General features: G+C 46.0%; 9 protein-coding genes, 2 long non-coding RNA genes and 1 other non-coding gene across 18 annotated transcripts in view; 5 read left to right on the forward strand and 7 right to left on the reverse strand.

Annotated features, from left to right (window-relative positions):
* Positions 1–2,519, reverse strand: part of mipol1 (mirror-image polydactyly 1) — an 82,214-nt gene extending 79,695 nt beyond the window's left edge. Inside the window, exons 1-2 of the mRNA XM_063497798.1 lie at positions 2,325–2,519; positions 1,913–2,058 (exon numbers count right to left, since the gene is read on the reverse strand). Coding sequence (XP_063353868.1) covers positions 1,913–2,058; positions 2,325–2,519 — 341 coding nt within the window. The remainder of the gene's footprint in view (positions 1–1,912; positions 2,059–2,324) is intronic.
* Positions 2,520–3,594: 1,075 nt separating this feature from the next.
* Positions 3,595–12,162, reverse strand: traf3 (TNF receptor-associated factor 3). The gene is made up of 14 exons (XM_063499303.1): positions 11,354–12,162; positions 7,229–7,379; positions 6,895–7,060; positions 6,740–6,791; positions 6,300–6,404; positions 6,044–6,208; positions 5,879–5,959; positions 5,699–5,773; positions 5,477–5,569; positions 5,254–5,394; positions 4,978–5,155; positions 4,527–4,870; positions 4,262–4,453; positions 3,595–4,166 (listed from the first exon to the last, which is right to left on the reverse strand). The coding sequence occupies exons 2-14, from the start codon at positions 7,374–7,376 to the stop codon at positions 4,131–4,133; spliced, it is 1,776 nt and encodes a 591-aa protein (XP_063355373.1). The 5' UTR covers positions 7,377–7,379; positions 11,354–12,162; the 3' UTR covers positions 3,595–4,130.
* A 10,504-nt stretch (positions 12,163–22,666) lies between these two features.
* rcor1 (REST corepressor 1) lies at positions 22,667–30,413 on the reverse strand. Its single transcript, XM_063498503.1, has 13 exons — positions 29,767–30,413; positions 29,628–29,687; positions 28,915–28,995; positions 28,756–28,808; positions 27,931–28,092; positions 27,377–27,495; positions 27,225–27,303; positions 27,095–27,145; positions 26,850–26,996; positions 26,516–26,593; positions 23,853–23,910; positions 23,423–23,670; positions 22,667–23,160 (listed from the first exon to the last, which is right to left on the reverse strand). The coding sequence occupies exons 1-13, from the start codon at positions 29,927–29,929 to the stop codon at positions 23,116–23,118; spliced, it is 1,344 nt and encodes a 447-aa protein (XP_063354573.1). The 5' UTR covers positions 29,930–30,413; the 3' UTR covers positions 22,667–23,115.
* A 4,373-nt stretch (positions 30,414–34,786) lies between these two features.
* Positions 34,787–36,286, forward strand: LOC135933860 (uncharacterized). The gene is made up of 2 exons (XR_010573960.1): positions 34,787–35,142; positions 35,949–36,286. It is a non-coding gene; the product is annotated as an uncharacterized LOC135933860 (long non-coding RNA).
* Positions 36,287–36,397: 111 nt separating this feature from the next.
* LOC134645423 (uncharacterized) lies at positions 36,398–38,785 on the reverse strand. Of its 2 annotated transcripts, none has more exons than XR_010096554.2 (3): positions 38,600–38,785; positions 37,628–37,795; positions 36,398–37,297 (listed from the first exon to the last, which is right to left on the reverse strand). It is a non-coding gene; the product is annotated as an uncharacterized LOC134645423 (long non-coding RNA). The 2 variants fall into 2 exon arrangements; XR_010096553.2 differs by having other exon boundaries at positions 36,398–37,234; positions 38,600–38,784.
* Positions 38,786–45,799: 7,014 nt separating this feature from the next.
* On the forward strand, positions 45,800–50,638 carry dkc1 (dyskeratosis congenita 1, dyskerin). Of its 2 annotated transcripts, none has more exons than XM_063499621.1 (15): positions 45,800–45,869; positions 46,746–46,801; positions 46,882–46,968; positions 47,351–47,442; positions 47,518–47,702; positions 47,958–48,022; positions 48,200–48,326; positions 48,409–48,539; positions 48,749–48,892; positions 49,079–49,199; positions 49,385–49,503; positions 49,576–49,679; positions 50,016–50,061; positions 50,135–50,284; positions 50,407–50,638. In XM_063499621.1, the coding sequence occupies exons 1-15, from the start codon at positions 45,854–45,856 to the stop codon at positions 50,467–50,469; spliced, it is 1,506 nt and encodes a 501-aa protein (XP_063355691.1). In that variant the 5' UTR covers positions 45,800–45,853; the 3' UTR covers positions 50,470–50,638. The 2 variants fall into 2 exon arrangements, with proteins under 2 accessions (XP_063355691.1, XP_063355692.1); XM_063499622.1 differs by having other exon boundaries at positions 50,019–50,061.
* LOC134646459 (small nucleolar RNA SNORD83) lies at positions 49,243–49,319 on the forward strand. Its single transcript, XR_010096701.1, has one exon. It is a non-coding gene; the product is annotated as a small nucleolar RNA SNORD83 (small nucleolar RNA).
* A 3,248-nt stretch (positions 50,639–53,886) lies between the features above and the next one.
* Positions 53,887–56,256, reverse strand: LOC134644831 (uncharacterized). 2 transcript variants are annotated; one of them, XM_063497939.1, is made up of 5 exons: positions 55,356–56,254; positions 54,989–55,180; positions 54,709–54,919; positions 54,346–54,627; positions 53,887–54,237 (listed from the first exon to the last, which is right to left on the reverse strand). In XM_063497939.1, the coding sequence occupies exons 1-4, from the start codon at positions 56,002–56,004 to the stop codon at positions 54,393–54,395; spliced, it is 1,287 nt and encodes a 428-aa protein (XP_063354009.1). In that variant the 5' UTR covers positions 56,005–56,254; the 3' UTR covers positions 53,887–54,237; positions 54,346–54,392. The 2 variants fall into 2 exon arrangements, with proteins under 2 accessions (XP_063354009.1, XP_063354007.1); XM_063497937.1 differs by having other exon boundaries at positions 54,709–55,180; positions 55,356–56,256.
* Positions 56,257–56,311: 55 nt separating this feature from the next.
* cinp (cyclin dependent kinase 2 interacting protein) lies at positions 56,312–60,550 on the forward strand. Of its 4 annotated transcripts, none has more exons than XM_063497941.1 (5): positions 56,312–56,590; positions 57,356–57,518; positions 57,595–57,724; positions 58,433–58,562; positions 59,828–60,550. In XM_063497941.1, exons 1-5 carry the CDS (start codon positions 56,572–56,574, stop codon positions 60,028–60,030), a joined length of 645 nt encoding a protein of 214 aa, XP_063354011.1. In that variant the 5' UTR covers positions 56,312–56,571; the 3' UTR covers positions 60,031–60,550. The 4 variants fall into 4 exon arrangements, with proteins under 4 accessions (XP_063354011.1, XP_063354012.1, XP_063354013.1 ...); XM_063497942.1 differs by having other exon boundaries at positions 56,315–56,526; XM_063497943.1 differs by lacking the exon at positions 56,312–56,590 and adding an exon at positions 56,633–56,751.
* Positions 60,551–60,652: 102 nt separating this feature from the next.
* znf839 (zinc finger protein 839) lies at positions 60,653–77,402 on the reverse strand. Its single transcript, XM_063497936.1, has 10 exons — positions 76,446–77,402; positions 65,618–66,703; positions 65,299–65,430; positions 64,334–64,447; positions 63,123–63,215; positions 62,716–62,862; positions 62,531–62,635; positions 62,255–62,342; positions 62,054–62,165; positions 60,653–61,843 (listed from the first exon to the last, which is right to left on the reverse strand). Exons 1-10 carry the CDS (start codon positions 77,160–77,162, stop codon positions 61,372–61,374), a joined length of 3,066 nt encoding a protein of 1,021 aa, XP_063354006.1. The 5' UTR covers positions 77,163–77,402; the 3' UTR covers positions 60,653–61,371.
* A 534-nt stretch (positions 77,403–77,936) lies between these two features.
* On the forward strand, positions 77,937–102,196 carry tecpr2 (tectonin beta-propeller repeat containing 2). The gene is made up of 27 exons (XM_063497394.1): positions 77,937–78,139; positions 79,097–79,205; positions 79,281–79,421; positions 79,890–80,018; positions 80,113–80,244; positions 80,320–80,477; positions 81,004–81,157; positions 81,256–81,408; positions 91,589–91,721; positions 91,850–92,076; positions 92,180–92,403; positions 92,549–92,791; positions 92,870–93,068; positions 93,338–93,565; positions 93,644–93,711; positions 93,780–93,895; positions 94,001–94,174; positions 94,875–95,055; positions 96,480–96,621; positions 96,726–96,951; positions 97,050–97,139; positions 97,215–97,312; positions 97,389–97,524; positions 99,845–99,993; positions 100,921–101,062; positions 101,150–101,299; positions 101,383–102,196. The coding sequence occupies exons 2-27, from the start codon at positions 79,125–79,127 to the stop codon at positions 101,532–101,534; spliced, it is 4,026 nt and encodes a 1,341-aa protein (XP_063353464.1). The 5' UTR covers positions 77,937–78,139; positions 79,097–79,124; the 3' UTR covers positions 101,535–102,196.
* A 2,469-nt stretch (positions 102,197–104,665) lies between these two features.
* ankrd9 (ankyrin repeat domain 9) lies at positions 104,666–106,223 on the reverse strand. The gene has a single exon (XM_063499634.1). The coding sequence runs from the start codon at positions 105,970–105,972 to the stop codon at positions 105,145–105,147; it is 828 nt and encodes a 275-aa protein (XP_063355704.1). The 5' UTR covers positions 105,973–106,223; the 3' UTR covers positions 104,666–105,144.
* Positions 106,224–139,454: the final 33,231 nt, after the last annotated feature.

Below are 139,454 nucleotides of genomic sequence, written 5' to 3' on the forward strand. Positions count from 1 at the left end.
AGGTTATGACTCAGATTACTGAGGTTACTCAGGTTATGACTCAGATTACTGAGGTTACTCAGGTTATTACTCAGATTACTGAGGTTACTCAGGTTATTACTCAGTTTACTGGGGTTACTCAGGTTATTACTCAGAGTACTGAGGTTACTCAGGTTATTACTCAGATTACTGGAGTTACTCAGTTATTACTCAGATTACTGAGGTTACTCAGGTTATTACTCAGATTACTGAAGTTACTCAAGTTATTACTCAGATTACTGAGGTTAGGTTATTACTCAGATTACTGAAGTTACTCAGGTTATTACTCAGATTACTGAAGTTACTCAAGATACTCAGATTACTCAGGTCACTCAGGATCAGAAATGGGCAGTAACGCGTTACAATTAAGGCATTACTGTAATTCGATTATATTTTTTAAAGTAACAAGTAAAGGATTACTATTGCAAAAGAGTAATTAGATTACTGTTACTTTCCCATAAGCGCGCAGCGTTACTGCGTTACTAAACCGTGATTGTGTTTGTCAGAGTGTCTCACGAGTGACATCCGAGCGTGCGGCATCCGTGGTAACAGACGTGTGCAGATCACCAATGGATCATATGGAGTGATGGAGAGAGTACGATCATGCAGCGTTTAAAGCGTGGAAGTAATCACATTACTTTGAGTTTGATTCAGTAAAAAGTGACACAAACATTAGCGTCTGCTGTTCACTCTGTGTGGGAAGAAAACTTCTTTCTACTGCAACAAATGAAACTTCAAATCTGAGCGAGCAGCGAGCACGCTGCCACGGGAACGTGACACTCACAGAGAAACCCCCGGATCCCCCCACTGACATGACCGCTGTGGGCAAACCTCCACCCGCCCCACTCCTGCTAAACAGCTGACAGTAGATATAAGAGCTGCTGAGTCTTTGAGTTTATTCATTTTCTGCTGTTTTACTTGCATCTATTTGAAAGAGTGTAAACACAAAACATGATTTTATTTTATATGCTGGAATATGCAGAACATAGGTTTAAATGTGAAACACATTTCTTCCCGTCAAAGACTGTTGAAATAATTTAATTCGTGCTTGAAGCATAAAGTTAAAAGATTAAATCGATTAAAACAATTTTTAAAAAGAGACTTTTTCATTTGATTACATTTTATATGATGGATTATGCAGAAAAATAGAACTGGGCTGAAAGATCTATGACGTTATTACGTATTCAGGTTGTGTATCAAGTTTTAAAAAGTAACTAAGTAATGAAGTAACTAATTACTTTTAAAATAAGTAATCAGTAAATTAACTGGATTATTTCTGGTGAATTAATCAGCAATTAGTAATTAGTTATTTTTTCAAGTAAATTGACTCGCACTGCTCAGCATACTCAGGATATTCAGATTACTCTGAATAGTAATATTACACAGGATACTCAGCTGGAAACTCTGCATGAGAACACTTTCCTGAGAATCTCAGCAGTCGTCACCTTCATCATCTCAGCTCATGATAAAGTTTTTCCCACATTATTTTAGTTTGCACGCACGCGCGCGCGCACACAGCATTACAAACCAATCAGCTGCCAGCCCGTCACACAAACGCCTCGCTGACAGTTACACCTGTCTGACAGGTAGAGCCTGTTCCTTCCTGTCAGCTTTTAAACATATTTATTCGTATTTTGTTTTTACTTTGTTGTTTTACTTTATCATATATACACACGTTTTATTTCTTTGTTTTTTTACACACAGATCACACACCGTGCCGCTTTTTGTGTTTATTTTTATTTTATTTTTTTCGTGAAATAATTTTTTAAGTAACTCAATCGCTTGTCGCCCTTTCAAAATAAGAGCCTGTTTTCTGGTAACCTTAATGCTATCTGTTAGCCTGTTGGCTCCCCGGGGCTCTACGGTTCTACAGCTAGAACCGAGCTTCACTTACCGGGTCGGGCCTCGCAGCCCCGCTGGGTCCGGGTCGGTGTTCTGGGGTCCTTCGGGTGGTTCAGGTTCGGTTTGAGCCTGAAGTCTGGAGCTGAAGCACAAACTCTCAGCCGCTTCTTTTTCTGCGGATGACGCTCTCTTCTTCTTCTGTGGTTCAAACAAAAAAAAATCTACGAGCCGCCGTTTCCTGTGAGCAGCGCCACCTGCCGTCCTCCTTCTCCTCCTCTAAAAAATCAGTTTATCTGGCCTTTTAATGTTTTTGTGCATCACTTCCAGTGAAGACATTTAAATGGATAATCTCATCATCCTCCTATTAATCTGTATTTATCCGTGTGTTGGAGTTGTAGTACTCATCTAGTGCTTCGAGTGGGTAGTGTCTCACACATCACAGACTGTCCACCCCCTCCCTCGACCCCACGGAGGATGCCATCACTCTTCACACAGCGCTGAGCTATCTGGAGAAGAGGAAGAGCGCCGTGAGGATGCTCAACACCAAACTGGACCACCTTCAGATCCCCTGATCCTGGGATCCAGAGAATAACCTGAAGCTGAACATCCTTAAAACCAAAGAACTTATAATGGACCTCAGGAGGCACAGACAGGTCCATCGTTCCAATCAACGTAGCGGGCAGCCTTGTGGGGATTTGATCAGCTGTTTCCGCTTTCTTTATTCTTCAATAAGCCAGGGCCAAGCCAGCGCCGATCAGCAAGAACCCTGTTATCATGGTTCCAAAATGGTAGATGTCTTCAGTGGGCTCTCCCGAACCCAGACTTCTCGTCGAGAAGGGGGTGTCAGTTGCATTCAGGGACCAGTTGATCAAATCCATAATTCCTCTTTTAGGTTTTAGAGAACAGACTGTGAGACTCTTCCAGGGTAGAGGGAGAGAAGCAGACAAGACTAGACAGAGACATGAGAAAGCCAAGCAGGAAAGATAAGGGAAGGGAGAGGGAGAAAGTGCGACCGCCTTCGTCAAGAGCCAGATGAAGACCTGGACCAGGACCTGCTGCTGGCCTTCTACTGCTCCTCAGTGGAGAGCGTGCTCTCCTGCCTGGTGTTTGGTGCTCAGGGGACACGACTGAGAACAGGAAGGCAGCAGAGAGGGTCATTAACACCACCCAAAAAAAGCACTGACTGCCATCTGACACCCCTGGATGGCATCGCCAGATCCTCCTGTCTCAGGTAAACCAGTGAACTGCCCACCGCCTGTTGGACCCTCTGAATTCAGTTCAGTCAGGCCCCACACCTCCAGACTAACAGCTTCTTCCCCTGGGCCATTCAGACTGTTATCTCCCCCCCCCCCCCCCCCCCACACACACACACCGCACCCTGCACAACAACCAATCTGAGCCAATGTGTGAGTGACCCTCATCACTCAGGTCACTCGCACACAGACTGTTCACACCAAGTCCTCAGGATATTAATAAAGTTTCTTCAAACAGATGCTGGAGCCTCTTTTTGCCTCGGTTTGTCTTCACACACATCGGTGACCCACACCTGTGTCAAAGATCGAGTCGCCACCGTGGACCCCGAGACATCAGTGACAGCAGCAAAACCGCCAAGTGACATCATGCGGCTACGCTATTATTTCACGGGCAGAGAGTTCCTTTATTGACGACCTCATCAGTGACGATAAAACAGGAAGTCTCCGCAGAAAAACTTCACAATAAAACAAGTTTGTTTGTTTTCTGTCAGTTTTATTTTCACACAAACATTCAAAACTTTAAAGTGTGCAAATGAACCGAACGACTCGCACGAATTCTGTCGACGCTCGGAAACCCACCAAGGCCACAGAGCAGCCAGTCCGCTCCGCCGGGCTCTACGGGAGTCTGCTCTTTATGTAGTTTCATCCGGTCTGATCAGGTTTTCTCCTCTGTGGCTGTAGTGGATTTCCCAGCATGCCTCTGTAAACGGGTAATAAAAGGAAGTAAAGCTCGATGCACAGCATCAGTAACGAGCAGCAACAACGTCCTCATAGTGGCGGCCATGTTGGCTCTGAGTTCTGTCACCACGGTGACACTGAGTCATTCACCCCCCCACCCCCGCACGCACACACACACACACACACACACACACACAGTTTTGTAGTCCACCAGTCAATAAAGTTCACTCTGACTGGCTGCTTCCTGTCTCTTCTTCTCCATCTTCTTCCATCTCTGATCCTTCCCATCATCCTTTGCTCTGCCAGGTGCGCACCGGTCACATTTGTCGGATCACACGGTCACAGGTCAGGAAGGTCAGAGGTATCCACGGTAACCTGCCGGTCAAACCAATCACCACAGGTTAATTCACTGATCGCTCAATTTATCAATACATAGGTGGGGTCTGTAACCCGCAGGACACGCCCCTCACCTTGATGAAGATGGTGTCATCTTTAATGTAGGTCCCCGTCTCCAGGACAGTCTGCGACACGAACAGCGGGCAGCCGGACGCGATGTTCATCTCGGCCACCGGACGGCGGAAACTGCTGCTGTTCGGGTCCGGTTTGAAGGCGTCGCCCAGGTGCTTCCTGGAGGGACCCTGGTCCATCAACATCAGGGTCACCTGACAGACACAGACCGCATCAGAACACGCTGTTCACGCTTCTGTGGTTAATCACACAGGAAGTGAGGTGTACCTTTTGTTTGAAGGGCCAGGGCAGCAGGGCATCGTACTCGCCCCTCATCACCACAAAGAACAGCGACAGGTGCGTCCCCTTGCCCATGCCGTCTCCGTTCAGGTAAACTCGAGCACACATCTTGTAACCGAAGTATCCGGTGTAAAACGGCTGCGAGTACAGCGACAGCGTCTTCGCTGCCACCGCGTCCTGTTTCCGCCTTTTGTAGTCGCGGATCTTCCAGATTAGAGTCCCGTTGTAGCTCGCCGTCTCCAGCACCTGGAAACGCAGGTCCATGTCAGCCAATCGGATCTCGTGGACGCTCAGCATGTCGTCATGGCGATTCAGCTGAGTCTCCAGGGATGCTGCAGAGAAGAAGACATGCACCGGGAGTTATTGATTATCAATCGACAAACAGCCGTAGCGTGCCCGTCCCCAGACCCCAACGGCGGTACAGAGAGGCCGTTCTAACCCAGTGTGTGTGTCGTGGATCCGGATCCGCCGCGTCCACCTTGCTCCAGAGCGGCGAGCCTCGTCCGTACGCTCTCCAGCGTTCCTCGCAGGCTCTCCACCTCATCTCTGAGCAGACGGAGAGAATGCAGCTCCAGCTCCACCTCCAGCAACTTCTCTGAGTGAGAGCTCATTAGTTTCTGTGAGAGAGCACAGATTAACGTGATGAGGGTGTCTGTGGACGGTGGGAGGAGCCCACGCTGTCAACAAAAACCCTCCACCAGTGAAATGGCGGTACCTGCATGCTGGCGAGTTTCTGCTCCATCTGCCGGTTCTTCTCCCTCAGCTCCTCGTTCTGGTTCTCCAGCTCCGACAGTCGGCTGCTGAGCGCAGGAAGCACCTTGTACCGCTCCATCAGCTCACCTTTCACATCCTCCACCTGGAAGCAGAGAGCGCTCAGGTGAGCTCGCGCCGCACCTTCTGAGGAAGATGTGAAGTGTTTTACGTGTCACCGTGGTTACCTTGTTCTCTAACGACAGGTTCCTGTTTGCCATCATCTTCAGGTGTTCGGCTGCGAAGGTGGACTCGTGCTGCCTCATGTCCTGGTTCAAACCCTGAAACACAGCACACGCAGTATTGCAGTGCATGCAATATGAAGCATCAATACAGGTGTATAACTGCAGTACTGCGGTACATGAGCCACAGGTCTGCCACACGTTTAGTGAGGATGATGATGAAACTACCTTGAACGTGCAGCCGTAGCGGTGGAACTGACAGCTGACCTGAGCTTTGGGACAGTCATGCTGGTGACCCGAGAGCTGAAACAGCACAATATCAATAAATCAATAGATCGATCGATCACTGCGATCGGAAAAGCTGAAACCTGAAGGGTGCGAGTGATCCGGGAAAAACTGGGTCAGCACCTCGCTCCGGGGCAGGGAGGCGAAAGAGCAGTGGTTTGGACACATCACGGGGAACGCCGGACAAACCGTATCTTTGTGTTTCTGAAAAAAGTTTTTAAAAACTTAATTTTTCACAAAAATCACCAAAAACCAAGAAAAAGAAGCCAAACGCTGCCCGCGGCTCACCTGCAGGTCTGTCAGGGGCATCTTCGTACTGCAGAACTCGCAGGTGGTTTCTCTGTGTTTGCATTTCCAGCTCAGGTGGTCGGGAATCTCCTTCCTCATCATCCTCTCCTTACACTTTCCCAGCGGGCAGGGAACCTCGAAGAACGGACACACGTTTAGGTGGTCCTGCAGACACACAGGTGAGGCAGGTAAGTCAGTTTGTGCTGTATGCAGAGCAGCCAATCAGAGAGCGGGATTTTCAGGTACGTGTGCTCACAGGTATCTGCTGCAGACTCATCTGCTCCTGACAGCCGTTTGCCTCGCTGCGGCAGTAGACCTTCAGCGACATGATCTCCCGGTGGCAGCAAACGTCTTTGAAGATCTGAAACACAAAGCACAGCCTGATCAATCACACAGCCCGATCAGTGATCACAGATTGATCAGTAACTGATCGGGAATCAATCACAGATCAGTAGGGCTGTCAACGTTAACGTGCGTTATCCGTCGTCAGGATTAACGCGATTAAAATTTGAACCAAATGAACCCATCGGAAATGTCTCTCTCAGCACATTTCGGGCAGTTTGTACAAAGTTTGTCCATTCTGCGCTTCATTGTGTTAAAATTTTATTCGTAAAGACAGATTAACGAATGTTAACACGTTAGTCCTACTGATCAGTGAACAACGTGATCTCTGCTGTGATGTCACTTCCTGCCCACCTTGTCTCTGAACAGTGGCTCCATGTCAGCCGGACACACCGGGTTTGGACGACTGCAGGAGAGAGGACACAAAAGTTAAACGCTGACACCTGCAGGGTGGAGCAGGAACTCAAATCGACGCAGTGTTTCCCCTGAGTGGGAGTGGCCTGTCTCACCTGAGGATGTCGCAGATGCAGCTGTTACAGAAACGGTGTCCACACTCGGTCTGGCGGGGCTGACACAGGACCAGCCTGCACGCCTCGCAGCAGTATTTAGCTTCTGGAGTTTCTACAAAGTGATCTCTGAAGCCGCCATGAAGAGGCAGGAAGCCTGCGGGCACACCTGAACACACACCTGAGGTCAGAGACGCACCTTACCGAACCTGTCTTCAAAGAGGATTCACACGCTCCTGGCTTCAAAGGCCTGACTGGGTCTTAAATAACCTCAGCCAATCAGATCAGCCGCCGTGTGTGAATCCTGCCTAACGAAGATTTTTCTGAAACTCGTTACCTTGCTGAGCGGTGGGCTCACTGGAAGGCCACAGATTGGCTGGGCGGTGAGAGGGCGGGGCTGCCGAGAGGGGCGAAATAAGGGAGGGTGCCACCTGCTGGAGGGGAATCTGCACCTCCCTGCCGTCAGCACTCCTCCCCGCGGACATGACCTGAGGAAACATTAAAAGAAACATTAGAACCCAACAACTGACTCCAGTCTGCACGTGCTCAGTGGAGTCCAGCATGGGGCGAAGGGGCGTGGCCTATAAATAGGAAAGTTGACAGGTCACAAGTTAATTTAATTAGAAAGTGCAGCGAAAACAGGTGAGAACAGGTGAAGGAGAACAGGCAGTGAGCTCAAACATGGGAGTTTCAGCTCCACTGGTTCAGACCAGTAAAACCAGTAAACAAGCTGAAAACCTTCATACAGCCTGAGATCTTTCCAGAAGGTCTCAGAACCTTCACCTTCAGTCTTTGTGATGTCACAGGTCAGGTTTAACCATGTACTGCGGTGCGGTGCGGCAGGTCATTCACGACGAGAGAAACGCCGACCTCAGCTCGGACGCTCGTGATGTCATGAAGCCCAGTCGCTTTTCTTTCCAAGCTCCTCAGATTACCTCAGATTACCATGACCTGGTACCTGAGAACCTTCACAGATATGTCAGAGTGAGTGTTCAAAGATCAGTTGGTCTTCCTCCAAACATCTTAGACTCAGGCAGGTCCTTCAGGTGGACCCTCGGGTGAATCCTTTAGCTTGTCGGTTCTGGCTGAATGTCACGGGAACCCCGTCTCCGACCTGTCGGCATTCACAGTTTTTCCTTTCGTGTTTTCATGGATCCTTTAAAAGGGCCGATGCTACCTGAACCCTCGATGGGTCACCTGATGACCAGGTGGACGTTTGCGGTTGAAGAATCACATTTTGGTCATGTTGGAACTCCTCGTGTACAGTGTGATCAGACATTTAAATATTACACTGACCTTTAACCCTCACAGCAGACTTCCGTCATGTCGTTCGAGTCTCTGATGTTTGAGCAGCCCTGGACGTGAGTCCGAATGTTAAATAAAGGAAAAAGGTTCAGATACTGAACCATTAAACTGAGGAATGAATGCATTTCTCTCTCAGTCAAAATGGAAATAATTTCAGTTAAAAACATAAAGAGGATTTCAGAAAATTAACCTGTTACTCTGTTTTCTAAATGAAGTTTCTAAATGAAGATGACGGTTGGATAACCGGTTTTAACTCCAGTCAGCTGCTCTGAGCTGACTGACGTGCAGTTTGGGGTTTTTCCTTAAACATGTGATGTTTCAAAAACATCCACAATGGAAATGACCTCAGTGTTCTGATACTCACTGCAAAAGTACTTCAGTACCACAGTATTACACTATTGCCGTATCACAGTACTGCAGTATTCTATTCAATTTTATTTATACAGTGCCAAAACACAACAACAGTCACCTGTGTTCATCTGGACGTTTGACCGCTGCCCCGACAGCACAGACTCTGGAAAATCCGGCCAAACACGCAGACCGAGACTCCCGGTCACGGATCGGACACACGATGAGGAACAACCAGACTTTCCGACATTTGTTACAGTAACCTCGGTGTGCACGCGTGGTTTACCATCACTTCCTGCTGTTCGGCTCTGACGGGAAACCCACCCACTGCAGCCTCACACACCTGACGAGCTACCTGGACGGTCAGCCAATGAGATGTGCCTCCTCAGTGAGGCTGTGCGGTGACGCTGGTGGGGTTTTGATCAGAAGTATTTACCTAGCTTATGTTATGTTATGTTATCAACTCGCGAACATTCAAAGAGCCGGCGCATTTTCAAAACACAACCAGTGAAATCTGGTAAAAAATGAAAGATTTGAACATTTGAATAAATCCAGAAAGAGGCTCCACACACACTTCACACAGGAATTCTGGGTAATTTCAGAAGCACCGGGTCAGCTGACACATGAAAACCTGAAGTGAGCGCTTTCATGACCTCACACACAGCTGTGACCTTTAACCTCCACACACACACACACACACACACACACACACACACAGAGAAACAGAAACACACACTTCCTGTCAGGGATGCTGGGGACTTTTCCATTCACTGCATTGTCAACACACACACACACAGACACACACACACACACACAGACAAACCCATCCCTTTCAAAATAAAAGCCCCAAATGAGTCAGTGGCATTCTAAGGCTCGAGTTAAAGCTTGTCACTGATGTGCAATCTGGATCTGCCAGATGTGTGACATCACACCTACGTGTGTGATGTCATGCCTGTGGTTAACGGGTGCTGCGACATGAAGCAGGTGACTGCAGTCGTGACTGAGCACTTCTCAGAAAGAGAAACTGGAAGAATTCACTTCATCACAGGGGTTTTCCTCATAGCAGCTGATGGAGGATCAGTAACCTGATGATAGCAGTCTGCGCCCAGCAGGGGGTGCCTGTGGAGGGGCAGACGTGGACTGTACTCACGTGGGTTTATTCATCGTCCCTGAAACAGAAGCATCTGGATGACAGCAGATGTTTCTGAACCTGCAGATGTGCTTCAGCATTAACAGGACCTTCACACATGTCCCAGTTACCCCGGTGCACACACACACACACACACACACACACCAGTACCATCGGAGAGGCTGCCCTGAGCTGAGAACACGGTTCCTCTCTATGATTTACCATCCTGGAGCAACGCTGAAGATCAGAGCTCTTTCTGTGGAGTTTATGCTCCCGTGCTCACTACCACCATCATCATCATCATCAGCACCATCAGTACCATTTTATTTAGATAGTAGCAAAAAAACAACAGCAGCCATGTCAGGTGCTTTAATGACCCTCTGTGAGCAAGCACTTAGCGACAGAGGGAAAGAAAAACGAGCTTTTAACAGGAAGAAACCTTCAGCGGAAAGCGGCTCAGGGAGGGGCGGCCATCTTGGGGTGAAGGGAGGATTCTTATCATCGTCTGCTCAGCTGAACGCACCATCACTAACACCCATGATCTTACATTTTGACACGTATAGGGCTGCACAGCACCTGCCCAGCTGAGCAGCTTTTTCTCATGTCTGTCTGATCTGTACTGGAGCGTTCTGGGTAATGTAGTCAGACCCTCTGAGTGTTTTCTGAATTTGTCTGATCCCCAAATAATGATGATGACATGGTGTTAACATCTGTCTCGTCCAGGTGTTTCCTCAGCGGGATCCCGCCAGGCCGCCGTTAAGACACTTATGGGTGACGATCAGAGGTCAGAGGTCAACCTGAGAGCTCCTGCAGGCTCACCCTGGATCACCTAACAAAACACGCTCTGCCCCGGGGTATGCTCAGTGTCAGGTTACAGGAGAGACCTTTGATTCAGATGTTAAACATCACAGGGTTTTATTCTCTCAGTGTCTCAATCTTCTCAGACCATCAGCGTCACCTGCATGTCCAGGTGTTTTCACCTGAATAATGGTTTGTTCTGTCAGCTGACGATCAGCTGCTCTCTCACAGGTGAGCTAAAGGTGAAACTAACCTCATAACCTGCGTGTGCTCAAATGGGAAACCACCTGGAAACTCCACACCCGAGGTTGTCTGAGGAGTACTCTTAGTACTTTTACTGCCTTACTATCCTGCTTACTCTGACAGTACTTTGGTGTTTACAAATAGAGGTTTTACTGTAGTAACTCGTGACCTCACACACACCTGTCCTGTTAACCTTCCCATCACCTGAAAAATCACATGTTATCGACACACAAGCGATAATCGATACCAGGAACTGATCCGCGGATCAATAAGAACAATAGAAGCAACTGACTGGGCTCGTCCTCTCTGAGCTCGATTCTTCAGGTCTGACTGTTTTTAGCTCTGCTGCTCTGATCAGAGCATCAATCAAGTTACCGATCGAATTATTGATTTTGTTACTGATCCGTTGTGCGCGGGTGTAAACAGACGGAAAGCCGACGCTAGCCGACGTTAGCCTGTTAGCTCGGTGTGATCGGTAACGGGGATTTTCATGTAAACACAGCTAGCTGTAGCATCTGCTCCAGCCCGCTAACACAGCTAACATGTTCCCGCTGCTCACGCCGAGTCTCTTGTCAATACCGCGTCTCTAGTATGTCTCTACTGTGTGTCTTTATTCTGTTCCTGTGCTCTCGGACTCACATGAATCTCCTCCGCAGGCCACAGCTCCTCAGGACTCCCCGGGACCTCCTTCTCGGCGGTTCCTCCGCGGACTCTCTGCGGGATTCAAACCGTCAACCTGCCGCTGTGTCGGAGCCTCCGGGCCTGGGACGGACTCCTCATGGTCCGGTTTCGGGTTCAGGTTCTCCGGCTGAGTGGTTTGTGTGAGCAGACGGCGCTGGGATCAGTTCAGAGATCCAGCAGCAGGACGGGCTGAGTGCTGGAAACCCCCTCCGCTGCTTCCGCCCAGGAAATCCCCCAGCTGCCCGGAGCCTGCAGGGCGGCGGCGGGCCGCAGGGGGGCGCTGCTTCCGCCACGTACAGTTTTCTTTATTTGTTCATCAGGCCTGTCGGGGTGAACGAGAAGCTCACAGTGGCGCTGAGATGTTAACAGGAACGAAAGGGCAGGAGCACGTTTTAGTTCATTAAGTCAAATAATTTCATTTTAGTGTTTTCAGCTCATTCTTGCTTCCACTGATGTGGGCTTTGACCTTTGCATTTTTACGTTTATGAACAACATAATCATTTAATTTACCAGAAAGTCCAAACTTGTTTCCTCTGTAAGCACTCATTACTGTACTTAAGTAAAATTCTCAGGCATCTGTACTTTACTTGAGCAGCCTATTTATTTTTCTAACCCTTTTTACTTTAACTCCCTACATTTTTAAACAAATATTTGTACTTTGTTCTCCTTACATTTTCAGAAAAAAGACTCATTATTTTAGGTTCATCTATAGTTTATACTCAGAGATAACCTGGGCAGGTGAGTGCAGGTGCCGGTACTTCAGCATCTCGCTAGCTCTACTGAAGAGGAGCGAGCATAAAGGGAGTAACGTTTTTAAGTGTCAGGTAATTTGAAATGCAGTGTTTCTATGAGCTCAATAAACATCAGCAAACACACAAACTGTTTGTGTGCAGTTTGTCTCACAGTGTGTTGCAGCTAAAGGTCCAGCTGACATGCAAGTCATCGTGTTTTTAAATCCATACATGTGACATTATGTTTTTCACATTGTGAAACCTGCTGCTAATCAAACTGAGGCAGACTAACTGAGTTATTTAAAGGCTGCATGAAAATCCTCTGCAGGATAAACAGGTTAATTTGTACTGTGATGGTTTAAAGTAAAGAACAGTGTGTGACTGGTGCACAGTGGCTGTCTAATACAAAGACAGCATGAACAGCAGACTGTCAGTGTAAAGGATGGACAACTGATGAAACATCTGCTCACATCTGGTTAAATCCAGGTGTGTACATCCACAAAGAGCAGCAGGTCAGCTGATCACAGCCTGCACATTAAGACAATCTGCTGGAATAGAAATGATTGTGAGTTTGATTATTTTCCCACGCTGAGACACTACAGCTGATTTTAGGTTCCCCACCTGCTGAATCCACTTTAACACCTGACTGTACACATTTGCTGTTTAGAGGCAAAGTCTCCTTCCACAATGGAGGCAACAAGAAATAGAAACATATTTTTATTTTCCTTCTTTTTCTCTGCTCATGTTCAACAACTGATTCAAGTTGAGTACATTTATTAGAGTGGAAATAGAAACTGATGTAAAGTTTGTATTCTCATTTAGTAACATTATTTATTATTACATTAATACATATATATCACAAACCCAAAACCCTGGATGACCAGCCAGGTCCGATCACTCCTCAAAGTCCATGACGCCACCTTCAGGTCAGATGACAAAGCTCTGTACAGGGCTGCTCGAGCTGACCTGAAAAGGGGAATTAAAAAAGCCAAGACAGACCACAAAATAAACATCGAGTCCCAGCTGTCCAGCAACAACACACGGGAGGTGTGGCAGGGCATACAAGACATAATACACCACAGCGGCTACACTGTGAAAGCAGAAAACCTGAGTGTGCAGCTGGCAGAGGAAATAAACGGCTTCTTCACCTGCTTTGAAACACCAAAACAGCAGCACTCATCTGCTTCAGCCCTCCTCCCATCCTCATCCTCACCTGGTTCCTGCACCGCTCCACTCACTGTAATGGAGCACGATGTCAGACGATTCCTGAGGGTCCTGAGCTGAACTCCAACCTGCTGCTGACCTTCTACCGCTCGTCCATTGAGAGCCTGCTAACATACTGTATGACAGTATGGTACGGCGGCTGCACTAAGGCAGACAGAGCGAGGCTTCAGAGTGTAGTCAAGTCAGCACAGAAGATCATCGGCTGCCCTCCCCCCTCCCTGATGGACATTTATTCCTCCCGCTGCCTCAGCAGAGCAGCAAACATCATCAAGGACAGCTCCCACCCTGGTTTTAACCTGTTCAGCCTGCTTCCCTCAGGGAGGCGCTGCAGGTGCATCAGCACAAAGACCCACAGACTCAAAAACAGTTTCTTCCCAAAGGCCATAACCACCCTGAACTCACACATGCACCGATAACACAGCCCCACCCCCCATTTTCCCATTTCCCTCTATAGATCACCAATGTGCAATACCAATTTCTATGTGCAATAATCCGAACTGTATATACATAACACTATTTTTTACATTTTTTTTACACTGGATTGTATATTTGTACATTTCATTTATATATTTTTCTGTTAATACTGTTCATATTTGTACACACGCGTACAAATGTGTGTTTTTAGAGTAAAGCCAGTTTTGGAAAATCATTCCAAACTGTTTCCACTGAAAGAAAATCGTCTCCACAGTTTGTCTGTTCTTCACAGCTCCTGCTGTATGGCTTAAAAAAGATCTCTTATTAAGCTGTTGAACTGTCAGCAGTCAGTGCTGGAAAATATCAGAGTCAAAACGTCTTACTGATTTTACCGATTCTATTTCACATTTTGTATTTTACATGCTATATTTACAGATTCTGTTTTATGAATTCTACTTATTGATTGCATCTACTAATTCTATTTATAGTGAGACTGCAACTAAAGATTATTTTGGTGGTCGACTGATCTGCCAATCCTTCTTTGATTAGTTGATTATTCAGCGATTCTGTCAGTAACTCTCGTCTGTCCTTCCTGTGGACAAAGCTCCTGTTCTAGGCTCCAGGACCTCTCCTGCTCAGGTCTGCCCACCTGTGAATATCGCCCCACAGCAAATTAAAATAATGACCCAGGAGACATATGAATTTGAAAAGACTCGCATGTATTTTTAACATTACTCACTTGGACTGTCAGAATAAAATGAAATTAAATATTGGGTGATATAAATTAAAGTGATAGTATTTAGACCAAAAATAATGTGCAAATAGAAAAGTAAAATTTCAAATAAAGTTTCAAATTAAATCAAGAAGCTTTTATTTTCCAGTCCAAAATAACAAGTTTCCAAACGTACGGATGATTCAGGTCATGAATTCACGCTTACTCTTGTCTTTGAGGTCATGTTCCCAGCTGCTGATAACCACGCTGAAGATGCAGCCATTTGAGAGGTGCATGAGCCCCTTTACAGGACAGACTCATCCTGTGCTTAATCCTAGTAAAACAGAATAAAGCAGAATTAGAAAAGACTGTGACTAATCATACATCTGGTTATTTATCATCGTTTCTCAGATGATGTAGTGCTCAGTGCTAGACTTGTAGTCAAGACCGCCTAGACCGAGACCAAGACCAGAGGGTATCAAGACTGAGACCAAGACCGAGACAAAAAAGTCTTTAAACTGCAGCCAGATGCTGCTTCGTTTACGGGTGTCAGGCATATTTATGTGTTTCTGCGATGCACTCGCACAGCCCTCCTCACCGCTGTCTACTGTCTCACTCACTTACTGAGAGGACAGACGCACGCTCCACTTGACTGTCGCGTCTCTCACCCTCTTTGTTTTTCACACAATGATATTATCCTATATCCTCGCATGTGATTGGCCACAATATGGAGGGATTGGAGCATAGCTGAGCAACCCGTTCGAGAGCTGAGCAGCCAAAGGAAATTAAGTGAGGAGCCGGCTCTCGCTCAATGGGAGTCAACTCTTCTGATTCACTACAAAGCACTCTCTAAGCACGGCTCTTAGAGCTGATGCTTTTGAAATGACTGAAAGATTTATCAGGCTGTGTTTTGAGTTTTGTTCAAAACTGAGTGACTTCATATAGGAAAAAAATATATATCACATATGCAGGACACCTTAAACTAGTTTTTTTAATTAAGCAGCAAGGCAGAACAAAGTCGGGGCTGTATCAAGACACAGGGACTAAACCCCAATTCAACCAGACCCAGAACTGATCCGGAATTAAAACAGGACTACAACAGTTCAAAATCAGGACTACTTAGGACTTAACCAAGACAGAACCAGAATCAAAACTAGATGATAGTAGCACTAAAAATCATCATAGACCTGCACTACACTTATTTTTAAATTCTACCAAAGTACACTATTTAGATTGAGAAACGTTTATATAATTATTTAGCCTTGTTGTGCAAACAAGCCTGCATAACTTAATAAATATAGAATTTGAAAAGTAACAAATTGTATCTAAAAAGTTACACTAGGCACTAGATACATGTTCTGATGAGTTTTGGCAAACAACCATGTGACTAACATGTGTGTCTCACCTGCTCTTGTTCCATCTCTGTTCTGTCCTCATTCTCCATCTCCCTCTCTCCCTCTCTCTCTCTCTCTCTGTTCCTCTCTGTTCCTCTCTCTCTCTCCCTCTCTGTCCCCCTCTCTCTCTCTCTCTCTGTCCCTCTCTCTCTCTGTCCCCCTCTCTCTCTCTCTCTCTCCCTCTCTGTTCCTCTCTCTCTCTCCCTCTCTGTCCCCCTCTCTCTCTCTCTCTCTCTCTGTCCCTCTCTCTCTCTGTCCCCCTCTCTCTCTCTCTCTCTCCCTCTCTGTCCCTCTCTCTCTCTCTCTCCCTCCCTCTCTGTCCCTCTCTCTCTCTCTCCCTCTCTCTCCCTCTCTGTTCCTCTCTTTCCCTCTCCTCTCTCTCTCCCCCTCTCTGTTCCTCTCTTCCTCTCTCTCCCTCTCTCTCCCTCTCTCTTCCTCTCTCTCCTTCCCTGTCCCTCTCTCTCTCTCCCCCCCTCTCTCTCTCTCCCTCTCTCTCTCCCTCTCTGTCCCCCTCTCTCCCTCTCTGTCCCTCTCTCTCCCTCTCTCTGTTCCTCTCTTCCTCTCTCTCCCTCTCTCTCCCTCTCTCTCCCTCCCTGTCCCTCTCTCTCTCTCCCCCCCCTCTCTCTCTCCCTCTCTGTCCCCCTCTCTCCCTCTCTGTCCCTCTCTCTCCCTCTCTGTCCCTCTCTCTCTCTCTCCCCCCCTCTCTCTCCCTCTCTCTCTGTCCCTCTCTCTCCGTCCCTCTCTCTCTCTCTCCCTCTCTCTCCCTCTCTCTCTCTCTCCCTGTCTCTCCCTCTCTGTCCCTCTCTCTCCGTCCCTCTCTCTCTCTCTCCCTCTCTCTCCCTCTCTGTCCCTCTCTCTCTCTCTCCCTCTCTGTCCCTCTCTGTCCCTCTCTCTCTCTCTCTCTCCCTCTCTCCCTCTCTCTCCCTCTCTCTCTCTCTCTCCCTCTCTCTCTCTCTCTCTCCCTCTCTCTCCCTCTCTGTCCCTCTCTCTCTCTCTCCCTCTCTGTCCCTCTCTCTCTCTCTCTCTCCCTCTCTCTCTCTCTCTCTCTCTCCCTCTCTGTTCCTCTACAGAGGAAACAGAGAGAATAACAGTTATTCCAACAACAAGATCTGAAGTTCTGCAGCTTTAACCCTTGTATTTGTCCCTCTTTGGGGGGAAACTCCCACTGGGTTTAAATCTGGGACTCTCCACCATTTGACCCTAGAACTGAAGAAGCTTCTCGGATGAGAGGTGAAACGTCTTCAAGCAACTTAAAGAAGTCCAGATGCTTTTCTTTACAAGCTCCTTAGACTACGATGACCTGGATGACTGAGAACCTGACATACTTTAACCCTTGTATTGTTCCGGGGTCATTCTGACCCCAAAATAAATCTTTTGCCATCAAAATATATTTTTTATTCATTTAATTGTCTGAAAATAATGTTTTGTTTTGTTTTTTAAATCTCTTTTTGACTATGCCCCTCAGTGACCGACTGTGGAACAGTTTCTTCCCCCAAACTGTCAGACTCCTGAACATTCACAGACTGGACTCACACACTTAGAAGAATATTTCCAGTCAAATGAAGAAAAATTGATCTGGTGTTCAGTGCCTCCCACTGACAGATGGTGCATGTTGGCAGCAGAGAGAGAGAAAAGCCACTGTGGTCCAACCGCATATGCAAGGTCTCGTATTGATGACATAAAGTCCACTTTGGACCTGTTTTTGCCCAAGCCTGTTGAAGACGTGCCGCTGAACATGACACATGTACATGGCAACAAGTGGAGATCGATGGATCGAATTGACCTTCAGGCATCCTGATGCATTCTCAATCATCCAGGAAAGTATATCTAAGAAGAGACTGAAGAAGTCACTTGGATGAGTGACGAAACGTTTCTCCCACAAAACACTACGTCCAGATGAACAGAATCAACTTTTGGAGACCTTCAGGCATATGTGGGTGTGTTGATTCTTGCTGGTGTGTACCGCTCCAGTACAGAAACTACAGCTACTTTATGGCATGCTGAGTCTGTTAGGACAATTTTCCGTGCTACCATGACACTCAAGATAAAGATACAAGAGACCAACTTCCTCCCATTCGAGACGTACGGGACAAATTGGTGTCTCTTCTGCCAGTGACGTAAATCCATATAATGAAGTTTGACTTAACAGGTTATTTTCTGCACAGCAGCAGCTGCCAGATTGGTTATGGAGAACCAGCAGCCACCAGCTCAACATCTGTAGTAGTTCTTCCTCACCCACCAGCCACAAGACGAAGCTGCACATTCTGCCCTCGCCAGACTGATCTCAAAACACTAAAAATACAACGCTTACATCTGCAAAAAAATCCCACCATTACTATCTGCCTTGCGTGCAACATGAAAAGTCAGTTTTGGAAAGTTAAATGTTGTGGAAATGAATGTTGACATGTTTTATATGTCAGGTAATGAGCTGGAATGAAGCTAAATAAAAAATTGAAACACAGAGGTGGGTGATAATTTAGACTTTATGCCTTGTAAAAACAAAGTGCTTTCAAACCAGCGTCCTATCTCAGCTTCTACCTGTACCAGTCTGTGATGATTTATCAACACAAGTGGCTCTGACTGTTAACTATAATAAGAATAATTGATGATTTTTGCTCAAAAACAAGGTAAAAGCTAATGTGAATGATGTCTTATTGGCCTATAGGATGAAGTATCCACTTTATTCTTTTAATAACAAACAAAGCAGACGGCGTACACTTTGACCCCAGAGGACAACAGGAGCGTGGCAATTAGGAGGACATTACGAGGATTCGTTTTATTAACAAAAACTCAGACTCGTGTGCACTGTAAGTCAGGGCTGTAGTTATATATCTTTGTTATAAGGTGTCTTTAAAGGATATCTAAGATGAGCCTTGTCCTGCTGTCTGATGGTCATTTTCCTCATCTGGTTGGTTGTCATAAATCGGTTGTTCTGCTTTGCTGTTGAAGCTCTTTGGTCCTTCTGCAGTTTGACAGAAACTATGACGCTGGCTCAGAAGATGGAAAAACCTTTTCTGGTCTGATGAGTCTCAATTTCTGCTGCGGCATTCAGACGGTAAGGTCAGAGTTTGAAAGCATGGATCCATCCCGCCTCAGACGGTTTTCTTCAACAATGGTGAAATAATTAACTGAGGTTTGGTGTCAAACACAAGCAATGTTCCCTCTAATGTTTCATGTGTCTGAGCGAACACACAAACTCCCTGAGCGTCCCTTGGACCACTGTGAGCAACAGCAGACGTGAGCACTGTGGTCACGCCAGCATCAAATCCATCCAAGTTACATGGTTTATTAAAATAATCAAATTACAGCATTTACATTTATGTTAGACTACTTTTAATTAACTGCTTTAGCCCACTTACAATGAAAATTAAAAAAAAATCTTGTTCATGACCTGTGTAGTATGTTAACACTATTGGAAGTAAAAAATAACTTGAACTCCAATTTTGAAAACACAATATTTTTTTTTCTATAAAGCTCTGACTTGTATTATGAGTCTGTGGTCTGGGAGAGAGTCCTGTAACTCTGTCTGGAAAATACAGGATATAATGAGCAATGCTGCAGGCAATTAATTATATACAGTGGCTTGCAAAAGTATTCGGCCCCCTTGAACTTTCCCACATTTTGTCACATTACAGCCACAAACATGAATCAATGTTATTGGAATTCCACGTGAAAGACCAATACAAAGTGGTGTACACGTGAGAAGTGGAACGAAAATCAGACATGATTCCAAACATTTTTTACAAATAAATAACTGCAAAGTGGGGTGTGCGTAATTATTCAGCCCCTTTGGTCTGAGTGCAGTCAGTTGCCCATAGACATTGCCTGATGAGTGCTAATGACTAAATAGAGTGCACCTGTGTGTAATCTAATGTCAGTACAAACACAGCTGCTCTGTGACGGCCTCAGAGGTTGTCTAAGAGAATATTGGGAGCAACAACACCATGAAGTCCAAAGAACACACCAGACAGGTCAGGGATAAAGTTATTGAGAAATTTAAAGCAGGCTTAGGCTACAAAAAGATTTCCCAAGCCTTGAACATCCCACGGAGCACTGTTCAAGCCATCATTCAGAAATGGAAGGAGTATGGCACAACTGTAAACCTACCAAGACAAGGCCGTCCACCTAAACTCACAGGCCGAACAAGGAGAGCGCTGATCAGAAATGCAGCCAAGAGGCCCATGGTGACTCTGGACGAGCTGCAGAGATCTACAGCTCAGGTGGGGGAAGCTGTCCATAGGACAACTATTAGTCGTGCACTGCACAAAGTTGGCCTTTATGGAAGAGTGGCAAGAAGAAAGCCATTGTTAACAGAAAACCATAAGAAGTCCCGTTTGCAGTTTGCCACAAGCCATGTGGGGGACACAGCAAACATGTGGAAGAAGGTGCTCTGGTCAGATGAGACCAAAATGGAACTTTTTGGTCAAAATGCAAAACGCTATGTGTGGCGGAAAACTAACACTGCACATCGGTCTGAACACACCATCCCCACTGTCAAATATGGTGGTGGCAGCATCATGCTCTGGGGGTGCTTCTCTTCAGCAGGGACAGGGAAGCTGGTCAGAGTTGATGGGGAGATGGATGGAGCCAAATACAGGGCAATCTTGGAAGAAAACCTCTTGGAGTCTGCAAAAGACTTGAGACTGGGGCGGAGGTTCACCTTCCAGCAGGACAACGACCCTAAACATAAAGCCGGGCAACAATGGAATGGTTTAAAACAAAACATATCCATGTGTTAGAATGGCCCAGTCAAAGTCCAGATCTAAATCCAATCCAGAATCTGTGGCAAGATCTGAAAACTGCTGTTCACAAACGCTGTCCATCTAATCTGACTGAGCTGGAGCTGTTTTGCAAAGAAGAATGGGCAAGGATTTCAGTCTGTAGATGTGCAAAGCTGGTAGAGACATACCCTAAAAGACTGGCAGCTGGAATTGCAGCAAAAGGTGGTTCTACAAAGTATTGACTCAGGGGGCTGAATAATTACACACACCCCACTTTGCAGTTATTTATTTGTAAAAAAAGTTTGGAATCATGTATGATTTTCGTTCCACTTCTCACGTGTACACCACTTTGTATTGGTCTTTCACGTGGAATTCCAATAAAATTGATTCATGTTTGTGGCTGTAATGTGACAAAATGTGGAAAAGTTCAAGGGGGCCGAATACTTTTGCAAGCCACTGTAGTTACTTTTTCAAAAAAGTAACTGAGTTATGCAAACAAAGTTTTTTGCAGCTGTTTACCTAAAAATGCAGCCAAGGCGTTTTTTTTAAATAAACATTTCAAACTTTTTACAGAACAATCAGCTGTTCTGCATCAAATCTGATGCCACACAAATTATTTGTGCCACTCCAAAAAATAATTTCTGTCCACTATGAGATAAAGGAGAACAACAGCCTGATACCTGCAGGCCTGACAACAGGAGATGTATCACTGCTGTAACACCTGTAACATTCAGCAGTCGCCTCATTGTTCTGACACACACAACAAAACTATTGACTACACTACACACTAACTACACACTAACTACACAAGATTTGCGCTAAACGTCGCAAATCTCTCACATCTCAAAACACGCCGTCACTCCTAAAACTTCCCCCTTCCTAAACAACTAAATGCCATGTTGCCATATCATTTTTTGATTGGTCGACATGGTACATTTTTCCACCAATAGGAAAGGGTGGGGTTTTTTTGGTGTTGTTCTTGCTCACAGGTGGAGAGCGCTTTCGAGCGTTTTCCTTATAAAACGCCGTTTTTACCGTTTCTTCCCGCAGTAAATATAAACAATGACAGTATTCAGGAAGAAAACCAAACATTGCAGATATTTTTATCATAACTCTGGTTTTACGTGGCCTATCAACACAATTTAAAAACTGGTATAAAGTCCACACTTTTCCCGTCAGTTGTTCCGTCTGTCCTGCTCACATCTCCAATGGTTGTACACGTTGTCATTAACGTGGCTTCACTCCACATCAGCCACGCCGCTTTGCTAGCTAAAACACCGGTGTCGGTGATTAGCTGATTAGCTGCGTATATACGAATGTGAATCGCATCATTGGCGGGACTATGGGATAAGGTGGCATCGTTCTAATCCCATACGGGAGCAGCCAGTCACTCACTGACTAACACTGAAGAACAGAATTGTTAAAGTTTTAATTTTAATTTCAATTCAGGTTAGATTTTTTTATTTTTTGTGCGCAACACCGATTTTCTGTGCGCAGAGACCGTGCCAGCAGTGCCCAATTGCGCACGCGCGCCGCTTAGAGGGAACATTGAACACAAGGCCTGGGGACCAGAACTGGCCCACCACAGAGTTTTGCAAAGTGTGAATGCTGCAGTGTTTATTTTAATTTCCATGTGAGCTTTAAGAGCAGCAGCCTGAACCAAAAAAAGGAAAATGATTAAAGTGTAGTTTCTGATTTATTTTACAGATAAATATTTCTTTAAAGACCAGTTTGTTTCTGCCCCACTCAGACCGGCTCAGGCACACACGCCTTTTTAAATCCTGAGATCATTTTAGAAAACTCATTTATAATGCTGCAGATTAATGAAAATTAACTCTGCATCCTGAGATGTTTTATGATCTGCTGGAACAATAATAATGAAAAAAAACCTCAGTGTTTCCACTGTCTGAGGAGACTGCTGTGACTTATTATGGTGACTCGTTTCTATTTGGCTCATTTTCCATCAGTAGACACAGCTGATCAGTCTGTCTCTGTAGCACACAAACACAGACAGCAGGGGGCGCCACTTCTCTTAAATCACCTGAGGACTCAGTTTGGTCTCAAAGAAGAAAACGTACAAATTACTTTACTGATCAACTTTGGTTTTATTGTCTTTCTTCTAAAAAGTTCTAAAATAATAGAAAAAAAAACAAAAAAAGATGCCATCAGGTTAGGACACACCCCCTTCCTGAACAAGGTCATCCAACATGGCTGCTTCAGTCTGACACCCTATCCCCAACACACCAAACAGGAAGCAATAAAAGCAAAAAACAACCCAAAAAAGCATGAAAAGCAGGAAATAAGGAACAAAAGCTCCGCCCATTTGGACTGACGGGTCTGATTGGTCCAGAGCGAGCAGTAAATGACAGGTTAATAAAACAAACCCCACACCTGATCTAAAAACGGAAAAAATTAAAGAGAAACACATCATACAATAAAACAAATTACATTATAAAGCCTGTGGGGCGGGGCCTGAAACTGGAGGGGCGGAGCCCTGAATCTAAAGAGCAAGGGCCAGAAGGTCTCAGGAGGCCAAAGGCTTGTTGGCATTCAGTGGAGAGGACGAATCCTGTAGGAGAAGAAAAACACAGTGAGACTGTCCCACCTGAGCAGGTGAGCGCAGATGTGTGTATGTAATTTGAGTCATGCAGTCTCATTAGTACTGTGAAATAAACTACAACTTCCTTAATGCCTCTAAAATCATCCTATCCACTGAGACCAAAATCAGTCACATGAGTAGCATGAGCTGACACGGGAACCATAAAAAACGGAGGTCACATGACCCAGACAGGTATGTTTGCTGCCAAGCATGCTGGGATTTGTGTCCTCACCTCCTTGGTCTGCTTGGCGGTGACCTCATCCTCCTCAGTGGGACACACCTCCATCTTCTCCTCCATCCTGTCGTCCTCGCTCGCTCCTGCCCCCACCTCCATGCCGTGCTCCGCCTCCCACTCCTGCAGCACCTCGTCCAGGTTAAACCTGCGTCTGTAGTTTACTAGGAAGTTCTTCACCTGCACCACCGACTTGTTACCAATCACATCTGAGATGGCTTGGAAGTCCCGCCCATACTTCCTGATGGCTGTGTAGGAATGGACGGGAGGGAGACAGTCATCGACCAATCACTGACTGAGAAGTCTGACAGCAGCCTTCATAGAAGGCTCGAGTTCCCATGTCCGCACCTCGATAGGTTATCCAGTTATGATTTTACATGTCTGATCAATCAACCCTGACATCTGTCAGGTGACCTGTTTCAGGTGTTACCTTGGACGGCGAGCAGCTGCTCCTCTGTGGTCCAACGGTTATTGAACTTCTGGTTCACCTGAAACATAAAGAAACGTTAGCACCCAGGAACACCAGCAACTGAAAGAACCGACATACCTCTCCTTTTTCTGTGAGTGTGCTCAGAGCATGAAGCAGAGAGCCCAGAGTACCACAGAAAGTTAATAACCACCACGGTGCAGCCTGACATCTCTGAGCCAGCTCACCCAGAAAGGCGGGCTGCATTACTCTGTTGCTGTCAGTGCTGTGCTTAAAAAATCCATTTTAGTTTGAATAAAGCGATTTGAATCGATCGTCGAAATCACTGAGAGAAAAATCAGTGAGGATAAACTCACTGTGTACTGCATTTGTGTGTCTTTGTACTGCATTTGTGTATTTCTATATTACATTTGTGTGCTGCTGTACCGCGTTGCTGTACTGCATGTGTGCTGCTGTACTGCGTTACTGTACTGCATTTGTGTGCTACTCTACTGCATTTGTGTGCTGCTGCACTGCGTTGCTGTACTGCATTTGTGTGCTACTGCACTGCGTTGCTGTACTGCATTTGTGTGCTGCTGTACTGCATTTGTGTGCTGCTGTACTGCATGTGTGCTGCTGTACTGCATGTGTGCTGCTGTACTGCGTTACTGTACTGCATTTGTGTGCTGCTGTACTGCATTTGTGTGCTGCTGTACTGCATCTGTGTGCTGCTGTACTGCGTTGCTGTACTGCATTTGAGTGCTACTGCACTGCGTTGCTGTACTGCATTTGTGTGCTACTGTACTGCATTTGTGTGCTACTGTACTGCGTTGCTGTACTGCATTTGTGTGCTACTGTACTGCGTTGCTGTACTGCATTTGTGTGCTGCTGTACTGCGTTGCTGTACTGCATTTGTGTGCTGCTGTACTGCGTTGCTGTACTGCATTTGTGTGCTGCTGTACTGCGTTGCTGTACTGCATTTGTGTGCTGCTGTACTGCGTTGCTGTACTGCGTTGCTGTACTGCATTTGTGTGCTGCTGTACTGCATTTGTGTGCTGCTGTACTGCATTTGTGTGCTGCTGTACTGCATTTGTGTGCTGCTGTACTGCGTTGCTGTACTGCATTTGTGTGCTACTCTACTGCGTTGCTGTACTGCATTTCTGTGCTGCTGTACTGCGTTGCTGTACTGCATTTCTGTGCTGCTGTACTGCGTTGCTGTACTGCATTTCTGTGCTACTGTACTGCATTTGTGTACTGCTGTACTGCGTTGCTGTACTGCGTTGCTGTACTGCATTTGTGTGCTGCTGTACTGCATTTGTGTGCTGCTGTACTGCATTTGTGTGCTGCTGTACTGCGTTGCTGTACTGCATTTGTGTGCTACTCTACTGCGTTGCTGTACTGCATTTGTGTGCTGCTGTACTGCAGTACTGCATTTGTGTGCTGCTGTACTGCATTTGTGTGCTGCTGTACTGCGTTGTTGTACTGCGTTTGTGTGCTGCTGTACTGCGTTTATGTGTTACTGTACTGCGTTTATGTGCTACTGTACTGCATTTGTGTGCTGCTGTACTGCATTTGTGTACTGCTGTACTGCGTTGCTGTACTGCGTTGCTGTACTGCATTTGTGTACTGCTGTACTGCGTTGCTGTACTGCGTTGCTGTACTGCATTTGTGTGCTGCTGTACTGCATTTGTGTGCTGCTGTACTGCATTTGTGTGCTACTGTACTGCGTTGCAGTACTGCGTTTGTGTGCTGCTGTACTGCGTTGCTGTACTGCGTTTGTGTGCTACTGCACTGCGTTGCTGTACTGCATTTATGTGTTACTGTACTGCGTTTATGTGCTACTGTACTGCATTTGTGTGCTACTGTACTGCGTTGCTGTTCTGCGTTTATGTGTTACTGTACTGCATTTGTGTGCTACTGTACTGCGTTGCTGTACTGCGTTTGTGTGCTACTGTACTGCGTTGCTGTACTGCATTTGTGTGCTGCTGTACTGCGTTGCTGTACTGCATTTGTGTGCTGCTGTACTGCATTTGTGTGCTGCTGTACTGCATTGCTGTACTGCATTTGTGTGCTGCTGTACTGCGTTGCTGTACTGCATTTGTGTGCTACTGTACTGCGTTGCAGTACTGCGTTTGTGTGCTACTGTACTGCGTTGCTGTACTGCGTTTAGGTGTTACTGTACTGCGTTTGTGTTACTGTACTGCATTTAGGTGTTACTGTACTGCGTTGCTGTACTGCACGTGTGTGCTACTGTACTGCGTTGCTGTACTGCACTTGTGTGCTACTGTACTGCGTTGCTGTACTGCGTATATGTGCTACTGTACTGCGTTGCTGTACTGCGTATATGTGTTACTGTACTGCGTTGCTGTACTGCATTTGTGTGCTGCTGTACTGCATTTGTGTGCTGCTGTACTGCGTTGCAGTACTGCGTTTGTGTGCTGCTGTACTGCGTTGCTGTACTGCGTTTGTGTGCTACTGCACTGCGTTGCTGTACTGCATTTATGTGCTACTGTACTGCATTTGTGTGCTACTGTACTGCATTTGTGTGCTACTGTACTGCATTTGTGTGCTACTGTACTGCGTTTCTGTGTTACTGTACTGCGTTGCTGTACTGCGTTTGTGTGCTACTGTACTGCGTTGCTGTATTGCGCTGCCATGTTCCTGTGTTATCGCGTTGCCACGGTTACCTCGGGCAGCCTGAACTCGTCCACCCCTGAGCTGAGTTTCTCCTTCAGCACGCTGTTGGTCTGTTTGATGGACTGAATCTGAAACAGAGACTGAGGCTCAGAAACAGGAACGTGATCAAGGTGAGTGCAGGTATCCACGCTGTGCAGGTGATCAGGCGTGAAGCTGTTTACCTGTTGCAGCTCGTACAGGTGACCTTTTGTTTAGGTTAGGTTTGTTTGTATCGGTGATAAACGCCGTTACCTGACCAGCCCTCTGACTATTTTCAGTCCCTCTGTAGATTTCTGGCGATGGTTGCACCTCCCCGTTCTAGCGTTGCCATGACAACGGACTCACCTGTCTCTTGATGGAGACGAGCTGCGAGTCGAGCTGTCTGATGAGTCCCTGAGGCGTTGAGGATGACAGAGAAACAACGTCCTGATGGTTCAGAAACATTCCTCTGGGGGGGCGCTTCTTCATCCGCTGGGACGCCTTCCCACCTGTCTGCAGGTGAACAGAGAGAGAGGCAGCCGCCGTCACCTGTCTAACAGACAGGTACGAACATACAGGCTACGGTCTGAGGGTTGCTAAGGTGTTCTTACCTTCAGACCAGAAACTGGTTTCACCTCTGACCTCTCTGAACCTGAGCTCACCTGAAAAGACTCACACGGGTAAACAACAGCAACAGACAGGTAAACAAACAAACAAACAAGTAAACACTGAACTTTGTACCTCCTTCTTGTCTTCTTTATTTACGTCCAACTCAGAGTCACTCGGAGGATTTCCATTACCGTCCTCGACTTCATCGTCACTGAAACAGACATTTATATTTACACTCATCAGCCAATCGGGTAGCACCCACACCTGCGCAGGTATCTGCTCACCTGTCGTCTCGCTCTCGTTTGTGTTTCCGAGTCTGGCGGTCCATCAGGCTGGTTTTACTGCGACTCTTCTTCCAAGAGTAATAAAACCGAACCAGGCTGGGCATCGACTTATCAGGTAACTACAGACAGACACAACAAGGAGCTACTGGTCAAACTGGGAGCACTGGTCACAGAGAGAGACTAGGACTGGGAGCACTGGTCAAAGAGGGAGACTAGGACTGGGAGCACTGGTCACAGAGGGAGACTAGGACTGGGAGCACTGGTCAAAGAGGGAGACTAGGACTGGGAGCACTGGTCAAAGAGGGAGACTAGGACTGGGAGCACTGGTCACAGAGGGAGACTAGGACTGGGAGCACTGGTCACAGAGGGAGACTAGGACTGGGAGCACTGGTCACAGAGGGAGACTAGGACTGGGAGCACTGGTCACAGAGGGAGACTAGGACTGGGAGCACTGGTCACAGAGAGAGACTAGGACTGGGAACACTGGTCACAGAGGGAGACTAGGACTGGGAGCACTGGTCACAGAGAGAGACTAGGACTGGGAGCACTGGTACCATCTGCTGAATGCGGTGGAAGCTCTTCCCGTGGAAGCTGAAGGCCTGCTCGAACAACACGCGGTCCTCCACCGTCCACTCATCGGGGAACGGTGTGAAGTTTGGCAGGTCGGCTAGAGACTTCTCGATGTTGTGTTTGTGCCAGAAGAGCATGCCCAGCGCCTGAGACAGGTGAGACAGGTAAAATGTGGACATTGTAAATACTGAAGGACATTTGGCGTGATGATCTGTACGGTCCCTGCAAACACTGAGCACTTCCTGTGTGTTCAGGCCCTCTAACAGCTGAACATGTGATGGTGGTGTGAAGGCAGTGAGTTTAAAAACACAGGGAGAGGAACTTCAGGTCCACCTGTCTGATATTCCTGAGAGAACTTGAATTTTATTTTACCATCCAGAAAGTGAAGCAAAGTTCTGCAGAGCACTTTGAATTAACAAAGAAAAAGCAGATCCGACACTCGGGTCACTGAGTGTGACATCTGTTTGTGCACATGCTCAGATAGTCACATGTTCGCTGCTAAAGCAGGCGCCCTGTTAAAGATGTCATTTATAAGTTTTTTTCTCCAAGCCCCTCCTCCTGCTGCAACTGCTGGTCAGAGGTCCATGACAACATCACCAGCTGCAGTCCAACGTGGAGAAGGAGCAGGAAGCCAAACAGGAGAGAGAAAGGGGCAGCACCACATGATTAGCAGCGACTGAACCTCCAAAATAACACTGTGTTCATAAGTACACCTGTTACTGACTGAGGATGGCAGCGTGAACCAACATCTAGATATGGCGGCACAAGAGGAATTAAAATAAAAAAGTGACCAAGGTGTGAACAATTACCTGCTCCATGTTGTAGCCATGCTTCTCTTTGGCGATGGCGATGTACTCGTCCACTGCAACAGAGAAAAAAAACAAAACAAAAAAAAACCACCCACAAAACGCCATCAGACTCTGACGCATCAGCACACCATGTTCTCAGGTAAATGAGCTATTTCTTACACTGTGTTTGGTTCAGGCAGCTGTTGGGAATCCAAACCAACATCCCCAGGTTCTCCCTGAGATGAGCCGCCCGGGCTACATCTGGAATCACACACACACGTTAATGAGATTAATTATTAATTAATTAATTAGAATGGTTCTCACATCAGAGACTCTCATGTTCAATAACTCGATGAGGGATTCATGCTGTAACGGTGCTGGCAGAACGCTGGAGCTGATCAGAAGTTGATCAATAAACTAATTTTGAAAATGGAGCAGCTCCTTCCGAGCCACCAGCCACACCTGTGCAGACAGAGCTGCTCACCTGTACGACTTTTCAGGTGGTTGTGTGAAGAAGGGTTCAGACTCAGCATCACAGTGAGGATCAACATGAAGTTTAACTCAGAGCTGTTACTCTGACCAGTTTTCAGGAATCTGGTCAGATTCTACAGCGATTATTGATGACTGTTATCTGATTATTGAATACTGTCGGTGTGTGAAGTTTGTGACTAAAGTTGAATGTTCTGACTGTGAGGAGGAGCCTCGAGCTGCTTCTGCTAAGGAAACAAAAGCTCCTGAAACACAAACACACACGAACCCAGAACCAGAGCCGGACACACATGTGGAGGTGGAACCGGCACGCGGGGACCGGAACCAGCGCCGCGAACTTTACAGCTGGTATTGTTCGAGGCTACTACTCCGCTGCGAGGCTCCCGAGCCAGCTGCAATCTTACCCGGGTCAAAGTCGGGAACCACGGCCTGGTACTGCGGTCCGACCCGCATCCCTCCTCCACCTGCGCGCACACACACACAGTACTCAGTACAGTACTCAGATTAGTCTCAGCAGCGGCGGCGATGATCGAGGCTACCCACCATGCTCGTCGTCGCTGCTCGAGCCTGAACTTCCTTCTTCCCAGCAGCTGTTGGTACTGGTTCCATTACCGGACAGACTCTTCCCGCCGACGGGCCCTCCTCCCGGGGCTCGGCCTCTCCTCTTGCCCGAAGCCTCTGGGTTCCTCTCCAGCATCGCGGGCATACTAGCAGCTAGCTCAGGCTAACTGTTAGCTTGTTAGCTCAGCCGCTCCACAAACCGAACCGAGCCGCCTGTCGGCCCGGAGCAGAGCGAGAGTCCGGGCCGGGCAGCCGGGGAACGGTTCGGGTTGAAACAGGAACTGTGCTGTGGAAGGTTCCGAGGAAAGAATCGATCCGGTGCAGCTAGGAGAGGCTAACGGCTAACAGCTCACCGAAGAGTCCGAAAAGTTCCGGAACAAAGAGCCCAAACGAGACGAAGCCGGATTAGATCGGAACAGTACAGGGATCCCGACCCGGAACCGGACCCAGAGCCGAACCCGCTCCGATCAGCTGATACAAACCAACGAGAGCGATCAGAGAGGCGCGTGCAGGCGGCTCGGTGTGTGTGTGTGTGTGTGTGTGTGAGAGAGAGCGAGAGAGAGAGAGAGAGCTGCCATCACAGGACATCCGGAACAGCCCTGATCACTGATCAATATTCTGCACAGCTGACCCATAACCGAAAGATCACCGAGCAGTACTCTGGGCAGTATTGATCAGTTTTTAATGATCGCGGTCGATTTCCGCAAACACCCTGCAATCAGTCAGATGTTTAAATTAAACATTCACAGCAAATCACAGATTAATCAATAATATTCATCCGTGGGATAATTAAACTCGTTACCACGGAGATTCAATCCACTTGATCTTTCGGATCGTCAATTTAATCCCTTCACTGTTTTAATCCAATAGATTTTTTTTTTTTTTTTAAATCCGTAACAGTTCAGTTTCTTGTTCAGTATCACGGGAATCGGTCAAAGTTTATCTAGGTGGGAATCCTTTCTTTCTCGGTTCATCGTGACACAAAAACAAACTCAGTTAATTTTAAACGCAAATTCACGATGTTGATTCAAGAAATGTCAAACAGCCATCAGAGAGGTCAATGAAACAACGATAAAACCTTCAGTCAGAGCTGCTCGATGGTCTGATATCACCTTCCTGTGCTGTTTATTATTGTGATGGTGAGAAACCAAGCAGGCTTTTAGCACAACTGAAACCTCAGTCTCGATTAATTTTTCAAAGTATTGATTCCTCTGGCAATCTCGTTTTTAAACCAGTAGCTATTAAAATATTTGTAGAAATGTTCACTCTTCTCTTTATCTGTCTAAATCATTGTCAGAATGACTTTCCTTCAAAATCTTCATATTCCTTCATAGGCTTAATGCACCTCTCAGTCTAGAGCACATTTCCTTTGCATTAAATCCATGCAAAGTCATGAGGCTCCAGGCCCTGATGGGTTTCCTATTGAGTTTTTTATTATTATTATTTTTTTTTTTTTAACATTTAATAATAACTGCCCGTCTCCTCTCTGGAACATGGTTCCCCGTCTCCAGGCCCCTCTTCTGTGGAACCAGCTTCCAGTTTGGATTCAGGAGACAGACACTATCTCTACTTTTAAGATTAGGCTTCAAACTTTCCTTTTTGCTAAAGCATATAGTTAGGGCTGGACCAGGTGACCCTGAATCCTCCCTTAGTTATGCTGCAATAGACGTAGGCTGATGGGTCGCAGCAGATGGCCCCGCCCCTCCCTGAGCCTGGTTCTGCCGGAGGTTTCTTCCTGTTAAAAGGGAGTTTTTCCTTCCCACTGTCACCAAAGTGCTTGCTCATAGGGGGTCATATGATTGTTGGGTTTTTCTCTGTATTATTGTACACTGTAAAATCTAATATTGTGCTTAATTAACAAATATTAAGTAGACTGAAGTAAGTTACCAGTACTATTCATTCAAAAAGCTGTTCAACTCAATTTATTTGATTTGTCTTAAATCAGAAAAACTTAGTAAGCTGGAAATGTTGCTTTTCCGTGGTTGAATGTAACTAAGTACATTTACTCTATACTGTACTTTAGTAGCTTACAACTCACAGGTCGCCTGCTTTACTCGAGTTTTTGGATTCTCCTTTATGCCTCTCTGTGTTGTTGCTTCACTATATTTTATATTTTATTTCATGACCTGACAGTTTATGTTACTGTTGGAGTTTTATATGTAAAACATACAAATTAGTCACCCAGGTGTGGATATAAGTATAACTAAAATGATTAACTAGTTCATCAATTTTTGATTTGGTTTTTGTTTTTAGACAAAACAAAGAACTAGATTGAGAGACGGCATCTGAGGTCATACAAATGGCCTGAAAATGTCAATAACACCAGATGAAATGGTCATTTTATTTTGTTTTATCTCATTTTGTGTAAGTAAATACAAACAACCACAGTTTGCTCTGCATTTATTCAAAGATCCCACAAACTGACTGCACAGTCTATAGTGAAGCCTGCAAGTTTTTGGACAGTGAAATTTTCTTTGCTGCCCAAATTATTCTGCAGATCATCAGAATGAAAAGTTAGTGGCCATGTTTGCAGAGCCCCTTTTAAAAATATGCTTTGATGACATTATTGTGTGTCAGGTGGTGCTCACAACTATCGAGACTCACAAACAGGGCGTTGAATGTCACCTCTCCGGGGGGGAGGGAGCCTGAGCCATACATGAGGTTGAGAGATACTCACCTGAGTTGATAGCTGAGTTTTTAACTAATCACCACCTGGTGGTGAGTTGGACAGACCTGGCAGGCGGCGAGATGGTTGGTGCCTGTCATGGTGGTAATCATCATCAAGCTGAAGAGGGGTCCTTACAGGCTTGGTCAGCCATCAGATGGTGCCCTCCAGCTCTCACAGCAGTTCACAGCTGAGTGTGCAGCGGCGGGAATGAGAATCACCACCTCCAAATCTGTGGTCCTCAGCCAGAAAAGGGTGCAGTGCCCACTTTGCCCCACGTGGATGACTTTAAGTATTTCAGGATCTTAAGGGAAGTTGGGACAATGTTAAAGACTTTCTTCTGCACTTACATTTGGATCACCTAAATCCATGACAGTCGTTCAGGCAGTAACGCCTGGACTGGAAACAAGCCATCCTTTAAATATTACAACATACCAACAAATGTGTTGTTTGATCTAGAGACTGCACATGTGGCTGAACAATGAATACCTTTGATATTGATTATATCAGTAATGTAACTACAACAGAAAGTCATGGAAAGCCTAAACTTAGTTTAAAATAATGAGACTATGTTTCTGTCATGGCCTCCGTGTCTCCTTGGCTCACCTAGTTTCAGGGCACATGGTGGCTGTGTCCAAATTCAGGGGAAGGATGCTTCAAATGCCGTATTTGTAGACAATGACGTCACAGCGGCGCGACGAAGGCTGTCCAAATTCGAAGAGTCCTTCAAATGTGGCGACAAATGCCTTCTTCATTTCCCCGAATTTGAAGGATGGGTCCGGTGTATCCTTCGTTCCTACCATATCCCAGGATTCATTGCGGGCCATACAGGAGTTTTTTTTTCTGATAGCGATGGTGGTCGAAGCAGGAGAGGAAACACTTTCAAATGTAAGTATCTGAAAATCTGGTTGTACAAAAGTTAAATTGTTATAGTGTTGTGTTGTTAAGCTTTGGGCATCTGCATAGACATGTTTTTTCTTTAATCAAAATAACCCTAAACCAGCTTGTATGGTGGGTCCCACAGTTTTTTCAGGTATTGCCGCTTACATACAGCTAATTTTGATTTTTCAAATTAACCTTTTGGTGATATGTTTTAGGGAACAAAGACCAAACGGCTCTATTTATTAAAATGAGGAGAAAATGATCACCTCTTCACTGGGGTGAAGAATTCAGCCACTGTAGCATGGAGTTACAGGAATAAATCAGTTTACACATCATATGAGTTTTATTAACCCGCATGCTGTACAGAACCTGTGATGTCCAGACGGTGTTCCTCTGGTGTTCTGCTGTGAAAACTTTGGGATTTAGGGATTAACATAGTTGCCATGGTTTCCTTTCTTCTCTTATTTGTTGTGTGTGATCAGGACAATTCTGGAGAAGATGGGCCTGCAGGGGAAAGTCTATGGAGGACCACAAGAGCCACGCGCATCGAAATAAAAAATTCTGTGCTTAATTTTAATAAACTGATTTTTGAAATGCTTTTCAGTCTTCATTTCAAAAAACATTTTCGAATTGCACTTTAATAAACTGCATTTCAAAATCCTTTTTCGAATTGCACTTTAATAAACTGCATTTCAAAATCCTTTTTCGAATTGCACTTTAATAAACTGCATTTCAAAAACCTTTTTCGAATTGCACTTTAATAAACTGCATTTCAAAAAACATTTTCGAATTACACTTTAATAAACTGCATTTCAAAAAACATTTTCGAATTGCACTTTAATAAACTGCATTTCAAAAAACATTTTCGAATTGCACTTTAATAAACTGCATTTCAAAAACCTTTTTCGAATTGCACTTTAATAAACTGCATTTCAAAAAACATTTTCGAATTACACTTTAATAAACTGCATTTCAAAAACCTTTTTCGAATTGCACTTTAATAAACTGCATTTCAAAAAACATTTTCGAATTACACTTTAATAAACTGCATTTCAAAAACCTTTTTCGAATTGCACTTTAATAAACTGCATTTCAAAAACCTTTTTCGAATTGCACTTTAATAAACTGCATTTCAAAAAACATTTTCGAATTACACTTTAATAAACTGCATTTCAAAAACCTTTTTCGAATTACACTTTAATAAACTGCATTTCAAAAAACATTTTCGAATTGCACTTTAATAAACTGCATTTCAAAAAACATTTTCGAATTACACTTTAATAAACTGCATTTCAAAAACCTTTTTCGAATTGCACTTTAATAAACTGCATTTCAAAAACCTTTTTCGAATTGCACTTTAATAAACTGCATTTCAAAAAACATTTTCGAATTACACTTTAATAAACTGCATTTCAAAAACCTTTTTTGAATTGCACTTTAATAAACTGCATTTCAAAATCCATTTCCCTTTCCTGTTCGCTCAGGGATTAACATGTGGATTAGCAGTTGGATTAGCAGTTGGATTAACAACTTCATTTTAAAAATCCTGCTGCTATTCAAATTAGCCACACCGTGGGATGTAAGGAGCTCTCTGATTGGTTGGTCAGACACAGGCTGTCTGCCAGCCTGGATTTTTCTAGCTCATAGCTTCGCCCTGCTAAGAAGCGTGTGTGCTTGTACAAAGGCCGTTCAGCCTCGGGATTTACACTCGGCTCGACACGGATATGTGAAGAATGAAGGGACCCTGCAGCGAAACGGAGAGCCAACCTCTGACTGAGTGCCTGTTTTCGCAGTCTGACCACCTGTTGAAGGTAACGTGCTAACGTGGCTAACGCTAGCATCACCGCACGTAGCCCCGTTATTTTAAGGACATTTTAGCGTATGAAAGTTTTACGTCGCAGCTGTACGAGCTAGCTACGTGTTTTGTAAGCTGCTGTGCTCTTCACAAATAAAGCTGGAAGCAGCTCAGACTGTTAGAACCAGCACTGAGCCCTGTTACATTTATACAGTGTTAGAGCAATGGCTGCAACCTACAGCCTTTAAACTAGCGATTAAAATGCTGACAGTAAACTCGTCAGTCCAGATGTTACCACATTACTTTGTGATACTTAGAGTTAAAACAACTGAGACAGGCTGATTAAAATAACAGCTGTCAGTTCTCTCATTCCTTATATCAAGACTGGAGATCACACTACTGATTTCAGTTCATTTAATATGTGAGTGCACAGATTCATTCTCAACTGGACATAAATGATGATCAAAGGTTGTATATATGATGAAGTCATCAAATCCCAGCCTCTAACACAGTGCGCTGAATCTTAGCTTTGAATGTCCAGTATATTCTAATCAGTGCAATGTAAGCATTCACTGAACCTACAGTATCTACACCTGTGTGGTAAAGACACAGATAATGAAATTTAATTATTAATACAATATACGTCATGAGAAACAAAAGCTGAAATTGATTCAGTTTAGTACTTTTCTCTGTATGCTCTGTGATTATAAAGGCCTTAAATTCTGTGATATATACTGTAAATGATTTTCACAGAGGTCTTAAAGTACTTAAATCACTGCTGATAGTCTGGTTGTTTATATTTTCACGTTTTTGTGTCTGTAGGGCTGTTTGATGACGATTTGGACTCCTCTGGGAGATGAGGACACACCCACATCTGTTCCATACTGCAGCCATGGATGGTGTTACGGCTCTGAGTCAGCTTTGGGCCATCAGACGCACACACTGGAAAACCAGCGCCTGGACTTCATGCAGGAGAGACGGCCTCAGTGATGATGGACTCTGCATCCTCTACTTTACCTCCTAATCTCTTTCTCCTTTAACACACAATTAAAATCACTCCAAAAGAGTGTAAACTTACTGAGGAAGTCTCTAACTTGTGCACATTTGTACTTTTACTTGTTTTCTGATATATTAAAGAAGAGTACAGTTATTCACATAAAGTTTTTAGTCTTCTGTATTTATTCTTTTGTATGATGTACCACAGTCATACTGAACTTTACAGACCTGGTGAATTGGAGAAAAAAAAAGTCATACATATATATATACATATATATATATACACACACATATGAATCATTTAGCTTCAGCAGTATTTCTATTCGTCCTATGAATTCCAGTCTAATGTCAATTCACTGTTTGAGTTTGGTCTTAAACCCCAGAGAATACCACCTAGTTCAACAATCTTTTTATCTGATTATTTGCAAAACGGTTTTCTTCTGAGAGATGCTGCTAGAGCTGAAATTGAGCCCCAAGAAACAACAACAAAGTTTAGTTCCTCTGGATTTTCCATGGAAAATTGTTTTATCACTCACTCAGGTGACTTCTCCAGTGTCACGGATGAGTGATGAACGTATCTCCCACTGGAAACCATTGTGTCCAGTTAAAGTCATTCGGTTTTTTTAAGGAGAGTTGTTAGATGCTGTGCTCATGAGGACAATGAGTTTTAACTTGCAGCACAACACAAAGCTGCCATACTGGATCAACGATCAAAACACTTAATTGAGCAGAATTAAGTCAAAATGTAATATCCTCATATGATGACACATCACACACGACCCAGCATTGTTCTAAGAATGCAAACTTTCTTATTGGAAGTTTCCTACAGTATTTACAACATAGTTTTTAAGTATTTATTTTCGTGAATGTTGCATTGACCAGAGACATCTCTCAATTTCATTGTACTTATGACAATGACAATAAAGAATATTCTATTCTATTCTATTATTCTATTCTATTCCACAGCTGCCAGAAAGGGACAGATTTCTGGCTGGTCTTAATGAGTGGTTGTTGCTCTCTCGTTTTCTCTGGAATTGCTGCACAGAGGATGTAACACCCATGATAAGCGCTGAGGTGTGTGTCCTTGTCAGGAATTAGCCATCCTCAGCTTTCTGGGAAGGAAAAGTGGAACCAGAAGATATTCAAATACATCTCTTCACAGCTGCTGATGAATTCTACAAAAAACAAAGTTTGTTAAAAACATTTGCAGGTGAATCACCACTGATTTATCAGTGCCATCCATTTACTCAAAAATTACTGACAAGTGGACAACTAGAATATATAGTTTATAATTTCAAAAATGTCCTGTACAAAATGAACTATATATGACAAATGTGGTGTGGTGCTTGTGGAATTTTTAACAAGGACCCTACAAAACTTTACAGTACTCATGCTGCCCAACTTTTGACAGCTAGGTGTGCAGTTCCTGCTTTAAATGCATTCACTTTTAAGCTTAAGGAATCTAAGTGATAAGAGGCCAGAAATGTTTGAACTAGCTTATGAACCTAAATCACTGAGGCCGTCTCTCCTGCATGAAGGTGCTGGTTTTCCAGTGTGTGCGTCTGATGGCCCAAAGCTGACTCAGAGCTGTAACACCATCCATAGCTGCAGTATGGAACAGATGTGGGTGTGTCCTCATCTCCCAGAGGAGTCCAAATCGTCATCAAACAGCCCTACAGACACAAAAACGTGAAAATATAAACAACCAGACTATCAGCAGTGATTTAACTACTTTAAGACCTCTGTGAAAATCATTTACAGTATATATCACAGAATTTAAGGCCTTTATAATCACAGAGCATACAGAGAAAAGTACTAAACAATCAATTTCAGCTTTTGTTTCTCATGACGTATATTGTATTAATAATTAAACTTCATTATCTGTATGTTTACCACACAGGTGTAGATACTGTAGGTTCAGTGAATGCTTACATTGCACTGATTAGAATATACTGGACATTCAAAGCTAAGATTCAGCGCACTGTGTTAGAGGCTGGGATTTGATGAATTCATCATATATACAACCTTTGATCATCATTTATGTCCAGTTGAGAATGAATCTGTGCACTCACATATTAAATGAACTGAAATCAGTAGTGTGATCTCCAGTCTTGATATAAGGAATGAGAGAACTGACAGCTGTTATTTTAATCAGCCTGTCTCAGTTGTTTTAACTCTAAGTATCACAAAGTAATGTGGTAACATCTGGACTGACGAGTTTACTGTCAGCATTTTAATCGCTAGTTTAAAGGCTGTAGGTTGCAGCCATTGCTCTAACACTGTATAAATGTAACAGGGCTCAGTGCTGGTTCTAACAGTCTGAGCTGCTTCCAGCTTTATTTGTGAAGAGCACAGCAGCTTACAAAACACGTAGCGAGCTCGTACAGCTGCGACGTAAAACTTTCATACGCTAAAATGTCCTTAAAATAACGGGGCTACGTGCGGTGATGCTAGCGTTAGCCACGTTAGCACGTTACCTTCAACAGGTGGTCAGACTGCGAAAACAGGCACTCAGTCAGAGGTTGGCTCTCCGTTTCGCTGCAGGGTCCCTTCATTCTTCACATATCCGTGTCGAGCCGAGTGTAAATCCCGAGGCTGAACGGCCTTTGTACAAGCACACACGCTTCTTAGCAGGGCGAAGCTATGAGCTAGAAAAATCCAGGCTGGCAGACAGCCTGTGTCTGACCAACCAATCAGAGAGCTCCTTACATCCCACGGTGTGGCTAATTTGAATAGCAGCAGGATTTTTAAAATGAAGTTGTTAATCCAACTGCTAATCCAACTGCTAATCCACATGTTAATCCCTGAGCGAACAGGAAAGGGAAATGGATTTTGAAATGCAGTTTATTAAAGTGCAATTCGAAAATGTTTTTTGAAATGCAGTTTATTAAAGTGCAATTCGAAAATGTTTTTTGAAATGCAGTTTATTAAAGTGCAATTCGAAAAAGGTTTTTATTAAAGTGGAATTCGAAAATGTTTTTTGAAATGAAGACTGAAAAGCATTTTAAAAATCAGTTTATTAAAATTAAGCACAGAATTTTTTATTTCGATGCGCGTGGCTCTTGTGGTCCTCCATAAAAGTCACCCCCTTGCAGGCCAGAAGACATGAGATAACTTTAAAGAATACAAAGTACGTATGTGTGTTATCAAGAAGATGTCTGTGAAGGTTCTCAGTCATCCAGGTCATCGTAGTCAAAGGAGTTTGCAAAGAAAAGCGTCTGGACTTCTTTAAGTTGCTTGAAGACGTTTCACCTCTCATCCGAGAAGCTTCTTCAGTTCATCAAGAAGATGATTCTTAAGAACACAGGTTAATAAATGTGCAATTACTAAGAGTTGTTGTGGTGTTTTTATTTGCCTGCTGTCATTTTTGATTTCCTCTGCCTTTAGGATTGCAAGTATCCAGGGTCAGGAGAGGGGGTCAGTGGGAAGCCCACTGCTGGGTTAGGGTTAGGGTAACCCTTGCCCTCATGGATGAGGTGATGGAACAGAGGCATTCCATTAAGCCTCCTGTCCTAATTTCCTCTCTCCCTGAGGACACTCCAGGGCCAAGCACAGCAGTGGGTGACCAAAACGAAAGCAATGAGGAAGAGCGTGAGCCACCCACAACCTTGGCCCACGCACCTGGTTTAATCACCACCTGCCACAGATCTGCCTGATTGCCTGAGCCACTATTTAACATGGTGGCTCAGTGGACGTCTTGGCTGGATTGTTGAGTAACTCTTGTCAGTACAGCCCGGTTAGCCTCTGGTTCCTGTGTGAAGTACTAGTCTGTTCTAACTGTGTTTCCTTGTCCTCCTGGACCTGTTCCCGTTTCCTGAGTGGCAGTGAGGTGTCGAAGAGGATTGTGAAAGTGGAGAGTGAGGAGCGGATGTGTGTAGTGTGTTTTGGAGCCGTTCCCCTTCCATCCCCAGATCCCTGGAAATCCCAGCCCCATGCACTGTATACACTTTCACCTTTGAACCCAGTGTGATTGTAAACAAACTTGTGACTTTTATTCTGAATTCAGCTGGTCTGCGCCCGAGTAACAGTTTCATTGTGAGATTATTAAAGTTTAAAATTGTTTAACAAGCAAATACACAATTTAAATTTGATCATATTTCAAATATAATTAAATTTAACGAGCTACTATAGTGGGAATAGTTTGTTGTTCAGCAGAACGGTGTCTGGTATGTTGGCTCATATACTTTTTTGCATTTGAAAATAGAAGTTGGGCTGATTTTAACTCCAGGAAGTGTTGTTAATTATTCTTTTTGAATCATACTTACAGGGTTTATAGTAAGTCTTGTACTGGAAATATAAGAAAAAACATCATGTGATTTAGTCACATTTAATTTGTGTGTAAGCAAAATTTTAAAAAGTTAGCACCAATTGTTTTTTTAATTTAGTAGAACTTGAAGAGTTTCTTCAGTGGGTAAACAATTAATATATCTCTCAGTAAATTCATGTTATTCGTAGTACTGTGCACTTGCAATGAATAAGTTGTCCAACCTTAGTTTACTTTGTTCTGGGAACCAGTTAGATGTTACAGTGTAGGGATTTTACCTTACAGCATAAAGCACCTTGAGACAAATGTTGTTGTCATTTGATGCTATATAAATACAATTGAACTGACTTGAACAAAGACAAATATACTACTACTACTACTTGTGAAAAAAGACCTGCTATATATATCTTGTATCTTCTTAATCATGGCTAAAGTGTTAGCAGCTCATTTTGAGATGGTTCTTCCTGGACTTCTCTCACAGGAACAAAACTGCTTCATTAAAGGGCTTCATCTGGTTTTCAGTGTTCACACACTGCTGTCCTGTCTGAATTAGTTGTTTCGCTAAAACCAGAGAAAGCATTTGATTGTGTTGAATGGAATTATCTCTTTGTTGTGTTGAACAGTGTTGAATGAGGTTGTGGGAAGTGGTTTAGCTGTTTCTTTATGCAGATGACCTTCTTCTATATGCATCCCACCAATCGTGTCTCTTTTGTAGAGGTTCATTTTTTTTGCTCTGGCTTTAAGGTTAATCTTGTCAAAAGCACACGTGTTCCTGTTAATCCTCGAGCTCTAGCACTCAAACAAAATCATTTCTCTTTCAACCTTCAAACTTTTCAAACTTCACATTCTTTACTCTTTATTCTACCAGTTTGGTTACCTGAGTTCCCCAGATTAGAGTGTGTTGTATGGGACAGGTGACCCCACGTTGTCCTGTTTAAGGAAGCAGAGAGGAACCCGCAGGTCCAGCTGAGATCTTTGAAACTGGAGGTGAGGAATGGATGTTCATGACCTCAGAGACCATAAATACAAACTCAGGTTCAAGAAGCTGGAACGGGAAGTCTGGAAACTGTCTGATCATTTCCTGATAACATTTACATTTACAATAATTTACCCAGCAGTGGGGAGTAGACTTTATCACAGTATATGTCTTTCTGAAAGTGCTGTAACTAATTCAGATTCAGAAGACTTTATTTATCCCTGAGGGGCAATTGAGAAGTTTAAGAATATAATCCATCCTCTGTTATCATCTTCAATGCTCTGTACCAACATAGAGCAGAGCAGCTATCTGAACGCTACTCCAACAGAGGTCGATTATCTTGTTAATAATTTTACCTCCTCACTACGTACGACTCTGGATACTGTAGCTCCGGTGAAAACTAAGGTCTCAAATCAGAAGTACCTGACTCCGTGGTATAATTCTCAAACACGTAGCCTAAAGCAGATAACTCGTAAGCTGGAGAGGAAATGGCGTGTCACAGATTTAGAGGATCATCATTTAGCCTGGAGAAATAGTTTGTTGCTTTATAAGAAAGCCCTCTGCAAAGCCAGAACATCTCCAACTGAACTGCACCAAAGAGCATCTAGAATCATCCCTCGGACAGAACGGGACAACGCTCGATACTATGTTCTGTTGTGAATAAACATGAATTAATGAGGTTTATGTTTTTTACAAAGTTCTTTTTAATTATTTTTTAATGATTCAGTGATAATAGTTTGCATTGTTTTGCTGATGCACAAACTAACAGAAACGTGCAGGAGATCCTTCACAGCACTAACATCAATGGAATATACGAAGGACGTTTAAGGACATGATATGAATACTCTGATCTGTCGCTGTGCCTCACACAGTGGAGAAGTACTGAATAGAATAGACTATAAATATCCTTTATTGTCCCTCATTGACAAAGTTCATGGTTAAAACAGCTGCTGGGAGGAAGGACCTGCGACGCTGCTATGTGCACCGTAGATGCACCGTGGTACTTTCCCCAGCTCCAGGTCCTGGTGGACATGTATCCCATGATGCCACACAACACAACCACCTTAGGAGCCTGGAGCTGATGCCATGCTTCTTCCTGCAGATGTTTTCTCCATCCCTGATCTTCCTTCTTCAGCTGTCAGCTCCTACCTTATTTGATCTAATGGTTCTTTCTTCTCCTTTATTTCAGGGTTGATTCGGGGCTTGTTATTGGAGAAACACTGTACCTTCAAGAGGGCACAGTGTTGTCCACACAGAACTTAACCCTAGAACACTATCGCTGGGTGATTTTCACCCGAGCAAATACATTTACATGATTTCTCTCTCCTGCAGCTGTTAGTGTGTCGAGGAGATTGTGCCTTCACCAGGGAAGTCTCAAATGTCCCAGGAATGGGTTAGCAGACCAGCTTTCCAGCGTCATTTTTTTTTTTTTTTTTAGGAATTTTTTGTTCTTGAATTCCAGATTTTTCTGTAATTTTGGAGCATTATTTTAGCATCCCCCCATGACACTTTTTTTCATTTTGTTAGACATGGCACAGTTGAAAGTAAAAGCTGACCACTCTGATTTGTCATGTGTTTGATATATTTTGATGACAAGTACTTTTAGTTGGTCATATTATATCGGGTAAAAATCACCCGGCGTTAGTGATTGTGTTACTATTTATAACGATAGTGTTCTAGGGATAAATGTCAAGAGATTTATTCTAAAGACACTTCTTCAGCTAAGAGTCTAAAGGTAGAAACACACACAGACGCTGTGGTTTTCACTTGCAAGGGCGATCACAGAACGCTCACATCAGAGTGGGGGCCCTGCGTTCCGCGCTCTGTAACCGCTCTGGTCTTTATTTATATACAAAGCAATACAACAGTGAATACGTTTGTTCAGTGGAATGTTGATGCGTGAGCGTGTGTGTGTGTGTGCGTGTGCCAGGAGAGGCTCCTCTACCTGGTACAAAGTGAAACTGCTTATTAAGCTCTTATCTAGCAGGTACTGCTCCTTCCCTGCATGATAACGGGTCACAGTGAATCAAAAACAGTCTGAGTTATAAAGAGGTCATCATGCAGTATTCTATCATATGCAAACTTATATTATTAAAAGATTATACTGACTACAATTTTCTATTGACATTAATGTTGTTTGTGATGCTGTCAGTGTCCTCCCATGAGGAGCACAGAGATCTCCCCAGACAGTGGAGCTGAAGCAGTCCCTCAGACCATCTCTGGTTTACCCACAGGCTCGAGATGAACCAGGCTGTGATCTGAGCCCCCCAGAGTCTCTGGTGTGGTAGGTAATGTGTTGGGTGAAGGTGAGCAGAGTACAGGACTAAGAGACATAATTCAAATCGGCAGAGATTGGAAAAGGCCTGGGTATGCTGTGTTTGGAGTCTGCTGGTAACAGATAACATCGCAGGCTGTTGCTGCATTTAGCAGAGAGTCAGACATGTGGTAGATAATACGGCCTCACTCTAACAGCTAGTAGCTCAGTGACCGGTCTGTCCCTTCTCCTTCGGTTTGCTGACGCAGGATCCGCGTCTCTTCCTCCTCAGCTCACAGGGAACATCAGACCGCTCAGTGACATGCAGCACCACAGAGCTACGGAGACCGAACGGCACATCCCTGGTGTAAATAACAGGAGCGTGGCTGCTCACAGTCTCCAAGCAAAAGAACCATAAAAAAACTACGTTGTCCACAAAAAGATCTGCTCCTTGTGTGTGAACGCAAACCGGAAGAAACAGAAACACACAGCACGTCAATGCCACTTGTTCCTTGTTCCAAGTTTTCGAGTTTCATGTAGTGTTTAGTCTTCCCAGTTTAGGTTTTGTTAGCTCTGTGTAGTCGCTCTTTGCTTTTGTTTATTCTTCAGTTCCACCATAATAAAGGTGTCTGCATTTGGGTCTTCATTTTCATCTCCACACGATCTGCCTTTGCAAATCGTGACAGTCATAAAAACTGAGTACTGAGCAGGAGCTGCGGAAACAAGCTGCCTGCTCCCTCAAGTCCGAGGACTTCATCCTCCATTGGAAAGGGGTGGAGCGCTCACTCCGGGTCATGGACAAGTTGCTGCCTAAAGTGGAGTTTAAATACCTCAGGGTCTTGTTCACGAGTGAGGGGAGGGGAGAGCAAGAGATAAAGAGTGACTCTTGATTTACCTGTCATTCTACGTCCCTACCCTCACCTATGGTCTAGGTAGTGCCCAAAAGAATGAGTTTACGGACACAAGCAGCAGAAATCAGCTTTCTCTGAAGGGTGGCTGGCCTCTTCTGTGGAAATAGGGTGGGCCGTTATTCCTCTGGATCGAAAGTGGCCAGTTGAGAAGGTTGGTTGCACCTGGGTGCCTCCTGGGAGGTGTTTCGAAATGAGGCCCCAGGGCAGATCCAGGATATGCTAGAGAGATGAAATCTCTCAGCTGGCCTGGGAACACTGCACTGACACATACAGCCAATCTGATCCTAACCACATATGAATTACTTTTATATTACATATAACATGCCAATGGGCCCAAACTCCAGATTTACACAGTCAAGGACTCTCTTGCCTAAAGGCAGTAGCATTAACTTAGCTATGAACTTAGCGATGATGTTAAACTGCAGCAGCTCAGCTGTAAAAATGGGAATAACTGATCTTACACCCAACACTGTACATCACACACACATTACAGCACATGTGTGTTTTCAGCATGTCAGAGGTAAACGGCTCACTATCAGAGCTCCAGGTAACAGGCTCTGAGACGAGCTCCTGTTACCTGCTCTTCTTCCTCTGCTCCTCTTTTTGGCCCTAAACACAGATGAAGTCACCTGGACACCAAAGGTCAGGAAGAACAAATGTAATGCTTCTCTTCTCCTTTTGTTTATATGCATAAAAAGGAAAAACTCTTAATAAAACGTAGATCAAAAACTGAAGAAAACTCTGATCCACATATGAACATTACCTGATGCTGCTGAAGTGAAGCAGAGCCCCGACAGCATGTCCGTGTCGTCGGGTGAACGATCCACGCTCTGCGTTTACGTCTTTGTGCAGAATCCGTGTAGCTGCTCTCATGTACTGTTTCAGCTGTTTGATGGTTGAAATAGTTGTGTGAGCTTTAAGCTGAGATTCTGGAGTTTCTGGAAAAAAGACATTTATATTTTAAAAAATTGATTCAGGATTTAATGAATCGGTACTGCATTATTCAAACTAAATTCGATTTGAATCGGGAAATCGATTTTTTAAACCCACCCCTAGTTTGGTCACACAGGAGGAGCCTCACTCACATGTCCACTTTCCCATCAGGACACAGAGTAACACTGAGGAGGAGTCACAGTGGGAGTCACTCAGTCTGAACCTGATCCTGTTTCTGAAATCTGGAAGAAGCGAGGAATGAAAGACACGTTTGGTGATCTCCACACCACGAGGTGGCGGTAAACCCCTCCGCTTCTGCCAACACCAAAGAAGAAGAAGGAGCCGGGGGAGAAGAGGAGGAAGGGGTCGCGGTGCGCGCTCAGTCGACGGAAGATGGCGGACACAGAAGGTGAGCACGAGGCGCGTTTCTTCCAAACTTTCAGCTTTTAGTTTGAATCAGAATCAAATTCACGTAAGAGACCCGACAGAACCAGAACCTCCGCGCCTGCGCACACCCGCTCGCTACGCACAGCCTCTCCGACTGCGCAGAAATGCGTTTAAAAAACGGAAAACACGTTTTCCAGAAAAAATAACGCCTTTTGATCGTAAATGTTCTGAGTTTGTTGGGTTTAAGGTTCGGATGATCTGGGGACCGGTTCGAGCTCAGGTACACGTGCCAGTATGTGTCTGCATTTGTGCAAGCGGCGTGTGTGCAGCACGTGTGCAAGCGCAAACTGAGTTTACCTGTTCAGGTGGGTCATGTGTTGATAGGTTCTGATCAGTGAGCTGGATCGGATCAATCCGCGCATTTTAATCGATCTGCAGGTTTGGTGGAGCTGCTGGGAGGTCTCGGTGCCGACGGAGCTGGGTTTGAATCAGTTTCAGTCAGTCTCAGCTGGGATCGATCACTGATTGATTATTACGATCGGGTCCAGTTCACTGCATCGATCTGCGGCCGCGTTAAACATCCTGATTATTAATCGCCTGATTACTGATAAGTTTAGCAATTAAAGGCCTGTTAGCTCGGTGTATTAGCCGCCTCGTGCTAACAACCACGTGTCGCAGGGAGGCCACGTGGTTGTGCAGCTGCGCACGAGGGAGAGAAGAATGAGCCGATTTAACCTGAGAAATAATTACAGTTCGTGTCGTCACCATTTTGGCACCAGATGATTTTCCCCACCTTTTGTGTGAGATCGTCTTAAAGCAGGTGAAAGACAGAAGGAAGTCTGCCTGCAGACTGAGCATGCTCATTCTCACCCTGACATCAGGTTTGTTGGTTTTTCAGCAACGTCAGTGAAGAAGAAGAAGAAAGTGAAGAAAGTCAGTGAAGAAGATCTTGGGGTGAGTCAGAAGGTCAGAGGTCGCCGTTTCAGCGCCTGGCACTGTGAAGTGTGAACAAACTTCTTGTTTTTGTTGTTCAGGAAGTCCAGCAGAGCGGGGACTTCTTCATCCGCCCAGAGTCCAAAGTCGCCTCATTGGACACGTCGCAATGGCCGCTGCTGCTAAAGGTAGGTCACCTGAGTCTGCCTGTTATTGTCACAATACTACTTCCTGTCAAGTCATGGTCGTGTGATGTGATGAACCTGTTTATCCATTCGCTGAGTGCTGCCTTCGAGTCGCAGTCGGTGCTTCTGCTCCCGTTCTGGGGGCGGAGCCTCTCGGTCGGGGTCCTGGCAGCGTCCCGGCGTTCTGCCGGACGACAGACGGAACCTCGCCAAGAGAACGGCGCAACTCGACCGCTGCCAAGACGACTTCCTGTTCTGATCATATGACACTGCAACCCATATCCAAGAGCCTGACAGTGTGCTGCTTCCCATTGTTGCTCTTCAAACAGGAAGTGACGTTCTGACGCCAACAACGTTGGGTTTTTTGTGTGTTTTTTATCTGCAGAACTTTGATAAGCTGAATATCCGGACGGCGCACTACACGCCGTTACCGAGCGGCAGCAACCCACTGAAGAGGAACATCCACGACTATGTCAGGTACCGCTCCGCCGACACACCTCACCGATACGCCATCCCAGTGCCCCTCTGATTCTGCTTGCTGTTTCCTGTCAGGTCAGGCTTCATTAACCTTGACAAACCAGCCAACCCATCATCCCACGAGGTCGTGGCGTGGATCCGACGGATCCTTCGGGTCGAGAAGACGGGTCACAGCGGCACACTCGACCCGAAGGTCACGGGCTGCCTGATCGTCTGCGTCGACCGAGCCACCCGGTTGGTCAAGTCCCAACAAAGTGCAGGTAATGATCACCGCTTCCTGTTCCTGTCGACTGTTGGAGGTGATCATTGTGATGCCACACGAGTTGATCTGACAGCTGATTGGTTCACGTGTGGCAGGTCACACCTTTGCAGCGATCAGTCGCTGTGACCAGTTTATGATCAGCTGACAGGAAGTGGTTCACCTCTGATGTAGTCCAGCTCGCTGTCTTTGCCCCTCGCCAAGGCGTGGGCCTAGTAAACTGCCGCCGCCTCACTGCTCTCTGTGTTTGTTGCAGGCAAAGAGTACGTGGGAATAGTTCGGCTGCACAACGCCATCGAGAGCGAGCACGTTCTGGCCCGGGTAAGACTTCCTGCCGCCAAGCGCTCGCTCATCGATCCGCTCGAGTATTGATTAGCGTGCTTATCGATCATTAGAAATCTCCTCTTTGATTAAAAACATCCTAATACAGTTTTCCTGAAGCTCTTATTGGCTGGCTGCCAGTCATGTGACCTCCACTGACTGGGATTATATCTGCAGGGGCTGGAGACGCTGACGGGCGCTCTGTTCCAGCGGCCGCCACTGATCGCTGCCGTCAAACGTCAGCTGAGAGTTCGAACGATTTACGAGAGCAAACTCATTGAGTACGACCCCGAGAGGAGGCTTGGTGAGCGAGACGATCATTTGGCGTTTAATTGCTTCACCTGTGTGGCGGCGCAGTGATGTCACAGGTCACGTCTTTCCTGCAGGTATATTCTGGGTGAGCTGTGAGGCGGGGACATACATTCGCACGCTGTGCGTCCACCTGGGTCTGATGCTCGGCGTTGGAGGCCAGATGCAGGAACTGAGGAGGGTCCGGTCAGGGGTCCTGGGAGAGAAGGTGAGCGTCACTTCCTGTGTGATGTCACTGTGGTTTCAAAGTGTTGAGTCCAGGCCCGCTGCTCAGTGCAGGTCTGTCAATTGAACTTTGACACAGAGACGGCGATGGAGAGGTGGCGGACATGGCGTGTCCAAACCCCGAACCCGAGTATCGCCGACATGACCTCGCTGCACTTAATGATGACATCACTCACCGGATCTCTGTTTCAGGACAATTTGGTGACGATGCACGACGTGCTGGACGCTCAGTGGCAGTTCGACCACAACAAAGACGAGTCGTACCTGCGCCGAGTCATCTTCCCGCTCGAGAAGCTGCTTGTGTCACACAAACGCCTCGTGATGAAGGACAGCGCCGTGAGTCTTCCTTGCCATCCTCCCAGTTTAGAAAAAAGCTGTGAATGTTAAAGTGGAGGTCACCTGTTTGGTAAAAGTCCAGGCAGACGCTCGCCGTATTTCACCTGTTTGTCAGTGAGATTAAAAGTCATTGATGAGCTGCTGAATTTTACCTGCACAGGTGACACTGAAAACATCTGTCTGCAGGTGAACGCCATCTGTTACGGAGCCAAGATCATGCTGCCAGGTGTGCTCAGGTATGAAGACGGCATCGAGGTGAACCAGGATATCGTTGTCATAACAACAAAGGGCGAGGCCATCTGCACAGGTGAGTTAGGTGGTGTGATGCCGTCACGTCCTGGTCGGGTGAAGCCACGTGATGAGTTGAGTAGCTGCAGCAGCTTTCGGGCCGTGATGACTTGCTATCTATCACCCATAACTGATGGCTTCGCCTCTGCTCGATCGAGGTTATCGATTAGCGATGGGATCATTGACCAGTTTGTTTTTGTGCAGCGGTGGCGCTGATGACCACAGCGGTGATCTCCACATGTGACCATGGCGTGGTGGCAAAAATCAAGAGGGTGATCATGGAGAGGGACACGTATCCCCGCAAATGGGGCCTGGGACCAAAGGTGCGCCTGACAACACTGATCAGCTGTGAGCGAATAACCTGATCGAGTGTTTAACGAGTTTTTGTTAATCAGGCGAGTCAGAAGAAGATGATGATTCAGAAGGGACTGCTCGACAAACACGGCAAGCCCAACGGCAGCACGCCGGCCGACTGGAAGGACCAGTACGTCGACTACAGGTACGTGCAGGGGCGGGGTTCAAGTGGAGGACAGGTGCACGTTTCTTATTCAGACACAGTAAGAACACCTGAAGATGATTCTGTAGTGTGAGGAGAAGTCGGGCAAGTGAAGCAGACAGTTATCCCTCGCCGAGCTGGCGTGCTCTCCGAGGGAGTCGGTCTGCGACAGCAATGCTCAGGTCTGAGCTTCTTCACTCAGCTTCCCGCTGATCTGCAGCTCGCCTGAGAACAGTCATGTGATGATTGGGTGGACAGTCGACCCTTGTCCACCCCAGCTGTCACTCTTCTCTGAGTTCAGCGGGAAGTGTTCAAGGTTTTGGTTTGTTTGTTTTTAAGCAGTGTCTCCCAGGCGACCGGGGAGTCGGGCGATGCTTCAACAAAGGTAAACTCGAACAGTAATCAGTCGAATCAGGTGTAGTCTGAGCTGATGCTGACCTTTGAGCTCTGATCTGCAGAGGAAGCGGGAGGTGACGGAGAGTGAGGGTGAAACGCCACCCAGCACACCGTCTGCAGAGGAGGCGAAGAAAGAGAAGAAAAAGAAGAAAAAGGAGAAGAGGCTGAAGCTGGAGGAGGCGGAGGCAGAGGACACGGGGCCAGAAGCACAGGTGAGTGCGTCTGTGACATAACTGCAGTAGGAAGAAACTCTTAAACGACTGAACAGAAGCTTGTCTGCATTTTTCAACAGTGTGCGTGTGACTCGTGTTTTCATCATGGCTTCTTCCTGCAGGTTGTGGAGAGCGCGAAGAAAAAGAAGAAGAAGAAGAAACAAAAGGAAGGTGACACAGAGTAAGGGAATCTCAGGTGAACGGGTGGCGAGACCCGGCCCACGTCACACCTGAGTGCAGATGGTTGTGGGAGTTCGGCATGCAAGCAGAACATAACGTTATTTTGTAAAAATATTTTTTTAACTGTAAATACCTGTTTGTACTTTTAAGATTAAATGTTTTTTTGTTCTGAAACTCTTGAGCTTTTTTTTTTTTTTTTTTTTTTTTGCTTTTTTTGCTTTTTTTGTTGAAAATTTGACCTGGGAATGGAAATAAAAGCTTTATCATATACTTGTAATTATGTGACTTCAGGACACAGTTGAGAAAATTGTAGCTGGTCTGGTTGTAATCTCATTACATTTCCTCCTGAAATGCAACATAGATTGTAGAGGAGGGGGTGTGGCAGCAGCTTTCCACTTCAGCTTATTAATTAACCAAAGACAATGTTTGGATTCATTTGGAAGCCTGACTGAGCTTTTTCCACCTGAGCTCAGAAACCAGTCCTGTTATCATCCAACTGGCCCTTACTCAGAGTTTATAATTCCTCAGACCTTTTTAATCTGATTTAGTGTTAGTCTCAAATAAAATAATTACAGTGCCTGACGGTCAGTGCTCTGTTAAGCTGAGCAGTCCTTTAACATGAACTAATAATGACTTCACGACTTTCTTCAAAAATAAAATTTTATATTTGAAGAGTTTCAGTCAGGTTTCAGAGCTCATCACAGCACAGAAACAGCTTTAGTGAAGGTTACAAATGATCTTCTTATGGCCTCTGACAGTGGACTCATCTCTGTGCTTGTCCTAGACCTCAGTGCAGCGTTCCATACTGTCTACTAGGGGTGGGTTTTGTTTATCGACTTATCGATTAAAATTGATTCTAGCTTGGATAACGTGATATCGATTCATTAAAATCCTGAATTGATTTTTAAATATAAATTTATTTTGCCTGAAACGCCAGACTCTCAGGTTAAACCTCACAAAATTTCTACAACCACCAAACAGTAAATGAGAGCAGGAACACGGATTCTGCACAGAGACGTAAACACAAAGCGCCGACGGATCAGAATCAGCGAGCTGTCGCCTTTCTCACCGACGGCACGGACACGGTCGGGGCTGAAAGCCGACAGCTCGCTGATTCTGATGTTTCGGCGGCTCCGCGCTTTGTGTTTACGTCCTTGTTGCTCTGATTCAGAAGCTGCAGGTTTTTATGTCTCCAAACAATATTGACTGAACCTGCAGCAAAAGAAGATCCAAACTTCATGACGTAAACATCGTCATGAATTCCCTCTTAGTTTTACTGTTTTGCTTCCACCACGATAAAATCTTCATGCACAGCTCTCTCTCTCTCTCTCTCTGTACTTCAAGAACAGTTTCCCGTCTAAAAATCTGTTTTCTGCATTATTCGCTTGTTTGTTACGCACAAGTTGTTTACAGCGCTGTCGGCTGCTGTTTTTGTCCTTTTACTTACTTCCAAAAAGAAAGCCTCATTTCTGCTGTTTGATACTGAACAAATTTAAACTTTTTAAAATTATGCAAAATTGCAAAATGCTGTGTCTCTAATCAAACCTCTGTAACTTTGCTCTGCTTCACTTCAGCAGCATCAGGTCATGTTCATATATTGATTAATGGTTTTCTTTTGTTTTTGATCGACTGCAGAATATTTTTATAAAATCCCAGGCCAGGAAAATCTCCTTCATGTTTTTCTGTGTTTTATCCTCAGTTACTTTGACCCAAAGGCATCTGCTGTGATGCTCACACTTCTGATAAAGTCTCACAGTGTCAGCTTTCTTTTTATAGATATAAAAATATGGAAATGTACTGATGCATGATCTGAATTATAATATTTCTGTCTGAGGCAAAATTTCCCCGAATTGAATTGAATCGAATCGTGGATTGAATCGATTCTAGAAATCACTGACGATACCCAGCCCTACTGTCAGAGGCCATAATATCCTATTAGAGCGATTAGAACATGCTGTAGGTATTACAGGTACTGCACTGCAGTGGTTTGTATCATATCTATCTAATAGACTCCAATTTGTACATGTAAATGGAGAGTCCACTTCACACACTGAGGTTAATTATGGAGTTCCACAGGGTTCAGTGCTAGGACCAATTCTGTTTACATTATACATGCTTCCCTTAGGCAGCATCATTAGAAGACATAGCATACATTTTCACTGCTATGCAGATGACACCCAGCTCTATCTGTCCATGAAGCCAGATAACACACACCAATGAGTTAAACTGCAGGAATGTCTTAAAGACATAAAGACCTGGATGGCCGCTAACTTTCTGCTTCTTAATTCAGATCAAACTGAGGTTATTGTACTCGGCCCTGAAAATCTTAGAAATATGGTATCTAACCAGATTCTTACTCTGGATGGCATTACCTTGGCCTCCAGTAACACTGTGAGGAACCTTGGAGTCATTTTGGACCAGGACATGTCCTTCAACGCACATATTAAACAAATATGTAAGACTGCTTTCTTCCATTTGTGCAACATCTCTAAAGTTAGAAATATCCTGTCTCAGAGTGACGCTGAAAAACTAGTTCATGCATTTATTACTTCCAGGCTGGACTACTGTAATTCATTATTATCAGGAAGTCCTAAAAACTCCCTGAAAAGCCTTCAGTTAATCCAAAATGCTACAGCAAGAGTCCTGACAGGGACTAGAAAGAGAGAGCAGATTTCTCCTGTATTGGCTTCCCTTCATTGGCTTCCTGTTAAATCCAGAATTCAAAATCCTGCTCCTCACATACAAGGTCTTAAATAATCAGGCCCCATCTTATCTTAATGACCTTGTAGTACCATATCACCCTATTAGAGCACTTCGCTCTCGCTCTGCAGGCTTACTTGTTGTTCCTAGAGTATTTAAAAGTAGAATGGGAGGCAGAGCCTTCAGTTTTCAGGCCCCTCTTCTGTGGAACCAGCTTCCAGTTTGGATTCGGGAGACAGACACTATCTCTACTTTTAAGATTAGGCTTCAAACTTTCCTTTTTGCTAAAGCATATAGTTAGGGCTGGACCAGGTGACCCTGAATCCTCCCTTAGTTATGCTGGAGTTGCCACAGTGAATCGTGGTATCTTGGTTCAACTGACGATGTCATTCGGCGATGAAGTCGAAGTGAGCATGCTCAGAATGCACTGAACTCTGATCAGCCTTTGTAGAGTTGGAAGCTGCTTTACAGAGTCACCTACTTTGTAGTTGAACAAAGAATCGACCCTAACTCTCCGGTTAGGTTAATAGACAGAAGATCAATCAGTCTGATTAGTAAATCTGTAAGTAGTTAATTATTGGTTTGTTAAATGTTTTTTTTAATGTTTTTCAGTCTTGTTTTTTTTTTTGTTTGTTTAAAATATTTGTTTGTTTTTTGAAGCAGAAAAAAAATCCAGACAAAAAAAATCAATACAGGAAGAAGTTTTATTTTGACATTTACAGAAAACACATGTCATTATTCAAAAGATTCAAATATGACATGTGACCTCAGAAAAAGGTTAAAGTTCAAACCGTGAAATAAATCAAATTAAAAAACAAACAAACAACTTTTTATTTATCAACCGATTCAAAGTCCCGAAACACATTCAGTGTCTGAAATCAAAGGTTCAATAAAGTGATTGATTACCAAAGCGTTACCCAGAATGCAGCAGTGATAACGGCAGCTGCGGCCGGACCCTCGCCATATCATTGAGCGTAACCATGACTACACAGAAGCTTTGAACCTCCCCCTCTGATGATGATGTTGATGATGGTGATGATGTCGATGATCTCGTCCTTTCTTTCGTATCGTACCTGTGAGGGAGACGCAGGTGAAAGAATGAATGAATGGTTCTGTTGGGCCCAGGTGGCTGATCCTGAAAGCTGATTGGATAGTAAGCTGAAGGTGATGCGATGGCTCACGTTTTGTTTTACATCTTGATCGTGGTGGGCAGACTCTCACTGACTGGTCAGACACAGTGGCAGCTGAGCAGGTCTCCATGTGAGCTGGTGATGACTCTCACTCTGTGATTGGTCAGTCTCTGCAGGTCAGAGGTCAGCCGCAGCAAACGAGGACTCGGCTCAAAGATGACCCGGCTTGGGTCGCTCGGGTCAGGTCTGTAGTACGAGTCCAGAACCTCCAGAGTGTCGAGGCGCCGCAGTCGCTGCAGCTGCAGGAAGTCATCGTCGGACACGTGCTGGTGCCTGAAACAGCGAGGGCAGGTTACCATGGAAATCATCATGACACTTACAACAGAGACACCGCGTGTGACGTGTCGGGCTCACCTTATCCGCAGCGTTTTCAGATGAGGGAACAGCTGTGGGAGGAGTCTGATGAGGTCGGATGACGAGCTCCAGGGCTCCAGGTGAAGATGCTCAAGCTGCGGTGCCCGGGCGGAGACCACCCGCAGGTCGTTGGGCTGCAGGTCCACACACAGCGTCAGGCTGAGCAGCGAGGTGGGCAGGAAGTCAGCGTACGATGCCAGGGGGTGGCCTCCTATTGAACATGCAGACATAAGAGAGATGCTCAGATAGACAAATACGAAGGGGGGAAACAGACACTCACCGTGGATGCTGAGGTTGGTTAGGTGTGGCAGTGACGTCAGCCACGTCTGCAGGTGACAGGTGGGTCCAGGTACAGAGTACAGGTGGAACACTGACAGGCTACGGAGGCGGGACAAAGGCTGCAGCGTTTCCTGTGTCACCACGGCGTCATAATTCAGCAGCTGCAAGTCCAGCAGCTGCAGTGCGGCGTCACCTGCAGGACGATAAAACACACCTGAGCCATGTGACGTCTGATCTCACCTGTCTCTGTTCCATCTCAGAGGTGAGGCAGGTTCAGCAGGAAGGCAGAACACACCAGTGCCTAACCATCAAGATCAATAATCTAACTATTAAATATCTCAGCGAGCGACTGATCCAGGTGTGCCTACCTGTGTGGTGGGCGGGGCTGAAGAAGTCATGTGGAAGCGTCCTGTAGGTGATCATGGTCCAGGACAGGTGTGTGAGCTCGCTCAGGTGAGCGAGGACACCGCTGAGGGATGGGACCCTTAGGCTGCCGTCGTGGTGCAGCAGTAGCGAGGTCAGACACGTCAACTGACCAACGGCGGCCAACAGGTGAGAGGCAGAACAGGTGAGCTGCACGTTACAGAGGCTGAGCTGCGTCAGCTGCTGACTCAGAGGAAACAGGAAGTCCAGGTTCCTCAGCGGTATGGAACAGGAAGTGACGGACAGTCGCTGAAGCTGGCGGAATAGTCTGAGATCATCCACGCTCCCTTCTCTCCAGTCGTCCAGTCGCAGGCCGCAGAGCGCCGGTAGCCAGGCGTGCAGCTGCTTCAGGTGCTTCCTCTTACCTGAGCGCAGCAGCACGTTGCCCACGTGCCTCTGAGCCAGGCTACGCCAGAACGAGCGGTTGTAGCGCGAGAGGTTCTGCAGCACCACGCTGAAGCCCCTCCACAGGGGGCGGGACTTATCCAGCAGGTGTCTGAAGTATGAGCAGGTGCAGCGCATGCTCAGTTTGTCCCTCCAGGACAGAAAGCTGAACACCTTCAGCCACAACTCGGCCGGAAGCTGCAGCGCCATCTCTCACCTCCGATTATCGATCACGGAGCTACCTGAGCAGCGGCCCTGACGTCATCACAGCCGCAACACCGCCTTTCTGATTAGCTGATATCGATCCTTGATCGTGTCTATGGTCAGCTCCGACAGTTCTTCTCACTCTGACTGCGCCTGCGTGATATTATTGATTATCGCCAGCTTTTAAAAGATCTCCACAGAAAAAGAGAGTCAGTAAAAGTACGGCAGTCCCAGTGTTAGCGCAGGCGCAGTGACACTTACTTACAACATCCGGTCCCAGTGCTGACGTCACGGCCAGTAAGTTTCAGACGTTATTGCGCATGTCAGAGAATTGAAAAGGCTGCATCGTCAGTCACGTGTAAGAGCAGAAAATCAGTTTAAAGTCAGAACAGAGCTTCTCGCGCACAGGTGAGTTTACCTGAGGAGTGCCGAGACCGGAAACCAGACACCCGCGGTCAAAGAAGACGACTGGAAGAAAAACCACCGAAGAAGAAGCTGAGCGGGTGGAGCTGATCGATCAGATGGAAGGTGGGTGACTGATAATCGATCCACACGTGACTAACCAGCTGATCGATGGCACGCGCAGCAAAAGGTATCAGCTGACTGGCGGAAGCCTTTCCGTTATTAATCAGCGGTCACGCGCTCAGGGTCAGAGCTTAGAGACCAGAACGACAACAAAGAGTGACGTCATATGTATACACTTGAGGTCCATGTAGGATTTCGCCTTTGCCTGGAGTCATGTGGACCATAAAGGTGGGCAGCTTGATATCGATTATTGACCAGCAGGAATCATTATCGCTTCAGACCGGCAGCGTTACCATGGTGAAATACCCCCTGACCCGGCTAAAGCCAGGTAAACCCTGAGTTACCTGGATAAGGTGACCTCTGCTGCAGAGCTCGAGTGGATGAGGTCAGGATCAGTGTAGCCAGACAAGGCAAGAAATCCTGGATATGTTGAACCTGCTTCATGGTGGGTTACGGTTAGTTACGGTTGACCTTTGACAGCTGAATGATGATGTAATGAGGTGACTTCCTGAAGGCTGCACAGGTTAAAGTAGCATCATGTCTTTGATTGGTCAGTGACGAGCAGCCGCTCATATTTGTTTGTTTTTATTTTGCTTTACTTCATTTTATTAAAATTTTTGACATTTGTATGTTTTTTAAATGACTTTTTTGACAAAAATGTTGTTACGTTCTGAGCTGTGAGGTCACAGGAAGTGACAGAGGCCGCTGTGCGGCGGCGAGCTGCACGTTGAGAACCGTGGTTTACGCAGGTTTTATGGATTGTCTTGTCGTGTCGCCTGCACGCTCCGTCACTAAAACCATCAACAACAAAATGACGTGACTCTGTTCTCAGGTGACATCTCAGTGACGTCAGCAAACAGGAAGTCTGCTGCGATCACAGGAAGTGCGAGAAAGATCAAAGACAACGCTGCCGACTGGCACAACATGATGCTGCGGTGGGACAGGTTGAATGAGGACGGCTTCATGGCGGCGGCGAGCATCGTCAACATGAGGCGGTCAGTTTACTGATGATCTCAGGAATGCCAGGTGTTGCACGATCATGTGATTGATCGATCTGAAATCTGTTTTCAGTGCTCAGAGCGATCAGCTGCTGCTCAACAACTCTTCATCGCCTCCACCCTCTTCCTCACCACAGCACGTGGGCGGAGCCTCTGAGCTGCAGGACAAATGTCTCAAGCTGCAGGAAATCGTTGACCACATGGTGAAGCTTCAAAAAACTTTATATACACTTAGGTTCAGAGACAAAAACAAAACACTGGTTCAGAATCCAATCGATAATCAATAATCACACACACACACACACAGCAGCTCCATCAGTGATCAATAATGTGAGTGCAGAGAGTAAAAGCTCACACAGACCTTTCAAAAGAAAGTGAGAAAACAGCTTTTATTGACCACTGAACAAAAGCTGATCAGTACTGATCTTGACTGAGCATGTGACACAGATTAAGGCTCCTCCTCCTTGGGCTGATGCGCACAACTGCTTTATGAAGTTAAACTGAATCTCAGTTTGTTGATTTTAAAGTGATGCCATCATCAGGTTCACCTTTTCCCATCTTTCTCTGAGTGAGCTGGATCAGTCAAACCTGAACTCCCAGACAGAGCTAATCAAGCAAGATAATAATCAATAACAGGAATCAGGAAGGAGGTTATCAGTGTTCTGCTGGAGCCTCTGAGCACACTCATATGACAAGCATTTTACACGCGTCATGTGACCGATGAAGGAGCTCTGCTCTGATAGGCTGAATAGGTTTGATTCTGTTCATGAGGACGCGTTTTCAGTGGGAGAAACATTTCGTCACTCTTCCAAGTGACAGAATCAACTTTTTGGGATTCGCTTACCTGGCTCATCGAGCATGCGTCAAGACCTCTTTAACACTGTGTGACATCATTTCTTGTTTCCTGTCAGGCTGCTGTGGTGACGAAGATGGCTCGTCTGATGACATCACAGCGTGGAGTAGAGGATCTGGAGGCGTTTCAGTTTGGAGCCGAAGGAAGAAAAACTCCTCTGTTTCACAGCTGGAGCACCAGAGAGTTCGGTGAGCAGCGTGGCTGATGGAAACCGTGTAGCAGCTTGGACTCTGGTCAGATGAAGCTTAATTTTACATCTCACTTTAAATCCAATGATTCAGCCACACTTTACTGATGGAGCTGTGAGATTAGTTGCCCATAGCAACAGCCTCCAGGCAGATCCGCCCTCTACTCAGATTTTATTCAATTGTTTCTGCTGCAGTTTCTGCCCGTTCCATCAGTAACACTAACAAATTCCATTAATTCTGCCATTATAGGATAAAAATGCTTGAGGACTTAAATTGTGTCAACAATTATAATCTGATCTCATATCAACTTCACGATCAACGGTGGCTGCCTGACAGTCATTGTTTGAGTAAAACACCAAAGTTTCCAACGATAAAAGACAAACGTGGCTCAGCTTTCACTCAGCTGCCCACACGCTGAGCAGAGAGGGTTGAAGTCAGAGATGCAGAAGCTGTAAACGATCCAAATAGAGCCACACGGGATGAGCTGGAACCGGATCCGGTCTGAATCTGTGATCCGAATCCATTTTGGATCCGTCCTGCCGTGGAAGTGGACTCTGTTCCGGAGCTCAGACTTGGAACCTTTAAAATGTGGTTAGATGACATTCAGGGACTGAAATGTAATCGGATTACAATCAGACTGTCTGCAGCAGCTTTGAAACGTCACAGTCTCAGTTTAAGAGTCTAAAAGTCATCTGAGCTCATCTTCACTCAGATATTCTCCAGCGGTGACTATGATAAATGATCGATCGGTGATTAGAGTAACACAGTAAACGTTTGCAATGCAGGAAACTGACAGCGTCACTGTCCACAGAGTCACGGAGATGAAGAGTACAGATGATGATAGATCTGTGATGTCATCACTGTCTCTGTCCTGATACATTGATTACTGATTGACTGTCAGAGCTTCGTGTTAAACACAAAAATAACAAACTAACATAAATGTGAGACTTCAGCGTTTGTAAAGACTTCTGCAGATTGTCTCCTCTGAGCTCCAACTTCATGAATCTGAGGTCAGTCAGCTGATTCAGGTGCAGCAGGAGGGGAGGAGTCAGGCAAAAAACACCTGCCAGCATACGGTTAGGTTCAGTGTTACCATGGTTACTGTCTCATAGTTGACGTTAACTCTCTTTCTCCCTCATCTCGAGGTTAAAAGACTCAGTTGTAACTGAACCTGCTTCCTGTAACGTGCCCGAGTGAGGCAGCGCACTCACCTGTCCTGTCGTGGAGCTGCATGCTGTGATCTCTTTGTTTAATTTGTGTTTCAGGTGAAATCTCTCAGGTGCTGCTCGACTCGTTCCGTCGGGAGCTCCTCTTGAAGCAAACAATCCTGCAGGAAGTGGCTCACACAGTGACCTCTGACCTCTGCATGGTCTTTCTGTCTTGCTGGCTCCATCAGCCGTTCATTCCCACGCAGAGCAGACTCAGGCTGGAGGCGTTGCTGCTGGAGACTGGGCACCGCCCACTGTGAGACCATCAGCCGCAACAGAGGAACGCCAGACTGATCAGTGACTCTATTGATCATCCATTAAACCTGATGCAGGTGTGAGCCTACCTCGATGAAGGAGACTCACTCAGCCCCTTTTTTGTTTGAGATCACAGGCAATAAACTGATCAATATGTGACCTGTCATCAGCACGGCGGAGCTCACCTGTCGCCTCACCTGTACTTGTGTGGCTTAATTCTGATGACATCATTAATATTAAACATCTCCACAAAGAACTTACCCGCTCAAGGGTTTGGTTGCCGTGGCAATGTTATGTTTGAAGCGTTTTTGTTTTTTCTTGTTACATCACAAATTGATGGCAAGTTTGTTCAAACCGGAAGCGACACACCTGGTCAGACTCTGCATGAGCCACCTGTAGTGATGGCGTCTGGGTGCTGAAGCCCTCAGCCCGCCCTTTATGGATGTGATGTGTTTATGTGCCTGAAATAAAGACGGAGGTCTTTGTACACATGAAAAGTGTACAATAAAGTTGTTTTAAATCTGCTGTGTGTGTTTTAAATTTTCAGTGGAAGCAAAAGGTGGACATCCCTGGTTAGAGGGTTGCCAGGTGTGTGTGTGCGCGAGAACACAGACCCTCTGAGGCGGGTGGAGTTCAGCTTAGTTTATTGGGAGGAACAGGAAACACTCGAACAGGACAAACTTTTTTCCCTCTGTGCTCGCGTCGGTTCTCCGAATGTTCTCATCCCGTTTGGAGAACGTGTTGTGTGAATTTTATAAAAAGTAATAAAATAGTGCAACTTTTTAAACTTTATCTACATATGAACATCCAACGGATCACTTCACGGTCAACGAGTCCAGACACAAAGTTTACACATTCACAGCCAATCAGAGTGCAGGAAACCAGGGAGGCTGCTGATGACATCATCACAGGTGGAACTAAACGAGCCAATTGGATGCACTGTACAGAACCCAGAGTCTGCAGAACACGCTACTGCACCTGGATGAAGGTGAAACCACCTGTTGCCATGACGCCATCCCTCTGCTTTCTGAACGCAGCTCCGAAGTCACGGCGAACATCATCAACAGGAGCTCCAGTCTGAACCAGAAATGACCGGACCTAAGTTTCCAGGTACGGTCTGGGGTCAGGTTAACGGAATTGTTCGTCCTGTTGTCCTCAGCAGGGCGGAGTCAGAGCAGGCGCCCCCTGCAGGTGGCAGTGTTTACTACAGCTGTAAAGTCCAGCAGAAACCTGAGGGGGGCGCCGAAAGTGCAGGATGGTGTCAGGTACGTCTGTCCGCAGCACTGCCTCACTCCACCTTAAAAGTCAGCGTGGTACAGACCAGGTGCTGGTTCCGGTCCAGGTGTTTACTGGGGGGCTTTGGCTCCGTCGGACGCCTCAATACCCAGCAGGGCCTGGACCGCCTCCAGTGGCACGCCCTCCGGGGTCTGGATGTGCATGGTGGTTCCATCTGGCCCGTTAACGATCACAATCCCGTCTGAGCCCGGTTCTGCCAGCTGCACCGTCAGCCCCTCCGTCTGGATGTAGATCTCCTCGCCCTCCTGCACCTCTTTGGCCTCCGAGGAGCCCGACTCAGGGTGGGAGGGGCTTAGAGTCTGGATCAGGCTGGATTCAGGCTTGATGACAGATCCGGGTGTAGGGGCGGGCTCAGATGACTTTGTGTCCGTGGGGTCACTGGGACCTGAACCCAGAGCTTTCTCCAGCTCCGTCACCCGGGGTCCGATGTCTGTAGAGCTTGACGCCTGTTCCTGGTGGACGTCATGGTCCTCACCTGGGGTCACTTCCATAGGGGTGTCAGGGGGCGGGGCCTGTGAGGAGCTGTGAGAAACACATTGCAGTGCAGTGAGACAGGAGCACTTTCCAGAAGTGACCTCACCTGAACTCGATTTTCTAGAAATGGCCGAGTAAAAATACATTTGCCACATTACGGAAACCCTGACCTCACAGGTCACCTGTGATCACATCATCACCTCAGGGCGTGGCTACCACGCACATGTACTCAGCAAACAGGAGGTAGAGACAGCTCACCCGGAGGAGTCAGCAGAGACTGTCAACAGTCTGGTTCCCTCTGGAATCACGAGAGGAGCGACAGAGACCGAGCAGGACTTCAGAGGGGTCACAGAGGTCACCGCGGTCCCACCTGGACGGACGACATGCAGAGAGATTAAGAAAGCACACATAGATGTTTTATCTGCAATTTAGGTGTAGATTAGGACATTCCAGCCATACCTGTTTTTGGCGTCTCGAGGCCATTGTGATGCACTGGGACGCTGTTCTCCATCTTGAACCTCTTGGATGGCGGCAGCATCTTAGAGTTCTGGGAAGGAGACTGATGCGGATCAGAACCATACCTCTAATCTTCAGGTAAAACTCAGTGGGAAGCTGTGGTCGACCTCAGTGTCAGCTACGACTCTAAAACTGTGATTGGATGCTTAGACTGACCGCCTGACCATACGGGGACGTAGGCTGATCTTGTTATAACAACTTGGATGCAGGTGTGCTTACCTCCATGTATCGCACGTTCTTATTTGTTGAACTGGAGCCAGGAGACGCTCCAGGAACCACCTTCATCCTGTTCACCTCGTCCAGGATCCCTAGAGACCTGGCCACCTGAAACACAGCACGGTCTGGGTCACCTGTACGCCGCAGTCCACTTGTAACAGCCGTTCTGATGTCAGCATGGGCCTCACCTCGATGTTCCTGATTTCCAGTGGCGTGGCTCCACCCTGCGGGCTGCTGATGTAATCCTGGGCGGCCTGCCTCACCTGAGCCTGCAGGGACTCGAACTCACGGTAAATGTCTGGGAAATGAGTTCGACCCGGACCGCCGCGCTCCACCTGGAACAGCCAGGGCACATGATACACTGCAATAGCTGCACATCATTTACAGAGAAAATAAGAGTCAGTGTGATGAGAGGGCAGCTCAGTTTAAACTGTCAGGATATTTATTTATTACAGCTGTTTGTAATAACATGCTCCACTGTCTTGTGCTCACATAATTTGCTCTGGAATTAATAAAGTATTCTGATTCTGAGCCCCTGATGATGTCACAGATCCCAGCAGGTGTGGATAAAGGTTCCTCCTTCGTGTGTGCGTACCTTTGCCAGCATTAGCTCCCACAGACTCATCACTTTGGTCAGACGAGGAAGAACGATGTCCATCAGCTCCTCATCCTCGCACTGCTCCACCACCTGTGAGCGACGTGATAGGACACTCAGGTGTTAGCACATCAGGTGACTACACATTAGGGCTGCCACAAACGATTATTTTGATAGTCGACTAGTCACCGATTATTTTTGTGATTAGTCGACTAATCAGATCATCATCCATTGGACGTAAAACGTACAGCTTATTGCACCAGCAGCATCTGCTCTTATATAACTATCATTAGCTTACAGCTTTAAGTGTTTAAGGTATGTGCTAACTTAAAAATAAAGACAAGATGATAGTTTATTAAATTTTAATGAAATTTGCAGATTGTTTCGGTGAAGTTTAATAAACTCCTTGCTATCTAAAATATAACAGGACACCGGAGTATATTCTCGAGCATCTCACACTTCTGATAATCAGTTGCCTGCTTGACGTTTATTCAGCTGTGTAAAAACTATAACTTTAATCTCAGCCAAACCGATTTACTCAGGAACAAATAAAATACTGAAAAAAAGCCAAACAGTAACATTTTAAGTTATCTAAGTGACTTATATATCATGTTTAACCTGAGTAGCGAAAGGTGGCGGTGGGTTTGAAAACGATTTGCCGGGAGTCCGGTGTTCTCACGGGCTCTAGTGAGCCTTGCCCCCGGCTAGCTATCGAGCTAGTGGGTAACAGACGTCTCCGAAAACGTCGGAGCGCTTTTGAAAATATGTGGTGTCTTGATAAACTGAGCAGATATTTGAGGTTTACACAGCTACATTCTCGCCTGAAAATATGTTAAACGTTTATTTTGTGACCCAGAAAGAATAATAAGAGTAATATTAAAACTAACTAGCTGCCGCCATTGCTGGAAACTGAGCACGGCCGCGCTATGAATTCTGGGACAGAGCTACTTCTTCTTCTTCGGGGTTTAACGGCAGCTGGCATCCTTGTACATGCAGTGCTGCCATCTTCTGTTTCAGTCCGTTATTACACTCTTAAATCCTACTACTTATTTCTGCGTCTTTTGTGATCTTACAAAGCTTCAAACGACGCGTCGACTATTAAATCAGTCGTCGACGATTTTGATAGTCGACTAATCGTGGCAGCCCTACTACACATAAATCAATATTTTTGAAGACCTTTACTCTGAAAGGAGCTGCTTCCTCCACCTTACCTCCTCTAGACGCTCTCGTCTTCTCTCTACCTGCTGCTCTGCTGTTGCCATGGTAACACCCAACTTCGGAGGTCGACCACGACGACCTCTCCTACTCACGAGGCCCACGGTCACCTGCGAAAAATGAGCAATCAGATTCACCCGAGTGCTAACAAAGCAGGACGAGGTTTCTGTGCAAACTACTGTCCAGGTGAGCTCACCTGGACAAGTGACAGATGTAGTCAAAGGTCTAATAAGAGTTGAACAAAGTCTATTTACAGCAAAGCATCCCCGACAGCGCGTGAGGTCGCATATTGTGCCGTTTGTCCCATCACAGACACCGTACACAGAATGATTACTGTGTTTTGCCATTTTGTAGGACAATACTACTTTGTTGCTTTTATTTTGAAGGCAACATTTAGCCTTTTTTATTTTAAGTGCGTCTGTGCGAGCATGAATGCAGCTTCACTGCAAATGTGTCAGAGCCCATGTTTCTGAGAAATGTGAGTTTTCTGAAAGATGAAAGTAGACTTTTTAGTTTGAATCGGGATAAAGCACACCTGGATCACCAGGCGAAGTGACATAGGAGCAGGCAGCAGTGCACTCTCTGCCAGGGACCTCTGAAGCACACGCAGGGTGAAGTGAGTGAACTGAAGCGGGTTACAAAGCAGCAGGTGTTTGTGCCAGGAGTAAAAATGAACTGAATCACAGCTGGAGTTTTGTTCTTCACTCAAAGAGGAAGAAGCTTCTGCTTCTCAGTGTCACCTGTGTGCTCTCCACTGCAGACATTGAGCCCGACTGTAATGTTGCAGGGAGCAAATTTCTCTCCCTGAACAAGAAGAAAGAGCTGAAAAGCTGAAGTCCTTCAACTGCAACAGAACAGCGACGGCACTTTCAAACTCTGGGAACGATGACGACCAGCTAGCTGTAACGTGAACTCTCACCGGCAGCCGTTCATCACTTTCATACTCCATGAGCAATCTCACCTTAGGAGGCGGCCCCAGTGACCGTCCCCGCCCTCGTCCCCGACCCCTTCCTCGCCCTCGTCCTCGGGGACGGCCGGGGCCCCGATGATGGAGGCCTCTGAGTCCTACAGCTGCTGCTGGACCCCCCTCCACCTGCAGACGGACAACAGTCACCTGAAGCTTACTGTCGACAGCTGTTCCTGAGCGTTTGAGCTGCAGGAAGGACTAACCAGCCATAATAAGCTGGTTAGTTAACAGCTTATTAACTGTACACAGACAATAAGAAAATAAACTGTAGGATGACACAGATCTCTGCTGTGATTGGTGGATGATTTCTCACTTTATTTGTTGCCGTGGCAGCAGGTTTGTCATCCTTATTTTTCTCCTCCTCCTCCTCATTGACAGCGACTGTTGCCGTTTCCTCTGATTGGCTGTTGTCTGGAAGGGGGTGCGGTGTGTTCCCCGGTGGGTCGCCGGGTGGCTCTGGCTCCCCGTGAGTCGGGTTCAGTTTGTAGTGGCGGTTCAGGCCGCCAGCACCGATGTAGGCCTTGTCGCAGGTCTGGCAGCGGTGAGACCGAGACTTGTGGCTGTAGGTGAGGGAGCTGCCGGGCGTGGCGCCATCCTTCCTGCTGCCCTCACCGTCCTCCTCCTCCACGCTCATGTCAGAGTAGTCGTCTGAGTCGGACTGGTGACTTTCGGCGAGGTCCTCTGTCTTTATGAACTTGTAGTCTTTGGCTTTGTACTTCGGTGGTCTGGAGACCCGCCCGGACCGGGTTTGGACCTTCATTGCTTTTTTCTCCCTCTTCTTTGCCTTCTTCTCCTTCTCTTTTTGCTCACTTCTGTCCTTAGTGGGAGGGTGTGGGGCTGCAGAGGGCGTGGCCACCGTGACAGATTGTGCAGCAGGCGCGGCGGTCTGTACTGGGACTGCCGTGACTGTGACAGGTGGTTTAAGGGGACTTTTACGGGCAGCAGCCATCGTGCCGTTAGCAGGTGTTTTAATTAATGGAAAGCTAACAGTTTTAGCCACAGTAGTGGGTGGAGTCTTAATTATTGAAGGGATTGGGGTCTTAACAGTGGGTGCCGTGGACACTCTGATTGGTGTTGCCGTGGGTTTCTGACCTACGCTGGAGGCAACTGATGCCGTCTGGCCTGTCAGCTTGTGGACCAATGGTAGCAGTGAGCCGACCACGGGGGCGGGGCTCTGTAGCAGCAACTGGATGGGCGGGTCTCCAGGATTCTGCTGCAGGAAGAACTGCTGACCCTCCTGACCAACCACGGGCTGGATGTGGATAATCTGAGTGCTGCTCACGCTGCCATTGGCTGACAGCTTCACTTGCGGCTGAGTGACCGCCTTCTGCTGAGTGGTGGAGCCAGGCTTCACTTCCTGTTTGGGAGGCACCTGGATCTGGATCCTAACGGGCTCCGACTGAAAGGACAGACACACAGAAAGTAGATAAAAACACATGATGAGTGTGATTATTCAGAGATTTGTTACCATGGCAACATTAAGATCACAAACCGAGTCGATGAAGAAGTTGGTTTAAGGATTCCTGAAGAGTGTATGGATAATGAAAATGGGCTGATGAGTTCTTATGTCAGTGTGAAGCATTTAAAAGTTCTAAAGGCTCCAAATGTGAAAAGATTGAAGTTCTATGTGAAAATTCACAATCAAACCCGTTTTTATGTTTCTGAACCTGAAGTTGAAAAACTAAGCATGTGGTTAAGTAAACAGCAGGTAAACATGTTCAGAAACATGGAGACGGCAGCCCACTACGAGCTGCTGCTGTCACGTCTCACCTGCATCACCTGTCCAGGCCCCAATCGAGTTGGATTTTCTCAGCATGGATCTTCCTCCATGTAGCTCTTCATTTGCAATTGCACTCCCATCACACTGCTTTCTGCTTTCCAACTTCCCTCTGTCACTGATATTTCAGATCTCATCTGTAATTCAAAACCTTCTCCTTGTCAGCTAGACCCCATTCCTACAGTTCTGGTCAAGGCCTGTCTACCCTCTTTGCTTCCCCTCATACAATGATGTCAATAAGTATTTGATCACCCTGTGATTTTGCAAGTTCTCTTACTTAGAAATCATGGAGGGGTCTACAATTTTCAGCATAGGTGCATTTCCACTGTGAGAGACAGAATCTAAAAAGAAAAATCCGGAAATCACATTGTATGATTTCTGAACAATTTATTTGTGAATTACTGTGTCAAGTATTTGATCACTTGCTTATCAGCCAGATTTCTGACCCTCAAAGATCTGTTATTTTGCTTTCAAATAGTCCAGCTACACTCTGCTCATGATTCTAAATTAGTAGCAGCTGTTTGAGGTCATTAGCTGTCATAAAGACACCTGTGCACCCCACAATCAGCCAAAGTCTAAGTAGCAACGTGGGCAAAACCAAAGAGCTGTCAAAAGACACAAAATACAAAATTGTAGACTTTCACAAAGCTGGAAAGGGACTACGGGGCAATTGCCAAGCAGCTTGGTGAAAAAAGAACAACTGTTGGAGCAATTGTCAGGAAATGGAAGAGGCTAATGATGACTGTCAATGTCTCTCGGACTGGGGCCCCACGGAGGATCTCTCCTCGTGGGGTATCAATGATGCTAAGAATGGTGAAGAATCAGCCCAGAACTACATGGGAGGAGCTGGTCAATGCCGTGAAGAGAGCTGGGACCATCGTTTCCAAGGCTACTATCAGTAATACACTACGACGTCATGGTTTAAAATCTTGCATCACATGGAAGGTTCCCCTGCTTAAGTCAGCCCATGTCCAGGCCCGTCTGAAGTTTGCCAGGGATCATCTGGATCACAGGTGTCGAACTCCAGGCCTCGAGGGCCGGTGTCCTGCAGGTTTTAGATGTAACCTTGATACAAGACAGCTGATTGAAATGGCTAAATGACCTCCTCAACATGTCTTGAAGTTCTCCAGAGGCCTGGGAATGAACTAATCATTTGATTCAGGTGTGCTGACCCAGGGTGAGATCTAAAACCTGCAGGACACCGGCCCTCGAGGCCTGGAGTTCGACACCCCTGATCTGGATGATCCAGAGGAGTCATGGGAGAAAGTCCTGTGGTCAGATGAGACCAAAGTAGAACTGTTTGGTCTTAACTCCATTCGCCGTGTTTGGAGGAAGAAGAATGATGAGTATCATCCTAATAATACCATACCTACAGTGTGGGGCTGCAAGCATCATGCTCTGGGGGTGTTTTTCTGCACAGGGGACAGGACGACTGCACCGGATTAAGGAGAGGACGAACAGGGCCATGTATTGTGACATATTGGGCATAAACCTCCTTCCCTCAGTCAGAGCATTAACCTCCTAGGACCTGGCGTCCACATATGTGGACATCACATTTTGGGTTATTTAGACCAAAATACTCAATTTTGCTCTACAAGGGCCTGATATCCACTTACGAGGACATTATACTGCTACTGTTCTATCAACATTTTTTTTTTCTCTTTTTTTTTTCCAACAATATCTTTATTGCGTTTCAAAATTACATACAGAAATTGGAGTGCTTCCACAGCAAAGAGAACATCCAGGGCAGCTAAATTATTGTACAACAGTCACTCGCCCTCCCTGGCAAATCAAACACTTATAAGATGTTAGAGAGCAACAGTGAAGTGGAAGTACAAACTATATGACCCGTAAATAATAACTGAGTCAAACAAAGGAAGAGAAAAAAAAACAAAAAAAACACAACACCCCCCCCCCCCCCCCCCCCAAAAAAAAATAAAAAAAAAATACATACAATAATAACAATAATAAGCTTCTCTATTTCCGAGGGTTGCTCAACACCAACTCGGTTACACTATTGTGCATGGTTCAAAGTTACAAACTCAAATGTATAAATCACACAGCATTAAAGATCAAGTATAAAAAACATTAATTTAGGAAACTGCAGAGGACCACCAACATTTACACCCCATCTGCCCCATCCACCATACTGCCAAGATCCATATTTCCCATATATTGCATAAAGGAACCCCAGATGTTTTGAAAAAGTGGTAGTTTCCCCTTGATAATGTAAGTGATTTTTTCCATAGGTAAAGTTGTGGACAATTCCTTAATCCAGTTAATGTATTTTGGTTTACTGGTCTTCCTCCATGAGAGTGCTATGACTCTTTTTGCCAGCAGTAAACATAGGTCCAGGGCGGTAATTACCTTTCTAGACATAAGATGTCCATCAGGATATAACCCTAAAATAAAAAGTTTAGGGTCAAGAGCTAATCGTGTACCCAAAATAGTATCCAGAGCTTGTTTAATCTCTTTCCAAAACCGTTGTACTTTATTGCATTCCCAGACACAGTGGAAAAACGTCCCTTTCTCCTCACCGCACCTGAAACACAAGTCTGGGGTATCACCATTATACTTATTAAGCTTTTCTGGAGTCACATACGTCCTCATTAGCCAATTATATTGCAATACTTTGAGACGAGTACTGGTAGTTTGTGTTTGTGCTTCAGCACATGCCTTCTCCCAGTCTTCGGAGGATAAGTCCTCCCGTAGATCTTCCCTCCAAGCATTAAGTTTTCCTAAAGAAGATTCAGGGGATCCCTCTACTAACATATTATATAATTTGGAGATTATTCCTTTTCCAAAGCAATCTCTTTTCATTTCTGTTTCCAGAGTGGAAAACGGAGGGATTGACAAACACTGATTTTGAGATGATCTAATAAAGTTTCTCACTTGTAGATATTTAAACCGATGTTTGCATGGGATATCATACTTGGAAATCAACTCCTCAAATGACATCAAAATCTCACCCTCTGATCCCGCGAGATCCCCTATTGTCTTTAAGCCTTTGTCAGCCCACTTCCTAAAACCAGGGTCTGCTCTGCCTGGAGGGAAAAATTGATTACCCCATATTGGACTAAGGCGTGCGAAGGAGGTGGGTTCACCCAGGTATTTTTTAACCTGATACCAGATCATAGACATATTTCTGACTATAGGATTTTTTGTCTGTTTTTTCAACATTTTGACTTTCGCTGAGTATAGGTACTGGGGAAGGGGAAGAGGCACTGAACTGTTTTCCATATTTGTCCAAGGCGGGGGGGATTTATCTGTAAAATAATACATCATAGTCCTCAATTGGGCTGCCCAATAGTACCAAAGTGGATTGGGACATTTGAGGCCTCCCCTGTCATACGGTAAGTACAAAAGTGATAAACGGAGCCTTGGTCGTCTATCATTCCACAAAAAGCGTACAAAAATTGTCTTCAGGTGTGAAAATAAGTTAGCAGGGGGTGACAATGGGATGTTCTGGAACAGGTACAAAAGTTTGGGCATTATGTTTAATTTGAGAACATTAATTCTCGCTATAAGTGACAAGGGCAAGGGCTTCCATCTATCTAGGGATGAGGTGATTGAGTCTACCATAGGGGTGTAGTTAACTCCAACAATATCTCTCAAACATGGCACTATCTTAATCCCCAGATAAGTAAAACAGTCTACCATTTTGAATTGGAAAGGATTTCCAGCACCCTCCCTCTCTCCTGAGTTAAGTATCATTAGTGAAGATTTTTCTTTGTTCACTTTATATCCTGATATCCGTCCGAATATGTGTAGTAGATCCAGCAAGGCTGGGATAGACTCCTTCAGCATTTTCAAGAAAAGAATAACATCATCTGCAAACAAGGCAATTCTGTGTTCCTGTTGGTTTACCGATAGACCAGTTATGCTCTTATGGGACCGCACTGCAATGGCAAACGGTTCAATTGCTAAAATAAACAATAAAGGGGACAAAGGGCACCCTTGCCTACAGCCCCGTTTAATTTCAAACGGCTTAGATATAATTCCATTTGTCAGTATTTCAGCATATGGCTCATTATATAAAAGTCTAATCCACCGACAGAAATTATCCCCACAGCCAAATCTTTTTAATATTTCAAATAAATAAGGCCACTCAACCCTATCAAAGGCCTTTTCGGCATCTAATGATAGTAGAGCAGTGTCCGATTTTCCCTCCTGACTATGAAGAATATCCAACACTCTCCTCACATTATGAAATCCCTGTCTGCCCGCAATAAACCCATTCTGATCACAGGCAATTAGGTCAGGTAAAGATCTCTCCAGTCTTCGAGCCAAAATTTTGCAAAGTATCTTGAGATCCACATTAAGAAGACTTATCGGTCTCAGGTTACCACATTTATTGCACGGTTTACCAGGTTTGGGCAATAAAGTTATCAGGGCCCCTCTTAATGAAACCGGAAGGATTCCCTTTTCAAATGAATCCGAAAACATGTCAAAAAGAGGGGACAGCAGTTTAGTTTTAAATGCCCTATAAATTTCTGTCGGCAGCCCATCTGGGCCTGGGGCTTTACCTACTTTCAAATGGTCTATTGCTACAGATATCTCCTCCTTTGTTATAGGTGTATCAAGATCTGCGCTCATTAGTCCTGAAATGCTGGGCAACTGAAGGGTATCCAAGAAGAGATCTTGCTCTTGTCCCATGTGTGTTATGTCTGAGTTATATAACTTTTCAAAAAAAACCTTAAAAGTTTCATTAATTCCTAGAGGGTCGACAATAACCTGTCCGTCACTGTTTTCAACTGAGGCAATGTTTTTCTCATTCTGTAATTGACGGAGGCGCCAGGCTAATAATTTCCCGGGCTTTTCCCCTTGATCATAGAATGTCTGTTTAAGACGTAAAAGATGTGAGGCTGCCTTAGAAGCAGAAAGTTCATTATACTGTGTTCTTAGTAACAGAAGCTTTTGATGGACTCTTGGACAAAAACTTTGAAAATATTCTCCCTCAAGCACCTCAATCTCTGCCTCCAACTTTTTTGTTTCCTGATAAGTTTGCTTTGCTCTATAACTTGTGAAGCTAATAATCTGACCCCTTATGTAGGCCTTAAAAGCTTCCCATCTTGAGCAGGGTGATGTTTCATCCCTATTAGTATCAAAAAATATGTTTATTTGGTTATCTATGAAAGATATAAATTCTGGGTCCAGGAGCCACTTTTGTTTAAATCTCCACCTAGGGGGATCTCTCTTCAGTCTCAGATCCTCATATATTAACGAGTTTGGCGAGTGGTCAGATATTAAAATATTATCATAGTGACAGTCCTTTATTTTATAACTCAAATTGGTAGAAACTAAAAAGTAATCAATACGCGAGTATGATTTATGTGTATGTGAATAGCAGGAGTATTTTAAGACCTTAGGGTTCATATCCCGCCAAATATCCCTCAGATCAAGTTCTTTCATAAAATGTTGAATAGTTTGCCTACTTTTAGGATGAAAGAGATCAGTACCCGAGCTCCTATCCAACTCTGGGTTCAACGTACAATTAAAATCCCCTGCCATAATGAGGCTACCAGACAGACATGATACTGTAAGAAAAAGATTATGAAAAAACTTTGGGTCGTCAATGTTCGGAGCGTAGATATTTATCAGGATTATTTTTTCCGTAATAAGAGTGCCCTGTAAAATAACATATCTCCCAGCCTTGTCTTTAATAACCTTTGTCACCTGAAATGGTATAGATTTGTGGATCAAAATCATAACACCTCTTGCCTGAGAAGTGAAGGGCGCAGAATATATACTGCCTTGCCACCTCCTCCTAATCTTCGCCTCTTGACTAGACAACAGGTGCGTTTCCTGCAGCAGCATGATGTCAGAGTGCATAGAATTCAGTCTAGACATTACCTGTTTCACCTTCTCCAGTTTTTGTAGCCCTCTGCAGTTCCAAGAAGAAATTTTAATTCTTATCCCACCAGACATAACATATAACACTGAATGAGCTTCCCAACACATTTGAGATATTAAAGGACAGAGAAACAAATAATACCTGAATGTCAAAAACCACATCCATAGCAATGAATACTGAATATGCCCCTTTAACTTGAACTTGGGCACCCATTTCCCTCCCCCTATACATATTGGCACCTGTCTAACAGCTAAAGGTTGTTCCACCCAAAAGCGAGGATCAACCGACTGTGCCTGAACACTTTCCCCTTACCCCACTCCGCTATGCGACCAAAAAAAAACTCGTTATTGAATACGATAAGGAAATCAGGGTACTAACAGTGGCTGTAAACCTCCGGACCAGTAAACAAATAAGTATAACAAACTGGTCTTTCTCTCTCTCCCTCTCACTTCTTTCTAAACTTAAAGCTCAGTAATCATCCCTCCATGCCAGCACACTGTAATATGACCATGATTACATCATCTCACCCCAGTTCACTTTCCGACCTCAGAGCCTTCACAAAGTTCTCCGCTTCACCTGGCAGGTTAAAGATGCGGGACTGTCCGTTATGTGTCACTATCAGTCGCGCAGGAGGAATCATGCCGTACCGGATACCCATGGAGCGAAGCTGTTGTCTCACGGCGTCAAACTCTTTCTGTTTTTTGTGCACTCCAGTCGCTAAGTCCTCATAAAATCTCACCGGGCGGTTCTTGAAAAGAATCTGTCCCTTTGCCCTGGCAGCTCTTATCACGGTCATTTTATCCTTGTAGTTTAGAAACTTCATGATCATAGTCCTTGGTGCAGTGGTATTTGACATATTCTTCTGGCCGACCCGATGCGCTCTCTCCAGCGTCAGAGCGGTCCGTAGCGGCGCCAAGTTCAGAGCCTCTGGTAGCCAGTTTTCCAAGAAAGCGCACGCATCTTCTCCTTCTGCGTCCTCGGGCAGGTTAACAAGTCTCAAGTTAGATCGTCGCGATCTGGTCTCCAGATCCAGCACTTTGTCCTCGAGGTTTTTGTTGTTATTTTCAAGAGTCCGTACCTTTGCCTCCAAGGTGGTAATGCTATCTTCTGCTGCAGATATCCGGGCCTCCGCCTCGCTGACCCGCTTGACACACTCATTAACATCCTTCCTCACGGTTTCTATTGCTGACAAAGTATCGTCAAGCTTGGAGGAAAAGTCGGATTTCAAGCTTGCAATAGCCGTTAATATTACGTCTGAGCCTTCGGCCGTCTCTTCCTTCTCAGTCGGCTCATCATTTCCTTCCTCCATCGCCTGGCTAGCGTTGATACCAGTCCCGCTATCTTCACGGCTAACGCTAGCTTCACAGCTAGCCTCAGAGGTCAACTCAGAAGTGAAGTTAGATAATTTCGATTGAGTCAGTCTACTAATGTTTTTCCCGGGTTTCCTTTGCGAGAGAGGCATCACAGCTGTCCTAGGTGTCGTTCAATGTCTAACAAACGAGTATTATTCAGGATTTTTACAGAAAGATAGCGGAGCAGAAGTGGGCACGTCCTTTCAGCCAGCCGCCATTACCGGAACCCCCTATCAACATTTTAAATGAATATCCTCATATGTGGCTCTTATTTTTCTTAAAAAGAAAAATAAGGTAAAACAAAAAAACTGGTAATTCTTTGTTTTTACATTCATCGGGTCCCAATCAGCCCAAATATCAAAGAGAAATTAAAAATGCATGCTGTGGAAGAGTTCGGGTCTTAGTAGGTTAAAGATGGGTCGTGGCTGGGTCTTCCAACATGACAATGACCCAAAGCACACAGCCAAGAAAACCAAGGAGTGAATAAGCATATCAAGGTTCTGGAGTGGCCTAGCCAGTCTTCTATTGGATTTAGCCAGTCTAAATCCAATAGAAAATCTTTGGAGGGAGCTGAAACTCCGTGTTGCTCAGCGACAGCCCCGAAACCTGACCCATCTGGAGAAGATCTGTATGGAGGTGTGGGCCAAAATCCCTCCTTCAGTGTGTGCAAACCTGGTGAAGAACTACAGGAACTGTTTGACCTCTGTAATTGTTAACAAAGGGATCTGTACCAAATATAACTTTTTTTGACTCAAGTGATCAAATAAATTCACAAATAAATTGTTCAGAAATCATACAATGTGATTTCCAGATTTTTCTTTTTAGATTCTGTCTCTCACAGTGGAAATGCACCCATGCTGAAAATTGTAGACCCTTCCATAATTTCTAAGTAAGAGAACTTGCAAAATCACAGGGTGATCAAATACTTATTGACCTCACTGTATCTGCTATCATCTATTCTTCACTTACCACTGGAACTGTTCCTGTTTCCTTCAAAGTTGCTGCCATCACCCCAATATTGAAAAAAAAAAAAACCAACAAAAAAACAGGTCTAGACCTCAATAATTTTGACAATTTTTGTCCTATTTCCAATCTACCATTCCTCTCAAAAATTCTCAAGAAGATAGTTGCCACACAACTCCACTCACACTTAACTAACAAACGCTTAACCAGTTCCAGACTGGTTTTCTGGTTTAATCATGATTCTGCTCTTCCCCCATCCTCCCTCGCCCTCTGTTTAGCCGAACTAAATTCATGGTTCTCTTCTAATTTTCTTAAACTCAACAGTAACAAATCCAAGCTTGTCTTGGTCGGCTCTAAATCAACATTATCCAGAAACAACAGTTTCTCTATTACAATCAATACTCAATCAAAAAAAAAACAAACTCGCCGGTCTCCATTTCTTCCTCTGTGAAAAGTTTGGGTGTCATCCTCGACAGTACTCTATCTTTCGATTCACACATCAATAATGTCACTCTGTCTGCATATTTTCAATTGCGCAACATTAATCGTCTCCGTCCTTTTCTCTCCCCACATGCCGCTGCCATTCTTTTTCACATGCTTGTTACTTCTCGGACTGATTACTGCAATTCACTTCTTTTTGGTCTTACTCAAAAATCCACCCACAAGCTCCAACGCGTCCAGAACTCTGCTGCCCGTATCATCACCAGGACCCCTTCTGTCCACCACATCACTCCTGTCCTGCAGCAGCTTCATTGGCTCCCGGTCAAATATCGCATCAATTTCAAAATGCTTCTGTATACATTTAAGGCTATTGAACATCTCTCTGATTTGGTTCAGATCACCATTCCATCTCGGCGTCTTAGATCTTCTTCTCTCTCTGTCCCCTCTCCCCGTCTTGCCACCATGGGCAGCAGGGCTTTCAGCTGCTCCTCGACTCTGGAATTCCCTTCCTCCTGATATAAGAAATATCACTTCATTCTCTCTTTTTAAGTCTAGACTCAAAACTCACTTGTTCAAAAAAGCTCATCCCACATAACACTCTGCTATTTCAAATTTGTTTTATGTCTTATGCTCTTATGATTGTGTAAATTGCTTGCTTTTATTATTCTGCTGTGTACAGTGTCCTTGAGTGTTCTGAAAGGCGCTTTCAAATAAAATGTAGTATTATCATTATTTTTATTATTATGTGACCGACCTTTTTCTGGATCAAGGGGATCGAGCTTCCCGTCTGCATGGCCACCTGCTGGGCCACGCTCTTCAGCTGCTGGGAGGCGTTGTTCGGGGTCTTCGGGTTCTGCTGGGGGACCTGGATCTGCTGCTTTGGGACCTGTTGCTGTGACACCTGGACCTGGACCTGCTGCTGCTGGGACTTGGTGACCTGGTTGATGACCTGCTGCAGCTGACTCGGATCCAGAGCTGCGCTGTGAGCCGGTTTGATCAGCTGGCCCTGCTGGAGCAGCTGGGCCGCCTCGGTGTCGGAAACCTGGACCACCTGCTGCTTGGTGAGCTGCTCCAGCAGCGCCTGCTGCTCCTCTGCCGTTAGCCCGGAGCTCTCCACCAGGCTGCCGTCTGGCTGCACGTACAGGATGGTGGTGTTGGCCAGGTCGGTGAACTCCGTGGCCACCAGGATGCTCTGCTCCTCCGGCTGGCTCGGCAGTAGCTCCGCCAGCTGAGCCCCGGACGCCACCGGTACACTGTGGCCCGGCTGGTCGCCCTCCGTGCCGGACACGGGCTTCAGATTGCCGCTCTGGTTGCCGGCCGCCGCTACGTTCTCCCCGGGCTTGCTGCTGTGAGCAGCGGGGGTTGCTGGTGAGCCGTCCCCGGGCTGGGCGCTCAGGGCGGTGGGGGGCTGATCCGCGGCCCCCGACGACTCCGGGGCTGTTATTGTTCTGTCACCCTCGCTGTCCGCCATTTTGGCTGTGAGGTTGGAGTCAGTGCAGACACTTGGGGGATCAAACCAACCGGATCGATCGATCGATTACACCGAATAAATACTGATTTATGGACGCTGTGTGTGCACGAAGCGGAAACGCTCCGCGGGGATGAAGGACGACATTAACGGGAGCAGTGATACCGGGAGCGCTGACGGTTAGCGGGGGAGATTTGAACTAGCCTAGCTTAGCCCGAGCAGGAGCGGGAGCGCGCATTTCCCGGAGCGGATCCAGTGTTTCACCGTGAAAAGATCCGGCGTGGGTCATCTTTAAAAAAGTTTAAAATCACTTTAAAAGTGTGTAAAATCACTGCCGAATTTATTTCACTGAAGATTAATAGAAAATAAAATCGCAATTTACATTAAAGATACCCTAAGCGTTTTAAAATAAAGACATTTTGACGAAAAGCTGTTTGTGAGCAAACAGCACATTATGATTGATTAGAGTTTTGTATACCGGATATTTCTCTAATTTCATCTTTATATTGATTTACTTTTATAAATGTATCTCCAGAAAACACACACACAAAATCAAGTTAAATTAATCCAGTCATTCATTTTTCACCAGTTTTACTCGTCTGTTCCAGTTAAAAATATTTGTAAATCGGATCCAGTTTCCCTGTTTTCCAGTCAGCTGTCGTCGAGTTTCCGTTTCCGGTCATTAAATTCTGAATGTTTTTTGTTTATTTATTAATTATAAGGTGGGAGATGGAGTTTTATCGGTGGAGTTTTAGTTTTACGCAGAATAAACAAACAAACACCTAAAATAAAAACAAAAACCGGAAGCTGAGCGGAGCCGCAGCGTCTTGCTGCTTGTGACCATCAGATGGCGCAGTTTGCGGACGGCCTCGGTGGAAGCAGTCACGCAGGGCGATGTCACCTGTCCGATCCCCAACACCCAGCTGCAACAAAAACACCTGGATCAACATCTGCGCGGCCTCGTTCGCGGGCAGCTTTCGGTGAGATGTCACGATCTCCTTCACGCGCCGGTGTTAGCCAGCGTGCTAACAGCGTTCGACACTGATGCTAGCCCGGACACTTATGTGTAAACAACGCGGTGACTGTTTGTTTGTGTTTATTTAATTATTTGTTTGTTTGTTCACTTCGTTTTGAGGATATTTATTCTCAGTTGTCACATTCCACAGAAGCTTACCGAGCTAACATCAGCCGTTTGCAGCGTCAAACCAAACTCCGTTCAGTAAACGGCCATTTTTAAGATCCGCTGAGTTTGGAACACAAGAACAGAAGCTTAAGGGAAACCAAGACTTTCCATAACATCCAGCAAACGGTTCTGCTTTATTTGGCCCAAGTCTGCTCCACCGAACAGGCTTTAAATCCGGTTAAATTTCAACGTTTGTTCAGGCTGGTCGCTGCCAAACTGCAGATTCACCTTTATTGTTATTTTAATATAAAGTAGAATGACGTCACTGGCTCCTTTATATTGCGTCTGCGCGGCGTGTAGCTGCCAGATGTCGAACCGCAAACATGTTTTTGGCGTAAAGGCTCATTGATAATTGATCAGGAATAGGGACCTTCATGGCGTCCACGCCGAACTCCACTCAACAAACGGAGATTTTACTGTGAATCCGCCTCAGCGAAAATGAGACCAGTGTTCAGCAGCACCGTTTGAGCTTGGCTAGCGTTTTTTTTTTAATTCGGTGTCTGTTTGATCCACTGAGCTGCCGTACTATCGGTAAATCTCAGGCGTTCATGTGCTTCAGGGCGCCGCCCTCGCAGACTGGTGAAGGGTTAAAGATCAAAACCCTGACGGTAGTGAGAGACTTCCTGGCGTTCCCAGGACAGCCGGAAGGTTCTAAACAGATATTCATTGAACTCTTTGGTTCAGGCTCCTGCAGGTGATGAGCAGGTTTTTCACCTGTCCTCAGGTGTATTTCTGTGTTGCTGTTTTTTGCTAGGATCAGCTGAGTTCACCTCGGCAGCAACATGGCTGCTCAGCTGGCCCCACAGTCTGTCCTGAGGGAGTTCTGCCCGCTCTACTACCTGCTGAATGCCATCCCAGCCAAGGTATGTACCTGTCGAGGTGTGGATGATGATGATGGTGTCAGAGATGAAGCTGAGGGGTCCCCTGTTTCCCTGCAGGTGCAGCGGGGCTTCAGGTCAGTCCTGGTTTACCTGACAGCTTTGGACAGTAGCAGTGACTTCCTGGCTGTGGGCAGCAGCATCGGCATGCTCTACCTGTACTGCCGCAGGCTCGCACACCTGAACAAATACAGCTTAGAGGTGAGAGGTCTTTTCCTACAATACTTAGATACTAAGTGTTGGGGAGGTTTATGTGGACTTGTGTCAGACAGGCAATGGCACACAGGTGATGTCAGATAGCTGGCAGGTTAAATAAAGACAGAAATTATATTTGGATTCTTTAAATGGGTACCTAACTCATGTTTACACTGATGCAGGTGTGCACAGACAGGTGACAATCATCTCCTGCAGTCATGTGATCAGTGATGCATTCAGGTTCAGGTGTTACAGGTTACATTTGGTTCAACCTCAGACTCACCTGGAGCCACCTGTGATAGCTCGAAAAGGTTTGAACAGGAGTGAGATGCACCGAGACAGATCACATGATCATAAAACATGTTGCAGTGCATGGTGAGATGTTTGTTCACCACAGACAGGACAGGTAACAAGTTCACACCTGGAAGACCGAGAGACAGGAGACTGCTTTTGACCTGTGTGTGTGTGTAACAGGGGAAGTATGATGCAATCACAGCTGTGAAGCTGCTCAGCTGCTTTGATGACCTGGTTGCTGTAGGAACCTCTTCAGGACGGGTTGCAGTCTTTCAGCTGGTGTCTCCGCTTCCTGGTCGCAACAAACAGGTAAGAAGATTGATCGACAACGAACGCTGTAGTTACCCCCTCTGCCTCTGTGCACCTGTGTCACACACACACACACCTGTCTGTCTCTGTGCAGCTGCGGCGTTTCGATGTTGTCGGCCTCCATAAAGGCTCTGTCACAGCGTTGGCGTGGAGCACAAACGGGATGAAGCTTTTCTCCGGTGACGATAAAGGACGAGTTGTGTTCACCTCTCTGGACCTGGACCAGGTAACTACCCACACTGCCTCTGTCCTGTCCATTGTAATACACCCGCCCTTACACCGTGTGTGTGCGTCCGTGCAGGGGGTGTGTAAGCCTGTGTTGCTGCTGGAGGAGTCCTCAGGTGTGGTTCAGATGGAGTATAGTCACCAGGTGCTGCTGGTATCAACGCAGCAGAGATCCCTGCTATACTGCACACAGAAACAGGAAGTGCTGCAGCTGGGCACCAAGCCCCGCAAGAGGTAACCCCAGACCCCACCTATCCCCACCCCGCCTCCCCTCCCCTTACCCCATCCTCATCTCACCTCCTGTTGCAGTTGTGTGTCGTATTTTGAAAGAAATGTTTACACGTTGCCATAGCGACCAGAGAGCATTAAGGGGCAGAGAGGAGGGTGGTACTCTCAATGTTGTTGGCGCATTTCAGGAGGATGCTGCTAATAAAGTTACACAATTACACAGTGAATTCATGTTTATTATTATATTTACAAAATACCACAGTTGTTGTCTCGGTCGTATCATTTTATTTTCTTTTATTTATCCGCCACACCTTAAAGGCCGGTCCGTGAAAATATTGTCTGACGTTAAACCGGTCTGTGGCCCAAAAAGTTTGGGGACCGCTGTTGTAAGGTAAAGACCCTAAAATTTTACCGGTTACTGATTTAGTGGTGCTCGTCTATATTATCTGTACCTGTGCTCACTGGTGATACTCGTACACAGAAGCATCACTTGTACCTGTACTGATACTGTGGAATTTGTGTGCTGTTACAGCAGTGGACGGTTCGGAGCCTGTTTCCTACCTGCTCTCTGTAAACAGAGTGACCTTCAGGTTTTTGCTGCTCGACCTGGACTTAGACTGTGGAGGTCTGACATCAGAGGACAGGTGGAGGACACCCGGCTGCTCAAGCCCCTCTTTAACTCACAGGTACACTGGGAACACCAACACATACCTATACATATACACTGAAATTGATACACCTGTGTTAGTAACACACCTGTTTTCTGTACACCTGCCTGACTCAGATACCTCAGTTTGAGTTGTTTCCTCGTCCTGACCCGATCGGAGGGTACCGTCCAGCAGACCGCCAGCTCGGGCTGCTTAGTTGTTTCCTGAAAGAGGGCTGGATCCTCAGTTGGAATGAGTACAGCATCTATGTCCTGGACTGTCTGAACCAGGTACTTCTGATTTAATGATGTGATCTTTAAGATAACGTGGGGCGTGATTATTCATGACATTAAGGCTTTTAAATTAAATTCTGGATCAAACAGGGAGCAAGTGAAAGAGAAGCCAGTATGGGAAAAAATATGGGGGATAGGGTTTTTGAGGCAGTGTTAATTTTCACAATAAATTTGGACTTAGTTTCAGTCTTAATTTAGGCATCTAAATTTTTTTCGTTTTAGTCTATTTTCAGTCGACTAAATAACATAAGGTTATCGTAGACTAGAGGTTAAGTAATCTGACCAAAATATAAAATGTAAAAGTGTGTTGTGTTTTTACCGGCGACGGTTGCTCCACACGGTTTACAAACCGTCTTCTTTTACTTCACGTCAAATGTGTTCTCTGGAATTGTGGGCGTCACATGACCAAGATAGCAGCTTAACAGACAAGTTCTGAAAACCGCGTGCTGCTTTTTTCAAAGCAACTCCATCTCTTAATAAGGACACAATACTGGTATAAGAATAAGAATAAGAACAACTTTATTTATCCCGAGGGAAATTCTTTTGTCATGTACATGTTCAAAGCAGCAGGAGAGACAGAGGAACAGATGAATAAGATATAAGATATACAATATATACAATAAGAATAGTGTACAGTAATATACAGAAGGAAAGTGCAAGACATAGTATCGGATAACTCTAACGAAGTAATATACATAACTATATCCTGGTGAATAAATAACTTAACTTAACTATCAGTGCAGGCGATTCTAAAAAGTGACAAAGTACTGTGCAATAGAATAAAGGGAGTAGCAGCGTATGATGGGGGGATGAAAACAAATATTCAATAAGTACTCTTGGGTAATATTGCACGGTCTGGGAGGGAACAGAATAACATTGGTAATCGTCTCAGGAGAATCACCTACAGAGTGAGGAAGAGTTAAAAAGTCTTATTGCCACCGGTACAAAGGATTTCCTGTGGCGGTCAGTTCTGCATTTCGGGGCAATGAGTCTTTTGCTACGTTTGCTCCGATGGTCCATCATGGGGCCGTGCATGGGGTGGGAGGGGTTGTCCATGATAGAAAGAAGCTTTTTTAGCATTCTCCTCTCAGACACCTCCTCCAGGTTCTCCAGTCTGACACCCAGGACAGAACCAGCCTTTCTGATCAGTTTGTTCAGCCTGTTGGCATCAGCTGTCTTCACCCCACTGCCCCAGCACACCGCTGCAAAGAGCACGACGCTCTCCAACACCGAGTGATAGAACATGGTCAGCATTTTCCTACCAACATTGAAGGACCTGAGTCGCCTCAGTAGGAAAAGCCGACTCTGCCCTTTTTTGAAGATAGCATTGGTGTTCTTGGTCCAGTCCAGTTTACAGTCCAAGTGTACCCCCAGGTACCGGTAGTCCTCAACGATCTCCACATCAGCCCCTCTGATGGTGACAGGGGTAGGAGGAGGAGCCTGCTTCCTAAAGTCCATAATCAGTTCCTTTGTCTTTGTGATGTTAAGTTGTAGGTGGTTTAGCTCACACCACTCGACAAAGCTGTCCACCACACTCCTGTACTCCTCCTCCTGTCCATCCCTGATACAGCCCACGATGGCAGAGTCATCCGAGAATTTCTGCAGATGGCATGACTGAGACTTGTACCTGAAGTCAGATGTGTAGAGGGTGAAGAGGAAGGGTGATAGGACCGTCCCCTGCGGCGCCCCTGTGCTGCTCAGGATGTCATCTGAGCGGCAGCTCTTCAGTCGGACATGCTGTGGTCGACTTGTTAAATAGTCCGTAATCCAACCTACCAGTGGGGCGTCCACCTGCATTTCCGTGAGCTTATTCCCCAGCAGTGATGGTCTGATCGTGTTAAAAACACTAGAGAAGTCAAAGAACATGACCCTCACAGTGCTCCCAACAATGTCCAGATGAGAATAAGCCTGGTCCAGCAGGTAGATGATGGCATCCTCCACACCGATACGAGGTTGATAAGCAAACTGCAGGGGGTCCAGCCAAGGCTCCACCAGCAGACGCAGATGTTTCAGGATGAGTCTCTCCAGCGTCTTCATGACATGTGAGGTCAGAGCCACTGGCCTGTAGTCACAGAGGGTCGACGGGTTGATCTTTTTAGGGACAGGAACCAGGCAGGATGTCTTCCAGAGTGATGGGACTCTCTGCATTTCCAGGCTCATGTTGAAGATCCGTTGTAGACTCCAGACAGCTGGGAAGCACAGCACCTGAGGGCCCTGGGACTGACACCATCAGGGCCAGCAGCTTTGCCTGAGTGGAGTCTGCCCAATTCTTTTTTGATGTCATCTGCTGAGAGGGACAGTGTTAGCAGAGCTGCTCTATGCAGTGTTATGGCATAATATTTTTGAGGGAGAATAAAAAGTCAACACACATATCTTATTTCTGACGGAGGACTCTTCCACTACACTTCTCCAGTCCATTCACAAAGTCGTTGCATGGTGAGACATGGATAGAAAATGGGCGGAGCCTTTTACCGTCATTTTATTGTAACGCAAAGTACAAACACCTGTGGACACACAATCCAACACCCCCACTTGTACACAGGTTGGGGAAAAACAGTCCTCCGAAAAAACATCTTACATTCCAAACACAAATACAGAGAATTTGTCTAACTTAGACTTTGAAACTGGTTTCGTCATCATATCTGCTACCATTGACTCAGTTGGACAGTAATCAATGAGCACTTTCCTTTCATGTACAGCTGACCTTATAAAATGATATTTCACATCAATGTGTTTACATCTTTGTCTGTTCACTGGATTTTTTGACAAAGCGATTGTTCCCTGATTGTCCTCCAATATCATAGGTATTTCATACTCAAACTCTTCAAGATCTTGAATCAAATAAGTCAAATACATACATTCCTGAATTGTTGCTGCTAATGCCATGTATTCGGCTTCACAAGTTGATAGTGCTGTAGTTGTCTGCTTTTTGGTTTTCCATGATATCAAAGGACCATTTTCATTTAGGCTTACACCATAACCTGTCATACTGCGTCTATCAGAAACATCGGATGCCCAGTCTGCATCACTGTATGCTTGTAGACCTAGTTTTCCACTTGAACATTTCCTAAAACACAGTTCTTTTCCTTGACTACCTTTTAGATACCTCAGAACATGTTTCACTGCTGTCCAATCATCAACAGTTGGCGCATTGAAGTGTTGTGACAGTCTGCTGACAACATAGCTTAAATCAGGTCGCGTACAATAGCTCAGATAAATAAGACATCCTACCGCTTCACGATATCTCCTCACATCTGGTAATGTCTCGAATTTATCAGAATGAGTCCATTTCTGTTCACAGGGTGTTAACCTTGGCTTACAGTTTTGCATGTTAAATCTTTTTAAAATGTTCTCAATATATATTTTCTGTGACATTTTGACACATTCTTTTTCTTGAAGAAAATCTATTCCTAGAAAATGGTTAAGTTTCCCCAGATCTTTCATTTGGAATTTAGAAGAGAGCATTTCTTTCACGCCTGAAAGCACATTTTCATTGTTAGCTGCAATGAGTAAATCATCCACCCACACTATGATGATTACTTTTTCACTTTCAGTTTCTTTTGAATACACACAATGATCAGCAATATTTTGTCTAAAGCCACAACTGCTTAAATAGTCATGTAAGGTTTGGTTCCAGTTACGACCCGATTGCTTCAGCCCATAAAGTGATTTCTTTAGTCTGTACACCAGTTTATTAGTCTCACTTGATTCTTTCTCAAAACCTTCTGGTTGTTGTATATATATTTCTTCATTTATTGGTGCGTGTAGATAGGCGGTTTTTACATCCATCTGGTGAACCAACATATCATCCTGAACCACTTTCTGCATCAAAACTCTCACACTCAATAAATTAGCAGTCGGTGAAAAAGTCTCCTCATAATCAACTCCTTTTGTTTGACTAAAACCTTTAGCCACAAATCGAGCTTTATATCTGTCTGATCCGTCTGAGTTCTTTTTAACGGCATAAACCCATTTACCCCCCACTGCTTTCTTACCCTCTGGTAAGGTGGTTAAAGTAAATGTGTCATTCTCCTTAAGGGATTGAATTTCTTCATTCATCGCTTTTTCCCATTCTTTTGACTCACTTGACACAATAGCTTCGCTAAATGATGTGGGTATTTCACACAACAATCTATAGCAATAATCAACACTGGTTTGCATCTGTTCATTTTCACACTCTTTCACATCCGTGATATAATCACTCAAATAATCAGGTCTCTTTCTGATTCTGGATGGATAACGTGTAGCTCCAGCATCTACTTTATCCTCAGTTTTAACCTCGGACTCAGTTTGACTGCTTTCACTACCATCTGGAGTGTCCTCATCCTTCGTCTGTTTGGGTTCACCATCTTTTCTGGATTCATAAACCTCATCTTCATACATCTGATCACTCTGTGTTTGTTGATCCAGTGTCGCGGGATTTAGTATTTTTATCAATCTGTGCTTTTCAACCTTCCCGGTTTTTGGGAAATAGATCAAATATGCTGGACTATTTTTGTCATATCCCAAGAAAACACCTTTGTCGCATCTTGGATCCAGCTTTCCCCTATTTTGTTTATAAGCATAGCACAATGATCCGAATTTTTTCATTCTAGAAAGATCAGGTCTTTTTCCAGTTAACATCTTATACGCTGTCTGACCTGTGCGTTTGTTAAAACATCGGTTCCTAATCACTCCCGCGGTTTGTACTGCATATGGCCATAAAGACTTTGGCAATTCGCTCTCAACTGACATGCATCTCGCCATGTCAAAAAGTGTACGCCAGTTCCTCTCTGCTGTTCCGTTTTGATGAGGCGAATATGGCGCCGAAGTTTCCTGCCTAATGCCGTGTCTACTTAATAAATCTCTGAACTGTCTGCTTGTAAATTCAGTTCCATTATCAGAACGAATGCACTTGATTTTCCCATATGACGCCACATCTGCAATAAATCTTTCAGTTGCTTGAGTTGTATCACTTTTGTGTTTCAGATTATATACAAATGTTGCACCTGAATAATCATCAACAAACGACAAAACAAACTTAAACCCTTCTTTAGAGTTTGGCGTAATCGGACCAGCTAAATCCGTATGTACCAACTCTAATGCTGCCCTGGCCTTTTCATCTGGTTCTCGGTTCCTAGTTTGAGTAAACTTCCCTTGTATACAGGCTTCACATTGCATATTTTTGTTGATTTTACCCTTAATTTCCATTCCATCAACGACATTTTGCAGATTTTGAACATCCTCATAATTACAGTGTCCTAGAATTTCATGCCACGTTTGCATATCAAAACATCGATTACATTTATCTTCAAACTCTTGCACAGTGTTTATAAAGAACAGTCTCTCGTGTTCATATATAGGGAATTTTGTTCCATCAACATGTTTAAGAAAACTGTCCCCGTGTTTGAAAACCACAGTGGCTCCGTTACTAGTAGCTGCTTTTACTGAGAAATTGTCCTGTGGGAACGATGGAATGTAGAGTGCTTGTTTCAATGTTACCTTGTGGCTGCGTCCTTTACTGTCGATCATACTTATCTCAGCATCTCCTCGCCGCTTTGCAGCTCCTCTGCTCCGCCTTCCGTCAGCCAACTCTACACAATGAGCCTCGGGTCGAAATGTGTCATCAAAAGTCTTAAAACTCTCGATCTTCGTGAAGATATGTGACGTCGCTCCCGTATCCACCAGTAGCTGGTTATTCAGCATCCCTTGGCCGCCGTCCGGGACCCTCTGGGGTTGGGAGCCCGTCTTGAACACGTAGTCCTTCTCCACGACCCCTCTCGCTTCATCCCGTCTTAGCTTCCTTCTACAGGTCGCATCTTTGTGTGTACTACTCCGGCAAAAACTGCACCATACTCTGGATCGGCACGTTCTTGCAGTGTGTCCCTTTAGTCCACATTTAAAACACACAATCTCATTATTCTTTGATCTTCGGTCATCTGCTCGCCATGAAGTAGAATCCTGGTCTGATTGCACTTTTGTCCTCATTACGTTGTCATCAGTTACAGCCGCACGCATTCTCTCGGTTTCTTCATAACTTCTGAGTTTTACTTTAAACTCTGAAAATGTGATTTTTGCTTCACTCCGCATTTTTTAACGCTGTGATAATTGCTTCTGCTCGGATAATATAGTCCGTCACACTTTCATTCTTTTCATTTGTGAGAGAAGTGAGTTCGGTGTACAGACTTATGATCCTTGGCTTGCCCACTCCTGCATAATGACCTCTCAAAATTTTTAGGGCTTTCCGTCCGTCATCAACTGCATCTCTCATAACTAACGATAAACTTTTGTCATCCAGAAATTGTATCAACTCTGCATATGCTTCTGCATTTTTGTCATCATCTTCACCATCGGCTTCTTCATCACCCTCAGCCTTTAAGATGACATCTTTCAAACCTTGTAGTCTGAGATGACCAAGGAACTTCGTTTCCCATATCTCATATTTCCTTTCATCTCCATCAAATTGCAAACGGGAATATCGACTGCCCGACTCTGCCGTGCGTCCGCTCATGATGCACAAAAACGCTTACTCACTCAATCGTGCCAAACTTTTAACACCTGCCGGTAACTTGCGGTTTCAGGAAACGCTGCCCTTCCTTTGGCAGTTACAGGATCTCTTAGCTGCTGCTCTGGGCCCATAACCTGTTAGCAGAGCTGCTCTGTGCAGTGTTATGGCATAATATTTTTGAGGGAGAATAAAAAGTCAACACACATATCTTATTTCTGACGGAGGACTCTTCCACTACACTTCTCCAGTCCATTCACAAAGTCATTGCATGGTGAGACATGGATAGAAAATGGGCGGAGCCTTTTACCGTCATTTTATTGTAACGCAAAGTACAAACACCTGTGGACACACAAACCAACAGACAGGGTGAGACAGTCTGAGGGGGCAGGAGAGGGGGGAGGCGAAAGGAGAAGATGGTATGTCAACACCTTCGGCAGTAACACAGAGCCAAAGTTTTACTTGTCCACAAAGTAGCCCAAATACTAACATGGATAGCACAAACAAAGGTACTGTGCGGTCAGACTTTAGAACAAAGTTCAATAATATCAATATCACTATTGAAATTGCAAAGGCTTTGACTGCACTGGAAAGTAAAGTGACAGAGATAAGATGTAATGACCATATGCAGCACTAGGGCTGTGCGATATGACCAAAATCTCATATCCCGATATAAGATATATATCACAAAATGGTGCATTTTCTGTAAATTCAGTGAATTTCAGCATGAAATGATATATTTTTAGATAGAAGTTGTAACGGCCGCCATTTTCTTTGTGAGTATTTGTTACATGGTGTGCTGCAGGGAAAAGCCTGTTCTAACATTTGAGTCTAAGGTTTATTTTGAGCACCTGACGACTCTTTTTTGCTTCTCTTTCGTAAACTCTCTCCATACTCTGTCACGTAACTGAAGAAGCTTCTCGGATGAGAGGTGAAACGTCTTCAAGCCACTTAAAGAAGTCCAGACGCTTTTCTTTCCAAGCTGCTTAGACTACGATGACCTGGATGACTGAGAACCTTCACAGACATATTGCCGTACATTTTGGGAGGAACACCCTTCAACTGGTGCAGCAGTGTGAAAAGGAATCAAGGAAACTAGCGGATTATAGGAGCCATCTCCGTTTCAACCTAAGATGCAGACAAAGTTGTTCTTAAGAGTTTACGCCTTGGATCCATGGTCAGGGGACGCAGAGTTGATTTTTAGGGAGAGCACAAAATCAACTTCTAAGTGAAAGGATAAGACCGGTCCATTTCACTATAGATGACCTCCAGAACAAGATTAGCCAGACTCTGCAGGAACTGAAAACCCTCTCCTATTTTAGAAAAGGTTTACAAGTTTGTGGACAAGGCTCAGCGGGCCCAACACTCTAAAAGAAAAGAGAGACAATGCAGGAAATTCCACACTTTGCTTTCTAAAACATTCACTCCTCAGTCAGAACCTACACAACTCAGAGAGGAACACACACCTGAGGACAGTCAGGAAAAATGGGTGAAGAACTTTTCAGACCGGAATCTCACTGAACCTGAAAAGAGAGTATTAGCCAAAGGACTCAATTTTGCCATTTCTCCACAACAGCTGCCCATAGTGGACCTCATCACAGCCACAGAAACCGCCATACGGATTAATAAATTATCACAGACAGAAGCAGAGGTCCTTAACACAACGGATTACCACACAAAGATCACTACTCTCCTCAGTGACAACAATACCTACGAAGCCTTAAAGCGAGACGCCACAAGCAGCTACAAAAAGAAAGTTATAGCTTGCCTTCAAGACCTTGAAAAGGACAAAATCATTGACCGCCTTACATATCATCGAATTTATCCAGGGGATGCCACAACCTGCATTTACGGACTTCCTAAGATCCACAAAGAAGGTGTCCCACTCAGACCCATAGTCAGTAGCATAAACTCAGCCACTTGCAACATTTCTAAACACCTTGCTACCATCCTAGCCACATCACATCAAGAACTCCACCGACTTCACCGACAAGGTCCAGAAACTTACCCTGGATCCAGATGAAACCATGGTGTCCTCTGATGTAGTCTCTCTCTTCACTTGCATACCCACCACGGAGGCAGTGGAGACTGTCAGAAAACGACTACAAGAAGACAGCTCCTTGGAAGACAGGACCAACTTCACACCCGATCAGATCTGCACACTGTTAGACCTCTGCCTCACCACCACATATTTCAAATACAACGAGGGTTTCTACAGACAAAAACATGGCTGTGCCATGGGCTCCCCCGTGTCACCTATTGTAGCCAACCTTTACATGGAGGAAGTGGAAAGAAAGGCTCTTGACTCTTTTAAAGGGAGAGTACCCAGCCACTGGTACAGATATGTAGACGACACCTGGGTCCAAATCAAGACACAAGAAGTGGAATCCTTCACTGCGCACATTAACGCTGTGGATAAAAACATCAAGTTCACCAGGGAAGACACAAAGGATAACTGTTTGCCTTTCCTGGACTGCGCCGTGCACATTGAAGAGAATGGCAACCTCAACATTGAAGTTTACCGGAAGCCCACACACACGGACCAGTACCTCCTCTTTGACTCCCATCACCCTCTGGAACACAAACTTGGAGTAATCAGGACCCTACACCACCGGGCAGAACATGTTCCCTCTAAGTCTGAGGGAAAAAAGAAGGAACACACACATGTAAAGGAAGCACTCAAAACATGCGGTTATCCTAATTGGGCGTTTATAAAGTCAGCAAAGAGGCACAGAAAAGAAGATCAGACACCAGCGAGGGAGGATAAGAAAGACAGACGCAACAACATTGAAGCCGGTGTATCGGAAAAACTCAGGAGCATCTTCTCCAAGCACGACATCCCAGCAACACACTCAGACACAAACTGGTTCATCACAAAGACAAAACTCCAAAACACAAACTTAACAACGTGGTGTATGCTGTACAGTGCAGCGAGGAATGCCCAGACCTCTACATCGGAGAGACCAAACAAACAGCCACTTCACAAGCGCATGGCACAACATAGAAGAGCCACCTCCACGGGACAAGACTCAGCAGTCCATCTGCATCTTAAGGATAAAGGTCACTCTTTCGAGGATGCCAATGTTCACATTTTGGACAGAGAGGACAGATGGTTTGAAAGAGGAGTGAAAGAGGCCATCTATGTCCACTGTGAGCGACCATCTTTGAACAGAGGCGGTGGTTTACGACACCAACTGTCTGCCATCTATAATCCAGTTTTGAGATCCTTCCCAGACGCCTTAACGCCCACTCACACCCTGGACCATCTGACCTCAGGAAATCACATGATAGGGTGGGGCCAGGTTTCACAATGAGCTCACCCGAAACCCTGGCTGATTGTGACCCACACCCGTTTTCACACCTGTGATTAGGTAGAGGATCATTAGGGGGTCCTTTTGTCCCTCTTTGGGGGGAAACTCCCACGGGGCTTAAATCTGGGACTCTCGGCCATTTGACCTTAGAACTGAAGAAGCTTCTCGGATGAGAGGTGAAACGTCTTCAAGCAACTTAAAGAAGTCCAGACGCTTTTCTTTCCAAGCTCCTTAGACACAACCCATCTTAAAAAGTCGCATCTTAATAACATTTCCCATATTTCTGTACTGCTTTGTGTTTTGGGTTAATTTTGCGTAAATCTGAATCTTCTGAGCGTTCTGTGAATGTTGTTTAAATTTCTAACTGATCTGTGTTCTTAAGGTGATCATTGGAGCTTTGGAGAGCAGCGGAGACATCGTGTCCGTCTCCTGCTGTGACAACGAGATCTTCGTCCTGAAAGGAGATCGTGACATCATCCGCCTGTCCAATAGCCCTGAGGGTCTTGCCTCCAACTGTGAGCAACTCCAGCACTACCAGTATAATATCACAGGAGCATAATACTGCCACTACTACTACTAAAAGCCCATTGCCAGCATAATCTCACCAATTCTCTTTTTCACATACCCTCATTCTGTCTGTCAGTGTTGGACCTCTCTGTCTGTCTGTCCTCACCCTTGACCACACCCACCATCCTCCGATCAGTCGGATCAGTGGAAATTGCTCAGCCAATCAGAACCATGGCCATCATTACAGAGGGAGGGGGAAGAGAGGATGGCGAAGGAGAGGAGGGCAGTCAGGAGAGAGCAGAGGAAGAAGAGGAGGGAGGAGTGGAGGAAGTGGAGGAGGCAGAGGAGGAGCAGCAGCTGGAGGTATGGCTGCTCCTGTGGTTTACCTGGATTCCTGGGACAGCCTGCAGTAACCATACCTGTCCTTTTTGTTAGGGTAACCAGGTGTGTTTGGTTGTGTTTCCAGGTGACTGAGCTTGGCCAGCTGTCCGGTCTGTTCGCAAGTAGCTCTCGAAGCCGCAGCAGTTCCGTCACTTCCTGGGACGGTCTCCATGGAAACACTCCAGCGAGCGGTTCTTGCGAGCTGACATCCAGACGTTACAGCGCCCCCCTGGGTCAGGAGCAGATGCAACAGGAGCTGGTGGTAAAGCCCATCAGAGTGAAGAAGAAAAAGAGGCGACGACAAGGCAAGTGTGACTCGTCCCACTCTGTAAAGCGTTTTACCACTTTATGACCAATGTGACTCTGTGACGAGTACACAGAGCAACAGTTTGAACAGGAGACCAGACAGACAGGTGAGTGTGTGATTCTGACCTGTCTCTCTCTCCTCAGACAGCGGTGGTGCGACCCGCCTGTCTGAGAGTAGCTGTTCAGACTCCATGTTTGTAGTTCAGGACGGGAGTGTCAGTGACGGAGGAAGTGGAACTCCTCTGAGTGACCGGGCCTCCCTAGTTGGAGTGGACTTTCAGAACGAGAACTCTCCAGAACACCACCCAAATCAGGGCCCCTGGGAGATGAGAGTCTCAGAGAGAGGCATGAAGGAAGAAGAGGAGGTGGATGCTTCTTCCCACCAGACTGGGTGAATATCTGAAGATGGTGTTGTTCTGTCTGATCTGCACCACCTGCTGACTGGATTTTTCTCTTCCTCCTGTTTCAGCTCGCTGCTCCTCCCAGGCCTGGAGAACCAGCCGGACCCTGGTGCTGAGGTCGTACCCCCAACACCTGATGTGGATCTGCTGCTGGAGTGCACCTTCTCCTACATGCAGAACACTGAGGAGGCAGAGGAGTTGCCAGATCGTCAGCCGGTGGAGGCTGACGAGTTTCTTAGCCCTCTGATTGGGCCGGAGGAGGAGGAGGTGTGTCTAAGCTGAAGGTTCTGACAAACATTCATGAACATGTGACTTGTGTGTAAATACAGCTGCTGTTACAGCTGAGGCCCACCTACATTTCCAGGGATCACACCTGCTCAGTCATCCCCCGTGTTTTGGCAAGATGTATCAGTAAGAGTATATCTATTAGTATCAGTATCAATAAAGTCTTAACAGGTCAGGGTTTGAACCTGAAAGTTGTCTGTGGATCTGTGTGTTTAGCACAGGTGAAGTTAATTTTCCCTCTGTGCATTTAGGACGATGTCCTGGCGCCCTCTGCTGGTATGGCAGACCAAATGTTCTACTCTACCGTGTCCAGTTTGGACAGGAAGCCCAGTTTGTCCAGCGATGAAGACGATGACATTTACAGCCACACGCTGCCCCCTGCTGGCAATGTTGTGGACACCCTCACCTGCCTGACCAATCCAGCGGAGAATTCGCAAGACCATGATGGCCAGGAGAGAGACCGGCTCAAACCTGACCAGGTTAGACAGAAACCTGACTAGGTGAGGCTCACACCTGTGCAGGGAATCCTTCATCTCTTCTACAAATGTGTCTTTTAGTTGGCGGAAAGCTGGATGGGGTACTCAGGACCAGGATGTGGGATACTGAGCCTGCAGGTGACGGACAGGTAGGCTCTCTTGATCACTCAGGTGATGAGCAGGTGAGTGCAGATGTGTGACAGGTGTTCCTTTTCAGGTATGTGTGGTGTCTGGACTTTAAAGGTGGGCTGTTCTGCAGCCCTCTGCCTGAAACTGGACTCACTTGGCAGCGCTTTGAGGATAACGTCCACCAGATGGCATTATCGCCTTCAGGTAAGCGATAATGTCTTTACTTGCTGATGTCATTGTTGTTTTATAGTGAGGATACTGTTACCTGTGTAGGTGAACTATTTGCATATTACCTGTCTAACCCTGCAGGTAACCTGTTGTGGAAGGTGGAGCAGAAGAGCCTGACGGCGTTCGCGTGTGCAAAGGTTTCGGCGAAAGGAAAACGTCACTGGTACAAAGCTGTGGAGCAGGCGGCGTTCGTCGCGCTGAGCGATGACTCTGCCTGGATCATCAGGACCAATGGGGATCTCTTCCTGCAGACAGGTAACCACGCACCTGTACAAATGGCTCTGCCTGAATGTCCCAGTAAACTCTTTGTTTTTACAGAACTACAGCTCAAGCATTTCCTGTTTAACGTGTGAGCTTCCTGTCAGCTGATCCTTCAGAGGTCTGTGTTGGTGGATTAGTCTTCATGATGTCACTGCAAACTTTTTTTTTAAAAAACAAAGCAGTTGAGACACACAAATATTATTCCACTTGCAAAGTCATCAGTCACCTGAGTGCCTGAGCAGGTGTTCTCGCCTCCTCTGATTGCATCAGGAAGTTCTAAACTCACTGAGAGTCTTCAGTCTTTTTTTCCCCCAACATCCACAACTTTATGTAAACACATACAGCTGTAAAGTGTGTGTGTGGCCAGCAGGGTGCGCCTTGCCATAGAGGTTTCACCTGCCTGCAGCTCTGCTGTCAGGAGAGATTGGGATTAAACTAAATCAAACCCAGATCAATAAAACAGGTTCTGAGGAGAGCTCTGCTCACTGTGACTGTTGAACATCAGTAAGGTCAGAGCTCCTCCTTTCCACCACATGATCGATCTGCTCGACCCCATGACCATCGGTCATAAAACTGAACCAATGAAAAGCCACGGATCAGGCTGCTCTTAACCAACCAGCCCGAGAGCTTAAACCAGGCTGACCCTTTACGTCAGATAAGCTCTGTAATGAAACTCTTACACTGTGTGTCTCAGGTCTGAGCGTGGAGCGGCCCTGCGCTCGCTCCATCAAGGTGGAGACCCCCTGCGTGTTCAGCCAGGTGTGTGTGCGGGCAGGTGTGGTGTGGGCCCTGAGCGAGCACCAAGCTTTATTCTACCGAGAAGGCCTGAACAGCTACTGCAGTGAGGGTGAGGGCTGGAAGTACGACACCACCAGGTACTGTTACCGTAATACTATCATAGCTCTACAGTGCTACTGTAATACTACTGCATTACTGCAGCAAGGGCAGAAAGTATAACATAATGATGGATAGAGATGGGAATTCCGGTTCCATTATCGATTTCATCGACTGTCATTGGCTCCAATTTGACAGTCATCACCATCTCTAAGCAGCATATCAAAAACATGACATTAATGCATATTAACGTCATGCTGCGTAGCCAAATGTTTGTCGAAGGTGTTTCCGCTCTTTGTTGTGATCAGCGTTGGGGTCATTACTCCAAAAAGTCATTTTTTTAAAGTAATGCAGTATGTTACTTAATTACTCTCAGGAGGAAGCCATTCTTTACACTATTCGTTACATTACTATGGTCTGTAAAACGACCTGAAACACATTGTTAAACAGTAATTATAAGACAATATAAACTTCAAGCTACAGCCCCACACACCAACACAAATATCTGTCCTAATGAGGACACACATGTTTCACTTAGTATTTGGGTATGAACACAAAGCCGACAGCACAAAGAGACGTGAAAGTGATTCATGTAGACAATATAAAGTGGGTTGAGGTGACTGTTGTTTGGGCTTTTATAAATATACAAATTGAAAAAAACGAGGTTGCAGCCTGACTGCCCATCTGTTTGTTACCTGATGAAGTTCAGCAGCAGCTGGCTTCACTGCAGCTCACAGTGCGTGGCTGGGGTCAGCTGTTACTCAGGCTTAGCCAAGAACCCAAAGTGACGCTAACTTAGTGTCAGCATGCTGTCTATGCAGTTGTGTTAGCAGCATTACAGGTGCTTCTGTCCTGGATGCAGATTTCCATTTTACCATTGCCATCTCATCCTTTTGTGCAATAAAAACAAGAGTTATGTCCATATCTGCGGGGGACAGTCCCCGCTATTTTCCTCCTCCGAGAACTGAAACCAGCTGATTATAGTGCAAGAGCTGATAACCCTGATCAACAGGCAAGCTGACTAACGATTACAAGGAATTCAACTACATGATTCTCTTCCTTAATCTTGTACTACTACTACTGTAATACTATTATACTACTACTATACTTCAGTAATACTGTGACATAATACATTGGCATCAGATGACAGCAGTCAGCTTGAGGCACTTTACACAGTACAGTAAACACTAAAATATTAGAGAATAAACAGAGCAACAGTCAATGCCTACGAGCAGCACTTAGTGACAGCGGCGAGGAAGAACTCCCATTTAACAGGAAGAGACCTCTGACAGAGCTGTTGGATGTGAAAAGGATTTTGAATCTAGTTTTGGAGCAGGTGAAGAGAAGCTGGTGTGGGAGAAATACTGCCTTTCTGGAAGCAGTGTGAACTAGCAACACAGGTACACACCATCAGGTACACTCCTCACCACCTGTGTGTGTGTGTGTGTGTGTGTGTGTGTCACAGTGAGGCTCAGGGTCTGGAGCTGATGTGCGTTGCCCTGGGAGACAGTGGGACGGCGTGGGCTCTGGATGCCAGCGGCAGCCTGTGGTTTCGGACTGGCGTGTGTTCGTCCAGACCGCAGGGCGAGGACGATCACTGGTGGCAGGTGAGCCTGAGCGTCTGTACGACAGACTGTATGTTAACGATGACAGCCAAAGAGGTTTCCATCATGTTGGAGGCATTCTGGTTCAGCTCCTGTCTCTCCTTCAGATCAGCATCTCGGACTACGTGGTCTTCGATCAGGGCAGTCTGTTCCAGACTCTCCTGCAGGCCACGCAGAGTGTTGCCACGGTAACCAGAGCACCTGTGGAGCGCGTTGTGGCCTTCCTGTCACAGTACTCCCAGTGCCAGCCGAGCCTGGTCAGCGCCAATGCCAGCGGCGTCTGGGTGGCCTCGGGGCGGAACCAGCTTCACCTAGCACGCGGCAGCCTCGTGGGTTAGTAAAGTCCAGTAGATGCAGTTAAAGTCCAGTAGAGTCCACTGAAGTCCAGTAAGCTCTACCTGGCTCTAGGCTGATTTGTCTTTTCGGCTCAGGAACTTTCTGGCAGAACGTCGTTCCCAGAGGAACCGTCTCTGCCACCAGGTGGACCTTCATCACATCTTCAGCGGTGCCTCACAGAGAAGGTAACACAGCTGGACACACCCATACCTGAGCCCTGTACCAAGCATAACCCTATCCCCGTGTCACCTGATTTTCAGGTACCTTCCTGTGGCTGGCTCAGAGCAGGAAGGACTTGTTCTGCGTTTGGGATCAGGATGGAGAGCTCCGCCCCTCGTCAGTCCTTTTACCACCTGAGGTAAACACACCTGCCACCTGTCTGTGTTTTTAGGGTTACCTGTGTCTTCATCTCATGGCATGCTGTGTGCGCTCAGGTGGAGCTGACTCACCTGTCCGCCTGCCGGGATGCTCTGTGGGGGCTGGACACGCACGGCCGGGTCAGCATTCGGACTCTGTCCCCGTCCTGCCCCACTGGACTGCATTGGACCCCCCTGGACCTGAGCCAACTCGGTGCGTACCTGAACTCACTGTGATACTTCTGTGTGCGAGTGGGCGAGCCCATCAGATCAAAGCTCAAAACTCATTGGCTGATGAGTTGTGACTGCCAAGCTGTGATTTAAAACAAACAAAATGTGTCAGTGGGGGTGTCCAAATTCATGGGCTGCATCCTCCTGAGGCCGCATTTGTAGACCGATTGCATGACAGCGACGTGCCGAAGGCTGTCCCAATTCGTAGACTCCTCCGAATCTGGCCGACAAATGCGTCCTCCTTTTCCCCAGATTTGAAGGATGGGTCGGGCGTGTCCTTCGTGGCCTACCATATCCCAGAATTCATAGGGCGGCCCAGCCAGTTCCAGTTTTCAACAATGGCAGCCGTTGTAATAATACTCTTATTACTCTTATTGGGTCACAAAAAAACTTTTAAGATATTTTCAGAATTTAACTGTGTAAACTTCAAATATCTGCTCGGTTTATCAAGACATCGCATATTTGCAAAAGTGCTCCGACGTTTTCAGAGACGTCTGTTACCCACCAGCTCGACAGCTAGCTAGGGCGAGAACAGCGAACTCCCCGCACATCGTTTTCAAACCCCCACGCACTTTCACTACTCAGGTTAAACATGAGTCACTCAGATAACTTCAAAATGTTATCGTTTGGCTTTTTTCAGTGTTTTATTTGTTCCTGAGTAAATCGGTTTGGCTGAGATTAAGTTATAGTTTTCACACAGCTGAATAAACGTCAAACAGAAAACTGATTATCAGAAGTGTGAGACGGTCGAGAATTTACTCCAGTGTCCTGTTATATTTTAGATAGCAAGGAGCAGACGGCCGAGTTTATTAAACTCCACCCACACAGTGGTGACGCAAATCTGAAGGCTAGACCGTCCAATTTCACAGCCGTTTACTTCCGGCCTACCCGACCTTCGGAGGACCCGGCCCACTTAGAGTGCGAAGGATGGGTCAAGATGCAGCCTATTAATTTGGACACCCCTATTATAACAAACCTAAAAACAGGAAGCAGCGACACACTTCCTGTTCCTGTGTGGGGGCGGGTTTATTCACGTTTTTGTTTCATGTTTTTTGCATTTCTTCTCAACAAGAAAACTTTATTTGTAACAAATGAGTGAACATTAACGTGATTTTAAAAACTGCTGTGAAAGGGATCAGCAAGAAACACACACACACACACACACACACACAGCAGCTGTGCTTCTGTGTCACACTGACAGTTGGAACTTATGAATTGCTGCCCTGTTACATAAGTCAGTGTGTGTGTCTGTGAGTGTGCGTCACACTGCGACCTGTCTCAGAGGTCGGGTCTGTTTTTAGCCCACTGCCCTTCTCACTATCTCAGGTCACATGACTGGCGTCCTCTCTGGAGTCAGCGGTCTCTCGTAACGTTTCAGTTTTACGCAGAGAAAAACACAGCGACTTCAGACTGGTGTTGGTTGCTAAAACAACAGTTACTGTTTGTTTTGAAGCTGGGAGAAAGTCATTTAGCTCCTCCCAACAGCTTACACAGATCCAATGAGAATCATTTACAAAGAACACATGATGTCACGCACTTTGTGATGTCACATGTTCTTTCTTTATTAAAAAATGATAAACCCGTGGGTGTGTGTGATCACCAATGAGTGATTTTTACTGAACTATCAGTCTGTCAAGCCTTCCCGTGTCTGGTCAGGTTTTCGGTGTTGAGTCAAATTATGCCGCAGGCTTTCCCTCCTGGGCAGCACGGTGGTTAGCAGTGCCAAGCTGTGATTTAAAACAAACAAAATGTGTCAGTGAGGGTGTCCAAATTCATGGGCTGCATCCTCCTGAGGCCGCATTTGTAGACCGATTGCATGACAGCGACGTGCCGAAGGCTGTCCCAATTCGTAGACTCCTCCGAATCTACGAATGGTTAGCAGTGCTGCCTCACAGCAAGAAGGTCCCGAGTTCAATTCCACCATCAGGCTTTCTGTGTGCCGTTTGCATGTTCTCCCTGTGTTTGCGTGGGTTCTCTCCGGGTTCCTCCCACAGTCCAAGAACACGCAGTTAGTGTGGCTAGGCTAAGTAGTAACACTAAGTTGCCCATGGGTGTGGGTGTGAATGGTTATCTGTGTCAACAGCCTGGCGACCTGTCCACGGTGCACCCCCCACCCCAAGAAAGGATCAAAATGTTCTACTGTTACTTTAAAAAATAAAAAGGGTTTTCAGGTCGTGTTTAATCTGTGCTCCTTGGTCAGGCTCAGATCAAACTGCTCTGTTTTTCGTATGAGTCCAGGAGAAGGTTTCAATGTTTCCCTTTGTCACGATGAGCTCAGGTAAGACGTCACCTGTGTGTTACAGGAAGTGTGCGTCTGGTGAGCGTGAGCTGCGGCAGTCAGAACGTCTGGGCCGTGGACAGCCGAGGAGTCGTTTACTTCAGAGTCGGGACGCAGCCGCTCAATCCCAGCATGATGCTGCCGGCCTGGATCCAGATCGAACCACCTGTACAGGTAACATCGAACCACAAGTAAACCCGCTTGACTTCAGCAGGGTCATTTTCAGGCGCTTTGAATACTAAGTGCTTGTATGAATATGGGTGAATGAGCCGAGTTGTATAAAATGTGTAGAATAGAAAAGCTCTTCATAAGAATTCTGTGAAGGTTCTCAGTCACCCAGCTCATCGTAGTCTGTGGAGCTCACAAAGACAAACATCTGGACTTCTTTAAGTCCTCGGTCATTCGACCTCAGTAAGTGATAGGGTGTGAGACCTAGCCCCACCCTATCATGTGACTACATGATAGGGTGGGGCTAGGTCTCACAGTGGGTTCACCAGAAACCTTGGCTGATTGTAACACACAGCTTGGCTCATGTGATTAGGTAGAAGATCAATAGTTGGTCCATGACCCTTTTGGGGGGACACTCCCATAGGGCTTAGCATCTGGACTGCACCAGTTGCTCTCAGTAGTGAAGAAGCTTCTCGGATGAAACGTCTTCAAGAAACTTGAAGAAATCCAGACACTTTTCTTTCAGAGCTCCTTCAACTCTACGTAAGAAGTCCATTTACCATTCGTTTAAAGCCACTAGATATGAAAAAAAAAAATTGAGAAACAAAAAATAATTAAATAATAATAATAATTGCATTTTTTTAAAAATTCAATTCATTAAAGAAGAGTCAAAATTATAATTATGAATAAAAGTAATTGAAATAAAATGAAGTCATATTTATCTTTGAGTCCACCGTGAGTGTGATTTCATCAGATCTGCCAGAAAAACATTAAAACATGATTTTTAATGAGAGTAAAGATTTCATCAAAACCTCTCTCAGGCCTCGTTCTCTCCACCTGTAATTTTCCCTTCATCATCTTCCTGTTTCCTGAAAGGTAAAGCCTCAAAAGCAGTGACACTTGTCCGGTGACTGTGATGTCGTGTCTTTGCAGCCAATCGGAGTGCAGCTGATGAGCATTCAGACGAGTCCTAATGACAGGCTCCTCTGGGCGGTCGACAACAGAGGAAGCGTCTTTGTCAGGACCGGGCTCAGCGACGAAATGCCCGTGGGGACAGAGTGGGAGCTGGTTCCAGGTACTCACCTGTGTGACGTCATCACCCACCTACACCTGTCTGTCTGTGAGTGTGTCTCACTGTGTGTGTGTGTGTGTGTGTGTGTAGGTCTGGCTGTGAGTCAGCTGGTCCTCAGCTGTCGGACTGCGTGGGTTCGTTGCGTAAACGGAGATCTGGCTCGCCGCTACGGCGTCTCTGAACGAAACCCAGCTGGAGATTACTGGAAGAAGATCCCTGGGAATGCCAGCTGGTTCACTGGTAAGACTGGTTTATTCTGTTTTATACTGGTGCAGCGATACTTGACACAGCTGTGTCTCAGGTGTGTTTCTCCCTCTCTGCAGTCACTCCAGAGGACGAGTTGTGGGCAGTGACTCAACTTGGTGGATTGTCCCATCGGCTGACGAAACTCCTCCCACAGACGCCCCTCAGACCCCCCCCCTCAAGCCCCGCTCTTGGAGGGGATGATGTTGATGACGAATGGGAGCTCATCTAACATGTGACATCACAGCATCACCTGACAGAGTGCTGTGACACATCAGTGACAGTACTTCCTCTTCCCTTAGGGACAGACAGGATGTGACATCACATCTGGGCTTCCTGTGATGGCTGCCACTCAGGTAGGCCAGGTTGTTGCTGGGAAATGAAGTGAATGTTTTATTTAGGTTTTAACAGTAAGCACTTTAACGACAGAAGGGAGGGGCAGGGTGCCCCCTGAGATCAGTCCTGATTGGAACTATTCTACTTGGTTCTTTTTTAAACTTATTCTAACGGGGTCATTGTAAATAGAGATGTTAAAGGGATGTGTCACTGACTTGAAGCGGCTCCACTTTCTTCCTCTGAGGCTCATTAAAAGTCGTAGTTACCATGGTATAGACAGGAGCTCCGCCCACTAACACAGCAGCATGAAAACATGTAAAAATCCTCCGGAGACTGAATCAAAAACAGAAACCGGGACTTTAATGGACAGCAGCGTAGCTCTGGTGTTGGCCCAGGTGTCTAGTGGACTTTTAAGCACCGCCTGATTGTCTCTGACAGCGTTGCCATGGGATCTTAAGCAGCTGTGATGTCATCCTGTGTAGACTGATTGGACAGAGTCAGTGTAAACTCACCTGTTGTGTTTCATCCATTAACTTAATAAACACATTTAAACACTGATGCAGCGTCAGCTTATTTAATGGTTATTGATTGGATTGACAGAATTTCAAGGAAAAACGAATAGATGTTTTCTGCCTTCATGTTTCAGCTAAGATCAACAAACCAACAAACTCTCCAACAAACAGTATAAGCCAGGGGTCAGCAACCCTGGGCATGCGTGCCACAGCTGGCACGCGAAGGGTTAACTGATGGCACAACACGCAGTGAATTAATCTGAGAAGGGTGCACTAAAAAATAAATGGCCGGGCCGGTGGTGCACATCGCAGATTAGCTCGCGTAGACACATTAGTTTTGCAGCTTCTTACTGATGGTATCTTACTTAACCTCAACAACCAGATTCAACTTGTAATTGGCTAAAAATAACTTAGCCTACCGGTGAGAGGGACGTTGCTAGCTGGCAGTTTTTTCACCTGCTGGACATCACTACCTGACAAGTTTAACTGTCTTCAGAACATTGCAGAGGCCTTATTGACAGTATATGGCTCTACATATCTGTGTGAGCAGATTTTCTTTCACATGAGTGTCCTCAGGTAGCCGTCTGAATGCTGGACACTCGGAGACCTGTGTCTCTGAGTGGGAGACCAGAGATCACATTAACATGTGTATTCCTGTATTAACAACATATTGGCCCAGTTTATTTCTCTTATCATTGTTGTGAGGAGACCATAAATAGCATTTGTATTTTCTGTTGTACACTTCATTTGCTGTTATGGATAAAAAGTATTTTTTTTGTTTCAAAATATCTGATAACTATCCACTGATAGCTGCCAACATCTGCGAACAAATATAATTCTATAAAGTTGTTCTACATAGTGTGTAACTGTTAATATAGAGCGTTATTACATTTATTGCTAATGCGATCATATGGCACATTGACTTCTGAGGAAATTTTAGATGGCACTCATCGTCAGAAAGGTTGCCGATCCCTGGTCTATACTATAAAAATGCGTGCGTCCACATACTTCTAGATCTGCCAACATGATACTTGAAACTGCACAACACGCCTCATTTAGATATTGCATGTTTTTCCATACCTATCAGGTGCAACTTGGGATTCAGGGTCTTGCTCAGGTATGCAGGTCGGAGCAGCCAGGGATCAAAGCGCCAACCTTCTGATGAGTAGATGACCTACAGACACGACAAATGAGCGACAAATGTTTTATGAGTAATAAAAGATGTGGCGTGTGTGTGTCAGGTGATGTGAAATAGAAAGGAAGGTTTTAATTATTTGAGAGTGTCACATGATCTCTGAGAGTCTCTGTGATTCGTCACAACCCTCCTCCATATTCTGGATCCAGACTAAAGTGTGTCTGCTGACTGCTCCTTTACTCCTGATTGGTCAGTAGACTACAATCAGAAACTTCAGGTACTGAAGTCAGATGCTGCAGATGATCAATACTCATACGGAGTTAAAAGCAAAAACATCTTTATCACACCTGAGCACAGTCGTTGATTGACTGACACTTCAATAAAGCCCGAGGACACGAGAAAGTTATTTAAAAGGGAAAGAAGAATAAAAGCAGTGAGGTGCAGGTGAGGACTTCTGAGTTTTGTGAGGGGAAACGGATCGACTATCTCACCTCAGGTTGTTTAGGAAAAATGTTTGATCAGATTATATCTGATATTATCAGATTTTTATATCCAACCCTAACCCATGTCATCAAATGTTTTATTCACTGAGGTCAAGAACAAGACATCCTATTTGTTTGAAATAAGTCAAACGAGTGGGGGGAAGGAGGACAAAAGGGACAGAGCAGCTGGAGCTGAAGCGAGTCAGATCTGAGGTCAGAGTTCAAACAGATGCAGGTTAAAATTAGAGTTTTGCCACATCACTGCCACAGTGAATCTAACCTGAGAGGAAGCTGACACACTGGGTCCTGCTGATCAGACGGAGGCCAATTCAAACGGGGCTTTTTTCACACTAAATAAAAGATCCTTAACCGATGATCAGATTTTCACAGATCTTTCTTCCCAACAGCAGTTAGACTTTATAACTCCTCAGTCACGACGTCATGAGTCACTGGACATTATGGACATCCACGGTCAAACTTCATGCATATTGCACTTTTATATGTATGGACGTGTGCAGGTATAGGTGTATGTATATTTAGTGTGTACGTGTGTGCGTGTACATGTCTATACTTATAAGTAAAATACTTATCTATTACTTACATAGTAGAATGCATGGTAGAATAGTTACATATATGTCTTGCATATTTCCACAACCCTTTATCCATAATCACATACTGTGTATGCCGCCGTTGTATATATTGTATTATCTTAATTATTTTTTATTTGTTTGTATTTTATTTGTTTTTTGTATTTTTCTTCTGCCATCTGCACCTAAACTGAGGTAATGCACAAATTTCCCTGCCGTGGCGGGAGATCTGCCTCCCCTTTAAGCTTATCTTATCTTATCCTAAAATATTTTGAACAACACAAATCAGTGTAATTCATATAATCCTTTTTTGTCTTTCTCGACCAGATTTCAGGATTTCATCCTATTGGATTATGGAGGACCATTTTAAAACTTTGGGCTTCGCTGCACATAAAAATTAGCTTGATTATTTAGATTCACAAAGATACACCTGAGTCTGCACTATTGATCTAGAATTAATGAAACAATCATCAGGATCAAACACAGCCAGGAAGGTTCGGCTTTTATCGCCATCTCACTTTATTCACACTTTATTACAGTTTATTTACAATTTATTTACAGTTTATTCAGGTTTTATTAGGTGTGATGTTTCCTGTCATGTGTTCTCGAGATCCAGCAGTGTCCTGTCTAAGCAGCTAATGAAACTGATTGGCAGTTAAACCTTATCTCAGGGCAGCTCCACCATAATCTGGGACCTAAAGCCTGATGCTTTCAGTCTATTTACATCATGCCTTTACGTCAATGGCACACTGTCCAATTACAAGAGGATTTCCATGCTAATATGATCTCACTACCAGCTGTGCAGCTGCAGGAAGTCGGGCAGCATGCTGATTCGGTCTGCACCAAACTGCACCAAAGAACGCAATGCCTGCAGCAGCAGAGGAGGCGGAGCCACACCTTGGAGCCAGCGGAACACTTTGTTTCCCAGCAGGCTTTGCCAGCGCTGCGGTTCGTCCTGCAGCCGCTGCAGCAACGGTGGTTTGGGCAGAAAGAGCAGCAGGTAGTCCAGACAGCGCTGTGCGTGGCGTCGTTTCGACACGTCACAAGAAACAAGTCTCTGCAGAGCGGCATCGAGGCCGTCGGGCCGTGCACCCTCGACCAGCAGCAGCAGCAAACAATCGGCGTGCGACAGTTCCACCGCTAGCTGCACAGCACTCTTTCCTGCATCTGCAACGTGCGAGCAGCCGCCGCAGCTGTCCAGGTAGTCCTGTCGCTTGGTTTGCTCACCACAGTTCTTCAGAGCTGCCATCATCATACCGAGGATCACCAAGCGGTCATAGCGAACAGCAACATTCAGGTGTGGTGCCCCACTGCCGCGACAGCAGCAGTAACTGCATCGTGGCGCTCTGAGCGCGCTCACAGAGTACCTGTTGAGCAGGTATTGTGCATAGTCCTGGTGGTCATGTACGAGGGCGTAAAGCAGCGCCTCTGATGGCAGGAAGGCTCGAGGGTGGCCGCCGTCCCAGCAGAAGACCTCCATGCAGCGCATGTCCTCCAGCAGCCAGACAGGAAGTCGCTCCCGCACAGAGCAATAGAAGGAGAACGCCGTCCGCTCACACTGCCGCTCAGACGGAGACGGAGACACGTAGTCAAGCTGAGAGGACAGCAGCCACGGCATCACTGCACACCTGAGGAGGTCCGAGAAGGTCTGAGGATGGATGAGGAGGTTTGATGACAGGTGAGGTGTTATGAAGAGTCCTGAGGAGGACTGAGGAGGACCGTGTCTACCTGAGGACCTTTGAGAGTCTGAATCAGCCGACGCTAAGAGCCAATCCTGCAGTCTCAGTCAAACCTTCGTTCTAAGCAACTCCTCACTTTTATACTCCTCCCCCACCCCCTCCTCAGCTGCCTGTGGGTGTTGATTTTCCACTGAGGGGTTGAGGTGGAGGAGGCGGGGGGGGGGGGGGGGGGGGGGGGTAGAGAGAGAGAGAGTTCCTTGCATAGTGAACATTGTGGCCTTCAAACTGCTGACGAAAGTAAACAGGAACAGAAATGTTGAGCTGAGCAGACATCAATGTTATTATCTGTGATCACACAGATAATTATTGATTGATTATTTCTGATTATTGATCAGAGGAATATGCTGATTAGATTTTCAAATTTGAAATAAAAACATTAAGTTTTAAATCAAACACTTTAAAATTCCTGATTTATTTACATGTGGTCTTTGTTTTCAGAGACCCTCTCCACACAGTCCCCATTTATGTGTAAGGGCTGAGGGTCAGATTTGCTCCTTCTGAAGTCAGCTACTATTTCTTTGGTTTTTGTCGTGTTGAGGACCAGGTTGTTCCGGCTGCACCATGATCACAGATTTTCCACTTTGTCCCTGTATGCAGACTCATCTCCCCCTGTGATGAGCCTGATCACAGTTGTGTCGTCCACAACTTAACAATAGTGTTGGACGGGTGGGTGGGGGTGCAGTCGTGAGTGTATAGAGTGTACCGGTGTTGAGGCTGAGTGCTGAGGACAGATGGGGCCCTAGTTTGACTCTCTGTGGGCGATCACTGAGGAAGTCCTTGATCCAGAGACAGGTGGAGTGAGGGAGGCCGAGGTCGTATAGTTTGGTTACCAGCCTGGCAGGGATGATGGTGTTAAAAGCTGAGCTAAAATCAATAAAAAGAAGCCTGATGTAACTGTCCTGTTGTTCTAAGTGAGTTAGGGTTGTATGGAGGGCTATGGCTATGGCATCCTCTGTTGATCTGTTCTTCCTGTATGCAAACTGGTGGGGCTCAAATGTGGCCGAATGATGCGAGTTCTGACCAGTTTCTCGAGACACTTCGAGATGACTGGAGTAAGAGCCACTGGCCGGAAATCGTTTAGGCACTGGATGGTAGTTTTCTGTAGAATGGGGTTGATGGTAGAGGACTTCAGGCAGGATGGAACGGTGTCCTGTGTTAAGGACAGGTTGAATATTTTAATAAAGATCCCTGTGAGCTGGTCTGGACAGTCCTTTAGCACCCTAAAGTCGGATCCTGCTTTTTTCTTGGAGTTTACTGTCCTTAGTACACGCCTCAAACCATCCTCCTCAAAAGTTAAGATGAGGCTGGTGGATGTGATGTAGCCGCTTCTGGTGTTTTCTGTTCGAAGCAGGTGTAGAAGCAGTTCAACTTCTCTAGAAGTGTAGCATCGCCATCCACGCCGTTGGTTCTGGGTTTGTAGTTGGTGATGTTGGGGACTGTCCTCCACACCTGCATTGAGTTGTTACTGTGGAGATGATCCTGAATTTTGTTTTTATAGTCCAGCTTAACCCGTCTGATGCCCCTTTTCAGGTTTGCCCTAGCTCCACTGTACAGTTCTGCGTCTCGCAACCTTTAGGCAGCGTTTTCTTCTTCAGCGGGGTCCTGACTTCCTCTTGTCATTCAGGGTTTTTGACTGGCATACACCCGGATACCTTTTTCAGTAGTGACAGTGCCTGTGCAATGCTTGATGTAGGAAGGTACGGATGTAGTAGTACGGGGGGGGGGTCTCTTTTCCTGAGGGGGTGTAAGCTGGCATCATAAACAGGGATATGTGGTCCGACTGGCCCAGATGTAGTCTTAGTATGCCCTTGTATCCTTGCTTAATGTTGGAGTAGACTTTATCGAGCAGGTTATCCCCACGTGTAGCACATTTCACATGCTGATGGAATTTAGGGAACGCAGATTTAAGTCTACATGATTCAGGTCCCCCGCTATTATGTGGGTCGCCTCTAGATATTTGTTTACCTAGGTCCTAATGGCACTATGTAGGAGGCTAAGAGCAGACATAGCATTAGGGTCCGGAGCTATATACACTGCCATGATCAGAATCGCTGACAATAACTCCCAGCGGAGGAAAAAAGGTCTCCATTTAATGGTAAGGAACTCTAAGTCTGCTGAACATTGGCTGTACATGTCTTAGGGGGTGTCCAAATTCATAGGCTGCATCCTCCTGAGGACCCTGGCCTTCGCGGTCTACGTGGGCTGGGTCCTCAGGAGGCCGGGTAGGCGGAAGCAAGCGGCTGTGAAATTGGACGGTCTAGCCTTCTCGATCTGTTCCCGCCCTTACTTCTGCGTATTTCCAGTCAATAGCACCACAGCGCAAAAAAACGTTATGAAAATGGACCCAGAAATGTTGCAGGCAAGTTTTACACCTCAGGCTCATCAGAGATAATCATATCCAGGTAAAATAATTTTCATTAATCTACACGTGTTTAGGAATTACTTGACATGTTTCATGGATAATTTCAGTGACTGAATGGCTGCCGGTTATTCAAAATATCTGAACCAAATCTCTTTGGAACTTATAGAAGAACATTTTCTATTTATTTCCTATTATTCATTTGATCCCTTAACTTATTTGTGTGCATAGAATGGCTGTAAAAATGTCACAAAGCTGAAAACAGGGTTGTTTTTGAGTTCACAAAAAAGCTTAGTTACACAGATGAAGTGTATAAAATGTAACTCTTTTCACAGAGTATTAGTATATTTTACCCAAACTTAATAACCAGAATAATGCTTTGATCTCTTAAAATAAATGAAATCATACCTTTCTATTAAAACTGTTTTTGTTATTCTCCTTTTCCTTAACCAGACAAGGCCGTTGTACTGCAGGATTAACCTGAGTGTCCCAGTCCTGGACCGTTTTTTAACCAGGAAGATCCAAGGCCTGATTTTCGGCTAAGCAGGGAGTCCCTGGCAGTGTTGCTAAATCTCCTGAACCAAGATCGGCGGCATGGTTGGAGTGCCACAATTGAGATCCTGGTGTTACTTTTCTGGTTGGCAAGTGGAGCATCCTACAGGGTGGTCTCAAGAGTGTTTGGGCTGCCTCGTTCTACTGTCCACTACATCCTCCGCCAAGTCACAAAAGAGGTGGTGGCCATTTGCCACCATGTCATCCACCACCCAACGATCCCAGAGGACCTGGAGCTAGTGGGCTTGCAGGGCTGGCACGCCACAGAGCCTTTCTGAAAGCGGTGGGTGCAATCAATGGCTGCCACATCCACATCAGGTGTCCAAGCAACCCTGATGGTCAGTGCTATACAAACAGGAAACTTTCCATCCATCATCTTCAGGCGGTTTGTGACCATCAGGGCCGCTTCAATGATACACACGTGGGCTGGCCTGGGTCGGTGCACGATTCCAGGGTGCTCCGCTACAGCCCACTGCACAGACAGTCAGTTTACCCTCCTTCAGGGCATTTCATCCTCGCAGATGGAGGGTGCCCATGCCTCCAATGTACACTCCCCCTCATCACTCCCTACAAGAACCCAGTCCAAGGTGTGGGAGCCCAGCGCTTTAACAGCCAACAATCCAGGGCACGCTCCATTATAGAGCGTGCTTTTGGGATGATGAAGAACAGGTTCAGGGCCATCTTCCTGCAAGCACTGGAGGTGCACCACACCTTTGTACCTCATGTAAGTGACCACCCAATGCCTTTTTAATATACATTTTTAAAAAAATACAATATCTATGTTTTTGGACGCTCACGTTAAATCTCTGGTCCGATTCTGTTTTTATCACTTGAGAAACATTGCTAAGCTGAATCCCATTGTATAGCGCTCCGAATTAGAAATTGTCATTCATGCATTTGTTTCATCTTGTCTGGATTATTGTAATTCTTTGTTTACTTGTTTATGTAAAGCCTCTTTGGAGCATCTGCAAGTTGTTCAGAACGCCACACCCCTGCTGATTCAGCTGCACTGGCTCCCCATTAAATTCAGAATCCACTTTAAGATTTTGACCTTGAAATTCAGGGCTCTGCATGGTTCCCCTCCTAGGCAGCATGGTGGTTAGCACTGATGCCTCACAGAAAGAAGGTCCTGAGTTAGTGGTCCTGAGTCAGTTAGTGTGGCTGGGTTACGTGGTAACACTAAATTGCCCATGGGTGTGAGTGTGAATGGTTATCTGTGTCAACAGACAACAGCCTGGCGACCTGTCCACGGTGCACCCCCCACCCCAAGAAAGGATCAAAATGTTCTACTGTTACTTTAAAAAATAAAAAGGGTTTTCAGGTCGTGTTTAATCTGTGCTCCTTGGTCAGGCTCAGATCAAACTGCTCTGTTTTTCGTATGAGTCCAGGAGAATCAAATCAAATCAAATCAAATCACTTTTATTGTCACATCACATGTGCAGGTACACTGGTACAGTACATGTGAGTGAAATTCTTGTGTGCGAGCTTCACAAGCAACAGAGTTGTGCAAAATACAATAACGTAAAACAAGCAAAATATAAAACTGGCTAATCTAAAAAGTAATAAATATATGTACAATATGTAAAGGTATATACATTACTGAATGTGTATACTAAATATGTTTTTCTACGTGTGTGTGTTTGAGTGTGTATATAGTATGTATATACATGTTTTACAAATGAAATAAAGTAAACAATAAAATAAGATATATAAAATATACAGAGGTTGGTATGTGCAAAACAGTGGTATTTATATACAGTATGGAGTGCATAATGTTGAAGTTCCAGTAGTGAGGGTGAGGTGTCTATGACGTGTTCAGCAGTCTGATGGCCTGATGGAAAAAGCTGTCTCTCAGTCTGCTGGTACGGGACCGGATGCTGCAGAACCTCCTTCCTGATGGTAGTAGTCTGAACAGTTTATGGCTGGGGTGACTGGAGTCCTTGATGATCCTCCCCGCTTTCCTCAGGCACCGCTTCCTGTAGATGTCTTGGAGGGAGGGAAGCTCACCTCCAATTATCCGTTCAGCACACCGCACTACTCTCTGGAGAGCTTTGCGGTTGTGAGCGGTGCTGTTGCCGTACCAGGTGGTGATGCATCCAGTGAGGATGCTCTCAATGGCACAGCGATAGAAGGTCCTGAGGATGCGGGGGCTCATGCCGAATCTCTTCAGTCTCCTGAGAAAGAAGAGGCGCTGCTGCGCCTTCTTCACTGTTTTGTTTATGTGTACTGACCACGTAAGATCCTCAGCCAGATGTACACCAAGGAAGCGGAAGCTGCTCACTCTCTCCACAGCAGCGCCGTTGATGGTGATGGGGGTGTGTACTCCTCTGCACCTCCGGAAGTCCACTATCAACTCCTTTGTCTTTGCGACGTTGAGGGTGAGATGGTTGTCTTGACACCAGTGGGTCAGGGCGCTGACCTCCTCCCTGTAGGCCGTCTCATCACCGTTGGTAATAAGACCCACCACTGTAGTGTCGTCCGCAAACTTCACAATGATGTTGGAGTTTCTAGTGGCCGTGCAGTGGTAGGTGTAGAGTGAGTACAGGAGAGGGCTCAGTACACACCCCTGTGGAGCACCAGTGTTCAGTGTGATGGGGGATGAGGTGGTGCTGCCCAGTCTGACCACTTGGCGTCTGTCAGACAGGAAGTTAAGGATCCAGCTGCAGAGGGAGCTGCTCAGTCCTAGATCCTGCAGTTTCCTGTCCAGCTTCGAGGGAACGATGGTGTTGAATGCTGAGCTGTAATCTACAAACAGCATTCTCACATACGTGTCTCTCTTCTCCAGGTGTGACAGGGCAGCATGGAGTGTCAGGGCTATGGCATCATCAGTGGACCTGTTGTGGCGGTATGCGAACTGTAGAGGGTCCAGTGAGTCGGGTAGTGCAGAGCAGATGAAGTCCCTGACCAGCTTCTCGAAGCATTTGCTCACGATGGGGGTCAGGGCTACGGGTCGCCAGTCGTTCAATGAGGAGATGGTGGAGGATTTGGGTACAGGGACGATGGTGGCCATTTTGAAGCAGGCTGGGACTACAGACAGAGAGAGGGAAAGGTTGAAGATGTGTGTAAACACTCCAGCCAGCTGAGCCGCGCATGACTTGAGGACGCGGCCGGGAATCCCGTCCGGACCAGTAGCTTTGCGTGCGTTCACCCTCCTGAAGCACTTCCGCACATCCTCCTCAGACACAGTGTGCGCACTGACGTCATCCGCGGTGCGCACACTGTCCGGTCTCGTGGTGTTCGCTGTGTCGAATCTAGCGTAGAATACGTTTAGATCCTCACACAGAGAGGCCGTGGTCTGCGGTGTGGTGGTTTTCCCTCTAAAGTCTGCGATCGTGTTTAGTCCCTGCCACATACTCCGAGGGTTGTCAAAATGTTGCTCCACCCTGTCCCTGTACTCACGTTTGGCTGCTTTGATCGTCTTCCGGAGTTGGTAATGTGCGTGTTTGTAGTCCGATGTGTTCGCGGAGGCAAAAGCGGTGCTCCGTGCCGCCAGTGCTGTGCGAACATCTCCGTTAATCCAGGGTTTTTGATTTGGGAAGGATTTAACTGTTCTGGATGGGACGACATCTTCCACGCATTTTCTGATGAATCCGCAGACTGAGTCTGTGTACTCATCAGTCTCAGGTTTCAATGTTTCCCTTTGTCACGATGAGCTCAGGTAAGACGTCACCTGTGTGTTACAGGAAGTGTGCGTCTGGTGAGCGTGAGCTGCGGCAGTCAGAACGTCTGGGCCGTGGACAGCCGAGGAGTCGTTTACTTCAGAGTCGGGACGCAGCCGCTCAATCCCAGCATGATGCTGCCGGCCTGGATCCAGATCGAACCACCTGTACAGGTAACATCGAACCACAAGTAAACCCGCTTGACTTCAGCAGGGTCATTTTCAGGCGCTTTGAATACTAAGTGCTTGTATGAATATGGGTGAATGAGGCAAGTTGTATAAAATGTGTAGAATAGAAAAGCTCTTCATAAGAATTCTGTGAAGGTTCTCAGTCACCCAGCTCATCGTAGTCTGTGGAGCTCACAAAGACAAACGTCTGGACTTCCTCCTGCATCTTCAAGGAAGCTTTGAACACCATTGGGCCTTATATTCTACTACTACTTGATGCATCTCTGTCATCAGGTTGTGTGCCGATTGCCTTCAAACATGTGTCTGTGAAGGTTCTCAGTCATCCAGGTCATCGTAGTCAAAGGAGTTCCTTTGTCCCTCTTTTGGGATACTCCCACTTGGTTTAAATCTGGGACTCTCGGCCATTTGACCTTAGAACTGAAGACCTTAGAACCCTAACCCTAACTGAAGAAACAAAACACACACACACACACACAAAAACATCGCAGATACAACAAGACAAAGCAGAACAAAATAATACGAACACACAAATGACTTTTTTTTCTTTTTTTTCCCCCCACCTGTCCCGTTTGGCTCTTTTGCCATCAGAATTTTTGTCTAAAGGTGAAGAAAGATGCCCAACAGATTTACTTTACCAAATGGACCATCCCAGCCTTGCCATATTGGTCTATTTGTTTCACCTTTGCTTTTATTGTTTATTTTATTTTATTTTCATTTGCTACACACGGGACAGACTTGACTGGGGAAAAGAAAGAGGGAAAGAAAAACAGCGGGGAAGAGGAACGGTGATAAAGGGCAAAACCCAAAAACCAACAAAACAAACAGACAAAAAATACAAATATCAATCACCTGATCACCTGTTGAGAAAGAAAAAAGAGAAAACAAGCAAAAAAAAAAAAAGTGCAATATAATAAACAACAACATCACGATTTGGTGTTTGTGAGTTTTTGAATCTTAGGTTAGGCAATGTGTTTGAAAATATCTGTGATGATTTTTAGACTAAAATGAATGTGTTTTTTAACCTTTGTAATAAAATTGTATGAAATGTATTTTTATTCTGTATATTATGTTAATTTTTAAAGAACTATATTTTTTTAAGTGATGTATATAAGATTTAGAAATTTGCATTTGTATGTTTTTAATCCAAATAGGTTTTTATGAATTTTTTAGGTTTGCAGAGAAATGTATTTATAATTTTAAACTTGGATGAGTATGTTTTTCACCGAATTATGTTTTTATGCTTTTTGGGTTTGTGTATTTAAGCAATATTGTGTTTTTAAGGGTTTTAATAAAGTTTGTGATTTTAATGACTGTTGTTGTGTAAATTATGAAATGATTAAAAGGGTCATAAATCAAAATGTCGTGTTTTAATCGTTTTAATAAAGTTTTGATCCCCAATATGTCCTGTTTCCCCATTTGTTGTTTGTTGTACATAATTTGTGATATGTAATAATACATTGGGTTAGGTAAGGGATATGAAGCTCCTCCCTGCACGAGGAGGGCAGGAGCGGTGCACGGGTCATACTGTGACCCTTCCCAAGACCCACTACGTTATCGCCACTCCGTCTTCCGTGTCCGTTACTCTCCGGTTCCGAATCAGGTAAGTACCTTCCTCATTTAGGCTTCCAGGTAAGTACCGTATTTTTATTATTATTGTTGTTTTTAATCAAATTGTATGAATTTTGCTTTTCTTACAGGTTTTTTAATTGTTTTTAAATTGCTTTTAAAGCTTTTAATCAACTGTTTTTTAATTGTGCTTTTAATAAAGTTTATATTTTTCCAATGAATTTTAGTCTCCGTGTTGTTTTTCATGAATTCCAAATTTCAGGTTTTTAAATTGGTTTTTTTAGGCCATAAATAAACAAGAAAATGAAAAAACAGCAAATAAACCTCCCCCGAAAATAACAAACTAAAATAACAAACTAAAATAACAAACAAAACATTTTTATTGATGATGCATGGCTTGCGCTAGCTTTCGGCGGTGTGCCTTCTTCAGGCTATGCTCATGCATCAGTGGCCAAATTCAAATAAAGGAGACTTCTCTCTGCCCCTCCTTTTATAGGCTTTTTTGACTCCTCCCTATGTTGCTTGTGTTTTTCCTTTTTGGTTTTCTTTGTAGTTTTCTTACTCTACTTTCTTTGGCTTAACCCTATCCTTTTCCTTTCCTTTCTCCTTTCCTACCCTTGCTTTGCCTTCTGTTTCCTTTCGCTCCTAATTCCTGCTTCCTTTCCTTTGGCTTATATACCCTCCTTTCCTAATTATATCTATGGCCTTCATTTTTGTTTATCTTTGTGGCCTTTATTTTGAGTTTTTTTACTTGGGTTTCTTTCTTACTGGGGTTAGGGGAATACAAAGTGGGAGTCCGGTCCCCGAAGGGGGCCGGGCTCCAATGCACGGTCCGTACCTGCTCCCATCCCGGGCGGTCAGGTTCCCCACAGTATGCCCCGGAGGGATATAATGGTGGTGGGCACTGATGCCCCCAAGTCAAGAAATTACCCATCATTGGGTGGTAGTGGCCATTTAGTGTTCCAACTGAGCCCGTTGCGACGTTTCGGCGTAAATGTGCCTTCATCAGGCTGGGCTCAATGACTGCAGGGACTGTTTTGTCCTCTATTTATAGGCTTCTGTGACTTTAGATTTTTTTCTATAGACTTTCTATCCCTTATTTGTTTTTTCTCTGCTCTGTGGGTTTTTTTTCTCTGCACTTTTTCATCTCAACCCTAAATTAGGGAGGAATATTTTCTCTGCTCTGTGCATTTTTTTCTCTGCACTTTTTCATCTCAACCCTAAATTGGGGAGGAATATAGCCCATCTCAACCCTGTTTTTGGGAGGAAAACTTCTCAAAAATATGGCACCCCCTGTCCTTAGTTCCACTCTATACTTCTGATTAGTTTCTGGCACCCCCATCCTAAGTTACCACTCTAGGTTTCATTTTATTTGTGTTTTTTGTATTTTACCATTTTTTTGGGCTTTTCTTTGTTTTTTCTAGGGGAGGCCTTACGCCCAAAATTAGGGTTAGGGCAGGAAAGGGGAGAGGTTAAGGTCAGGGGAGGAAGGTGGGTAAGGTCAACAGGGCTACTGCAATTAGGGTTAGGGTTAGGGTAGGGTTAGGGTTAGGGGTTAGGGTTAGGGGGTTAGGGGTTAGGGTTAGGGGGTTAGGGGTTAGGGGAATACAAAGTGGGAGTCCGGTCCCCAAAGGGGGCCGGGCTCCAATGCACGGTCCGTACCTGCTCCCATCCCGGGCGGTCAGGTTCCCCACAGCATGCCCCGGAGGGATATAATGGTGGTGGGCACTGATGCCCCCAAGTCAAAAAATTACCCATCATTGGGTGGTAGTGGCCATTTAGTGTTCCAACTGAGCCCGTCGCTGACGTTTCGGCGTAAATGTGCCTTCATCAGGCTGGGCTCAATGACTGCAGGGACTGTTTTGTCCTCTATTTATAGGCTTCTCTGACTTTAGATTTTTTTCTATGGACTTTCTATCCCTTATTTGTTTTTTCTCTGCTCTGTGCGTTTTTCTCTCTGCACTTTTTCATCTCAACCCCAAATTGGGGAGGAATATTTTCTCTGCTCTGTGCATTTTTTTCTCTGCACTTTTTCATCTCAACCCTAAATTGGGGAGGAATATAGCCCATCTCAACCCTGTTTTGGGGAGGAAAGCTTCTCAAAAATATGGCACCCCCTGTCCTTAGTTCCACTCTGTACTTCTGATTAGTTTCTGGCACCCCCATCCTAAGTTACCACTCTAGGTTTCATTTTATTTGTGTTTTTTGTATTTTTCCATTTTTTTGGCTTTTCTTTGTTTTTTCTAGGGGAGGCCTTACGCCCAAAATTAGGGTTAGGGCAGGAAAGGGGAGAGGTTAAGGTCAGGGGAGGAAGGTGGGTAAGGTCAACAGGGCTACTGCAATTAGGGAACTCAACGCTACCCAAGCGGGCGGTCAGGCGGCACTGGCTGATTAGGGGAATACAAAGTGGGAGTCCGGTCCCCAAAGGGGGCCGGGCTCCAATGCACGGTCCGTACCTGCTCCCATCCCGGGCGGTCAGGTTCCCCACAGCATGCCCCGGAGGGATATAATGGTGGTGGGCACTGATGCCCCCAAGTCAAAAAATTACCCATCATTGGGTGGTAGTGGCCATTTAGTGTTCCAACTGAGCCCGTCGCTGACGTTTCGGCGTAAATGTGCCTTCATCAGGCTGGGCTCAATGACTGCAGGGACTGTTTTGTCCTCTATTTATAGGCTTCTCTGACTTTAGATTTTTTTCTATGGACTTTCTATCCCTTATTTGTTTTTTCTCTGCTCTGTGCGTTTTTCTCTCTGCACTTTTTCATCTCAACCCCAAATTGGGGAGGAATATTTTCTCTGCTCTGTGCATTTTTTTCTCTGCACTTTTTCATCTCAACCCTAAATTGGGGAGGAATATAGCCCATCTCAACCCTGTTTTGGGGAGGAAAGCTTCTCAAAAATATGGCACCCCCTGTCCTTAGTTCCACTCTGTACTTCTGATTAGTTTCTGGCACCCCCATCCTAAGTTACCACTCTAGGTTTCATTTTATTTGTGTTTTTTGTATTTTTCCATTTTTTTGGCTTTTCTTTGTTTTTTCTAGGGGAGGCCTTACGCCCAAAATTAGGGTTAGGGCAGGAAAGGGGAGAGGTTAAGGTCAGGGGAGGAAGGTGGGTAAGGTCAACAGGGCTACTGCAATTAGGGAACTCAACGCTACCCAAGCGGGCGGTCAGGCGGCACTGGCTGATTAGGGGAATACAAAGTGGGAGTCCGGTCCCCAAAGGGGGCCGGGCTCCAATGCACGGTCCGTACCTGCTCCCATCCCGGGCGGTCAGGTTCCCCACAGCATGCCCCGGAGGGATATAATGGTGGTGGGCACTGATGCCCCCAAGTCAAAAAATTACCCATCATTGGGTGGTAGTGGCCATTTAGTGTTCCAACTGAGCCCGTCGCTGACGTTTCGGCGTAAATGTGCCTTCATCAGGCTGGGCTCAATGACTGCAGGGACTGTTTTGTCCTCTATTTATAGGCTTCTCTGACTTTAGATTTTTTTCTATGGACTTTCTATCCCTTATTTGTTTTTTCTCTGCTCTGTGCGTTTTTCTCTCTGCACTTTTTCATCTCAACCCCAAATTGGGGAGGAATATTTTCTCTGCTCTGTGCATTTTTTTCTCTGCACTTTTTCATCTCAACCCTAAATTGGGGAGGAATATAGCCCATCTCAACCCTGTTTTGGGGAGGAAAGCTTCTCAAAAATATGGCACCCCCTGTCCTTAGTTCCACTCTGTACTTCTGATTAGTTTCTGGCACCCCCATCCTAAGTTACCACTCTAGGTTTCATTTTATTTGTGTTTTTTGTATTTTTCCATTTTTTTGGCTTTTCTTTGTTTTTTCTAGGGGAGGCCTTACGCCCAAAATTAGGGTTAGGGCAGGAAAGGGGAGAGGTTAAGGTCAGGGGAGGAAGGTGGGTAAGGTCAACAGGGCTACTGCAATTAGGGAACTCAACGCTACCCAAGCGGGCGGTCAGGCGGCACTGGCTGATTAGGGGAATACAAAGTGGGAGTCCGGTCCCCAAAGGGGGCCGGGCTCCAATGCACGGTCCGTACCTGCTCCCATCCCGGGCGGTCAGGTTCCCCACAGCATGCCCCGGAGGGATATAATGGTGGTGGGCACTGATGCCCCCAAGTCAAAAAATTACCCATCATTGGGTGGTAGTGGCCATTTAGTGTTCCAACTGAGCCCGTCGCTGACGTTTCGGCGTAAATGTGCCTTCATCAGGCTGGGCTCAATGACTGCAGGGACTGTTTTGTCCTCTATTTATAGGCTTCTCTGACTTTAGATTTTTTTCTATGGACTTTCTATCCCTTATTTGTTTTTTCTCTGCTCTGTGCGTTTTTCTCTCTGCACTTTTTCATCTCAACCCCAAATTGGGGAGGAATATTTTCTCTGCTCTGTGCATTTTTTTCTCTGCACTTTTTCATCTCAACCCTAAATTGGGGAGGAATATAGCCCATCTCAACCCTGTTTTGGGGAGGAAAGCTTCTCAAAAATATGGCACCCCCTGTCCTTAGTTCCACTCTGTACTTCTGATTAGTTTCTGGCACCCCCATCCTAAGTTACCACTCTAGGTTTCATTTTATTTGTGTTTTTTGTATTTTTCCATTTTTTTGGCTTTTCTTTGTTTTTTCTAGGGGAGGCCTTACGCCCAAAATTAGGGTTAGGGCAGGAAAGGGGAGAGGTTAAGGTCAGGGGAGGAAGGTGGGTAAGGTCAACAGGGCTACTGCAATTAGGGAACTCAACGCTACCCAAGCGGGCGGTCAGGCGGCACTGGCTGATTAGGGGAATACAAAGTGGGAGTCCGGTCCCCAAAGGGGGCCGGGCTCCAATGCACGGTCCGTACCTGCTCCCATCCCGGGCGGTCAGGTTCCCCACAGCATGCCCCGGAGGGATATAATGGTGGTGGGCACTGATGCCCCCAAGTCAAAAAATTACCCATCATTGGGTGGTAGTGGCCATTTAGTGTTCCAACTGAGCCCGTCGCTGACGTTTCGGCGTAAATGTGCCTTCATCAGGCTGGGCTCAATGACTGCAGGGACTGTTTTGTCCTCTATTTATAGGCTTCTCTGACTTTAGATTTTTTTCTATGGACTTTCTATCCCTTATTTGTTTTTTCTCTGCTCTGTGCGTTTTTCTCTCTGCACTTTTTCATCTCAACCCCAAATTGGGGAGGAATATTTTCTCTGCTCTGTGCATTTTTTTCTCTGCACTTTTTCATCTCAACCCTAAATTGGGGAGGAATATAGCCCATCTCAACCCTGTTTTGGGGAGGAAAGCTTCTCAAAAATATGGCACCCCCTGTCCTTAGTTCCACTCTGTACTTCTGATTAGTTTCTGGCACCCCCATCCTAAGTTACCACTCTAGGTTTCATTTTATTTGTGTTTTTTGTATTTTTCCATTTTTTTGGCTTTTCTTTGTTTTTTCTAGGGGAGGCCTTACGCCCAAAATTAGGGTTAGGGCAGGAAAGGGGAGAGGTTAAGGTCAGGGGAGGAAGGTGGGTAAGGTCAACAGGGCTACTGCAATTAGGGAACTCAACGCTACCCAAGCGGGCGGTCAGGCGGCACTGGCTGATTAGGGGAATACAAAGTGGGAGTCCGGTCCCCAAAGGGGGCCGGGCTCCAATGCACGGTCCGTACCTGCTCCCATCCCGGGCGGTCAGGTTCCCCACAGCATGCCCCGGAGGGATATAATGGTGGTGGGCACTGATGCCCCCAAGTCAAAAAATTACCCATCATTGGGTGGTAGTGGCCATTTAGTGTTCCAACTGAGCCCGTCGCTGACGTTTCGGCGTAAATGTGCCTTCATCAGGCTGGGCTCAATGACTGCAGGGACTGTTTTGTCCTCTATTTATAGGCTTCTCTGACTTTAGATTTTTTTCTATGGACTTTCTATCCCTTATTTGTTTTTTCTCTGCTCTGTGCGTTTTTCTCTCTGCACTTTTTCATCTCAACCCCAAATTGGGGAGGAATATTTTCTCTGCTCTGTGCATTTTTTTCTCTGCACTTTTTCATCTCAACCCTAAATTGGGGAGGAATATAGCCCATCTCAACCCTGTTTTGGGGAGGAGAGCTTCTCAAAAATATGGCACCCCCTGTCCTTAGTTCCACTCTGTACTTCTGATTAGTTTCTGGCACCCCCATCCTAAGTTACCACTCTAGGTTTCATTTTATTTGTGTTTTTTGTATTTTTCCATTTTTTTGGCTTTTCTTTGTTTTTTCTAGGGGAGGCCTTACGCCCAAAATTAGGGTTAGGGCAGGAAAGGGGAGAGGTTAAGGTCAGGGGAGGAAGGTGGGTAAGGTCAACAGGGCTACTGCAATTAGGGAACTCAACGCTACCCAAGCGGGCGGTCAGGCGGCACTGGCTGATTAGGGGAATACAAAGTGGGAGTCCGGTCCCCAAAGGGGGCCGGGCTCCAATGCACGGTCCGTACCTGCTCCCATCCCGGGCGGTCAGGTTCCCCACAGCATGCCCCGGAGGGATATAATGGTGGTGGGCACTGATGCCCCCAAGTCAAAAAATTACCCATCATTGGGTGGTAGTGGCCATTTAGTGTTCCAACTGAGCCCGTCGCTGACGTTTCGGCGTAAATGTGCCTTCATCAGGCTGGGCTCAATGACTGCAGGGACTGTTTTGTCCTCTATTTATAGGCTTCTCTGACTTTAGATTTTTTTCTATGGACTTTCTATCCCTTATTTGTTTTTTCTCTGCTCTGTGCGTTTTTCTCTCTGCACTTTTTCATCTCAACCCCAAATTGGGGAGGAATATTTTCTCTGCTCTGTGCATTTTTTTCTCTGCACTTTTTCATCTCAACCCTAAATTGGGGAGGAATATAGCCCATCTCAACCCTGTTTTGGGGAGGAAAGCTTCTCAAAAATATGGCACCCCCTGTCCTTAGTTCCACTCTGTACTTCTGATTAGTTTCTGGCACCCCCATCCTAAGTTACCACTCTAGGTTTCATTTTATTTGTGTTTTTTGTATTTTTCCATTTTTTTGGCTTTTCTTTGTTTTTTCTAGGGGAGGCCTTACGCCCAAAATTAGGGTTAGGGCAGGAAAGGGGAGAGGTTAAGGTCAGGGGAGGAAGGTGGGTAAGGTCAACAGGGCTACTGCAATTAGGGAACTCAACGCTACCCAAGCGGGCGGTCAGGCGGCACTGGCTGATTAGGGGAATACAAAGTGGGAGTCCGGTCCCCAAAGGGGGCCGGGCTCCAATGCACGGTCCGTACCTGCTCCCATCCCGGGCGGTCAGGTTCCCCACAGCATGCCCCGGAGGGATATAATGGTGGTGGGCACTGATGCCCCCAAGTCAAAAAATTACCCATCATTGGGTGGTAGTGGCCATTTAGTGTTCCAACTGAGCCCGTCGCTGACGTTTCGGCGTAAATGTGCCTTCATCAGGCTGGGCTCAATGACTGCAGGGACTGTTTTGTCCTCTATTTATAGGCTTCTCTGACTTTAGATTTTTTTCTATGGACTTTCTATCCCTTATTTGTTTTTTCTCTGCTCTGTGCGTTTTTCTCTCTGCACTTTTTCATCTCAACCCCAAATTGGGGAGGAATATTTTCTCTGCTCTGTGCATTTTTTTCTCTGCACTTTTTCATCTCAACCCTAAATTGGGGAGGAATATAGCCCATCTCAACCCTGTTTTGGGGAGGAAAGCTTCTCAAAAATATGGCACCCCCTGTCCTTAGTTCCACTCTGTACTTCTGATTAGTTTCTGGCACCCCCATCCTAAGTTACCACTCTAGGTTTCATTTTATTTGTGTTTTTTGTATTTTTCCATTTTTTTGGCTTTTCTTTGTTTTTTCTAGGGGAGGCCTTACGCCCAAAATTAGGGTTAGGGCAGGAAAGGGGAGAGGTTAAGGTCAGGGGAGGAAGGTGGGTAAGGTCAACAGGGCTACTGCAATTAGGGAACTCAACGCTACCCAAGCGGGCGGTCAGGCGGCACTGGCTGATTAGGGGAATACAAAGTGGGAGTCCGGTCCCCAAAGGGGGCCGGGCTCCAATGCACGGTCCGTACCTGCTCCCATCCCGGGCGGTCAGGTTCCCCACAGCATGCCCCGGAGGGATATAATGGTGGTGGGCACTGATGCCCCCAAGTCAAAAAATTACCCATCATTGGGTGGTAGTGGCCATTTAGTGTTCCAACTGAGCCCGTCGCTGACGTTTCGGCGTAAATGTGCCTTCATCAGGCTGGGCTCAATGACTGCAGGGACTGTTTTGTCCTCTATTTATAGGCTTCTCTGACTTTAGATTTTTTTCTATGGACTTTCTATCCCTTATTTGTTTTTTCTCTGCTCTGTGCGTTTTTCTCTCTGCACTTTTTCATCTCAACCCCAAATTGGGGAGGAATATTTTCTCTGCTCTGTGCATTTTTTTCTCTGCACTTTTTCATCTCAACCCTAAATTGGGGAGGAATATAGCCCATCTCAACCCTGTTTTGGGGAGGAAAGCTTCTCAAAAATATGGCACCCCCTGTCCTTAGTTCCACTCTGTACTTCTGATTAGTTTCTGGCACCCCCATCCTAAGTTACCACTCTAGGTTTCATTTTATTTGTGTTTTTTGTATTTTTCCATTTTTTTGGCTTTTCTTTGTTTTTTCTAGGGGAGGCCTTACGCCCAAAATTAGGGTTAGGGCAGGAAAGGGGAGAGGTTAAGGTCAGGGGAGGAAGGTGGGTAAGGTCAACAGGGCTACTGCAATTAGGGAACTCAACGCTACCCAAGCGGGCGGTCAGGCGGCACTGGCTGATTAGGGGAATACAAAGTGGGAGTCCGGTCCCCAAAGGGGGCCGGGCTCCAATGCACGGTCCGTACCTGCTCCCATCCCGGGCGGTCAGGTTCCCCACAGCATGCCCCGGAGGGATATAATGGTGGTGGGCACTGATGCCCCCAAGTCAAAAAATTACCCATCATTGGGTGGTAGTGGCCATTTAGTGTTCCAACTGAGCCCGTCGCTGACGTTTCGGCGTAAATGTGCCTTCATCAGGCTGGGCTCAATGACTGCAGGGACTGTTTTGTCCTCTATTTATAGGCTTCTCTGACTTTAGATTTTTTTCTATGGACTTTCTATCCCTTATTTGTTTTTTCTCTGCTCTGTGCGTTTTTCTCTCTGCACTTTTTCATCTCAACCCCAAATTGGGGAGGAATATTTTCTCTGCTCTGTGCATTTTTTTCTCTGCACTTTTTCATCTCAACCCTAAATTGGGGAGGAATATAGCCCATCTCAACCCTGTTTTGGGGAGGAAAGCTTCTCAAAAATATGGCACCCCCTGTCCTTAGTTCCACTCTGTACTTCTGATTAGTTTCTGGCACCCCCATCCTAAGTTACCACTCTAGGTTTCATTTTATTTGTGTTTTTTGTATTTTTCCATTTTTTTGGCTTTTCTTTGTTTTTTCTAGGGGAGGCCTTACGCCCAAAATTAGGGTTAGGGCAGGAAAGGGGAGAGGTTAAGGTCAGGGGAGGAAGGTGGGTAAGGTCAACAGGGCTACTGCAATTAGGGAACTCAACGCTACCCAAGCGGGCGGTCAGGCGGCACTGGCTGATTAGGGGAATACAAAGTGGGAGTCCGGTCCCCAAAGGGGGCCGGGCTCCAATGCACGGTCCGTACCTGCTCCCATCCCGGGCGGTCAGGTTCCCCACAGCATGCCCCGGAGGGATATAATGGTGGTGGGCACTGATGCCCCCAAGTCAAAAAATTACCCATCATTGGGTGGTAGTGGCCATTTAGTGTTCCAACTGAGCCCGTCGCTGACGTTTCGGCGTAAATGTGCCTTCATCAGGCTGGGCTCAATGACTGCAGGGACTGTTTTGTCCTCTATTTATAGGCTTCTCTGACTTTAGATTTTTTTCTATGGACTTTCTATCCCTTATTTGTTTTTTCTCTGCTCTGTGCGTTTTTCTCTCTGCACTTTTTCATCTCAACCCCAAATTGGGGAGGAATATTTTCTCTGCTCTGTGCATTTTTTTCTCTGCACTTTTTCATCTCAACCCTAAATTGGGGAGGAATATAGCCCATCTCAACCCTGTTTTGGGGAGGAAAGCTTCTCAAAAATATGGCACCCCCTGTCCTTAGTTCCACTCTGTACTTCTGATTAGTTTCTGGCACCCCCATCCTAAGTTACCACTCTAGGTTTCATTTTATTTGTGTTTTTTGTATTTTTCCATTTTTTTGGCTTTTCTTTGTTTTTTCTAGGGGAGGCCTTACGCCCAAAATTAGGGTTAGGGCAGGAAAGGGGAGAGGTTAAGGTCAGGGGAGGAAGGTGGGTAAGGTCAACAGGGCTACTGCAATTAGGGAACTCAACGCTACCCAAGCGGGCGGTCAGGCGGCACTGGCTGATTAGGGGAATACAAAGTGGGAGTCCGGTCCCCAAAGGGGGCCGGGCTCCAATGCACGGTCCGTACCTGCTCCCATCCCGGGCGGTCAGGTTCCCCACAGCATGCCCCGGAGGGATATAATGGTGGTGGGCACTGATGCCCCCAAGTCAAAAAATTACCCATCATTGGGTGGTAGTGGCCATTTAGTGTTCCAACTGAGCCCGTCGCTGACGTTTCGGCGTAAATGTGCCTTCATCAGGCTGGGCTCAATGACTGCAGGGACTGTTTTGTCCTCTATTTATAGGCTTCTCTGACTTTAGATTTTTTTCTATGGACTTTCTATCCCTTATTTGTTTTTTCTCTGCTCTGTGCGTTTTTCTCTCTGCACTTTTTCATCTCAACCCCAAATTGGGGAGGAATATTTTCTCTGCTCTGTGCATTTTTTTCTCTGCACTTTTTCATCTCAACCCTAAATTGGGGAGGAATATAGCCCATCTCAACCCTGTTTTGGGGAGGAAAGCTTCTCAAAAATATGGCACCCCCTGTCCTTAGTTCCACTCTGTACTTCTGATTAGTTTCTGGCACCCCCATCCTAAGTTACCACTCTAGGTTTCATTTTATTTGTGTTTTTTGTATTTTTCCATTTTTTTGGCTTTTCTTTGTTTTTTCTAGGGGAGGCCTTACGCCCAAAATTAGGGTTAGGGCAGGAAAGGGGAGAGGTTAAGGTCAGGGGAGGAAGGTGGGTAAGGTCAACAGGGCTACTGCAATTAGGGAACTCAACGCTACCCAAGCGGGCGGTCAGGCGGCACTGGCTGATTAGGGGAATACAAAGTGGGAGTCCGGTCCCCAAAGGGGGCCGGGCTCCAATGCACGGTCCGTACCTGCTCCCATCCCGGGCGGTCAGGTTCCCCACAGCATGCCCCGGAGGGATATAATGGTGGTGGGCACTGATGCCCCCAAGTCAAAAAATTACCCATCATTGGGTGGTAGTGGCCATTTAGTGTTCCAACTGAGCCCGTCGCTGACGTTTCGGCGTAAATGTGCCTTCATCAGGCTGGGCTCAATGACTGCAGGGACTGTTTTGTCCTCTATTTATAGGCTTCTCTGACTTTAGATTTTTTTCTATGGACTTTCTATCCCTTATTTGTTTTTTCTCTGCTCTGTGCGTTTTTCTCTCTGCACTTTTTCATCTCAACCCCAAATTGGGGAGGAATATTTTCTCTGCTCTGTGCATTTTTTTCTCTGCACTTTTTCATCTCAACCCTAAATTGGGGAGGAATATAGCCCATCTCAACCCTGTTTTGGGGAGGAAAGCTTCTCAAAAATATGGCACCCCCTGTCCTTAGTTCCACTCTGTACTTCTGATTAGTTTCTGGCACCCCCATCCTAAGTTACCACTCTAGGTTTCATTTTATTTGTGTTTTTTGTATTTTTCCATTTTTTTGGCTTTTCTTTGTTTTTTCTAGGGGAGGCCTTACGCCCAAAATTAGGGTTAGGGCAGGAAAGGGGAGAGGTTAAGGTCAGGGGAGGAAGGTGGGTAAGGTCAACAGGGCTACTGCAATTAGGGAACTCAACGCTACCCAAGCGGGCGGTCAGGCGGCACTGGCTGATTAGGGGAATACAAAGTGGGAGTCCGGTCCCCAAAGGGGGCCGGGCTCCAATGCACGGTCCGTACCTGCTCCCATCCCGGGCGGTCAGGTTCCCCACAGCATGCCCCGGAGGGATATAATGGTGGTGGGCACTGATGCCCCCAAGTCAAAAAATTACCCATCATTGGGTGGTAGTGGCCATTTAGTGTTCCAACTGAGCCCGTCGCTGACGTTTCGGCGTAAATGTGCCTTCATCAGGCTGGGCTCAATGACTGCAGGGACTGTTTTGTCCTCTATTTATAGGCTTCTCTGACTTTAGATTTTTTTCTATGGACTTTCTATCCCTTATTTGTTTTTTCTCTGCTCTGTGCGTTTTTCTCTCTGCACTTTTTCATCTCAACCCCAAATTGGGGAGGAATATTTTCTCTGCTCTGTGCATTTTTTTCTCTGCACTTTTTCATCTCAACCCTAAATTGGGGAGGAATATAGCCCATCTCAACCCTGTTTTGGGGAGGAAAGCTTCTCAAAAATATGGCACCCCCTGTCCTTAGTTCCACTCTGTACTTCTGATTAGTTTCTGGCACCCCCATCCTAAGTTACCACTCTAGGTTTCATTTTATTTGTGTTTTTTGTATTTTTCCATTTTTTTGGCTTTTCTTTGTTTTTTCTAGGGGAGGCCTTACGCCCAAAATTAGGGTTAGGGCAGGAAAGGGGAGAGGTTAAGGTCAGGGGAGGAAGGTGGGTAAGGTCAACAGGGCTACTGCAATTAGGGAACTCAACGCTACCCAAGCGGGCGGTCAGGCGGCACTGGCTGATTAGGGGAATACAAAGTGGGAGTCCGGTCCCCAAAGGGGGCCGGGCTCCAATGCACGGTCCGTACCTGCTCCCATCCCGGGCGGTCAGGTTCCCCACAGCATGCCCCGGAGGGATATAATGGTGGTGGGCACTGATGCCCCCAAGTCAAAAAATTACCCATCATTGGGTGGTAGTGGCCATTTAGTGTTCCAACTGAGCCCGTCGCTGACGTTTCGGCGTAAATGTGCCTTCATCAGGCTGGGCTCAATGACTGCAGGGACTGTTTTGTCCTCTATTTATAGGCTTCTCTGACTTTAGATTTTTTTCTATGGACTTTCTATCCCTTATTTGTTTTTTCTCTGCTCTGTGCGTTTTTCTCTCTGCACTTTTTCATCTCAACCCCAAATTGGGGAGGAATATTTTCTCTGCTCTGTGCATTTTTTTCTCTGCACTTTTTCATCTCAACCCTAAATTGGGGAGGAATATAGCCCATCTCAACCCTGTTTTGGGGAGGAAAGCTTCTCAAAAATATGGCACCCCCTGTCCTTAGTTCCACTCTGTACTTCTGATTAGTTTCTGGCACCCCCATCCTAAGTTACCACTCTAGGTTTCATTTTATTTGTGTTTTTTGTATTTTTCCATTTTTTTGGCTTTTCTTTGTTTTTTCTAGGGGAGGCCTTACGCCCAAAATTAGGGTTAGGGCAGGAAAGGGGAGAGGTTAAGGTCAGGGGAGGAAGGTGGGTAAGGTCAACAGGGCTACTGCAATTAGGGAACTCAACGCTACCCAAGCGGGCGGTCAGGCGGCACTGGCTGATTAGGGGAATACAAAGTGGGAGTCCGGTCCCCAAAGGGGGCCGGGCTCCAATGCACGGTCCGTACCTGCTCCCATCCCGGGCGGTCAGGTTCCCCACAGCATGCCCCGGAGGGATATAATGGTGGTGGGCACTGATGCCCCCAAGTCAAAAAATTACCCATCATTGGGTGGTAGTGGCCATTTAGTGTTCCAACTGAGCCCGTCGCTGACGTTTCGGCGTAAATGTGCCTTCATCAGGCTGGGCTCAATGACTGCAGGGACTGTTTTGTCCTCTATTTATAGGCTTCTCTGACTTTAGATTTTTTTCTATGGACTTTCTATCCCTTATTTGTTTTTTCTCTGCTCTGTGCGTTTTTCTCTCTGCACTTTTTCATCTCAACCCCAAATTGGGGAGGAATATTTTCTCTGCTCTGTGCATTTTTTTCTCTGCACTTTTTCATCTCAACCCTAAATTGGGGAGGAATATAGCCCATCTCAACCCTGTTTTGGGGAGGAAAGCTTCTCAAAAATATGGCACCCCCTGTCCTTAGTTCCACTCTGTACTTCTGATTAGTTTCTGGCACCCCCATCCTAAGTTACCACTCTAGGTTTCATTTTATTTGTGTTTTTTGTATTTTTCCATTTTTTTGGCTTTTCTTTGTTTTTTCTAGGGGAGGCCTTACGCCCAAAATTAGGGTTAGGGCAGGAAAGGGGAGAGGTTAAGGTCAGGGGAGGAAGGTGGGTAAGGTCAACAGGGCTACTGCAATTAGGGAACTCAACGCTACCCAAGCGGGCGGTCAGGCGGCACTGGCTGATTAGGGGAATACAAAGTGGGAGTCCGGTCCCCAAAGGGGGCCGGGCTCCAATGCACGGTCCGTACCTGCTCCCATCCCGGGCGGTCAGGTTCCCCACAGCATGCCCCGGAGGGATATAATGGTGGTGGGCACTGATGCCCCCAAGTCAAAAAATTACCCATCATTGGGTGGTAGTGGCCATTTAGTGTTCCAACTGAGCCCGTCGCTGACGTTTCGGCGTAAATGTGCCTTCATCAGGCTGGGCTCAATGACTGCAGGGACTGTTTTGTCCTCTATTTATAGGCTTCTCTGACTTTAGATTTTTTTCTATGGACTTTCTATCCCTTATTTGTTTTTTCTCTGCTCTGTGCGTTTTTCTCTCTGCACTTTTTCATCTCAACCCCAAATTGGGGAGGAATATTTTCTCTGCTCTGTGCATTTTTTTCTCTGCACTTTTTCATCTCAACCCTAAATTGGGGAGGAATATAGCCCATCTCAACCCTGTTTTGGGGAGGAGAGCTTCTCAAAAATATGGCACCCCCTGTCCTTAGTTCCACTCTGTACTTCTGATTAGTTTCTGGCACCCCCATCCTAAGTTACCACTCTAGGTTTCATTTTATTTGTGTTTTTTGTATTTTTCCATTTTTTTGGCTTTTCTTTGTTTTTTCTAGGGGAGGCCTTACGCCCAAAATTAGGGTTAGGGCAGGAAAGGGGAGAGGTTAAGGTCAGGGGAGGAAGGTGGGTAAGGTCAACAGGGCTACTGCAATTAGGGAACTCAACGCTACCCAAGCGGGCGGTCAGGCGGCACTGGCTGATTAGGGGAATACAAAGTGGGAGTCCGGTCCCCAAAGGGGGCCGGGCTCCAATGCACGGTCCGTACCTGCTCCCATCCCGGGCGGTCAGGTTCCCCACAGCATGCCCCGGAGGGATATAATGGTGGTGGGCACTGATGCCCCCAAGTCAAAAAATTACCCATCATTGGGTGGTAGTGGCCATTTAGTGTTCCAACTGAGCCCGTCGCTGACGTTTCGGCGTAAATGTGCCTTCATCAGGCTGGGCTCAATGACTGCAGGGACTGTTTTGTCCTCTATTTATAGGCTTCTCTGACTTTAGATTTTTTTCTATGGACTTTCTATCCCTTATTTGTTTTTTCTCTGCTCTGTGCGTTTTTCTCTCTGCACTTTTTCATCTCAACCCCAAATTGGGGAGGAATATTTTCTCTGCTCTGTGCATTTTTTTCTCTGCACTTTTTCATCTCAACCCTAAATTGGGGAGGAATATAGCCCATCTCAACCCTGTTTTGGGGAGGAAAGCTTCTCAAAAATATGGCACCCCCTGTCCTTAGTTCCACTCTGTACTTCTGATTAGTTTCTGGCACCCCCATCCTAAGTTACCACTCTAGGTTTCATTTTATTTGTGTTTTTTGTATTTTTCCATTTTTTTGGCTTTTCTTTGTTTTTTCTAGGGGAGGCCTTACGCCCAAAATTAGGGTTAGGGCAGGAAAGGGGAGAGGTTAAGGTCAGGGGAGGAAGGTGGGTAAGGTCAACAGGGCTACTGCAATTAGGGAACTCAACGCTACCCAAGCGGGCGGTCAGGCGGCACTGGCTGATTAGGGGAATACAAAGTGGGAGTCCGGTCCCCAAAGGGGGCCGGGCTCCAATGCACGGTCCGTACCTGCTCCCATCCCGGGCGGTCAGGTTCCCCACAGCATGCCCCGGAGGGATATAATGGTGGTGGGCACTGATGCCCCCAAGTCAAAAAATTACCCATCATTGGGTGGTAGTGGCCATTTAGTGTTCCAACTGAGCCCGTCGCTGACGTTTCGGCGTAAATGTGCCTTCATCAGGCTGGGCTCAATGACTGCAGGGACTGTTTTGTCCTCTATTTATAGGCTTCTCTGACTTTAGATTTTTTTCTATGGACTTTCTATCCCTTATTTGTTTTTTCTCTGCTCTGTGCGTTTTTCTCTCTGCACTTTTTCATCTCAACCCCAAATTGGGGAGGAATATTTTCTCTGCTCTGTGCATTTTTTTCTCTGCACTTTTTCATCTCAACCCTAAATTGGGGAGGAATATAGCCCATCTCAACCCTGTTTTGGGGAGGAAAGCTTCTCAAAAATATGGCACCCCCTGTCCTTAGTTCCACTCTGTACTTCTGATTAGTTTCTGGCACCCCCATCCTAAGTTACCACTCTAGGTTTCATTTTATTTGTGTTTTTTGTATTTTTCCATTTTTTTGGCTTTTCTTTGTTTTTTCTAGGGGAGGCCTTACGCCCAAAATTAGGGTTAGGGCAGGAAAGGGGAGAGGTTAAGGTCAGGGGAGGAAGGTGGGTAAGGTCAACAGGGCTACTGCAATTAGGGAACTCAACGCTACCCAAGCGGGCGGTCAGGCGGCACTGGCTGATTAGGGGAATACAAAGTGGGAGTCCGGTCCCCAAAGGGGGCCGGGCTCCAATGCACGGTCCGTACCTGCTCCCATCCCGGGCGGTCAGGTTCCCCACAGCATGCCCCGGAGGGATATAATGGTGGTGGGCACTGATGCCCCCAAGTCAAAAAATTACCCATCATTGGGTGGTAGTGGCCATTTAGTGTTCCAACTGAGCCCGTCGCTGACGTTTCGGCGTAAATGTGCCTTCATCAGGCTGGGCTCAATGACTGCAGGGACTGTTTTGTCCTCTATTTATAGGCTTCTCTGACTTTAGATTTTTTTCTATGGACTTTCTATCCCTTATTTGTTTTTTCTCTGCTCTGTGCGTTTTTCTCTCTGCACTTTTTCATCTCAACCCCAAATTGGGGAGGAATATTTTCTCTGCTCTGTGCATTTTTTTCTCTGCACTTTTTCATCTCAACCCTAAATTGGGGAGGAATATAGCCCATCTCAACCCTGTTTTGGGGAGGAAAGCTTCTCAAAAATATGGCACCCCCTGTCCTTAGTTCCACTCTGTACTTCTGATTAGTTTCTGGCACCCCCATCCTAAGTTACCACTCTAGGTTTCATTTTATTTGTGTTTTTTGTATTTTTCCATTTTTTTGGCTTTTCTTTGTTTTTTCTAGGGGAGGCCTTACGCCCAAAATTAGGGTTAGGGCAGGAAAGGGGAGAGGTTAAGGTCAGGGGAGGAAGGTGGGTAAGGTCAACAGGGCTACTGCAATTAGGGAACTCAACGCTACCCAAGCGGGCGGTCAGGCGGCACTGGCTGATTAGGGGAATACAAAGTGGGAGTCCGGTCCCCAAAGGGGGCCGGGCTCCAATGCACGGTCCGTACCTGCTCCCATCCCGGGCGGTCAGGTTCCCCACAGCATGCCCCGGAGGGATATAATGGTGGTGGGCACTGATGCCCCCAAGTCAAAAAATTACCCATCATTGGGTGGTAGTGGCCATTTAGTGTTCCAACTGAGCCCGTCGCTGACGTTTCGGCGTAAATGTGCCTTCATCAGGCTGGGCTCAATGACTGCAGGGACTGTTTTGTCCTCTATTTATAGGCTTCTCTGACTTTAGATTTTTTTCTATGGACTTTCTATCCCTTATTTGTTTTTTCTCTGCTCTGTGCGTTTTTCTCTCTGCACTTTTTCATCTCAACCCCAAATTGGGGAGGAATATTTTCTCTGCTCTGTGCATTTTTTTCTCTGCACTTTTTCATCTCAACCCTAAATTGGGGAGGAATATAGCCCATCTCAACCCTGTTTTGGGGAGGAAAGCTTCTCAAAAATATGGCACCCCCTGTCCTTAGTTCCACTCTGTACTTCTGATTAGTTTCTGGCACCCCCATCCTAAGTTACCACTCTAGGTTTCATTTTATTTGTGTTTTTTGTATTTTTCCATTTTTTTGGCTTTTCTTTGTTTTTTCTAGGGGAGGCCTTACGCCCAAAATTAGGGTTAGGGCAGGAAAGGGGAGAGGTTAAGGTCAGGGGAGGAAGGTGGGTAAGGTCAACAGGGCTACTGCAATTAGGGAACTCAACGCTACCCAAGCGGGCGGTCAGGCGGCACTGGCTGATTAGGGGAATACAAAGTGGGAGTCCGGTCCCCAAAGGGGGCCGGGCTCCAATGCACGGTCCGTACCTGCTCCCATCCCGGGCGGTCAGGTTCCCCACAGCATGCCCCGGAGGGATATAATGGTGGTGGGCACTGATGCCCCCAAGTCAAAAAATTACCCATCATTGGGTGGTAGTGGCCATTTAGTGTTCCAACTGAGCCCGTCGCTGACGTTTCGGCGTAAATGTGCCTTCATCAGGCTGGGCTCAATGACTGCAGGGACTGTTTTGTCCTCTATTTATAGGCTTCTCTGACTTTAGATTTTTTTCTATGGACTTTCTATCCCTTATTTGTTTTTTCTCTGCTCTGTGCGTTTTTCTCTCTGCACTTTTTCATCTCAACCCCAAATTGGGGAGGAATATTTTCTCTGCTCTGTGCATTTTTTTCTCTGCACTTTTTCATCTCAACCCTAAATTGGGGAGGAATATAGCCCATCTCAACCCTGTTTTGGGGAGGAAAGCTTCTCAAAAATATGGCACCCCCTGTCCTTAGTTCCACTCTGTACTTCTGATTAGTTTCTGGCACCCCCATCCTAAGTTACCACTCTAGGTTTCATTTTATTTGTGTTTTTTGTATTTTTCCATTTTTTTGGCTTTTCTTTGTTTTTTCTAGGGGAGGCCTTACGCCCAAAATTAGGGTTAGGGCAGGAAAGGGGAGAGGTTAAGGTCAGGGGAGGAAGGTGGGTAAGGTCAACAGGGCTACTGCAATTAGGGAACTCAACGCTACCCAAGCGGGCGGTCAGGCGGCACTGGCTGATTAGGGGAATACAAAGTGGGAGTCCGGTCCCCAAAGGGGGCCGGGCTCCAATGCACGGTCCGTACCTGCTCCCATCCCGGGCGGTCAGGTTCCCCACAGCATGCCCCGGAGGGATATAATGGTGGTGGGCACTGATGCCCCCAAGTCAAAAAATTACCCATCATTGGGTGGTAGTGGCCATTTAGTGTTCCAACTGAGCCCGTCGCTGACGTTTCGGCGTAAATGTGCCTTCATCAGGCTGGGCTCAATGACTGCAGGGACTGTTTTGTCCTCTATTTATAGGCTTCTCTGACTTTAGATTTTTTTCTATGGACTTTCTATCCCTTATTTGTTTTTTCTCTGCTCTGTGCGTTTTTCTCTCTGCACTTTTTCATCTCAACCCCAAATTGGGGAGGAATATTTTCTCTGCTCTGTGCATTTTTTTCTCTGCACTTTTTCATCTCAACCCTAAATTGGGGAGGAATATAGCCCATCTCAACCCTGTTTTGGGGAGGAAAGCTTCTCAAAAATATGGCACCCCCTGTCCTTAGTTCCACTCTGTACTTCTGATTAGTTTCTGGCACCCCCATCCTAAGTTACCACTCTAGGTTTCATTTTATTTGTGTTTTTTGTATTTTTCCATTTTTTTGGCTTTTCTTTGTTTTTTCTAGGGGAGGCCTTACGCCCAAAATTAGGGTTAGGGCAGGAAAGGGGAGAGGTTAAGGTCAGGGGAGGAAGGTGGGTAAGGTCAACAGGGCTACTGCAATTAGGGAACTCAACGCTACCCAAGCGGGCGGTCAGGCGGCACTGGCTGATTAGGGGAATACAAAGTGGGAGTCCGGTCCCCAAAGGGGGCCGGGCTCCAATGCACGGTCCGTACCTGCTCCCATCCCGGGCGGTCAGGTTCCCCACAGCATGCCCCGGAGGGATATAATGGTGGTGGGCACTGATGCCCCCAAGTCAAAAAATTACCCATCATTGGGTGGTAGTGGCCATTTAGTGTTCCAACTGAGCCCGTCGCTGACGTTTCGGCGTAAATGTGCCTTCATCAGGCTGGGCTCAATGACTGCAGGGACTGTTTTGTCCTCTATTTATAGGCTTCTCTGACTTTAGATTTTTTTCTATGGACTTTCTATCCCTTATTTGTTTTTTCTCTGCTCTGTGCGTTTTTCTCTCTGCACTTTTTCATCTCAACCCCAAATTGGGGAGGAATATTTTCTCTGCTCTGTGCATTTTTTTCTCTGCACTTTTTCATCTCAACCCTAAATTGGGGAGGAATATAGCCCATCTCAACCCTGTTTTGGGGAGGAAAGCTTCTCAAAAATATGGCACCCCCTGTCCTTAGTTCCACTCTGTACTTCTGATTAGTTTCTGGCACCCCCATCCTAAGTTACCACTCTAGGTTTCATTTTATTTGTGTTTTTTGTATTTTTCCATTTTTTTGGCTTTTCTTTGTTTTTTCTAGGGGAGGCCTTACGCCCAAAATTAGGGTTAGGGCAGGAAAGGGGAGAGGTTAAGGTCAGGGGAGGAAGGTGGGTAAGGTCAACAGGGCTACTGCAATTAGGGAACTCAACGCTACCCAAGCGGGCGGTCAGGCGGCACTGGCTGATTAGGGGAATACAAAGTGGGAGTCCGGTCCCCAAAGGGGGCCGGGCTCCAATGCACGGTCCGTACCTGCTCCCATCCCGGGCGGTCAGGTTCCCCACAGCATGCCCCGGAGGGATATAATGGTGGTGGGCACTGATGCCCCCAAGTCAAAAAATTACCCATCATTGGGTGGTAGTGGCCATTTAGTGTTCCAACTGAGCCCGTCGCTGACGTTTCGGCGTAAATGTGCCTTCATCAGGCTGGGCTCAATGACTGCAGGGACTGTTTTGTCCTCTATTTATAGGCTTCTCTGACTTTAGATTTTTTTCTATGGACTTTCTATCCCTTATTTGTTTTTTCTCTGCTCTGTGCGTTTTTCTCTCTGCACTTTTTCATCTCAACCCCAAATTGGGGAGGAATATTTTCTCTGCTCTGTGCATTTTTTTCTCTGCACTTTTTCATCTCAACCCTAAATTGGGGAGGAATATAGCCCATCTCAACCCTGTTTTGGGGAGGAGAGCTTCTCAAAAATATGGCACCCCCTGTCCTTAGTTCCACTCTGTACTTCTGATTAGTTTCTGGCACCCCCATCCTAAGTTACCACTCTAGGTTTCATTTTATTTGTGTTTTTTGTATTTTTCCATTTTTTTGGCTTTTCTTTGTTTTTTCTAGGGGAGGCCTTACGCCCAAAATTAGGGTTAGGGCAGGAAAGGGGAGAGGTTAAGGTCAGGGGAGGAAGGTGGGTAAGGTCAACAGGGCTACTGCAATTAGGGAACTCAACGCTACCCAAGCGGGCGGTCAGGCGGCACTGGCTGATTAGGGGAATACAAAGTGGGAGTCCGGTCCCCAAAGGGGGCCGGGCTCCAATGCACGGTCCGTACCTGCTCCCATCCCGGGCGGTCAGGTTCCCCACAGCATGCCCCGGAGGGATATAATGGTGGTGGGCACTGATGCCCCCAAGTCAAAAAATTACCCATCATTGGGTGGTAGTGGCCATTTAGTGTTCCAACTGAGCCCGTCGCTGACGTTTCGGCGTAAATGTGCCTTCATCAGGCTGGGCTCAATGACTGCAGGGACTGTTTTGTCCTCTATTTATAGGCTTCTCTGACTTTAGATTTTTTTCTATGGACTTTCTATCCCTTATTTGTTTTTTCTCTGCTCTGTGCGTTTTTCTCTCTGCACTTTTTCATCTCAACCCCAAATTGGGGAGGAATATTTTCTCTGCTCTGTGCATTTTTTTCTCTGCACTTTTTCATCTCAACCCTAAATTGGGGAGGAATATAGCCCATCTCAACCCTGTTTTGGGGAGGAAAGCTTCTCAAAAATATGGCACCCCCTGTCCTTAGTTCCACTCTGTACTTCTGATTAGTTTCTGGCACCCCCATCCTAAGTTACCACTCTAGGTTTCATTTTATTTGTGTTTTTTGTATTTTTCCATTTTTTTGGCTTTTCTTTGTTTTTTCTAGGGGAGGCCTTACGCCCAAAATTAGGGTTAGGGCAGGAAAGGGGAGAGGTTAAGGTCAGGGGAGGAAGGTGGGTAAGGTCAACAGGGCTACTGCAATTAGGGAACTCAACGCTACCCAAGCGGGCGGTCAGGCGGCACTGGCTGATTAGGGGAATACAAAGTGGGAGTCCGGTCCCCAAAGGGGGCCGGGCTCCAATGCACGGTCCGTACCTGCTCCCATCCCGGGCGGTCAGGTTCCCCACAGCATGCCCCGGAGGGATATAATGGTGGTGGGCACTGATGCCCCCAAGTCAAAAAATTACCCATCATTGGGTGGTAGTGGCCATTTAGTGTTCCAACTGAGCCCGTCGCTGACGTTTCGGCGTAAATGTGCCTTCATCAGGCTGGGCTCAATGACTGCAGGGACTGTTTTGTCCTCTATTTATAGGCTTCTCTGACTTTAGATTTTTTTCTATGGACTTTCTATCCCTTATTTGTTTTTTCTCTGCTCTGTGCGTTTTTCTCTCTGCACTTTTTCATCTCAACCCCAAATTGGGGAGGAATATTTTCTCTGCTCTGTGCATTTTTTTCTCTGCACTTTTTCATCTCAACCCTAAATTGGGGAGGAATATAGCCCATCTCAACCCTGTTTTGGGGAGGAAAGCTTCTCAAAAATATGGCACCCCCTGTCCTTAGTTCCACTCTGTACTTCTGATTAGTTTCTGGCACCCCCATCCTAAGTTACCACTCTAGGTTTCATTTTATTTGTGTTTTTTGTATTTTTCCATTTTTTTGGCTTTTCTTTGTTTTTTCTAGGGGAGGCCTTACGCCCAAAATTAGGGTTAGGGCAGGAAAGGGGAGAGGTTAAGGTCAGGGGAGGAAGGTGGGTAAGGTCAACAGGGCTACTGCAATTAGGGAACTCAACGCTACCCAAGCGGGCGGTCAGGCGGCACTGGCTGATTAGGGGAATACAAAGTGGGAGTCCGGTCCCCAAAGGGGGCCGGGCTCCAATGCACGGTCCGTACCTGCTCCCATCCCGGGCGGTCAGGTTCCCCACAGCATGCCCCGGAGGGATATAATGGTGGTGGGCACTGATGCCCCCAAGTCAAAAAATTACCCATCATTGGGTGGTAGTGGCCATTTAGTGTTCCAACTGAGCCCGTCGCGACGTTTCGGCGTAAATGTGCCTTCATCAGGCTGGGCTCAATGACTGCAGGGACTGTTTTGTCCTCTATTTATAGGCTTCTCTGACTTTAGATTTTTTTCTATGGACTTTCTATCCCTTATTTGTTTTTTCTCTGCTCTGTGCGTTTTTTTCTCTGCACTTTTTCATCTCAACCCTAAATTGGGGAGGAATATTTTCTCTGCTCTGTGCATTTTTTTCTCTGCACTTTTTCATCTCAACCCTAAATTGGGGAGGAATATAGCCCATCTCAACCCTGTTTTGGGGAGGAAAGCTTCTCAAAAATATGGCACCCCCTGTCCTTAGTTCCACTCTGTACTTCTGATTAGTTTCTGGCACCCCCATCCTAAGTTACCACTCTAGGTTTCATTTTATTTGTGTTTTTTGTATTTTTCCATTTTTTTGGCTTTTCTTTGTTTTTTCTAGGGGAGGCCTTACGCCCAAAATTAGGGTTAGGGCAGGAAAGGGGAGAGGTTAAGGTCAGGGGAGGAAGGTGGGTAAGGTCAACAGGGCTACTGCAATTAGGGAACTCAACGCTACCCAAGCGGGCGGTCAGGCGGCACTGGCTGATTAGGGGAATACAAAGTGGGAGTCCGGTCCCCAAAGGGGGCCGGGCTCCAATGCACGGTCCGTACCTGCTCCCATCCCGGGCGGTCAGGTTCCCCACAGCATGCCCCGGAGGGATATAATGGTGGTGGGCACTGATGCCCCCAAGTCAAAAAATTACCCATCATTGGGTGGTAGTGGCCATTTAGTGTTCCAACTGAGCCCGTCGCGACGTTTCGGCGTAAATGTGCCTTCATCAGGCTGGGCTCAATGACTGCAGGGACTGTTTTGTCCTCTATTTATAGGCTTCTCTGACTTTAGATTTTTTTCTATGGACTTTCTATCCCTTATTTGTTTTTTCTCTGCTCTGTGCGTTTTTTTCTCTGCACTTTTTCATCTCAACCCTAAATTGGGGAGGAATATTTTCTCTGCTCTGTGCATTTTTTTCTCTGCACTTTTTCATCTCAACCCTAAATTGGGGAGGAATATAGCCCATCTCAACCCTGTTTTGGGGAGGAAAGCTTCTCAAAAATATGGCACCCCCTGTCCTTAGTTCCACTCTGTACTTCTGATTAGTTTCTGGCACCCCCATCCTAAGTTACCACTCTAGGTTTCATTTTATTTGTGTTTTTTGTATTTTTCCATTTTTTTGGCTTTTCTTTGTTTTTTCTAGGGGAGGCCTTACGCCCAAAATTAGGGTTAGGGCAGGAAAGGGGAGAGGTTAAGGTCAGGGGAGGAAGGTGGGTAAGGTCAACAGGGCTACTGCAATTAGGGAACTCAACGCTACCCAAGCGGGCGGTCAGGCGGCACTGGCTGATTAGGGGAATACAAAGTGGGAGTCCGGTCCCCAAAGGGGGCCGGGCTCCAATGCACGGTCCGTACCTGCTCCCATCCCGGGCGGTCAGGTTCCCCACAGCATGCCCCGGAGGGATATAATGGTGGTGGGCACTGATGCCCCCAAGTCAAAAAATTACCCATCATTGGGTGGTAGTGGCCATTTAGTGTTCCAACTGAGCCCGTCGCGACGTTTCGGCGTAAATGTGCCTTCATCAGGCTGGGCTCAATGACTGCAGGGACTGTTTTGTCCTCTATTTATAGGCTTCTCTGACTTTAGATTTTTTTCTATGGACTTTCTATCCCTTATTTGTTTTTTCTCTGCTCTGTGCGTTTTTTTCTCTGCACTTTTTCATCTCAACCCTAAATTGGGGAGGAATATTTTCTCTGCTCTGTGCA

Source organism: Pelmatolapia mariae, linkage group LG16_19 (genome assembly GCF_036321145.2).
Source record: "Pelmatolapia mariae isolate MD_Pm_ZW linkage group LG16_19, Pm_UMD_F_2, whole genome shotgun sequence".
Taxonomy (NCBI): domain Eukaryota; kingdom Metazoa; phylum Chordata; class Actinopteri; order Cichliformes; family Cichlidae; genus Pelmatolapia; species Pelmatolapia mariae.

Bases quoted from the DNA above. Each gene is read 5' to 3' on its own strand.
- traf3 (XM_063499303.1), bottom strand. From the start codon at position 7,376: ATGTCCGCGGGGAGGAGTGCTGACGGCAGGGAGGTGCAGATTCCCCTC. The intron at 6,209-6,299 runs GTGAGCACACGT...GTGTGTCTGCAG, and splicing joins TGAGTCTGCAGCAGATACCT to GACCACCTAAACGTGTGTCC. The intron at 4,871-4,977 runs GTTAGAACGGCC...TCTTCTCTGCAG, and splicing joins ATCCACGACACACACACTGG to CATCCCTGGAGACTCAGCTG.
- rcor1 (XM_063498503.1), bottom strand. From the start codon at position 29,929: ATGCCCGCGATGCTGGAGAGGAACCCAGAGGCTTCGGGCAAGAGGAGA. The intron at 23,911-26,515 runs GTAACCGTGGCA...TTTATGTTTCAG, and splicing joins ACGAGTTCAGGCTGCCCGAG to GTGAACCAGAAGTTCAATAA. The intron at 23,161-23,422 runs GTGAGGACACAA...CTTCTCCTACAG, and splicing joins CCGCCAAGCAGACCAAGGAG to GATTCGTCCTCTCCACTGAA.
- dkc1 (XM_063499621.1), top strand. The intron at 49,680-50,015 runs GTACGTGCAGGG...TTTGTTTTTAAG, and splicing joins GACCAGTACGTCGACTACAG to CAGTGTCTCCCAGGCGACCG. The intron at 50,285-50,406 runs GTGAGTGCGTCT...TTCTTCCTGCAG, and splicing joins ACACGGGGCCAGAAGCACAG to GTTGTGGAGAGCGCGAAGAA.
- LOC134644831 (XM_063497937.1), bottom strand. From the start codon at position 56,004: ATGGCGCTGCAGCTTCCGGCCGAGTTGTGGCTGAAGGTGTTCAGCTTT. The intron at 55,181-55,355 runs GTAGGCACACCT...ATCGTCCTGCAG, and splicing joins CAGCCCCGCCCACCACACAG to GTGACGCCGCACTGCAGCTG. The intron at 54,628-54,708 runs GTGAGCCCGACA...TCGCTGTTTCAG, and splicing joins CTGAAAACGCTGCGGATAAG to GCACCAGCACGTGTCCGACG.
- cinp (XM_063497940.1), top strand. From the start codon at position 56,818: ATGGTGAAATACCCCCTGACCCGGCTAAAGCCAG. The intron at 57,519-57,594 runs GTCAGTTTACTG...ATCTGTTTTCAG, and splicing joins AGCATCGTCAACATGAGGCG to TGCTCAGAGCGATCAGCTGC. The intron at 58,563-59,827 runs GTGAGCAGCGTG...TTTGTGTTTCAG, and splicing joins CTGGAGCACCAGAGAGTTCG to GTGAAATCTCTCAGGTGCTG.
- znf839 (XM_063497936.1), bottom strand. From the start codon at position 77,162: ATGGCGGACAGCGAGGGTGACAGAACAATAACAGCCCCGGAGTCGTCG. The intron at 64,448-65,298 runs GTGAGATTGCTC...CATTTTTCGCAG, and splicing joins CACTGGGGCCGCCTCCTAAG to GTGACCGTGGGCCTCGTGAG. The intron at 62,863-63,122 runs GTACGCACACAC...TGGCTGTTCCAG, and splicing joins GGGAGCTAATGCTGGCAAAG to GTGGAGCGCGGCGGTCCGGG.
- tecpr2 (XM_063497394.1), top strand. From the start codon at position 79,125: ATGGCTGCTCAGCTGGCCCCACAGTCTGTCCTGAGGGAGTTCTGCCCG. The intron at 79,206-79,280 runs GTATGTACCTGT...GTTTCCCTGCAG, and splicing joins TGAATGCCATCCCAGCCAAG to GTGCAGCGGGGCTTCAGGTC. The intron at 92,077-92,179 runs GTATGGCTGCTC...TTGTGTTTCCAG, and splicing joins AGGAGGAGCAGCAGCTGGAG to GTGACTGAGCTTGGCCAGCT.
- ankrd9 (XM_063499634.1), bottom strand. From the start codon at position 105,972: ATGCCGTGGCTGCTGTCCTCTCAGCTTGACTACGTGTCTCCGTCTCCG.